Raw genomic sequence first — 144,179 nt, 5'->3', positions numbered from 1 at the left:
TCCCGGTCAGGGCACATACGTGGGTTGTAGGTTCAATCCCCGGTTGGGCCAACAGAATAGAGGTACAAGAATATTCTTGGCAGTGTTGTTTGTAATAGCAAAAAAAAAGGGGGGTTGGCTATCAACAGAAGAATGAATAAATACATGTCGGTGTATTCATCTAATGACATGCAATACAACACTGAAAATAAATACATTAAGGCAACACACAAAATTTTTAACAAACAAAATGTTGAGTAAAAAAAGGAAGTTATAGGAACATACAGTATTTATGTTTATGCCAATTATAAGAAGTGTGAAAGCATGCACAAACTAAACAATGTATTGATTAGGGGTACACTCGCATGTAGTAAAATTATAAAGAAATGATAGAAAAGAAAAAAATGACAGGGGAGTGGTTAGTTACCTCTGAGCACGGGAGAGAAGATACAGTCGAGGAGGGATAGACAGGGGTGGCATATGGATAGTATGTTTGGTTTCCTACAATGGGTGGTGGGTACACCCAGGAATGTGTGTGTGTGTGTGTGTGTGTGTGTGTGTGTGTGTGTGTGTGTGTGTGTGTGTGTGTGTGACACATACTGTTTATGTATGAAATAGTAAAATCAAATCTCAGAGGAGTTTTCGTGAAGAAGGGTGGTGGGGTGAGGAATGCATTCATTGGGAACCTAGGTTTGCACAGGAATATAAAATGGGGAAGGGGTGGTTGAAGAAAGACTGGACTTCATGTTTTGCCCAAGGTTGACCTTTTCCAAGGTAGAGGTTCTATTTCTTTCCACCTGAACTTCACAAAAAGAAAACGGGAAAAAGGCACCAAATTTTCTTTTATTATTTTGCATAATGGATTATTACACCTCAGGGTATAGGAACCAAAAACATTACTTACACTAACAATATGAGAAATATAGTAAGTGAGTCTCCCTCCCCTCTTTAAATGGTTTGCTAAATTTGGAAGAGGACTGGATTAAAAGTCAGAGACCCAAGTTTCTAGTCTTGCTCTGTCCTTAATTGATTGTGTGACCTTGGGTAACTAGTTTAGTCTCACTGAATCTCAGTTTCCTTAACAAGATGATTTCTAAGGCTCAGATTTAGGTTCAGTTACTGTATGAGTTAGAGTCTCTCAACCAAAAAGAAAGTAGGAATGTACATTCATCATTTTAATAAAGACATATTCTATTAATTTGAAAAAGCTGAAGAGAGTATTAATTTTCCTCCCACAGTCTTAATGAAGAAATAAAGAAACTAATTTTCCATTACCATTCAAGGGGGCAATCCACTCCTTCACAGATTGTGAAATTAATGTAACAAATCCAACAACTGAACAGTCTATGTGTCTTTTTACCCCTCTCTAATTCCAAGCCCTGGGAATGTATTTTATATGAAAAAAGTTTAAAAAATTAACTAAAATTAATGCAGTTTTAAGAATTAAGTTTATGTATAGTACTGTTATTAGAGCAAAATAGCTAAAGACAGTTTCTAGTATCTTTGACTTAGTGACATTTATTGTTATCTATGTCTGAAGCACAGCAGATATTATGATCTTTACTAATTATAGTTTCCTTGATTAAAATAACTTGTATCTATAATGCATTTTTTCCCTAAGGTGTTCAGTGTCAGGAGGTACTAAGTCATTTATCTTTACAACATATCAGTGAAGCTAGTAGGAGCAAGTATTGTTCTCATAATTTAGAGGAGAATGTTAAAAGTCAAGGACTAGGTCATGATCATATAGTAATATTTTGTCATTAATATTAAGACTGGGTCTCTCTATTAGTGTGTGTACACACACACACATGATATGTGTGTGTGTATGTATTCCTCCCCCTATCTACTTTCTGTTTAGGGGTAATTTTCTATTGTGTGCAACCCTAGTGGGATGCAGGGGCCTGCCTTCTACTACTGAAACCAAAGAGGAGTGATCTTACCTTTCCCAGGCTTGGGACAGCCAGGGTAAGGGCACCTTCTCCAGGCTCTAGGATTTGGACACTGCAGCTCAGGGCCTTGAATCTTGAGGGAGTAACACAACACGTGCAGAAGCAGTTTAGGAGTTACTTGTAATAGCAAAGGTAGCAAGAATTTACAATGGTGTTGTGTCTCCTGTCGGTCATGTCTTGTAGTGTGACCTCTCCCAGGGTGCAAACTAGACTGTTTCTTTGGTGCTGTCCAGGTTGTGGCTCCTGCTGCTAGGCTTCCTTGGCTTCTGCCCACTTTCTGCATCTCCTTCTGCAGGCTTCTCATCGGTTTTGTGAGCTGCCCAATACTCTTCCAATAAATTCATCTCAGCTTATGTTATCCAAGGTTGATTTCAATCGCTTGCATACAAGCACACAGATTACCTTAATCTTACCTCTGTTGAGGGCACCGTATTTTAATTACTGAATTGTCCTTGTATACTTATAATGTTTAAGTTTTACATTACAGTATTTTTAAAATTTTCCTACCATATTAATTAAAGTCTAGCTGTAAAATCATACGAAGCCTGTGTATAAGGCCTTTAGGATAATGCCAACACTTTTTTTTTTTACTGGACTTAATCAAGATAAAATGAAATTAGAAAGCAAAAATATTTCCATTATATCAAGCAAGGAAAAGCAAGATACAAAGCAGTATGTGTAAAATGACCTCAATTTTATAAATGCATATGTGATTAGAGAAAAAGTACAAGAAGGATAGATAATGAAAATACATGGTGCCTCCCAAAAATGTATACACACTTTGATAAAGTCAGTGTTTGTTAAACTGAAAAGGAGTGAAAATCAAGTCAGTTATAAGCTGTTAAAGTGTGTAAATCAAGTCAGTTATAAGCTGTTAAAGTGTGTATACATATTTTTGGGACACCCTATATTGACAGGGCCAATATCTGGGTTGTGGGATTACAGGTGAGTCTATTTTGTATTTGGTGTAAGTAAGTGGTCTAGTTTCATTTGTTTGCATTTATCTGTCCAATTTCCCCATCACCATTTATTGCATAGACTGTCTTTATCCTATTTTATGTTCTTGTGTCCTTTGTTAGATATTAATTGGCCATATAGGCATGGGTTTATTTCTGGGCTCTCTATTCTGTTCCATTGATCTATATGTCTGTTTTTACACCAGTACTGTGCTGTTTTGATTACTATAGCCTTGTGGTATAGTTCGATACCAGGTAGCATGATACCTCCAACTTTGTTCTTCTTTCTCAAGATTGCTGAGGCTATTTGACGTCTTTTGTGGTTCCATATACATTTTTGAATTATTTGCTCTAGTTCTGTGAAAAACCCCATTGCTATTTTGATAGGAATTGCATCAAATCTATAGATTGCTTTGAATATTTTAATGACGTTGATTGTTCCTATCCATGAGCATGGTACATGCTTCCATTTATTTGTATCTTCTTCAATTTCTTTCTTCAGTGTCTTATAATTTTTTGAGTATGAGTCTTTTACCTCCTTGGTTAAATTTATTCCTAATTTTTTTTTTTTATGCAGTTGTAAATGGGACTGTTTTCTTAGTTTCCTTTTCTGATAGTTCACTATTGGTGTATAAAAATGCAACCAATTTCTGCATATTTATTTTGTATCCTATTACTTTACTGAATTCATTTTCCAGTTCTAGTTTTATTGGTGGGAGCTTTGGGTTCTCTATATACAGTATCATGTCATCTGCAAATAATGACAGTTTTACTTCCTCCTTTCCAATTTGGATGCCTTTTGTGTCTTCTTCTTGTCTAATTGCTATGGCTAGACTTCCAGTATTATGTTGAATAAGAGAGGTGAAAGCAGCCCTGGCCAGTTTGGCTCAGTGGTTAGAGCGTTGGCCCGTGGACTGAAGGGTTCCAGGTGCAATTCTGGCCAAAGGCATGTACCTTGGTTGCAGGCTTGATCCCCTGCCCTGGTCAGGGTGTGTGTGAGAGGCAACCAATCAATGTGTCTCTCTCACATCAATCTCTCTCTCTCCCTTCCACTCTCTCTGAAAAGCAATGGAAAAAATATCCTCAGGTGAAAAAAAAAGAGTGGTGAAAGCAGACATCCCTTGTCTTGTTCCTAATCTTAAGGAAAACGCTTTTATTTTTCCTATTGAGTATGATGTTAGCTGTAGGTTTGTCATATATGGCTTTTATTATGTTGAGGCATGTTCCCTCTATTCCCATTTTGCTGAGTTTTTATCATAAATGGGTGCTGGATTTTGTTAAATGCTTTTTCTGCATCTACTGGTATGATCATGTGGTGGTTTTCCCCCCTTCATTTTGTTTATGTTATTTGATTTGCAGTTATTGTATCAACCCTGCATCCCAGGAATAAATGCTACTTGATCACTTGATCGTGGTGTATGATCTTTTTAATGTATTGCTGAATTTGGTTTGCTAATATTTTGTTGAGAATTTTTGGGTCTATGGTCATCAGGGATATTGGACTATAATTTGTTTTCTTTGTAGTATGGAAGGCTAGTTGTTTTTTTCCTACCACACTTTTTCCTGTTTCTCCTCTATGTTAACAGAAACTGATAGGAGTCGAAATGTTATTTTAAGTTGTTTTGACTTGACATAAATAGCTACAATCAGCAACTGAAATAAACTTGCATTTTTAACCTCCTTTAACTGGTTTCTTGCTCCTAGCATGGATTACACACACACTAGGAATTTCACCTAGGGCAATATGAGTTAAACACCATTATTACCTTGGGTCAAATTAGTTTGCTGCTTCATAACAAAAAAAGAAGACTTGCCAAAAATGAGTCCTAGACCCTGAGTAGGCCACAAAATGAACCACAGATTTGGAACTAGTATTAGCTTATTTCACTTTGGGAAAAGTATTTGAATTTTCTGGCCTTCTAATTCTTCAACCTTCAGAATCACAGTTGGAGCTGAGAATTTTATTTCCTTCCAGCTCTAAAATTCTTTAATGTTATGTCAGAGCACAATTCTAGAGCCTGTAATAGTGGTCGGCTCCAGTGAGTCTCCACAGAATAGCTCTTGATGATTCAGAGGGCTGGTTAGGAGCAGTGGAGGGGGAAAGGCATAAAGATGTAGAAATTAACTTAAGAATAATACCATAGTTTTCCCCAAGACTGTCCAGGTCTTAATAGGTCTTGTGAAACAGTGGTTTTTTTTTCTTTTCGGTTTGTTTGTTTTTCCCATTGTCTGCCAGGTTTTATTTGTAGAGTCTAGTGAACTTGAACCAGAGAAAGCTGCAAAAAGTGGTTTGGTGAGTCACAGGGAAGGGACGCTAGAAGCAGGTCCCTTTATCAGAGGCTGAGGGACTCCGTCAGGTGGAGGACAGAGGACACCAGAGGCGGGAGGTGGCTGGGGGCAAGTCCAGGCAGGCAGCAGGAGGTCTGCAACTGGGTTAGCTGAGGCTTGAAGGGTAGGGCTTGCCCTAGCCTGCCTGCCTCCTGCAGGTCTCAGGCCCTGGGTCATGCTCACCCACCCCGTGAATATAGGGAACCTATGCTGCTGGCCTCTGAGCAGCAAGAGGAAGGGCTGCTGCATTTCAAGGATCAGCAAAGTGTGGGCCATAGAGATAGCTGAGGCCACAGCCAGCTCTATCAGGGTCTCCGTCAGTTACAGTATCGTTTGATGCTACATCACAAAAATCTGAAGATCCTGGTCCTCTGTCAGCCTGCACGGTTAGGGTTGTAAGAAAAGTAAAAAAATTCTAGTTTCTCCATGACTGCCAGCATGTCCTGGTTGCTCTTGACTTTGATGTCAGGAGAGCATCATCAGGAGAGTGGGCTGGATCTTGGCCATCTCCGTCTTCCTCATGATGACCTTGAAGATAGAGAGACTGAGAGCCTCCTCCATGTCTTTGAGACTGTGTTTTGTGTTTGGCGGTACGAGGATCACCATGCTCAGGTGGTGGAGAGTTGCTACTGCTCTACCTTGACCTTCAATGTCAGGTCAGTGAAATGGGCCACCGGATACTTCTTGCTAATCATCATGGAAACTTTTTTTTTTTTTTTGAGAGAGAGAGGAAGGGGGAGAGATAGAAACATCAATTAGAGAGAAACATCATCGATCGGCTGCCTCCTGCATGCCCCCTACTGGGGACTGAGCAGGCAACCTGGGCATGTGCCCTGACTGGGAATCAAACTGGTGACCTCTTGGTTCATAGGTCCACACTCAACCACTGAGCAACACTGGCTGGGCATCATGGACACTTTCATCATAGAGGATTTGAAGTGAAAGGGTTTCCTCTTAGTTTTTGTGTGATCAAATGTTGTTTTCCACTTGTCACTTAGGTATATCACATTGATGAGGGCAAGTTGGGTGTCGGAGGGTAGGCTGTCTAGCAGGTGGCTCATCTTGTGGTTGGTCTTCTTCACCACCCAGGTGTTTATGAGCTCCACCTTGACATTACTGTCGTTTCCCAGGACCCTGGGACTGCCATACAGGTTCTGAGAGCCATTCACAAAGGCATCCCATATGGCAAGGCCTGGGCTGTGGAATATCTGAGATGCTGAGGTGAAGCCTTAGGACATGAAGGCATTTGCAGCCTGGTGGACATAGGCAGAGTTCTTGGGGGTTGGAGAAGACGAACTCCAGGTTCTTGTTGCTGTCCCTGCCCCATGCAGGACCTGAATAAGCAGGCTGGGGACACTGAAAGGAGATAAGGCCATGTTGGTCTTGGCCTTCTTCACTGCAGAGAAGGCACTGTAGGGCTTCATGGAGAAATCTATCAAAGCCTCCCCAACATGATCTTGCTGAAGGACTCTCCAAGTCAGGGCAGTCAATGACAGGCCCTGAGCAGAGGGGCCCAGTAGTGGGATGGGTAGTTGGTTGGGTGAGTTGAGTTGTTGACTGGATGCAGGGCTGGGAGGTGGTTTGCAAAGTGGTATTGGCTCTTAGGATGGTTGACTTGGTTGTTGGCATGGGGGAAGAGCCCACTGTGTGTTGAATGGATTGATTCTTGGGGATCTCTTTCTCTGAGATGCTTCCTTTGCTTTCTGCTGGCAGGTTCTCTGGATCCATTGGACTGTAGCTGGTACCATTCAGATTTGAGGAGGCTCTATCCCCAGCCAGCAGCAGCAGCAGCAGGAGGAGGGTCAGCCGAATCAGCCTGGAGGCCATCTGGGCGGTGACGCCAGCCAGGACCTGGACCTGCTTCAGAGCCAGCTTTGAGGTCATCCCCTTACCCCATGAGGAGGGGTCCACCCCCATTCCATTGTGAAATATTTTAAAACTCACTTAATAAAAATGTTCTAAGCCACATTTGGCCAGAATATGAATTTGTTAGATAAATCTGATCTGAAGAATTTTCTTCAGGAAAATTGCCTGAAGTTGGCCCTGTGTTTTATATTTTTATTTAACTTAGATCCACATTTTGGATACAGTTTCTTACACTTGATTTGACTTACTGAACTCTGTGAATAAAGACGCCCAACAAGCTTTCGAGGATACCTTACAGCAAGCAGTATAAGCTTTAAGAGCTCTTTCACCCTTTTCCTATTTATGTGGAATTCCTATTAATGTCAGAGGGATTTACTGTGATTGAAATGAAGGGAGTCTGTGCCCTTGAAAAGTCTGTAAGCAGACTTTAGGCATATCAATGGTATTACATATTTATGAACATCATATAAAAGCTTAAATAGCACTAACATGAACAGAATAAAATAAGATGTTGAAGATAAGTCTATGTTAGCAAGTGAAGAGTATCGGAGGGGAAACTGAATCAATTTCCTGAATAATTGTCTTGTTTTCTAACTTTAAAGTTGGGATGGAGTATTGGGAGGAGGTCTGGTTGGATAACGGAAGTACCTTCTCTCAGGTATAAGGCTCTGTATGTTTGAGTTAGTAGATCAAGGATCGCAAGGATAGACTATATTTTTCTTCCTGACGAATCTTTTTTTCTGTTCTCTTAAGATGGTTTGTCTCTGCATCTTCTCATTTATCGGTTAGAGTCAGGGGAAGATGGGTAGGTATTTTATCTATATCCTACAACTAATTAAAAAATGTTAAAAATTAAAGTATAGTTAGCATATAATATTGTATTAGTTTCAGGTCACAGCAAGTCTATTGACTATCACCATGCAAAGTTATCACAATATAATGGACTATATTCCCTGTGTTGTACACTACATCCTTGTGGCTTATTTATTTTAAAACTAGAAGTTTGTATCCAATGCTTTGTACTCATCTCAATTGACTCTCATAATAATCCACAAAGGTAGGTAATGTTATTATCTCTGTCTTAAAGACAATCAATTTAAGGCCCTCTTCCAAGGTGATCTAATCTATCCCCAAGGATTAAACACTTTCTTATGCTGTCGATTCCCAAACCTATATCTCCAGCTAAGAGTCTTCTCTGAAATTCTGACTCATTATTTTCAGTCACCTCTTGACCTTTACATATGAATGTATCACAAATATATAAATATATATATAATTTTTAAATATATCTTTATTGATTTCAGAGAGAGGAAAGGAGAGGGAGGGAGAGAGATAGAAACATCAATGATGAGAGTCATTGATCGAGCCTGCAACCCGGGCATGTGCCCTGACCAGGAATCGATACCCCGATCGCCTGGATCCTAGGTCGACACTCAACTGCTAAGCCACGCCCGGCTGGGCACAAATATCTTTAATTTGCAAAAACAGAACCATGGATTTTTGTAGCAGATGCTGGTGGTTGCCTATTCAACTCCATTTTCTCCTTCTTTCTTATGTGCAGAGTCTTGATGTGTTAGGTCTTCCACCTCCCTCACCATATGGCTCAGAGGAAGATGACCCTGCCCCCAGCACTAGGGGTAGATCTTGACTGATCTAAGCTAATGATGATGATCCTATCTCTCATCAGTGATTGGTTAAAGATATACATATGAAAAAATTTCAGCCAAATGGGAGCTGTTTGCTGGGAGGCTTCTGGAAAAAATTTTTCTCCCTTCTAAGTAGTTGCTAGACAATATGGCCCATTTCTTCCTCTTTATGTTGTCCCTGGATATGATGCTCCGAACTGAAAGCAACCTTGCTATCAATGTGAGTATGGAGCCAACACCAGAGGAGGCCAAGACAAGGAGAATCACTGAAAACTAGAGTAGGAGACTCAGTAAACCATACCTCGGGTCTTCCATATCTTGACTTTCTGTTATCTGAGGTAACATATTTCCTTATTAGCTCAATTTGAGATAAAGTTTTCTGTTATTTGCAGCCAAAGTGATCCTGTTAACCATTTTTACCCCTAAAGTATTGGCCCTCCTTTCTTCTCTATTTCATTAAATGACTACACCATCTAGAGAGTTGTTCAGGTAGGAACCCCAGGATTTATTATTTCACTTTCCTTTGCCTACTTCATATGAAACCCATCAGTAAGTCCTGCAACTTGGAGGAGAGGAGTAACAGAGTAGGAAAGAGAAGAATGCTGTTACCTTGAAGTTTCTATCTTGAAAATGAGAGAATAATGTTCTCTATAACAATAGTATAACATAAGTAAAGGGGTCAGGAACAGGATCTGACTAGGAGGCAAAGAAGATAAACGTTATAAACTTGCTGAGTTTGTCTTCTTGCTTTTCATTAAGATTTGAACTGAAAGTTAAAAGAGCCTGTTCTGCGTGGCTCAGCAGCTGAGCGTCGACCTATGAACCAAGGAGGTCATGGTTTGATTCCCGGTCAGGGCACACGTACCGGTTGCGCGGCTCAATCTCCAGTAGGAGGAATTCAGGAGGCAGCCAATCAATGACTCTCTCTCGGCTGACGTTTCTCCCTCTCTCCCTTTCCCTTCTTCTCTCTGAAATCAATTTTAAAAAAAAGAAAAATACAATATATTAGGAAAAATTTAGTCTTAGGAAGAATATGTTTACTGTAAATTTTAGAGACTACTGTAATTTGGGCACTATGAACTATTACACGAAACTCTTTGGGCTATATGCAACTTTGACTTAAATTTAAGTATATATTTATAAATATTTAGTAAACATATATCACGTGCCAAGCACTGTGCTGAGGTTGCAGATACAAAAATGAATAAGGTATGATCCCTCCTCAAAGGCATGGAAACAAATAACTGTAATGAAAGGTGGTAAGTGCTGTGACTGTAACAAGTCATAAGCACTTGTTTTCACTGTAGCATTTGTGTAGGCTGTGGAAACCTGTTCATTTACTTTATGCATATAACATTACTCTTCAATGTAGATATTATCTCCTGTTATTTGCCTAGGGAGTCATTGTGCTTATTCATGACAAATTCTAAGTAGCTCTAGGCCTATTACTATAGGATGTGAAACTGTGATTACAGAGAACCTAGTTTGGGAGACATGTAAATATACTCACTCCCTTAACCACATCAAGTGAAAATGACATATTTCCACTCTCTGACAATTATGGCTACAGTTGCATTAAGACATTCTGAGGACTTAACCTACACCAAATGTAAAAATGATTCCACATTATAATAAAGATTCACAATCTATTCATAAAAAAGAACATACCCGTTGTAGTGAGGAAAGCTTTTACTTTGCATATATGTAAATTTACATCAGACTAACTGAGAAGAGGCAATGAGGACAGAGCTAAAGGAGAAAAAGAGGGAGTGCAAAGAAGAAAAACTTCCCATCAACTGGGCTTGGATTTAGATGCCTGATGGCCACCTAACATATAGCTCACTCATTCATCAATTCATTCAATTAATTAATACTTGAGTTCTTAAAAATAACAGTCACAACAATAGTAACAATTAACAATAATAAGTCATCATACGCTATACTTACTGCCTGTCAAGCACAGTACTATGCACTTCAAGCACCTCATCTATCATATTTATATCATAGAGGTATGTATATCATGCTCCCCATCTTTCTGATGTGGATTTTGAGGCACAGAGAAATCAAACGCGTTGCCCCAAATCATCAGCTAGTGAATGGCAGAGTCAAAGTTTGTATCAAGCCATTTGCTTTTAACCACTGTGTGTGTGTACCATCCACTGTGCTAACCTTTGGGGATTTAAAAGTCAATATGACCAGAGTCCTTGTCCTGAAGTTCACAATTTGTTAGGAGAAAGAAAGTGCAAATGATTGCAGAGGCCTGTGATAAATACTTCAACAAATACTTCTGCGAATACAGTGATTGTACCAAGGAGGAATGATTAACTCTGCATAGAAGGGAGTGGAGGGTTGATGACATTTCAAAGAGAAGATGTGGAATTTAAAGGAGAGCTGGAGTCTAAAGAAGGAGAAGGCGTTTTGGGGCAGGGAGAGTGACAGTAAAGGTAGAAGAAGCATCCTGTGCCAAAGCTAAGGGAACGTCTGGTTGGAGTGAGTTACCAGGGAGGAAAAGCCAGGAAAGGACTACAAGGATGTATCAGGCAAATGGGAGAGGTATATGAAATTCTAAACAGTTTTAATATATTTATTAATTTTTAGATAGGACATGTCTCTATTAGCAATCTATTAAAAGATAAAACAGCCCAACCATTCAATTAGCATTCACTATAAAATGTAACAACTTTTGATAAAAATTTTAAAAATTCAAGGACTTACCCAACCATTGTTTTCACTTTGGGAATATCACTTTTAGGCCACTGTACATATGGACATTAAAAAAAACACCCATAATTTCCATCTTATTATGCTGCATTAAAATATCTTTTAGGTATTTTGACATAGATATCTGGACCAGGTAGTTTCTATCTAGTTACTGGAATCAAAATTATGATGTTCAGAGAAGAAAAACAAGGTAGGCAACATACAGAATGCAGTCTTAAGGCTTCTACCTGTGAGGTATTTGAGAGAAAAATCTCTACTTGGGGGAAGGTGTCTAGCTAAAAATGAATTCTCATGTAGGTCCCTAAGTTTTCTATAAAAAAACTTACCCATCTGACCCCAGCCCTTCAATAAAAAACCCTGGGCTGGGGTCAGATGGCTAGAATAAAGCCCTCCTTTTAGGCTTTAGGCTTTCTTTCACTTCTTCCCCAGCAATAGACTAAATACCATGAATTATATCAGTGTCAGATAGAGTAGCAGGCAGCATTGTTTCTAGTATGAGTCCGTTAAGTAATCATATGATAACTGGTAATTATGGTAATCATATGATAAATATAAATTATATACAATAACAATGTTATGCTTACAATAAAAAGAGGTCTGTTCCCTCAGGATAATTTTTCTATTATTTTTTGTGTAATCTTCAAAATGCCATTTTAGCGTACTCTAACTTACTCTATCCTTTTTTATTTTGATATTTAGGTTATTTCCAATTTTATTCTATTATAGATAGTGCTGTGATAAATATCTTCGCATACGTAATTTTTTCTTCATGTTATTTCCTTTATACAAATTCCCTGGAGTTAGGGGGCGAAAAAGGACATTTTCATACTTCTTCTTGTGTGTTATCATATTGTTTTGCGATATCATATTGTTTTGATCATCAGTATGATTATAGCTACAGTTTTTCCTTTATTATTTCACTTAAAAATCAACATTTAGTTTTTTCATGGCTAACACCTTTACACGATTCAAACGTAAGAAAGTATAAAGAGGTAGACAAGCCTCTCTGTCCTATTCTCATCTATAGTTTGCACCGCTCACAACAAATAGGTAACATTAGATTTTTTTATCTTTCCAAATATTTTTAAAATTTTATTATTTTAAAAATGGATTGATTTTGGAGGGGAGAAAGAAACATTGATTTGCTGTTCCACTTATTTATGCATTCGTCGGTCGATTCTCACCTGTGCATTGACTCGGATGGAACCTGCAACCTCGGCATATAGGACTGCGCTCTAACCGACTGAGAGGCCGGACCAGGACTCCATAGAATTTTTTAAAAACATGACTATGTAAATCAGTAAATGTTTTATTTATACAAAGAAAACCACCAAACATCCAGAGACAGCTTTTAAGAAGTCAATTACCTTTTGCCTCAGCTGTCCAGGATTTCCCACGCATGCTCAGCTAGGCATCTTAAGGCCTGGAAACCGGAAACGCTCTTGGGTGGGCAAAGGTGAACCGGAAGTGCTTGGGGCAGGAGCAGAGAGGAGAGGCACTTAGCGGAGGTCGGTGAACCGTCTGTACCTTGAGGGTGGGCTGTTTAGAAGCAGCTCTGATCTTTTCCTCCAGGGTTCGTTTAAGGGTTTAACCTGCGTCGTCGGTGGTTGCCGGACCTTCCCCTTCCTCGCTCGGGCTGCTGAGCGGTTTCCTTGCCCAGAAGTCTCCTGACTGATGCGTTGGCGGCGGTGTCTAGAATCTTCCACCCGCCTGACGAGGGAGCAGCCATCACCCTCAGGCCTCAGCCTCTGCTGGGGCTTCTCGGGGCTTTTCCTGAAACGCTGTCGAGGCTGCGGGTTACTAAGGTGGGTCTTGTCTGTTCATTATAGAGAAGCGCAGTTACAGGAAAGCGCAGAGGCCGTCTGTCCTTTTTTTTAAAAGGTTTTGTTTGTTTTATTTTGAAACTTCACGTTTTCGTTACGCATACGAGGCAATTATGTTGGTCATTCCTGTGAAAAATTTCAAACAAGTTTGGAGCTCCAGGTTTGCGACATTTTGAATCTGCACCACCTTTGGTGGATGTTACTTGGCAGAACGTTTCAAGTATAATGCAGAGATTTTTTTTGCAGTGAGCAGTTGCGGAAGTGTGTAAATCCCCAAGGAAAATGCCTGCAGTTTTCTTTATTCTTACGGTAGTTATATTCCTTTAGAAGCGCCTTGCACAAGCAACTGGAATGGAATTTCCCGCTAATTCTGATAATGCTGAATTGTAGGTTTAAATTATTCCTGTGATTGTTTTAATCTTCCACTTAGCTTTTGGAAACAACCAGAGAAAACTCTCAAGGCATTTGTGGGAGCCTTTATGAGGACATTCCTTGGAGATATTGTGGGTTTGGTTCCAGAACTCTGCAATAAAGCGAGAGGGGTAATCTTTCTGCTGGTGGAGGGTGTTGCCTTCAATTTGTAAAAAACTGCAACATCTGTGAAGTGCAATAAAGAAAAAGTCCATAAAACGAGGTATGCCTGTAATAGGTATACTCCATTTAAAAAGAAAAGATTCCACTAAGAATCTTCCACTTAGATTAATGAAATCCTTTGGTTGTGATAAATGCCTATGGTTGTGTTTGTTTTGCACCTTTAAAGAAAAACCCTCACTGAACCAGTACAACCTATGTGGGTGGAGTTTTTTCTGCAGTGCTTCACAGTTTTCTCTACCCATTTCATTTTCATCAACACAGGTACTTAGTTTGAGTGTTTATGACAGCCCTTCCTGGCTTCAGGGTTGGATTAAAGTATTGTTGAATTTTTAAACATTATATTTCTCGCTTTGATGATTTATAAATTGTGCTAAAGTAACTTGAGAGAACATTTTTCCATACTCGTTCATGCTATAATATCAGGAAGGAACCTATCAATTTTTATATCATAGTGCCCACTGGGTGGCAGCATAGTGTTTTGAGTTTCTTTGGCTTTCACTGGATTTCATGACTACTGATGCCACAATAGTGTTATTCTGATAGTAGTAGAAATCTGTCATATGTTGAATGCTTATTACATGCCAGGTGCTGGCTTACTCCTTTATGTGTATTTTCTCATTTAATCCTAAATAACAAATCTCAAAATGTGTGACTTAAGAATTCCTATTATTTTTATACCATATGAGGAAGCTGTGGGAAAGAATAAATAATAATGCAAGGTTGATAACTGTAAGCCAGTAAGTGATAGAACCAGAATTGAAGCCCAGGTGCTTACTGCTTTGTGCTAATCAAATTAAAGCTATTGTAAATTTGACCAAGTAGTGAAGAACCAGCAGTTAATATGAGAAATCTGTGGATATTCTGAAAGAGGTGAAAAATTGAATATTGGTTTTATGTAATGTGCCTCAAAACAGTTGGGGGTGCATAGTTTCCAAAAGGCAGTATTTCCTAAATTGTGTTCCAAGAAACACTAGCCCTGTGAGATGATTCAGTAAAAAAAGGTCCCTGTTCACCAGTGCTTTTGATTCATTAAAGGCTCTAAAAAGTCCTACAGTAAAGGAACCTGTTTAACCCAACTTTTTTTGAACTCATACATAGCATTCATAAGTGTTTTTTTAATCCTCACCTGAGGATATGCTTATTGAATTTAGAAAGAGAATGAGAGAGAGGGAGGGAGGGAGGGAAAAAGAGCTGTAGACATCCATGTAAGAGAGAGACATTGATTGGTTGCCTCCCATGCACACCCCAACTGGGGATCCAACCAGTAACCTAGGTATGTGCCCTGACTGGGAATTGAACGTACAGCTTTTTGATGTATGGGATGAGGCTCCAGCCAACTGAGCCATCCAGCCAGGGTGCATTCTTAAGTTTTTATGATTACACCCAAGTTAAGAAATGCATTTTACATGCAGGCCAGTATAAATATATGTATATACAACTTAAATAAAATATACATGAGGCAGTACTTACCTTTATACTACTCTGTTTTCTATTTTATGTTTTTCTTAGCTTAGCCTTTCATTTAATTTTTTTAAAATTGATTTTAGAGAGCGAGAAAGAAACATCGATTTGTTGTTCCGCTTATTTATGCATTCATTGGTTGCTTCTTGTATGTGCCCTGACCAGAGATCGGAACTGCAACCTTGGCATGTCAGGACAATGCTCCAACCAACTGAGCTATCCAGCCAGGGCTAGCTTAGCCTTTCATTTAAAAAAAAAAAAAAATCTTAAAAAAAAAGACCTTTTACATTGATTTCTTGACCTACAGATGGATCACAGTGTACAGTTTTACTGCACTAGACCTTGGGTCCTATTTTTTTATTTGAAGCACATATATGTATTTTTTAATTTCAGAGAGAGAAAGGGAGAGGGAGAGAGAGAGAGAAACATCAATGATGGGATAGAATTATGGATTGGCTGCCTCCTGCCACCCCCTACTGTTAGAATCAGCCTTTATTAAGACATTTTGGCAATTTATTCTTATTTCTTATTTCGAGCCCAAAACCCGAGGCCCATGCCCTGAGTGGGAACAGAACTGTGACCACTGAACCATACCAGCCGGGCTGAAGCACATGTTAATGGAACACACTGAGGGAAATGTCAGGGTGTGGTTGAAGGAAGGGATTGATGCAATGGTAAATATCTTTGATGAAGTTAATATTCTTCTATCAGTCCTGGTAATAGTTGAAAGGACAGTGTTTCTTACTGGGAAATTATTTTTTATAAATCAGGCCACTAGCAAAGTGAGAACATAGAACAGTTTTATAGATTAGAATTTCCAGATTACATTATTTGGAACACATGTACCCAAGAATATTAGTTTGCATTATGAATTATAAAAAAAAAAGTGATCCATAAAAGTTTGGGTTAAAGTTAAACAGCTTCTGACTATGCTGATGGTACTGTTAATTTCTAAAATGAGGAGTTAGTATGCAGCATTTTCCAGATTTATTTGACAAGGGAACCTATTTTTAGAGATGTACCTTGTAGACCTTGTGCCCTATAGAATACACTTTGGGAAATGATTATGTAGATAATTAAGGCAAAAATGTTTTTGTTGTAATATGAATATTTTAGGTGAAAATTTTTTATTGTAAATTATTCATGTAATTTTCATAATTTATTCATTCTGTTTGCTAATATCCACATAATAGAGAATGTTAGGAAGCAATTCAGCATTCTTAGTTTTCTTATGACCCATGGAAACTTTCTGTTAATAAGCCTTTATGAAATTCTCTGGCACTGATTAATTTCATATAAAACTAAAGCTCTTAGTTTTAAGTTCAATGAGCAATAAATTTCCAGCTGTGTTAGAATCAGCCTTTATTAAAACATTTTGGCAATTTTTTCTTATTTCGTAGTTTGGAAAACTTGGAGTTTAGCTTAAAGGTTATTAGTGCTTTAAGAAATGTTTAAAGGATTTTCCTACATTTTATTTATAAGGTGGCCAAAATGAGTGTTTGTGTACTTGATCCAAAGATCTCTGTTGTGTTTCTCTAGATTAGTTAAATTTAGAATACCATTAATAGTTTATTTCATGTTCCATAGTGATCCTTATGAAGAGAATTTGCAATTCTTGCATTTCCTTCACACATCTCAGACCATTCATTTTTATTCTATTTTATTTTATTTTTTAAAATATATTTTTATTGATTTCAGAGAGAGGAAAGGAGAGGGAGAGAGAGAGATAGAAACATCAATGATGAGAGAGTCGTTGATTGAGCCCACAATCCAGGCATGTGCCCTGACCGGGAATCGAACCCCGATCGCCTGGATCCTAGGTCGACGCTCAACTGCTGAGCCACGCCCCGCCAGGCTCAGACCATTCATTTTTAGAATTAAATATTTCTAAATTTAAAAATTTGCCTATACAATCCCTGCTCCTTTTCTTAAAACAAGGAGAAATTTGGCAAAGATTTTACTGTGAATAGAGAATATTTTACTCATAATAGTATAAAATATTTTCTTTCAAGAAACTCAGTGTTTTAATAATTTTGCATAATTTAAAATAATTTAAGAAAATATTTACCAGGTGTTTTCAAAGCATATTCCCCACTGCAGCTTAATAAACCTTCTACAAACATGAAACAGTTAATAAAAAAAATAACATTATTAATGGTAGCATTATAAATTGATGTAAAAAGTGCAGAATTATGTGTAATAAAGAATGGGACAAGATAAGCATTAAAGTGCTGATCATGTGGTACAGGCAACAAGTACAGTCCATAAAAGGAGAAATTAGTGTGAGCTGGATTCATAAGAAAAACTTCACGGAGGCAATGGAATTTCATCAGATTTTAAAATATGTTTAAACAGAGCAGGTAGAGGAAGGCATTCAATATGAGAGAGCAGAATGTATAGGTATTTATTAGTTCAAGCTCCTTAATGTGGCATTAAAGACACCCAAGACCTGCCTGCTTCTCCAGCCTCATCTCATCTCCCAGCCTTTTATGTTAGGCTTTAATCTTAAACTGTTTTTAGTTTCTCATTTAAAATAATGTTTCTTCCACCTGTGCCTTTGCTTATGCTATTTTTCTCCTCTAAAATATCCTTACCTAATTTTTCAGTTTGCTAACTTCTTAACTTTTAAGATTTTTAGCCCAGAAGTCCCTTTCTCCAGGTAGTTGCTGACCTTGCTGGATTACAAGCCCCTTCTTTTTCCTACCATAATACTCCAGGGATCTTTACCATTGCACATTGTATTATAATGATCTTTATATATTTTATCTCTCTCTACCAGAGTTCCTTGAGGACAAGGTCTCTGTATATTTTAAATCGTCACATTTCGAATATAGAAGGGCTCAACAAATGTTTGTTTCTTTTGTTTATTTACATTAATATTTCAGACTTTAGGATTCTCCTTCTGTTATTTTGAAATTGATTTAACAAGATCAGGTTTATACTTGATTTTATAATATTCTATTCTTTTCTGGATCCTCAACAATCTTTGTAACTCAGCCCTATCACCTTATCCGTCACACTACTTTCTAAGAAAAGAGTGTTCTCTCCCTTTTTTCCTAAGGTTAATCATTCAACAATATATTTCTCCTCTACCCAACCCCCAGATCTCACTTTTTCAGTTATCCCCTCTTTTTATAGTTAATCACTTGATCTTTACTGGCTTTTTTCTGTAAGATGTAAGATGTTTCAGTTTCTCTCCCATTCCCTACCTTTCCTTGATTATTTATAACCTTAAAGTACTACGTATACCTCATTTTATATCTCACTTGGTGAGAACTGCTCATCAGTGATTGCCTACTTTCCAGACTAAATTGTGTCAGTAAGAACTACCATGTTATTCTTCTGCCAAATTCAATTTCCCCTTCAGCTATTTCTTGAATTCCTCAATAGTCTAAGAGTTATTCTTTATAGGTTAATTAAATCAGAATTATACTGCTACAAGTAGCACTGATACCATTTACTCCAATTGCTATTGTATTTATAACTATTTTAGTTAATGAGGTTATTTACAAATTGACAAATAAAAATTTAGACTTAGTTTAGCATTCTTATTTTATAGGTAACGCAAATGAGGCTTCTGCGCTGTGTGCTTTGAACTCTTTGAATGCTTAGAGCACCATTTTTTATCTGTGGTGTTTTTTATATTATGCTTAGTGTTATCATGCCTGGGGTTACACTTATTTGAATACAGTGGTACCTCAGTTTTCAAATATACTCCGTTCCGGAAGACTGAGATCTGAAATGTTCAGAAACCGAGGGATCAGCAACCCACAGCTAGGCCCCAGGTTCTTGCCCTCAGCGGAAGCTGTGTGGCATGTTCAACTTCCAAGGCATGTTCGAAAACCGAAGCATTTCCTTCTGGGTTTCCGGCGTTTGCAAACCGAAATGTTCATCAACAGAGACGTTAGAAAACTGAGGTACCACTGTAGATGCTTTATTTACCTTTCTAGACCTTGAAGGTAAAGACCATTAATTCAAATTTGTATCACCTGCAGTTTCTTGAACAAAGAGATTTATTGAATTATGTCACTCTGTTCTTTGTCTCTATATAAGAAGTCTAATTTTAAAAATTCATGTGTGAATGTTTTTCCATTTTTCTTCATTACATAATTGCTCTTCTCTAGGTCTTTTCTAGCAGTGTGGTATCTATCAAAGTCTATACCAGTTACAGGAAACACTCTGATTGCACCCACTACTTTATTTGACTTGGTTATGCAGTATTCTACTCCCCACTTTTCCAAAGGACATGAGTGATCTGTTAAATTCAGTGCAACATGCAGTGCAGCAAATATTGAGTGCCTGACTTTTGTAAATTATTGTATTTAGGCAGTGTGAGGATGTAAAAGTGAGTGAGATTTGGCCACTAGTTAAGGAACTTACACTATAATGGTTAACACAAACATTGCTAATACAAGATAGAATATGAGTCATGTTTTGGTAATTTTTTCCTCAATCTTTAAAAATATGTATACACTAGCTTATATATATGTAATACTTTTAAAATAAATATACACTGTCTTTTAAAATATATTTACACATACAGTAGCTTGTATATATAAATACAGTATTCACACAAGGGTTCACTTTTTGTTACAACTGTTACCTAATTTTACATCTAAAATTTATAATTACTTATGAAGGAGATATTCTTATAAGACTGATTTAGTGTTCAAGTCTTGAGAGTATTCCTAAGACTAAAGGCAATATGATGATATCAACTTATGGGCTAGTAAAACAAAAAGGGAAACTTGAAAGTTAGAGCTCTTTAACAAAGAATTTTTGGGGAAAAACATTCTAGTCACTGAAAAATCAAATTTTTTTTTTGTATTTGTAAAGCTATTTTTGATGCTTTTGTTTATACTTTTTGAATGTTTTAGCTAATGTCAAAGCCCACCAATCGTTATTATGTGAAATGATAGTGTGAAATTGATGCTGTTATAGTATAACAATAAGGACGTGACTCATGTATTTTATGTACACATGCATTCAACTGTAGTGACAAATGGCTTCATGCTGTGTGATTAAATGCATATTAGCGTTTGCCCTAGGCATTTGATTATTACCATCTTTACTTCATTACATTACCACACTGTATGGCCATATAATTTATAAGATAATACACACATCACTTTGTTGCTGATAGGAATTATTCTGTTTTATGGATGGTGTCCTTTAATTTTGCCTTTCATGGATTATAAAATTGGTTAATATCTGCTGAAGTGAATCACTGGAGAAGCAAATAAAGATGCTGGCCTCAGGTCACAGTGTCATTTGTGATACTGGCAAAATCTTACAGGCTCATTTATCCCTGTACATGATTGATAACAGCATGGGTTAAATGGAGAAAGCTTTGCTTCTATTAAAGGATCATCATGAATGAAGACCTCCCACTTAATAGTCAGGCATGATGAGAAGACAAGAGACTATCTACAGGTCAAATTAAATAACTTAAATAATTTAAGTAGAATGACAGTGTAATTTGTCCATTTTGTGTTATTACTCTGACCCCTATCAGGATTATGGACTAACTTACTTTCCACTGTAGAGTATTTAAGATGTAATTTTTAATAAATACTTTGAAAGATTTAAAAGCCTTTATAGCTTTTAATTGTGGTAAAATATAGATTTTTATTGTGTGCTTAAAATAAAGCTATTTGAAAGAAAAACAGCAATACTGTATAGAGTCAGTAATATGGTGAATGCTGAGGTAATGCTTTAAGCATTTTATAATAAATATATTTTTCAAATATATATTTTATAATGAAATATAAACAATATAAATAATTATAAATGTAATATAACTAATATTTGTTAAAATCTTTGTATTATAAACAATAAATTTACTATTATAAATTACTATAAATGAACTATTTACAAGAGTTTTTTCTTAAGTAACACTTTGAAACCAAGTGATAAAAATAAAGATAGTCAGGATTTTTTTTTTAATGATTGACTTTTTTTAGTGTGAGAGAAACAAACATCAATTTGTTCCACTTATTGATGCATTCATTGGTTGCTTCTTGTATGTACCCTGACCAGGGATTGAACCCACAAGCTTGGTATAGGGACGATGCTTTAACCAACTGAGCTACCCGGCCAGGCTAGTCAGTATTTTTTAATGACTACTTTCCAATATGGAATCAGTGTTTGAGCTTAACTATTCAAGTTGTGATTCAAAATATGAGAAGGCATATTTGTTTTTGGAGATACCTATAATAATTGCATTGAAATGTGAGAGTATTTTGACTTGTTAAGAGTAAAATAAGGGTGAAGCTTCAAATTAAATATGACATGTCTATTTTAAATGACCAAAAAGGCACTTTTTGTACATATAATCATCCTCATTTCTTGTTCACTGGCTATTCAACCCCTCTGATAATCCAGGAATTTAATATATTCCCTCATTTAATCCTCACACCCTGTGAAATAAGTGTCATCGTCCCTGTTATACAGATGAGGAAACTGAAACCCCCAGAGAAGTCACACAGCTAGTAAGAGAAGACCAATTCAAATCCACATCTGTTTTGGATTCTGTTCTAGGAATCTGCAAATAGGCATATGTCTTTTTCAGAATCACGTAACAAAAATATGTATTTACCACAAAACTTCAAAACGGACTCATTTCGCACTTTATCAAGCTGTTTTATAGTAGCATTGTGAAACCTTTTTTTGCGCTGTGATCCACAGTAAGAAGTTCATTTCATATCGTGATTTGGTATACATACATGTGTTTATATTTACATATAACGAAAACGGGAGTTTTATGAAGCTTAACTACCTGTGAAGATTATTGATATAGTCTAATCTGTTCTAGTCTCTTTCATAAGAAATGCTTGCAACTAAACTGATTTCATATTTCTCCAAGGGTTCTCAACTGAAATAATTCTGTCCCAACTTAAAATATATGCAGCAAAGTGTTTTTCTTCATTATAGAACTTGTATATATCCTATAGAAAAGGAGAGTGAAGGGAAAACATCACTCATACTTTTGATCACTGAAAGACAACTATAGTTAACAATTTGATGTATTTCCTTTCAGTATTTTTTTTCCTGATGGTATTTATATTGGTATAGTTTTAACCATGATGCTTATATAAATTTGAATCCTAATTTTTTGAGTCTAGTATTTTTTATCGAAGTTATGTTTGCATATAATATAAATAATTAAACATTGTTAGCAGAGTTAGTTCAGAAAAACAGAAATATCCCTGCAATTTACTCTTCTCCGGAGCTGCTGCTTTAAACTATTTTAGCTGATTCTTTTATCTTTCACCCTAACTCCTCCCCCTTCACATACGCTCCATCCTCACTCCTCTGTAGGTAGACTTACCCTGACAGCGTAAGTGCTGCGCGCAGCTGAGCCATTGGAGTATGCTGTGATTATTTTTCCTTGCCTGTACAATAGGTAACAATCCATAACTCAACCCCATACTTTTCTCACATATGTGGCACTCGTATTACTGATTTAAAAACAATTGGCAGTCTGTTAATCTCATCCGATCGAGGCACTTTTTACCAGAGTTTACTAAACTGCTTCCATTTGGACTGGTTGCTCTCCTAGGTTCTATATTGATGTGATTGAAGTCCCCCTGTAAGGTGTCTCTAGAGCCCTTCACAATAACTATGTCTCTTCAGAGCGATGTAAACATTTTCTGGACCGTTGACAGCCTGATTGCTGAGAATGGTCTTCATTTTCACAGTAGATGTGGCAAAGAGAACCTTGGTCCTTGACATCATTGTTCAGGTACCAGTTGTATCTAGGAGTCTACCCTGCCTCTATACTTCCATAATGTAAAATAACAAATGCCCTTCTCGTTTAAGCTAGTTTCAGTCAAACTTTATATTATCTGCCAAAAGAATTCTAATTCAACGTACTCCTATACATTTGTGTATCTATTTTACCTATATATATCTCTATATATTTACCAGTTGTTATTAGGTGTACAAGACAACTCTTACATTAGATAGCCCTAAGGGCAGGGTAATGTCTTATTTAATTTTCTTTCTTTGTTTTGCTAATTTTTAATTTTTATTTATTTTATTATTTTTTTAGAAAACATATCTTTATTGATTTCAGAGAGAGGAAAGGAAGGGGAGAGAGAGATATAGAAACAGCAATGATGAGAGTCATTGATTGGCTGCCTAGCCTGCAACTCGGGCATGTGCTCTGACCGGGAATCGAACCCTGATCTCCTGGATCCTAGGTTGATGCTCAACTGCTGAGCCACGCCCGGCCGGGCGCTAATTTTTTATTTTAACCAAAGTAATATTTGCATTTGATTACACACAAAAAATAGGACTGATAAGCACACATTGAAAAACAGCAATCACCTGGCCTGCATTTCTCCATCCCCATGTTCCAGAGTCAGCTATATTACATTGCTTTGGCTATTTCTTTCAGTATTTATCTTTATATATCTAAATACAGTTAACCCTTGAGCAGCGTAAGGATTAGAGGTGCTGACCCCCATGCAGTTAAAAATCTACATATAGCCCTGGCCGGTGTAGTTCAGTGGTTAGAGCATCCACCCATACATGGAGGTGTCATGGGTTGGAGTTCTGGTCAAGAGCAAGTACCTGAGTTGCAGGTTTGATCCCCTCCCCAGTAGGGCCAAGTGTGGAAGGCAGCCAATCAGTGTCTCTCTCTCTCTCTCTCTCTGTTTCTTCCCCTCCCTCCTTCTCCATCTCTCCCTCCCACTCTCTCTAAAAGTCAATGGAAAAAATATCCTCAGGTGAGGATTAACAAATAAGTAAATAAATAGTCTACATATAACTTTTTTTTAATCCTCACCTAAGAATATGTTTTTTAAATTGAATTTTAGAGAGAGGAAGGGAGAGAGAGAAACATTGATGTGATGTTGCCTCCTGTATGCATAGGACTGGGGATCAAACTCACAAACTAGGTATGTGCCCTGACCGGAATGGAACCCGCAACCTTTTGTTATGCAACCTTTGGTGTACACGAGGATGCTCCAACCAACTGAGCCATCCGGCCAGAGTGAAATCTTCATATAACTTTTGCCTTCCCCAAAACTAAACTATAGGCAGTTGTCCCTTAGCATCTGCTGGGGACTGGTTTCAGGACCCCATGACACCAAAATCTGCTTGTCTACTGAAATCCTCTGCATAAAATATTATAGGTCAATGCATACAATTGGCCCTCCACTTCCACAGACTCCTAACTGTGGGTTGAAAACAGTACAGGTACTGAAAACTAAATCTGAGTGTAAGTGGGCCTGTGCAGTTCAAACCTATGCTGTTCAAGGGTCAACTGTAATGTAACTCTGTTTCTTGATGTATACATTTTTACTCTATTTTTTACATCCTGTTATGGTAATTAGTTCACTTACATTATCCACAATCACAACTACTTTCCTTCCTTCCATTTCCCCGATAACCTTATAGCACAACTTTTGTTTGACTCAGTGGTAAGTTTACACCAGTGGTTCTCAAAGTGTGAGAAGATCCTTTCAGGGTGTCTGCAAGGTTAAAAATATTTCATAATAACATGACAGTGTTATTCGCATTCTTCATTTTCTCATTAGAGCACAGTGTGAAGTTTTCCATAACCAAAGATAAGATATTACAACATATTGAATCCAGTTGTCTCCATTTAAGCCAGATATGAAGGAATTTTGCAAATAGAAAACGATGCCATTTTTATTGCTAATTTTTTTGTTAGGAAAATGTTATTTTTTAAAATAAAAAATCATTTAATGTTAGGATTTCATGGACTTATTTTTATTTGAATTAACAAGTATTTTAACATTTTCTCAGTTTTCATTTTATAAGCTCTGTGGATTGTACCAATGTCAGGTACACAGATTTTATATTGTGTTATTTTTATACAAGATGTTAAGGTTGGGAGAGGCTAAGTGAATGATGTATAGAACTCCTTGTACATTTCTTTGCAAATACCTGTGAATTGATAACTATTAAAGTCTTTTGCAGCCTAACTCATGCATTTTCTGGGTTGAGATATTTAAGTGTCTTGGTTTTTAATAAAAGGCAGCTTCTCCAGTTCTCCTCTACCAACTTTGTTGATTTAAAGATTGCATTGCTGTTAATTGGTATTCACACCATCCTTACAGAGTGCTTTATATCAAGGCAAAGTTTAGGAGGCACACTAGTTATCTCAGCCTTGGTGTAAAACAATTAGTGAAGGGAACCCAGCCTTTAGGAGGTAGGTGTTAAGGGCAGAAAATTTAGTCCTCGAGGGTACTAGGGTAACAGAAAAGACCTAGCCACAGAGAAACAAAATTCAGTTATTATTATTTTTTGCTAAGTGCTTTGTGTATCAAGGTCAAAATAGGAGTAATGACAAAACTTATTCATGTTAAGCCTAGAGGATTATGGGATACAGGTTATATTTTTATGGTAACTGCGCTTTTACTTGGAAAACCTAGATAAACTTTTTTTTTTTTACAGTTAAAACCTTTTTATCTTACAGGAAATAAATGTTAACATGGAGAAAGATTTTAAGACTGACTCATCGTCATCTACCTATGCTCTTCAAAGTTCTTCAGAGACATTGTTTTCTATTCAGCTATTAGATTTCAGAACAAGTTTACTGGAAGCATTAGAAGAATTACGTATGAGAAGGGTAAGTACCTTTTTAAAATGCTATTTTAATCAGAAAACTTGATTTGCCCAGTCTTCTGTTTTGTGTTTTTGTTTAAAAATAAAAAAAGACCTAACAAAATAACCTCTTATTTAGAAAGAAGAAATATAGTCCAAATAATGAAGCAAAAGAGAAAAGGATAGGTTTAGTTGACATCAGGGAATGGGAAAGAAGAATTTATAAGCCAAAGCAAAAAATAGAACAGATTTTGAGATTGTTAAATGCTTGATAAATCAGCTAATATTTCTTGATTGCCTTGGAATACATAGGTGGCACTATAGTTAGATACTATGGATGATTAAAAAAACTATTCTTTAGGAGATTACATTTTTGTTAAGGTTATGAGTTAGGTACCTATGAAATGATTAAATGGAAACAAGGCAATACATGATTGACAAAATAAATGTATATAATAAGTGTTCTGAGTTCAAAGAATAAAATATTCTTAGTTTTAAAGTGATAACCCTGAGATGTTTAGGAAGGAGATATCTAGTACAGTATAAAATTGTAAAAGATGTTTTGTTTCAGCTGGAGATCTGTATTGTTTAAAACTGCTTAAAAGTATTTCATTTCTGAGACTCTTTGTGTATAAATTTAAAGAGTATGTTGTCAACTCTCTAAGACAGTTTGGAGTTGGTAAGATTTTAAAGAGAAGAAAAAAACTCAAACTATTTTAATGATTTAAGGATGAGGTCACCGTGAGGTTACTAGGATTTCTATATAACTGTGAAGGCAGAACAGAAGAGACAGAAAGAAGAATCAGTAGAATGTGGTGACATCTTGAAAATGAGCTATAAGTGAAGGAAAAAAAGAGATTGGAAACAACATTTTCATTATATGAACCTTGTTCTAGGATTCAGAAATACTGAAATTTGTTGTTGTAATAAGAAAACTTAATTACCACAATGTTCTTCCTATTAAAGCTTATCAAAATAACAAAAGTCTGCTTAACAAAGAAGAAATCTTGATAAAAAAGGATATCTGGATAAGCATTAAAAAGAACTAATTTTTATAAAATTAGCTTAAAATGGTATCTTTTCTAAGTAAAACAACTTTAGATAACTATTTAAAACTTTATATTCTGTTTTTTTATGTTTAAAACATTATATTTTGCTCTGTTTATGTTTCCAACTTGAAAAATAAGCTTCTTTTAAAAATCTTCTGAAAAATTTCAGGGTAGCAACAAGAACAGTGTTTTTAATAACCAAATGCAGGTGCATATACTATTTTTAATAACATTCCTCATTGAAAGGAGAACTTTATTCTTAAAAAGGGGGGATTTTCCCATTTTAATGGAAAAATATAGTCATTGATTTTTACATTTACCATAATGACAACGCTTTAGCCATATTGTTGGATTTTAATCCCCTCCCCATATTTTATTAGGAAAATTGTAAAAATACATAATAGTTAAAAGAATTTCACAGTGAATATCCATATACCAACTGTGGTAGGCAGAGTAATGGTACCCCAATGATGTCTACATTATAATCCTCAGAACCTCTGAATGTGTTACCTTACATGGCAAAAGGGACTTTGCAGATGTGTAAAGTTATGAATTTTGAGATGGAGGAATTATGCTGAATTATTCAGGTGGATCTAGTGCATTTATTCACAAGCGTTTTTATAAGAGGAAGGAAGGGTTATCAGAATCAGAGAAAAAGATGTGATGATAGAGCCAGGCAGCTGCGGCTCAGCGGTTGAGCGTTGACCTAGGATCCAGGAAAGCACAATTTGATTCCTGGTCAAGGCACATGCCCGGGTTTCAGGCTCAATCTCCAGTGGGGTGTGTGCAGGAGGAACTGATCAATGATTCTTTCTCATCATTGATGTTTCTATCTCTCTCTCTCCCTTTCCCTTGCTGTCTCCGAAATCAATAAAGACATATTTAAAAACAAAACAATGTGATGATAGAAGTAGGGGGCTAAGGAAAGTGTGAGAGAAAACTAGGCAATTAGTGGTATAGTATGTGGTGAAGCAGCATTTCAGTGCCCCATTAAATTAGTTATACTATGATTAGAATCATACCTCTTTATAATTATAATGATTTGTAGAATGTATGTATGTATACTGCATGGAAATCTGATAAAATAGATGTTATTCACATTGCTGAAAGGTAACATTATGACACGTTTCTACTACATTAGGAGTTTAATTTAACTTCATGCTTTCTATTAAAAATTATTTACTTTTTTCGGAACTTTTTATCTTCTATGCATTCTTCAAGCAGCTTTCAAAAATTATTAATAAAAATTCTTATCAAATTGTCAATGAGAAAAGATATATTAAATTTGGTAAGAAAATCCCATCTGTAACTTCAATAAAGTATCCAAGAATATAGAACCTTAAAAGTGTTTTTTTTATTAGCTGCCTTAGGACTACAAGGATTAAAGTGTTTTACAAAAACAATAAAAGAGGAGTAATTTGATGGTTTATTTACTCTTTATAACCTTTAGAAAGTGTCATGCTTTTTTTAAAGTGCTTGCTTCAGGCTGTAGTTTTACAAGATGGGCTGTGTATTGGTCAGGCCTCTTCAGTTCTTGACCCAGAACAGATTTAGGGACATAGCATGTGCAGCAGGCACATGTCCAAGCAGCCAAAACTGTAACTGGTACTTTTATTCTCTTTTTCAAACTCATAATCCACCTCCTACGAAATTGCCCAATTCAGTTTCTCATGTTGCCTAATAAAATACTTACTAATCACTCTTTCAGATAGTTTCTTGGTTTGATTAGCTACAAAGTATTCTAAGTAAACATTTCTAATATGCAGGGGTTAGCCTAAAAGTTCATACTTAAAAAAATCTCTTTCCTCCCCCTCACCACTGTTTTCATATTAGTCAACTTAATCTGTTACAATGATTTCTGAAATAGAAAAATATTAATATTAGAACATTCATAGCGATTCTTAAATTCTATTTTTTCATTCAGTAAATATTTCTAGGGTTTTTTTGAAATGTTCTACCAAATAATCAGAATATACTTGTATGTTTAAAATATGTAATATGATTTTGGGTGGTTTTCTAACTTCTGTGGGATACGAAAATTAAATTCTGAAGTTATTGAAGGAAAGGAATATGTATATCATAACAATCCATACTGTCATATAGAACCCACAGTCTTTTAAAGGCAATATAATGTGTGTTAAAGAGACTCAAGACAGATCACCTCGGCTTACCTAGTATGTGACTTTAGGCAAGTTACTTATCCTCTTGCTAACCCATTTTCTTCATCTCTAAAATGACAATGAAAAGAGTACCTACCTCATAAAATTATACCTAAGATTAAATCAATCAATGCACAGAAAGTGCTTAGAACAATATTTAAATCATTGTGAGGTTTCAGAACCCACTCTAGACGTTAAAAGAGAAGTATATAACCAGGCCTACATGAAGAGAGCAGTGTCTTGCACATTTTCAGTTCATCTGCACTTGCTCAGGGACAGTTCCTATTTTTCCCCCTGTGTATTGATCACATTTTCCTGTGGTTTCCTTTTTTTTTTTTTTTTTGCATGCTTTGTAATATTTTGTTTAAAACTAGATATGGCCATTTTGAATATGTGGCAACCCTGGAAATCAGGTTCCTCCCCCTCACCACGGTTGCTGCTTGTTATTGCTTGTTTCTGACATTTCTGAAATAATTTGGTAAAGTCTGAAGTTTTTGTCACGTGTGGCCACTGAAGTCATTGTGCTTTTTAGCTTATTTATCAGCTAGTGCTTTGTTTGACAGAGATTTCCTTAAATATATGGAACCAAAAGAAAAAGCAAAACACCTCCCAGTCTTTGCAGAAGGACTCTCTGTATGTGTGTTCAGACACACCTTCAACACTCAACCCAGCAGTTTCCAGGTTTGCCTCTTGAAGTTTTCAACTGAAGCTTTAGATTTCTTTAGTCATACATTGTGCTATGGCCTGGGCTAATTCTGGAGTATTACATTTTTTTAAATAAAATCATTTTCTACATAACTGCTCCTGCCTGGCTTTGGACCTTTCCCCTTTTTTTGTGCTGCTTCCTAGAGAGAGAGTCTGTCTTTGCAGCTCTATCTGCATGCAGATCCAGCTGTATCTCCCTCTTCTTGTTAGTGGGGTGGTTGCAGCAGGTGGGAGAGCAGGGGCATTCTCTACTGCTCTTATTAAGCCTGATTCTCAGGGTGGGGTCTTCACAAGAGTTTTGATCCCTCCGTCATATTTAATGCTGGACCTAGCATGTATTCCTGCCCCTCCTAGAGCTGTTTTATTTTCCTAGTCTTCTAGCTGCAGTGGGTTTCCACAGGCGCTCTCATGCCGTAGATTTTACCGCCCTTCCCCCTGTAGATTAGGCTTTTGTTCCTTAGGGGATAAGAAGACAGGTCTATCTAGGTAGGGTTTTCAGTGGTGGCTGTTGATTCCCTTTCCTTGTGTCATAGGGTTTTCACTAGTGTCCTTAGCTATAGTTTTTTGTTGTCCTTTCCCCTGCAGATTAAGGTTTTTGGTCTGGAGGGGAAATAGGAAAGATGGCTTATAGTTGTTGTTCTCCCCAGCCAGTGCCACCAGAGAAAGCTTCCTCAGGATTTCTCCCATCCTTCCCTATATGTACCTGGTGCATTTCCTGGGAAAAAAAGCCTGGTAGAAGGTATAAACTTCCTTATTTTGGGGGCCCTCAGGGGATTCACAGTCTTACACTAGCCCACATTCTACCTTTAGCAATTTATTAAGTTCTTTTAGCTGAGGTTTGTTGTCAGTACTCAGTGGCTTATATCCCAGGTAAGCAAATGCTGTGGTTCTGTTCTCCCTGCATCTGTCCAGATTTTGGATGACTTGGTTGACCTGAGACTTCTTTTCTCTGATGGATTTGTCTATTTAATTTGCAATTTGTCTAACGTTTTTCTTGTAAGGGTGGGAACATGCTCTTTTTATCTCTATAGAAAGAGCTAAAACTGGAAGATTTAAAGTCCTAATTTTCCTAGTATCTTTCTTCTTTTTGACTTAGGAAGCAGAAATTCAATATGAAGAGCAGATTGGTAAAATTATTGTGGAGACACAGGAACTTAAATGGCAAAATGTGAGTATGTTTTTTCTCAGATTAGCATTCTTAGCATCTATTTAAAAATGTATTCTAATCTTTAATTGCAAAGTTAATTTTTAAATTTCCTAAACATATTCTGAGTATTGAGCATCATTTTAAAAAAAGTCTCAAGAAAATTCACACTAAAGCTGTTAACATTTGGGTTTCTAGAAAATTGAGAATAATTTTTATTCAGGCTTTCTGATAAGAAAATAACTAAGAATAATACTGAGTATAATGCTGAAAACTGTAAATTCACATCTGAGAAATATATTGTGTGTTTTAGAGGAGCCAAAATATTTTTTAAGAAGTAAAACCTCAGGACTCTACATGGGTTCCTAGGTTGTTGTTACATACTGTAACCAAATATAAAGAAAGAGTATCAGATCTGATTTCCTCTCTAGCCTTATCTCTACAAAAGCATTTTTATAGTGCTTCTCGTGCCTTTCTACCAAAGTAATCTTAACAGCTAAATATTGAAAGATTAATTATGATGTTCCTTCCTCTCACTATTTGGCAATATTGAAACAAGAACAGGAGATAACATGTAAGAATCAGAATTCAAGTGACAGAGGGTAATTATTAAAAATTAGCTATAAAAATTAAAGTATTTAAAAGTAATTGCTAACTTCTGGAGAAATAAAAGTTGTATGAGAATAGTAATGTAATTGTGGTACACTATAACTCTGCATTGAATAAAATTGCATAGTCATACTAGTAAAGATACTATTGCTTTAAGCCACAATTTTTATATAACTCTGTTGGAAGAAGGAGGGAGGAGATGTAGGTTAATGGCTGTACAAGAAAGCTAAACTCCCAACTATCATAATAGGAGATCAGTAGATAAATTTTTAAATTGTTAAATTAACATATATTTAGAAACATGGAGTCAAATAACAAATATTTGAAAGTGGTTGCTACTTTTATGCCTAATTTTTTTAAATTATGAGAATTAATAGAAGAAAAAATTTAAAGTTATCTTGAATCTGAAGGACAGAACACAACTTCTACCAAAAAAGGTGGGAGAGGGAAGGAAAAAAAAGAAATGGAATCATGTATGCAGATTTAAAAAAAAAAAAAAAGTCCTGTGGCAGAGTAAAATCTCTCACATTTCTCTTAGCAATATTTTTTCTGATGTATCTCCTTGGGTAAGGGAAACAAAAGAAAAAATAAACAAATGGGACTGCATTAAACAAGAAGTTTTTGCATAGCAAAGGAAACCATCAACAATGAAAAGACAACCTATTGGATGGGAGAAGATATTTGCCAGTGATACATTAGATAAGGGGTTACTATCCAAAATTTATAAAGAACTTATATAACTCAACACCATAAAAACAATCCATTTAAAAAAAATGGGTAAAGGACCTGAACAGACACTTCTCCAAAGAGGACAGGCAGATGGCCAAGAGACATATGAAAAGATGCTTAATGTCACTAATCATCAAAGAAATGAAAACTAAAACCATAATGAGTTATCATTGGCTGTCAGAATGGCTATTATCAGTAAATCAACAAACAACAAGTGTTGGTGTGGATGTGGAGAAAAGGGAGCCCTCATGCACTGCTGTTGGGAATGCAGACTGGTGCAGCCACTGTGGTAAACAGTATGGAGGATCCTCAAGAAATTAAAAATGGAATTGCCTTATGATCCAGTGATTCCTCTTCTGAGTATGTATCCAAAGAAACTGAAAACACTAAGTCAAAAGAATATGTGCACCCTTATGTTTGTTGCAGCAGCATTTACAATTGCCAGGCTGTGGAAGCAGCCCAAGTACCCATCAGTAGACGAGTGGATAAAAAGTGGGGGTACATTTACACAATGGAATACTACTCAGCTATAATAAAGAATGAAATGTTAATATTTGTGACAGCATGGGTAGATTTATGCTAAGTGAAATCAGTCAGACTGAGAAATACCAGATGATTTCACTTATATGTGGCATCTAAAGAACAGAATAAACGAACAAACAAAATTGAAACAGGCTGATAGATACAGAGAACAGACTAATGGTAGCCAGACGGGAGGGGAGTTGGGGGCCTGGGGGGAAAAGGCAAAAGGACTAAAAAATACAAAATGGTAGTTACAAAATAGTCACGGGGATGTAAAGTACAGCATAGAGAATATTGTCAATAATATTGTGATAACTATGTACAGTGCCAAGTGGGTACATGAACTATCGGGGAACACTTTGTAAAATATATGATTGTCTAACCACTATGCTGTGCACCTGAAAGTAATACAAAGTAATAGTGGATGTAAACTGTAATTGAAAAATAAAATTTTAAAAATGCCCTGTGATAGTTTTGGTTTTGTGAAAACTTATTTCAGTGCACTTAAAGAATCATATGTTGCTGTTTGAACATTTGTGCTTAGATAATAAAATTGGTTTCTTTGAAAACGTTAAGACTGTAGTGTGCTTGTTATAAGGAATGTTAATTTTAATAACTTTCGATGAAAGATATTTTCTTGAAGAAAGCTTTGGAGCAAGCAACTGGAAGCAAAATAATTGTATGCTGATTCCGTGACAGTTAAAAAATCATAAAATTGGTTTAAAGTTACATTTCAAGAACACGAAATTATATATGCAAAAAATGTTTAACTTTCATTTATGTAGTGAAGCCAATTAAAGTTTAAACGGAAAGAGTTGCTAGAATTTGTCTTAACTTTTCATCATTTTTTAAAATAGGAAACTCTTCAGAATCAAAAGGAAACATTAGCAAAACAACACAAAGAAGCAATGGCAGTTTTTAAAAAGCAGGTAATTTCATAAGGATACACAAACACTGTGATTTTAAATACAGCATTCTCCCCACCCCCTTCATGAATGTTGTAAATTGTTCTCCATATACACTGAAGACACACACGAAAAGGTATTATTGAAAGCAGGAAATGAATAAGGTTATTTTGAATCATAACTGATAATAAAGAATATAGTAGAATGAGTTATGGAGAGAAATTGGGAAAATTTTCTTGGAGATGCATTTTTATCTCTCCTGAATAAATTAGGTTAGTGATGTGTGTGTTCTTTTTCTTTCTCTTCCTTTTCCCCTTCCTCTGTTTAATTAGGGTATCCTAGGACCTTACCTTTTCAGCACTACTCCTTTACCTAAGCTAGAATTATAACACTGATGAAAAGCAGAGATGCAAGGAGGGAGATGTAAAAGATGAGGGATGTGATTATTATGCACTGAAGCCTCCGTAAATATTAACCATCAGCAACTAAGAAAGACTAGTAGAAAAATAGAAAAAAGGAAAAGATTTAAAAGAATTGAATAGCTACTCTTTTGTTATTTTCAATTTTAAAGCTCTTCTTTACAAGCTCAAATTTCTCTTTCAGTCCCTAGTTAGAAAATGTAAGTGTAAGTAATGTGTTCATGGAAAATATCCTCTGGAAGTGTTTTTTCTTGTAGCCTTTCCAACATTACTGCTTTTTTAATTCCTTTTTTTCTTTCCTTTCTTTTTGTCTTCATCTCCATGTAGGTGTGTTTGTTTTGAAAAATGAATGTATAAAAAGAAATAAACCTATACAATATAATTACTAGTGGGTTAATGTCATTGGCAATTCACGCTGTAGCATAGATTTATTTAAACAGATGATAAACTTTTTTTCTTTTAGTCTGAGATTGACCTCACCAAAGTTATGGGAGTTTTTGTATGTTTGTTTGTTTTTAATCCTCATCAGAGGATTTTTTCCCATTTTTTTCAGAGAGAATGGAAGGTGAGGAGAGAGAGAGAAACATCCATTGGTTGCCTTCCAACATACCCCAGCCGGGGATTGAGCCAGCAACCAAGGTATGTGCCCTTGGTCAGAAACGAACCCCAGGACCCTTCAGTCCTCAGGCGGATGCTCTAACCACTGAGCAGAAACGGCTAGGTCAGTTATGGGAGTTTTAATTGAAGGGCAAGGAAGCAGAAACCAAATGGATAGCATAGCCTTCTAGCAGAGAGCAAGTCTTTGCCTCTGTTTTTCACAAGGGATTTTGAGCAAGATAAGAATATCCAGATAATTGGAAGAATAGAAGAGAGAGTGCTCTTGGGTTCTTTTTATTTTGTTTTCTTTCTTCTTTTTTTTTAAAGAAAGGATTCTCTAATATAATGAGAAATATGGAAAATGAGATGGAGAAGTTCCACAGAAAAATTTTATTAACAACTTTGCCTAGTATCCTTGCAGTGCTTGAAATATTTAATTAGTTTTCTTTGGTATGCTCACTTTAGTTTTCCTGTTTTAAAATGTCATTATTTATTAGACTGCCATATGCATTTTAAAAATTTTCAGAAAATACTGTCAATGCAAATACAAATGGTATTTATATCATAAAAGTATGCCCTTAGAAAATGTTATGCTATTATTTATGAGTAGGTGGCAAATTACTGAAATATTTAAGAAACAAACTTCTGGAGGTCAAAACTAAACTTTCATGGATGATTGTTGTCTCTAATCAGTGTGATTAAATTGTTCATTTCCTTTGGTGACTGGCTTTTTCCTCCCTTTCATATCTTTTAGTATTTTATTTTCTCATTGTAAAAGTAGCATATATACATTATATTAAGTTCAAACAATAATCATGTAAAATATATAATCTTACTGATCAGTGTAAATCACTGTTAACAGTTTACTTACCTGTCTTTTAATTTTTATAATTGTTTGTAGTTGCAAATGAAGATGTGTGCCTTGGAAGAAGAAAAGGTATTAATTAACTTTTTAATAATTTAAAGCATAGTTAAATGTATTTAAGTATCAGTTGTTCCCCATAGTGAAAGGAGCATTAGTAATAAACTAATGGAGACTGTTAATTACTTAATATTAGAAAGGACCCAAGGGAATCATGTTGCTCGGATACTGTTATTTTACAAATGAGAATATTGAGACCTAGCAAGATTAAATGACTTGCTGAAGTTCAGGCTCCCATTGTGAAGTGGCGAAGTTGGGGCTAAACCCAGATCTCTGCAGCCCCCAAATTAGTGCTCTTTCTACTCTACTGCAATTAAATAATACATTTTTTAGTGCTCTTTTCAATGTAATTACCTTCTTTAAAAAACATTAAAATGATTGGCACCTGGGTGCCAACCAACTGGAAAAGAAGACACAACTCCAAACAATCCTAGAAATTCATCTGGCATTAACTATTTTCTCTAGCTATCTAATAGTTAATACATGTTTTGAGTATATCAGTGAACATGTCATTTATAACATCAGCAATTTATAGTTCGTTATTTTTAGCAAAAGACCTTCTTTTAAAAATTCTCCCATATCCTTAAATTTATAAGACAGATGTACCTGTATCTTATTAATTAGAATATATTTGTTCTAGCTATATGAATTCAGGAATGCTCTACTGATAAAATTTGTTGTTACAAGATTTTTCATTTCATGATATTTATAATCTTATAAAGGACTTACTATAATTTTAGTCTTTTGAATCATTAGAAATTTAAGTTGTGCAGATACAAGTGTAAAGCCTGTGAACTATTATGTTTAAAGTAGAGATTTTGGTTCTTGAGCTCTTATATTTCCCCATTAATAATATCATTTACATTGGAGAGTACTGAAATACAGTTTTTTACTTAAAGGGAAAATATCAACTTGCTACAGAAATAAAAGAAAAAGAAATAGAAGGATTGAAGGAAACATTAAAAGCATTACAGGTAAAATAACAAGTATTGCTTAAAAAGTAATTTGGCATTTTAGCATTGTATCAGTAAAACATCATTAAACATGTAAGCTAGCAAAGCAAAGCTAATATATCACCTATGATATATAATTCAGTACTTTTCCCCTGAGAGTCTTGAATTTCAAATTGAAGGATTTTTACTTCATTTTTTATTTTAAAAAGAAATATTAGAATAACTTTCATTATTTTTATAGTAATATAATTAGATATATATTATTTTTAATACTTTATAGATGAGGAAAACAAGTCAGGCCTGTATATTATGACAGATTCACACATGGTTCTGAAAATTTAAAATATCATTAATTGAGTCATTATTATTTGCTAAATAATGTGCTTATTTTCTGTAAATACAAAGATGGAGAAAACAGCACATTGCCCTTAAGTTGTTCATGGTCTCATAGAGAATACAGAGGCGTATAGCTAATGACGATTCTATATGTATATATATTGGAGGTCTATGTGCCTAGCACTGCTCTAAGACTCGGGGTACAGCAATGAATACAAAGGACAAAAATCTCTGCCCTGTGGGCTTACATTCGAATAAGGAAGACAAACATTCAAATGAGATTAAAAGATAAAATAAAGATTGTTGGGAGGGAAGATAGATGATTTCAAAGTATCATCCTAAAGATAACAGTAACTAGAGAGAGAAAATATATTTTTACAGTGGAAGGATCCTGATGGTCACTACCTTGTTCAGGTAATTCACACCATAGTGTGGACTTGTTTAAGGAGATGATAAACTTTCTTCCTTTAGTCTGATTAAGGCAGTACAAGGGTTCCCTTTTCTCACCTTATCTTTTTTTGTCACAGCCATTCTAATAGGTGTGAGGTGATACCTCATTGTGGGTTTGATTTACGTTTCCCTGATGATGAGTGATGTCGAGCACATTTTCATATACCTGTTGGCTGTTTATGTCTTCTTTTGAGAAGTGTGTATTCAGGTCCTCAGCCCATTTGTTTTGTGTGTGTGTGGGGGGGGGGGGGGGTGGTGTTTTTGCTATTGAGTATATGAATTCCTAATATATTTTGTATATTAACTCCAAATACATTTATAGTTTTGTAGATAGTTCTCTCATTCTATAAGTTGCCTTTTCACTCTGTGGATTATTTCCTTTGCCGTGCAGAAGCTTTTTAGTTTTAAACAATCCCAGTCCCACTTGCCTGTTTTTGCTTTTGTTGCCTGTGCTTTGGGTGTTATATACAAAAAAAAATAATTGCCTAGACTGATGTCAGGAAGCTCTTTTAATTCATTTTGAGTTGATTTTTATAATGATGTAAGATTTTGTATATGGTGGCCCAATTTCGGTCTTCTGAATGTGGCTATCCAACACCATGCATTGCAGACTGCCTTTTCCTCATTATGTATTCTTGGCATTCGTGTTGCAGATCAGTTGGCTGTAGGTGCATGGATTTATTTCTGGGCTCTGTTCTGTTCCATTGGTCAAGATGTCTGTTTTTATGCCATTATCATACTGTTTCGATTACTGTAGTTTTGAAATTTATTTTGAAATCAGCAATTATGATGCTGGCAGTTTTGTCTTGTTCAGGATTGCTTTGTCTACTCAGGGTCTTTTGTGGTACAATATGAATTTTAGGATTGTTTTTTCTATTTCTGTAGAGATTGGCACTGTGATTTTGATAGGGACTGCATTGAATCTGTAGATCACTTTGGGTAATATGGACATCTTAACAATATTAATTCTTGCATCCATGAACACACGATGTCTTTCCATTTATCTGTGTCTTCAAATTTCCTTCATCAGTAATTCATAATACTCAGTGTACAAGTCTTTTTCCACTTTGATTAAATTTATTCCTAAATATGTTATTCTTTTTATTGCTATTGTGAATTTGCTTTTTTTTTTTAAAATTTCCTTTTTGGTTATCTTGTGTGTTTTTTTGTATATAGAAATGTGGCTCATTTTTGTATGTTGATGCTGTGTCCTGCAATTTTAATGAATTTATTTATTGATTCTAACAGTATTTTTTTGTTGTCCTTAGAGTTTTCTACATATATGAATATGTCATCTTCAAACAGATAATTTTACTTCTTCCTGCCTGATTTGGTGCCTTTTTTCCCTTATGCAGTTGCTCTGCCAAGGACTTCTAGTACTGTGCTGAATAGAAGTGATGAGAGTAGGTGCCCTTGTCGTATACTGGATTGATTATGATTTCTACTGTGGGCTTTTTATTTATGACCTTAATTGTATTTGGGTAACTTCCTTGTATAGCTGTTTTGATGAGAGGTTTAATTATGAATGGATAATGAATTTTGTCAAAGGCTTTTTCTGCATCTTTTGAGATGAAAATTGTTATTTTTCATCTGTTAATGTGGTAAATACCACATTAATTGATTTGCTGTTGAACCATCCTTGCAGCACAGGGATAAATCCTACTTGGTCATGGTGTATGATCCTTTTAATGTGCTATTGAATTCAGTTTGCTAGAATTTTACTGAAAATTTTTGCATCCATGTTTATCATGGATATTGTTCAACATTTTTTTTTTTGGTCTTGTGATATCTTTATATGTCTTTGGTATCAGAGTTTCTAAGTATTTCTTCTTTCATATTTTGGAAGAATTTAAGAAGGATTGGTATTAATTTTTACTTGAATATTTGGTAGCATTCACCCATGAAGCCATCTGGTCCTGGCCTTTTCTTTCTTTTTTTAAATCCTCACCTGAGGATATGTTTTTATTGATTTTTAGAGGGAGAAGAAGGGAGAGAGAAACATCGATGGGAGAAACTCTGAGCAGTTGCCTTTTGCATGTACCTGGACTAGGAATTGAACCCTCCACCTTTTGATGTACAGGACGACATTCTAACTGAGCCACCTGGCCAGGGCCTGGGCTTTTCATTGTTGGGAGATTTTAAATTACTGATTCAATTTCCTCATTTATTATTGGTATGTTCAGGTTATTTCATATTTCTTTAGTTTCTAGAAATTTATCACTTTCTTCTAGGTTGTCCAGTTTGTTCACATTGTAATTGTTCATAATAGTCTCCTGTGGTCTGTTTTATTTCTGAGGCATCCATTGTAATGTTTCCCATTCATTTATGATTTTACTTATTTCAGTCTTTTTTTATATATTTTTATTTTAATTTTTATTATTATTTTTTAATCCTCACCTGAGGATATTTTTTCCATTGCTTTTCAGAGGGGGAGGGAGGGAAGTGGGGGGGAGAGAGAGGCGGGGGAGGAACATCTATGTGAGAGAGACACATCGATTGGTTGCCTCCCACACATACCCCAACTGGGGCCACGTATCGAGCCTGCAACTGAGGTATGTGCTCTTGGCCAGAATCAAATCCAGGACCCTTCAGTCCGCAGGCTGATGCTCTAACCACTGAGAAAACCAGCTAAGGGTTTATATATTTTTATTGATTTTTTTTTTAGAGAGAGAGGAAGGGAGAGGGAGAGAGAGATACATTGATGTGAGAGTGAAACATTGATTGGCTGTCTCCTGCATGCCCTCTACTGCTGATGGAGCCCTCACCCCGGGCATATGCCCTGACTGGAATCGAACTGGCAACCTTTTGGTGCATGGGACAATGCCCAACCAACTGAGCCATACCAACCAGGGCTACACCTTCTTAATTGTATCCAGAGCTTTTCCAGAGCTATATTTTCATTCGTAGGTAGTTGTTAGTGTGTGTGTGTGTGTGTGTGTGTGTGTGTGTGTGTGTGTGTGTGTGTAAGTGCGTAAGTGTAAGGGCTGGGACCTCCTAGTCTTCTATCATGCTATCACTCCCATGAATTCTTTATATGTCTCACAAATAAGCCCTTGCTGTCTGTATTCTGAACTTCAAATAGTTTCTTCAGTTTGTCATTTGTGCTTGATTTTGTTTTGGATTTTTGTTTAGTTTTTGCTATGAATTATTTTTTTAATGGCATTTAGAGTTTGTAATGGTTAGAAAGGCTTTTACCAGTCTAAAGTTATAAAGGGATTTGCCCATGTTTTCTTTTATTGTTTCCTGTGTACTAAAATTTTACATTACATCTCTGATGACTTGATGTTTATTTTTGTAACAGAGTATGAGATATGGATCTAAGTCTGTATTTTTCTAGATTGTTATCCAGTTGTCTTAACATTGTTTAGATTCTCTTCATTTGAGTTGTTAGGCAGTTTTTATTTTGGATTTCTTTGTTACTTTGATGTAACAAAGTGAATAAAAATTAAGTACAAGAAAATGTCAATGAGTTCCAAGAAGAATGTTTTCAGTAAAAATAAGGAAAATGGATTTCATGTCTCAGATTGGATGAACAAGAGGCAGGAAAATATTAGTGATATAGTAAAGAATCTTTGTATCTTGTTTCAACAACAACAAACAAAGTAGAAAGTGATTAAAAACTGTAGGAAAATAGATGACTGTATAATTAAGGCATAAAGCATATTAAAATTTGGGATGGTTTTGAGCAGTTGATGGAGTATAAGAAGAGAGAAGATAGTTAGGTCCTGACCCTAGTAAAATCATCCTTCATGTAGCATGTTGGATCTGTAGAGAAGGAAATGTAGTATTAGTACCCTGTTGGGTTCTTCATAAACAATATTTACATTGATTGTAATAATGTAAACACTGTTGGCTTACATTTTTTATAATTAACTTATAAATAAAGCATGGAAGACTTAATTATGGCTACAGAACAAAACTTAAATGTTACTAACCTTGCTGATGAAAAAGTCAAGGTGTGGTAAAATGAAGTTGAATCCTTTAAAGTTGATGGAACAAGAAATAGAGGTTTAAGTCTCCTAAAGTTTATATATTTTAGTGATTCTTATCATGCCTCAGATATCCAGTTTAAAGTAATCCTGCTAGGTGAACTTTTTTCCTTATGATTTATAGAAATTAAAAAATTGTTCTTATAATAAACAGAAATTACCATTGTAGCTGTTGTAAAAGACTTTCTAATTGTCTTCTTACAGTGTCTTGAACCAGGCATAAATAATCCCTTGTTTTGTCTAATTTCTTATTTCTTGGTAAATCTTGAAAAAGTATTACATTTTTTTCTACTAAAATTTTGGCCCTACAATGATGGTTAATTTTGACACATAAAATAGTAGTAGATAATAAATTCAGGATTAGAGTGAAAGTCTTCTGAATTTTCTTTTTCTAGGTTACCTTTGCCCTTTTACTTTTCTTTTGCCTGTATGTCTTAAAAAATACTCCGATCTCATCCAGTCTCATGTCTTTAAAATGGGATCTACATGCAGAGGACTTCCAAAGCTAGTTCCAAAGCCAGCCTGGATTGACTAGATGTCTAAAAGACATCTCAAACTTGACATGCTCAAGACCAAGTTCCTAAAATCTCCCTCTCCTAAAAACTCACTTCTTTGCCTTTTCTTTCCTCATTAATTACAACTCCCTTTTCTCTGTTGCAGATTTTTCCAGCTTTCCTCTCAGAGGGCATCCAGAGTCTGACCACTGTCGCTGTGTCCATTACTCACACCCTAGTTCTCTTTCACCATCCTTTGCGTCAGGATTATTTCAGTAGTTTATGGTGGTTCCCCTGCTTCCACCGCCGTTCTCCTTTAGCATTAACATAACAGTGATCCTTTAAGAGTTAAGTCAGGCTTGGAACTCTTCAGTGGCTTCCTGCCTCACTCAGCACAAACGACTAAATCTCATCATGCATTACAAGACCTACAATGGTTTTGGCCATCCCACTTCCCCTCCTACTCTTCTCCGAACTCCTTTTTTTTACTCTTCCTCCCCTTGCTTACTCCCTTACAGCCACATTGGCTTTCTTGCTGTTCTTTGAACACACCAGACATTTTCCCACCTTAGTGTCTTTGTACTTCCTGGAATACTCAAAACTTCTCTTAAGTCTTTACTCAAAAGTTGCCCTCTCAAGACTTTTGCGGCCATCCTATGTAATTGCTTTTCCTGATTTTTTATTTTTTAGCACTTATCAATATCTAATAGGCAATATATCTTATTTATATTGCTTATTATCTACCTTCCCCAGAATTTAAGCTCGACAGATTTTTTTGGCCCAATATTGTACCCTCAGTGTCTACATCAATGCTTTCCTTATAGTAAGCATTCAATAGTGTTAAAGAAATCACACATAATCCATTCCACCAAAATGAAATAAAATTATCAGCTTGTTCAAGGCAGTGTGCTAAAAAATTTATTTCATAGGAATGTGAAGTCATTATTTTTGCTTAGAATTTAACAAATATAAGCAGGATTTAAGAAAATGAGCACTCATGCATAGCTGATTGGGTTTAACTTGGTCAGCTACTCTGGAGGCCTGTGTAAAATTGTTAAAAGTCTGTACACATGAACAAAACTTAGGAATTCAGCTCCTTGGAATTTATCTGCTAAAATGAATAACTATATAGAGTTCTTGGTTCAAGCATGTTTATTTTAGAATAGTTTCATAAAGATGAAAACGGTAAACTTACAAAAATGAGAGTGATGTGGTAAACTAGGGTATAGACAGTGGAACACTATGTAGCCATTAAAAAGTTATGTCGTAGGCTAATTTGACATAGAAATGTGTTTGTTATATATTAGGTAAAAATAGGGTACCAAATAGTACATATTATTATTCCTCTCCCACTGTTTCTCTTTTAAAGTATAAATGCATAGAAATATTTGTTAGAACCAAAATATTAATGATTGCAATTTCTGAGTTGTGAGATGATTTGTTTAAAACAACTTTATCCTTTATGCTTTATTCCTATCCCTAATCTATTTTTATCAAATTTTTCTTCAATGAAGAGCTAATAATAAGTAACAAACTTTCTTAGATCGCTCTTGCTATCCCTCTTTCTTTCTTTTTCTTCATAGTAGTTGTCACTCTCTAACTTCTATACTTCTGATGTTTTTTTATTGTCTGTCTACCACTACCCCCCCACTGGATATAAAGCTTTTTGAGGAAAGGAATTTTGTTTGTTCACTGCTGTGTCCAAGGATCCTAGGAAAGTGCCTGGCATATAGTAGGTGCTCCATAAATATGTGCTGAATACATAAATGAATGTATTGTTTTTAGTTATAAGGGAGAAAGTTATGGTAAATAACATTAAAAAAAAAGTCACTAGAAATAAATAGTGCATGAAAAGTAAATGCCACATTTTATAGATACAATTTTATTTTCAGGAGGAATTTGTAACTGGATAATTTTAATGAGATTTTCTACTTGTTTTTTTCAAGGTTTCTAAATATTCTTTACAGAAGAAAGTGAGTGAAATGGTAAGGAAATTAAAAAATATACACCCTCCTGCAGATTAATACATAATGTGCATGGTATTTTTTGTTAATATAAATGTGACATTTATAGTAAAAAAATGAGTTGAAATTGGATATTAATATATTCTTTAAAGGACTAAATTACAATTTCAAATATAGCTTAATCTATTTCACAAGTTTATTTCCTGATTACATAGTGTCTACATATTATAAAATAAATTTAACACAGTTTCTGTGTTATTGGTAGAGGTTTTATATTAAACTAAAACAACAAAGAAATAAGAACAACATACTCTTAGACATATCCTTTTCTAGGTGTTTATGCAAACATAGAGTTATTAATTATAGCCTGAAAAATTAAAATAGTATGAAGTAGGCCCAGCCGATGTCACTCAGTGGTTGAGTGTCAACCCAGGAACAGAGAGGTCACAGTTCAATTCCTGGTCAGGACACATGCCTGGGTTGTGGGTTAGATCCCCAGTAGGGGATGTGCAGGAGGCATCTAATCAGTGATGTTTCTCTCTCACCGATGTTGCTCCCTCTCCCTCTAAAAATCAGTAAAAACATATATAAAAAATAATAACATGAAGTAGCATTTGAGTACAGCACGTGGGGTGTTGTACCCATCATCCTTTATCATTCAGCACGTGTTTATTTGTGTGTTCCTCTTCTATAGTATATTAAAGTTAATATTTGCATTTTTATAGCATAACATTTTATGCGATATTTACTGCGATATTCTCTTTTTATCCCTACTTGATTCAGAAGGATTTATCTGAGTAAGCAAAATTCTCCCATATCCACTTAAATCTTCAGAGGGCTTCTTAGTTGAGTTTACCCTATTTCAGTCTTCCTTCTTTGGAGCAGACTGTAAGGCAAGTAAAATTAATTTTTGAGTAAGGTTTATATATTATATATATGAGAAGTAAGAAATGAGAGATTATCCTTTGGACATTAAATACAAAAACATAAAGTATTTTCTTCTTGAAATTGTTTTGGTGTGTTATAAAATAAAAGAGCCATAGAGAGATTGCTAAGCTTGGTTGAATAAAAGATGTGAAAATTGTGTCACTGTTCAACTGGAAAGAATAAAGATAATATTGTCAGACTATTTTAAACTATGATTTTAATTAAAAAGCTGAAAAACTAGATTCCAGTTTAGCTTTAAGTACCATGACATTTGTACTGAAAGTCATCTTCAACGCTACAGTGGTTTTACACAAAATATAGTGAAATTGAATAATGTGCCCTCTGACCTGGGAGATAAGGCTACAAGTTAAAGATCAAAAGCAACATAAAATGTGTTTTATTTATTCCACTTTAAAATTTCATCAAACAGATATTTATAATCTTTAAAAAAGCATGGAAACATGCAGTATACTTAACAGTAGTTTTTGGTCACTTCTGAGCATTTAATTAATGTGAATTACAACCTCTTAAGGACCTACTAAAATGATATTTGAATTATAGTTATAATATTTTTTTCTGACAGTTTGAAGCCTTAAATCACTTTGCATTAAAATAATATTATATAGAGAGATGTACAATTAATATTTTATGCCCATTCTAGCAGAATATTGTATGTTTTTAGGTAATTGATCTTAAAGTTAAAAATAATCTTTTTTCTGAAGATTCTTACACTCTTCTTTTTACATTATTTTTATATAATTCAGATGATTTTTTTTTTAACAAGGATATTTGCTTTTGACGTTTAAAAAATTTTTTTTGTTGATTTTATTGAAAGAGGAAGGGAGAGAAACATCAGTATGAGAGAGAAACATCAATTGCTTCCCTCCTATGCATACACCCTTCCTGACTGGGGATCAAACCCACAACCTGGGCTTGTGCCCAGATGGGGAATTGAACTGGTGACCTTTCGGTGCATGGGATGACGCTCAACCAACTGAACCACACTGGCCAGGTCCAGGTGATCTTTCCTTTATTTAAAGTGCTATATTGTATTCAGTAATTCAGTTAATCTTATTTTATTTAAATTAGTACATTTATATTATTTGACTCTATGGGCAAGACAGGAAGCAAGATGATCACTATGTCAATGCAGGACTTTGTGGAACAATTGATAAAGTTAAATGTGCTGAAAGAAATAATTTAAAAAATAGTATTAAGAAACTTTTAAAAAAGTTTATGATCTTCTGTTGGTGAGCCCTTAACTACTACTAATAAGTTTCTGTCTTTTGCAAATTTAATAAGCTTATTTTGTGTAGAGGCGGTGATATGTTTCTAAATTAACGCAGTTATGAATTGAGAGATTCATCTATCTCTAAAAGTACTCAAACTTTCTCTTGAACAAAGGATCACATTGATTATTATCACTAAAAAAAAAAATGGAACAAAACATAATAAAAAACCAGAGAACATCCAAGTAACTGTCATTGTGATTTGCTCTTTGATGAAAATCTTTTTGGTGTGTTCCCATGATTACTGTATTAGGTGACTATGCTGTGTAACTGAGTAGCTAATAGAGCTAATGGAGCCAAAAGAGTTTAAAATGAGGTACACATGTATTTGGAAAGCAATGAATCAATGAATCCTAGCATTATTTTCTTGTGGACAGATTCTTTGCATTTAGTAGTAAAATCATGTAAAAGAATAAATAATTTGAACAAATTCAAACAGGTAAAAAGAACAAAAACCATATGTACTTAGCTATTTCTTAACCATCTCAATAAAATCTTTATTTATTGTGGTATAGTATGTGGTATTAAAGTTTTAATAACACCAATTTATTTGTATTTTTAAAAATGTCCTTAGGTTTTTCAGGCAGGTGTCACCAATCTGCTTTTTGTTGTTGTTTCCCAAAGAATTTAAACTATTTGCTGACAGTCATTCAGTTAGTGGCAAACTTGACAACTGGCCTCTTTATCTTGTTATCCAGGCAGCCAACGAAATTCATGTGTGAACAGTTCCATATAGGCTTGTATGGGCTAATAAGCCATAGGTGCTCATGTGATTTGAAAGTCTTTATAATATTTACCATGGCTATTGAATAGACTAATGCATTTGAAAATCAGCATTATGTTCTGTAAACAAATGAAACTGCGTTTTAATTGACTTCAACTTTGGCCTCAAGCAAATTAATGTGTATAAGAGCTCTATGTATGTAGAGCATATCTATGAAGTCACTTGATCTTTGCTGCATTTTTAGTTGTCAGGATCATTACTGTTTACAGGCATTGACAGCCTATTTTATTCATCCTTTTTTCACTGAAAGTTAAGGCAGCCTGTACTAATATGTAGGGGACAGTATTCTCACAAAGGCTTTATAAAAATGATTTTAATTGAAAATTTGAAAAATTCCTTGCATTGGAAAAATGCCTTTAGACTGGTTTTAATGAAATCATATGAGATTTCTATGCATCTGCTGAAAGCAAATGTAGCTGTGGTTAATTTATGCAAATGGAGATTTAGTGGAGGCCCTAACTGTAAATCAGAGATAAGAATGGGGTTGAGAATGAACAGGGAGCAGGGTAATCCCAGAGTGTGTGAAGCAGGATGTAGGAACCCAGGACAGAGGTCTCACATCAGCTGGATGGTATAGATCATCACGGAACTTCTTTAGTGTTATACTTTTTTTGCTCAAGATTTAGATTCTCAGAAGGTAGAAATCAATTGATTTATTTTGGGTAGTATGCCCTTCACTTGATTAGGGAAGGATAGGAGTGTATCTTAGTCCTACTAGATTGTAATGGGGAAAAAACATTTCAAGTAAATACTTGAAGTTGTACTGTTGGATAAGGGGGAGAGATGGCCAGACAAATCTAACAAATTTCCACTGTTGGGACTCTGTGGGACAGCACAGTTCATTCATAAAACAATACTGAATGCCAGCCAATGGGCCTGCGTTGTTCTCCATCACTGCTCATTGGAGAAGCTGAAGCATATGGCAAAATGAATGAAAGTTGTGAAACCAGTCAGTGAGTCTGCTAATGCCCAGTCAAGATTAAGACCTTTAAAAAGTTACTGATTCTAGTAAAAAAAATACTTCTCTTTAAAATTTAAAATCATATTTCTAAGTATGATAAAAACAAGCTCCTTTAGCTGAAAGTGTGAAGGCCCATATTATATGTAGAGTCCATTTTTTACCAATTATATCTCTCAGCTTAAGTGGACTTTTTACTGTACTACATTCCCTCCTGGTCCCTGATGGATATTGTTCTCATCATTTCATTTTTTAATGCAGTGAGAAGGAGATATATTCATTAAGATTAATTTCAGAAAAATTACCTGAATTTTGATAATGCACGTCATAATTATGCCAGCAAATTTAGAGAAAAAAATTTCTTTCCTAAATTATCAAAATATTGCTTTAATATTTCTCCCACATTGCTTAGTGTTAGACTGGACTAATTAACTTTTCAATAAATAAAACAACTGGTTGATTTTTGAAAATGAAACTGTAAACAAGGGAAATATAAGTGACTATTTTGTTACGGGGAGGAAATGTGCTTTAATTTTACGTAGATTTAGAAATATCTGCTAACATTTCCTCCCTATAGTGTACTCAGTACTTTTTCATGACATATTTATGTTAATAACAGTTATTAAAAACAATAGCTTTTTATATGTTTAATATATATGTGTACATATTATGTGTGTTATGTATGTATAACATTTAAAACAACTCTTTAAAATAGGAACAAAAAGTCCAGTTACAGCTTCTGGCTAAAGAAGATCATCAGAAGCAACTGAATGAAATTGAGAAATACTATGCCACAATAACAGGGCAATTTGGATTGGTAAAAGAGAATCATGAAAAGTTAGAACAAAATGGTAGGTGCTGTCTTATTTAAACATATATTTAATAGGAAATGTTTAAATGGACTTATTAATAATGAATAAGTTGAAGTAAACTGAGACTAGTAATAGTAAATGTCAGTTTAGTGAATTTTATTTAAATTCAGTAATTATATACATTTCATTGAGGGCTTTTTTCCTTGTCCATGTTAGTGATATTTTCCTTAAAATGTAATTTGAATATAACATTTTCCTAAATGTCTTTCATGTTACAGTACAGGAAGCAATACAGTTAAACAAAAGACTTTCAACTTTAAATAAAAAGCAAGAATCTGAAATATGCAGTTTAAAAAAGGTATGATTGATACAGTGTTATAGTATTAAATAAAATTATAGTCTAAAATAATTTTATGAAATATAACTAGAGAAAGTTGGGTAAACTTTTTTGTTATAAATATGTTTTAAATACAGATTCATAAACTTCTAGTTACAATTCCAGTAAATGTAATGAATGAATTTGTTCTAACCTATTTGAAATATTTTTTGACTTGTCACCAGTGGCATGCATTTTTCTGGTGCATGAATAGCTATAAGCATTCACTATATGTCAATATTATTAGATTCATTTGTTCATTCATTCAATCAATCAGTATTTGAGTGACTCTATGTGCCAGATATTATGTAGCACTGAGGATATAGGTATGAAGAAAATAAAACATGTCCCTGTTTTTTTGAAGTTTATAGTCCAGTGGAGGAGCTGGACATAAAACAATCACATAGATTAAATAATTTAAAACTGTTATAAGTGATGTGAATAAAAAGTAAAGGATGTAATGACATAACAGGTAACATTATTACAGTGGAGGTAAAGAGGTGCAGAAGGGAAGAGAATAATGTTTCAGGCATGGGAAACAGCATATGCAAAAGCCTTCAGGCAGGAAAGAGTTTAGTTTATTTGAGGAACTAGAAAAGTATGGTGTGGCTGTAGCATCACAAGTGAAGGAATGCGTTAGACATTTATTGGTTGCTTACTGAGCATCAATATCCCCTTTCTCCTTCCTAAACTTACTCAAATTTTTGTTTTGATGCCTTCTTTAGAGATGAGCGCTAAATTGGCAGAAGGCCATAAACATATTCCTCTTTCCACTATCATTGGTTCAGGAGTGGACAAATGACCTTAGGTAGTGGTTATAAACCAGGAAGAATGTAACTCCACTGTGCCACTCAGTCATCCTACAACCATAAGAAGCCAAAAGGAGAAACCTGACAATGTGGATGCCAGATTGGTGTGATATAAAGAACCCTGTACTTTAAAAAAAAATTTTTTTTTCTTATCCTCATTTGAGGATATTTTCTTTTTCTTTTTTAATATGTCTTTATTGATTTCAGAGAGAAGAAGGGAGAGGGAGAGAGAGAGAGAAACATCAATGACAAGAGTCATTGATCAGCTGCCTCCGGCAGGCCCCCCCCCCCCCGGGGATCAAGCCAGCAACCTGGGCATGTGCCCTGACTAGGAATCGAACCTTGAGCTCCTGGATCATAGGTCGATGCTCAACCACTGAGCTATGCTGGCTGGGCTAAGAATATTTTTTCCATTGCTTTTCAGAGAGAGTGGAAGGAAGGGAGGGAGGGGAGAAGAGAGAGAGGAGAAACATTGATGTGAGAGAGACACATCAGTTGGTTCCATCCATTGCCTCCTGCAGTCACCATGACCAGGACTGGGGATTGAACCCGACCCTTTGGTGCCTGGGCCACTACTCTAACCACTGAACACACCAGCCAAGGCAAGAACCCTGTACTTTGATGACATTTTTATGTCCCTGTATCAACCAACCTTACCCTTTTCCTACCTCTAGACTTTTCAGTTATGTTTGCCAATAAATCCTCTTTGTTATTTAAGCCAGTTTGGATAGGCCAGTGTAATTTCCAATATTTACAACTAAAAATATCCCCACTGATGCAAGAGAAGAGTGATAAGAGGGAAAGGAGAAAGGTAGGCAAGGCCTTGTTCTTCCTACAGAGAATGACCTCTTGTTTCCTTTCCTTACTCCCTTCACAGCCCCATCTGAAATAATATCACGTTGAACCACTTTTCTATCCCTAAAAGAATTAAGTGCCTATTCTTACTGATACTCAATAAATGCTTTTTACTGAGTAGTACCATTTAAATATTTACTAAAAAAATTACTGTTACTTTGTAGTTATTTAGTTTATTAGTGTGTAAAATATCTTCCATTTTTCCCTCCAGATCCATACTTATTCATTCTTTTCTCCTTGTAAGGCTTACCTGTGGGGATCACATCAGTGCCTTCACCTCTTTGGTTTCCTGTTGAGTCGGGCCAGGCCACGAGACTGGAGGAAGGAAGGAGAGTGAATAAATACAGGGTGTGGCAAAATTGGTTTACAGTTCCTATGGAAAATTATACAATAATGATAATGCAACCATAACCTCTGTGTTTTGCCTACTTTTGCCCCACCCTGTATATTTATTCTCCCTGTTCTTCCCTGTGACATGACTTCAGGGTGGCCTTGCCCCATCACTGCTTCTCTCAAGTTGGCCTGCTCTACGTGATGCTCTCTTCTCTTGTCCTTTTGGGTCCAGGGGTGGTCACAGCTCCATTGCTGTTAGCCCCTAGAACCTGCACTTTTTTTTTTTTTTTTAAATATGTCTTCATTGATTTCAGAGAGAGGAAAGGAGAGGGAGAGACAGAGATAGAAACATCAGTGATGAGGGAGTCATTGAGCAGCTGCCTCCTGCATGCGCCCAACTGGGGATCGAGCCCACAACCCGGGCATGTACCCTGACTGGGAATCGAAACCCAATCGCTCAACCGCTGAGCCACGCCTGGCCGGGCCCTACACCATTTCTTATGGTTCCTTTATAGTGTATCCACACCTTTGCAAATCAACCGTCTTCAGATTACCCTAATTTATGTCTACCATCTATACCCTGTTGGGATTCTGAGTATACACTTGGTTAGAGCATAACATTAGGCCAAAGCTTTGGGTTCAGTTTACTTACAGGCTAGTTGATTCAGTACAGAGAAATTTCTTTTTCACAAAGATTATGTCCCAAACCTCAACTAGCTATTTTTAAAATACATATTGTGGACTCAAATGGATATGAATGATGCTCAGATGCATCATTAACTTGAGGAAAATTTAACTTTTGGGTCAATGTTTTCATCTTGATTCTAAAGGACTCTGTTTTTAAGAGGGAAAAAAACCCCACCTCAAGCATTTATAGTTTATGTATATATTAGATTTCACTATTTTTCTTATTTATTTAAATCAACGCTACTTTTTAGAGCACATGTACATTCTCTGCCATTATGGACATCCCCCACCAGAGTGGTGCCTTGGTTACAGCCAGTGAACCTACATTGACACATCATTACCGCCCACATTCTATAGTTTACATTCTGGTTCACTGTTGGTGGTGTACATTCTCTGGGTTTGGACAAATGTTTAGTGACCTGTGTCCATCATTATAGTATCACCAGCATTTGGCGTTGTCAGTATTTTGAATTTTGCCCATTCTAATAGGTATACAGTGGCATCTCTTTGTTTTGACTGATTTGTAATTCCCTGACGACATATGACATTGTCTTGACACCTGTATGTTTACTTGACACCTATATATTTTCTTTAGTGAGGTGTCTATTCAGATCTTTTCTCTATTTTTTGATTGGGTGGTTCATTTTCTTATTGTTGAGTTTTAGAGTTCTATTTATAATTTGAGTAACAGTCCTTTATCAGATGTCTTTTATAAACATTTTATCCCACTCTGTGGCTTGTTTTCTCCTTCTCCTGACATTGTCTTTTGCAGAGCAGAAGTTTTTAATTTTAATAGTCTGTCATATCAATTATTTCTTTTGTGGATTGTGCCTTTGGCATTGTACCTAAAAAGTCATTGTCATATACAAATTCCTCTAGATTTTATTCTATGTTATATTCTAGGAATTTCATAGTTTTGTGTTTTACATGTAGGTCTAGTTAGTTTTTGTGAAGGGTATAAGATAGTCTAGGTTCTTTTTCTCTCCCCCTTCCCTCCCCTCCCTCCTTTCCTTTCCCCTTCCCTTCCCCCTTCCCCCTCCTCCTTCCTTTTTCCTCCTTCCTTCCTCCTCCTTCCTTCCTCCTCCTTCCTCCTCCTCCCCTCCCCTTCCCGCATGTAAATGTTCAGTTGTTTCATCACCATTTGTTGAGAAGATTATCTTTGCTCCTTTGTTGAACTATCAATTGACTATATTTAGGTAGATCTATTTCTGGGCTCTCATTACTGTTCCATTGATTTAATTGTCTTTTCTTTCACCAATACCACACTGGCTTTATTACTGTAGCTTTATAGTAAGTCTTGAAGTTGGGTAGTGTCGGTCCTCCTACACAGTTGAATTAGCTATTCTGGGTTTGCCTCTCCATATAAACTTTAGAATCAGTTTGCTGATATCCACAAAATAACTTGCTGGGGTTTTGGTTGCAGTTGTAGTGAATTGATAGATCAAATTGGGAAGAACTGACACCTTGAAAATACTGGGTCTTCCTACCCATAGATATTGGGTATTCCTATCCATAGATACTGGTCTTCCTACCCATAGGTATTGGGTCTTCCTACCCATAGGTATTGGATCTTTCTATCCATAGATATTCGGTCTTCCTACCCATAAATATTGCGTCTTCCTATCCATAGATATTGGTTTTCCTACCCATAGATATTGGGTCTTCCTGTCCATAGATATTGGTCTTCCTATCCGTAGATATTGAGTCTTTCTATCCATAGATACTGGTCTTTCTACCCATAGGTATTTAGTTCTTCTTTGATATCTGTCATCAGTGTTTTGTAGTTTTTCTCACACATGTATTTTGTTCTATTGATACCTAAGGATTTCATTTTGTAGGGTGCTAATGTAAATGGCAATGTGTTTTTATTTTCAGATTTGACTTGTTCATTGTTGGTATATAGAAAAGTATGAGGTAACAGAAAATATAAATATATATATTGTTCTCTGCCCCCAGTTCCTGACACAGAGCTCTTAAAACCCTTGTAATTTTCTAAGTGCTAAGAGCACTAGGAACACCTTTTGTTCTAATGAGGTGACTCTGGGTGGGATCCTGGATGGGGACTGATCACTAGAAAGACCAAACCATGATTAGAAACTTGAAAATTTCAGCCCTGTTCCTCCATACCACCCACTTCTCCAGAGAGGGGAGAGGAGCTAGAAATGGGGTTAATAGTTGATCATGCCTATGTAAGAGAGCCTTCATAAAATCCCAATAGGATGGGTTTTGGAGAGCATCCAGGTTGGCAAACACATCCAGGTACTGGGAGGGCAACACACCCAAACTCCATGGAGACAGAAGCTCCTCTGCTTGGGGCCCTCCCAAATCTTGCCCTGTGTATGTCTTCATCTGACTGTTTATCTGTATTCTTAACATATCCTTTAGTAAACTGGTAAATCTAAGGGTTTTTCTGAGTTCTGTGAGCCACTCTAACCAATTAATCGAACCCAAGGAGTGGGTCCTGGAAATCTGTAGCTGATCAGTCAGAAGTGCTTGAACTTGTGATTGGCATCTAAATGTGTCTTTTTGGTCACATCCTAGAATATTTAAAGATGGCTCTTTTAAATAGTAATTTGAAAAATTTGTCTGTAGTTTCAAATCAGAACAGTTAGGACCACTAATTTTTACCAATATAAACTTCAGATGCTAAATACTCACTGAGTAGTTGTGAATAAGCATGTTTTCAGTGATATCTCTTTGGTTCATTTATTTTGTATTTAGTATTTTTTATCAATAACTTAAGTGATTAATTCATTAATTTTGGTGACTATATTAAAATATTTTAGTTTTTGCATTATGAAAAGATTATACCTCATAAATTTCTATACTAAATATGTATTTCTTACTAAATAAAGACAAGTGTTTTATTGTAACATAATAGACTGTTGTATTTCAAATGTATAGTTTAAGACTGACCTGTAGATGGAGACGAGGCTCATGTAAATCCATGGAGAGACACCCTTAGTTGATTTATGTAAAAGGATGAAGAATGTCTCTTTCTATGCACAAGAGTAATTGTGTTTCATGAACACACTTGCCATTTTCCCCTAGGTCTTGCAGCCTGGGCCAGGGCTACAGGATTGTACTGATGTGTCATGCCCTGGTGGCTCTGTCACTCTAGAAAGCATTACAGTCAGTGACCATGCTGCCAAGTAGGGTACAGTGAGAGAATTTTATTAACTTTGAGAGTTCTAAATCTAAGTAGCTGAAAGGGTGAGAATTTAAAAATATATATATTTAACACACAATTTTAAATATTTCAGATATTCTAGGTACAAAAATGTATTTTGTATTTTTTAATGTAATCTTGATTTTTAACTTTAAGAAACATTCCTTTTTTCATTTTCTTTTTCATTTTCTCTTTCATAAGCTAATTAAGTTTAGTAAATTGGTTATATCACTCTTTTAAAAGTTTAAATCATTAATTGCCCCAGAGATAATTTTTAATTTTATGCTATTTTATGATTTTGTCCAGAGCATTTAAGTTACTGGTTTGTGATAAGATGGAATTCTATTTTTTGTGGAACAAAGTTAAACAGACCGAACTTAGTTGTTAGATTAAACTAGGTATTCCAGTTCTGAATGCTGGGTTCACTATTAAGGCAATCGTGAAGAATTCCCGATACTATCTGTGAGCAGAATTCATAACCTCTGCTGTTTGTCTGAGTGAACGTCAGAGCACTCAAGGAGATGGTGATACTTAACAGACTACCTCGTACCAGAAAAGGAGGGGTAAGGGAGAAAAGGGCATAATATTTATGACTCTAGGAACTATAAGTTGTAATTTAATGAGATCAAAGCATGTGCTGTTTATTTGCTGCACTAACAGCTTTAAATAAAATGGTTAGAAAACAGACAATACTAAAAGTTCAGGATATTTAAAAGCTATAAGGGCTGTAAACTCACAGGCATATTTTCAGTGGAAAATAATTTTGTAGAGGTCTCTGCTTTTAATTTATTATGCTCTTAAGAATAAGTAATTAATATATAAGAGAAAAAAGACATAAGAAGCTGTTAGTTTTTACTTTTGTCAATCATATACTGGGTTTTCACCCCTTCCCACTTCCTTGTTTCATAACAATTATTGTAATAGGAATTGATGCATTTTAGAGAATCTCCTATAAAACTTAGCCGATTACAACAGCTCCATATTTTTAGTTGTTGAAAAATGTAGTAAGACGTAGAAGTTTGTTGTACTTTGTGACCTTGACAGAAGGAAAAGAACTTTGAGACAATTGGTCCTCCTTTATTAATTTGGAGAATTGTAAGCCCCTTGGTGTGAACATGAGTTTTAGTCATATACCTCAGCTTAGTTATATTTTATCAATAGGGCATTGTGTCTTAGGTGTGGACCTAGAACAGATCACTAGTATAAAACAAGCCATGTAATAATTTACTTCCCAAGTTGTTTGTTTACTTCACACAGATGTATCTTTAGAAAAACCCAATATAAAAATATAAAAACATAAAATTGGTGCAGGTTTTCTTTTAAAAGTTATTTTAGTGCACAAAGAACAGCTTGAAAGCCAGTGTTTAGAAACACCATTGTGTGAGGAAAGATATACATTATTTTAAACCAAATACTGGTGTCTTATTTAAAAAATAGAATCAACTGAGCATAAAAGAATTCTTTTTATCATTCAGATGTTTCACTAAATAATGAGTAACAATATAAATATTAGTCAAACATCCTCTAAATCTGAGTTGAGATTAAAACGTTCATATCTTCTGACAGGTATTTTTCCCTTGAATTAAATTAAAATTTTTAAGAAGTTAAACTAATTCCTGAAATTACTGGATTTATTTTTATATCCTTTCATATCCATAGTCAAATTAACTATCATCCTATGTTTTGGAATATTTATTCAGGGTAGAAATAATAAAATCATAAATTCTTTTGTTCATTGTGTTTATTAAGTCAAAGACCATCTGGTTTATGAACTAGAGTAATGTTTTATTATACTGTTTTATTTCTGTAATTGTTTTCTAGCATATTCTTGGATCTGTACTTATAATGCAGAATTAACTTATTTTAAGCTCACAAGGTAGGGCTGTTAATTACAACAGTGGTTACAACAAAAAGTATGCTGTTCTTTTTAAGTTAACGTAATGCTAGTGACTCACTGTCTCTTTACTAAGCTTTTTCCATTATCAGTAAGAAAATTGCACTGGTCTGTTCACATTTAAACCAGGAGCATCTGTCTGTAACAAGGTGGTCTACAGGGCTGTGATTGTTACCTTGAACAGAGTGAAGCCAGCTGGTTCAGTCAGTGATGAAACCCTCAGCGCTCTACTTACGTAATTCTGCAAACGGACTATGAACAACTGTGTCATTAACAATAGTCTGTTGGCTGTCATTGACTGCTCTCACCACGTATTTTTATTGCCATTTACTTTATGCTGAATAAATGAATCTTTGGTTTCATCAAATCTTATTTTAGGTAAAGATAAGTCCTATTATTTTTTTTTGTACCATGTTCATCATTCTTGTCTTCTTATGTTCATCATAGTTCTTAGTTCCTCTAGATCCCTGAATGTATTTCGGTGCTGTGGTGTAAGTATGAAACCTGGTACCTTTCCTTGAGAAGCTCATAGTCTATAGGAAAACTCTTATTGTTATCAGCTTTGAAAGACTCAGTCTTAATTCTTTAAATAAATAAAAGGTAATTATTTATACCACTATTAAGAATTCAGACTACTGTATTTTAAAAGAAGAGAAAATAATCATAGAATCTCTTGGATTCACCTTAGTAGTAATAATAGGTAACAGTGCCTAGCACATAGATGCTCAACAAATACTCCTGCATGGAGTATTACATGACAGGCATTTTGTTAGTTTAAAAAAAATTATATATCAATTTTATAGATGAGGAACTTGAAGCAAACAAAGGTAAGTAAGTTACCTAAGGTTACACAAAAGGAAAATAGAGCCAGGATTAGAACCCAGACAAATCTGGCTCCAGAACCTATGATCTTAACCATTCTACCAATAATAGTAGCAGCATAAGTAATTTAGTCACATAAGTTTCTTCTCCTTCATTCCCCATTTGAAAGCATATACTTATTAAAAAGGAAAATCATTAACTATTTATATTCCTGAACTAATAGCTCTTTGCCTTGACTCTGCAGATCTATAGATAACATATCCCTACCTTGAAACTCATCACTAAACGCTGCTTCCTTTGGGCTCTGTCATTCAGCCCCCGTCTTTCTCCAACCAGAGAGTCTTTTTTCTGTCATCTGTAATAAATACACGCCCAGGTCTGTTTTCTTTACCTCTTGCACTTCAGTCCCCACTACTTCACCCAATCCATTGGCCTATTCCTGCACGTAATTCCTTGCATGATATTTCTCATTTATTTGGTTTGTCTTAACTCATCCTTTCCCCTTTTGTTTAAAACTAAACCTTTCAACTGTAGTCATCCCAAGGAGGTGCGTGGACCAGACCACACTGGTGGTGCTTTTCTCCCCCTCCCCCCCTGTATTTGATTTTGCAACGTGAGTATAATGATTAAGGCAGTTTTGATGGGTTCAGCTTTTCTGCACTGTAGGGGGTTGTTTATTTGTATAGGCTTTCAGAACAGCTGAAACAGCCTCATTTGCCTCTGAACACCTTACCAGATAGGATCAGTCTGCAGTTCCATCTGGTTCACCCACTGCTCTTTCTCCCTTCAGGCTTGAACTATGTTCTGTTTCTATAGACTGGCTCTCTCTAAACCATTTTTTCTGATCATCTCATTGTAACTCATACTGACACTTTTTGCTTTTCATTACAGAACATTGTGTTTTGTATAAACGATAGATGTTTAAAATATAAAATACTAGTTTTATAACATCTATGATAGTTTGCTTTTTAAGGGTCTTTTGGTGTGAATAAATTCCTCTGGGTCTCTGATTATTTTTTTCCCCTCCCACTCCTCCAAAGCTCTATTCTAAGGTCTCTGTTCTTTTTTCTTTTCTTTTTATTTTTTAAAATATATCTTTATTGGTTTTAGAGAGAGGAAAGGAGAGGGAGAGAGAGAGATAGAAACATCAATGATGAGAGTCATTGATTGGCTGCCTCCTGCACATACCCAACTGGGGATCGAGCCCACAATCTGGGCAAGTGCCCTGACCGAAAATCGAACCCTGATCGCCTGGATCCCAGGCTGATGCTCAACACCCGGCCAGGCTTTTTTCATATATTTTTCTTTCAGTTAGCTCACACTCCTTAATTCAGTCATTTGCTTCATGTTGATGACTTCATATCTGTATTTCCAGTGTCAAGTTTCTCTTAATCTCTAGTTCTATGTTTTCAACTGTCTGTAGGTCACCTCCTTTTAGGACTTACTGTAATTTTAGGGTCAACAGGGCAAATATTGGATTGATTCTTTATCCCCCCACCTCTTCCCTTGCCCACCCCAAATTCATACCACTCTCCTTTCAGAGGAAACCATCCTGCTGCCTGTGAAGGTGAATGGATCATCACTGGTGTATTGAAACTTCATTTGGAGGAATAAATCATGTGTAACCTTTTATAATTTGTAAAAATATGAATGGAGGACCTTCGTTTTGAGAACAGCCAGCCTATGTCTCAAGCTTAATGATTTGTGCTTTTTGGCTTTCTTAAGAGTCATTCTCCGAACATTGTCCATCTCTTGTTTCTTATTGTCTTAAATACATTTTTTTTAAAAAACATATCTTTATTGATTTCAGACAGAGGAAAGGAGAGGGGGAGAGAGAGAGGTAGAAACATCAATGATGAGAGAGTCATTGATCGAGCCCACAACCTGGGTATGTGCCCTTACCGGGAATCGAACCCTGATCGCCTGGATCCTAGGTCAACGCTCAACCGCTGAGCCATGCCCGGCCGGGCAATACATTTTTTATCTGTTTCATTACACACTTTCCATTTCCTTTCCATTTTTATGCTGCTCTCTTTCACATTTTATGATTCCTTTTTCATTTCTTCTAGCTTCACTAGACACTCTGCAATCATCTTTTTTCCTTCATTCCCTTTGCCTACTAGATTACATCTTCTATTAGAATGTCTCATATTTTTCACTTTCCATTTCCCAACATCGTAGTCATTTCATCATCTCATGCCTGGATTAGTAAAATAGCCTCTTAGCCAGTGTTCTTTTCTCTAGTTTTTTTTCACTCTTGTTGCCAGACTAACTTTACTAAGTTACTAGTTTAATGTATTGCTTCTTTGTGCCTGACATATGCTAGATACTTAGTATATGTAGGAGTGATAGATTGAATAGTTCTTCTTTGCTTACCAAATCAAGTCCCAAACTGTTTTTCAGCTTTATTGATATATAATCAACATATAACATTGTGAGGGTTTAAGGTGTGTGATATGTTGATTTAGTCCCAAACTTCTTTAATTGGCTTTCCAGAGCTTTCATGGTCTAGCCCCATTCTACATTTTCAGCGTTGTTTCCTAGTACTTCCTAACAAGCATCTTCGATTCTTTTTAATCCCAGATTTTTGTTGCTGTTATCATAATTCTTAATTTTCCTTGCCTTTTTGCCTTTGCTATCCTCCACATCCCCTATCCCTGCTTGAATTGCCTTTTCTCAATGAGACGCCTTTTCTCAATTCATTTGTATTAAATAGGATTGAGACAGGAAACAGATGGCACACTGCAGTGGGTCATTGAGAAAAGTTTGATGAAGAAGCTATTTATAAAGTTGTGGGCAGAGTTAAGGGAAACCAATAAGGGGGTATGGTAGTGAAGCACCTGGGGTAGCAGCAGTGGGGGAATGATATGCCACCTAGCCCTGGAAGGGCGGGGGAAGGAAGCAGATACTGGAAGCTAGAGAGAGCTGTAGGTCCAGCTGTAGAAGTGCAATTCAGAAGCTGTGACCTTTGATAAAGGTACAGAGCTATTGCTAATTTATGGTCCTGTAGGGAGACAGCTGGGGAAATACCTCAATCTCTCTCTCTTCCCAGCATACTGATTTACGGGTGCCTCCCACAGATTGAACCCATCCAGGAGCCAGGGGGCAAGAGAACCTGTTTGCTGTATGCACAGATGGCCACACGGGGCACAGAGCAGTGTGGAGAAAGGGTGGAGAGAACCAGGGAGGTACAAATGGGACAGATATCCTCCTGATTCTTCAAGGCCTACCTCCCTTCTTCATTCAAACTTCTTTCATTACTCAGTTCATGCTGATTGTTCTCTCCGTCCCACACATTAATTTGCCTGCCTACTTTTCTGAGAATAAAGCCCATCTCCTGACCCACATGGCTACTTTAGCAGCATCTTTTTAATGTAGTGCGTATATCTAAAGGGGATATGTGAACTAAGACGAATGAATTCTTTCTCCTGGATTTTGAACTAGGGGCTAGATAATCAGGTGTTTCTCTTGGGCTGAGACTGTAACAAGTAGAAATCTGGAGATACTGGCACCCCTATTTTCTGCTGCTCCTTTTTCAGCTTTCGTGATACCACTCTCTCTCGGTTTTCCTCCTACCTCAGTTGACTATACTTCTTAGCCTTCTATACTAGCTGTTTTTTGAATATTGGAGTACTTTAGGACTCAGTCATTTGCCATCTCTCTTTCTCCTCTTTTTAAGGGTTTATTTTATTTTTAATTAAGAATTTTATTGAATTTCTTTAGGCACATTGGTTAATAAAATTATATAGGTTTCAAGTGTACAATTCTATAATGCATCACCTGTATATTGTGTTGTCCATTCACCTTCTCTCTTAACAACTCTAAGTGATTGCACCTGTTTCCATAGCTTTTAAGTACCATTTAAAAAAACCCATACATGAAAAATGTTTGTTTTAGAAAAAAATGAGAAGATACTAATTACCACAGTGAAGGTTTTTATTTAAAAATACCCTATAATCTCACCAGCCTAGTGAACCAACTTTTTTCTACAAAAGAGTTATCATTATTTATTCAGTTCTTAAATATAGCCTTTTAAAAATTGAAGTATATTAGTCAAGTTTCTTAATTGTAAGATGATTTTGTCAGAAAAGGAATTTGGATGTTGGTCATCTCAAACTTGGACAATGATCAGAAACAAGGGAAGCTGTGCAGTATTCCAAGACCACAGTGTAAAACCAACTTCCACTCCTGAGTACTGTGCACCACAGCTTGTACATCACTGTTGGCCGTAGTGGGTGCTGCTACTGCTGCAGTGGTATCCCTGTTCCCCATGGAAGCTTGAAGTTCCTAGCACTGCACCCGCTGTCTTTCAACAGGTGGATTTGCAGCATTTCTTGTTCTTTGTGATACTAGTTCCCCATCCAGTATCCAAGACAGGTGTATTTGAATAGCAGAGCCTGGTCTCATGCTTATAAAGCGGGCATTTCCAGCTTCTCTAGTGGACAGTGGGCTCTTACATTGTAGAGCTCCTAAAATTCAGAGGGAGTTCAGGTGCTGTGTAGTCAAGAATGTGAAAATCAGATCCTTGAATATTTAGTATAGTCAGCATACAGAGGACAGCAGTAGGGTAAGTGCACAGGTGAACAGTAGAGTAAGAGAAGTTTTTATTTCAGGATCTTAATATATTTGGATGGTATCTGTTAAACTCAGTGGACATGTAACTTCACAAAGACTTTTGTATCCCCTTCAATTCTATCCTCTACTATGATGCCAGAGTTATTTTTCTAAAATGCAAATGTTTTATGTTGTTCTACTCAAAATCCTTCAGTGGTTAATTCCTAATTGCCTGTAGGATAAAATTAAAACTCTGGTTTGGCCTACAAATCCCTTTCAGTATTTGGATCCTGCCAAATTTCTAGCCACTATTACCAATATTCTACTCCTCTCTCTTTCTCATAACATAAATTAGTTCTAGCCATATCGTATTAATTGTGTGTCCCTGTAAAATACCATACTTTTTCATGTTTCTGTACCTTTGTGCATGTAGAATCTTTTTTGCTTGGAATGTTTACTCTTTTTTTGTCTTTGCAAATTTATCTTTCAAAGACTCAAATACCATTTTTGCATATAATGCCTTCTTGATGCCTTCAGCCAACTGTGTTCTTCTTCATGCTTTATGCATTCCCATAATAGAGCACTCATCATATTATATTGTAATTATTGCTTACACAAATTTTTTCTTATTAGATGCTAATGAACTTGGGAATTTAATCATCTCTTTATAACAGAAGATTTTTGTTGGATAAATAATGAAGGAAAATACCCTACTTCTGGTTGGTTAGTACATTTAGTTAGCTTGCTCTTTTTAAGAGCAAAGATCATGCCTTCTATCCCTGTGTCATTGTGTATGCCTATTCCATAGTCACAAATAACTCTCTCATCATGGCTAATTATCTTGCAGTAGAACCAGAGGAAATACATTTTGATGGATCAGTGGTATTACCTTGCTGTATGAAATATAGTAAATTATACTAATGTGTTTAACAGTGGACTTTAAAACTGTCAGAAAAGTACCTTGCTTTGATGAAATATGTGTACTGAATTTTCTGTTTCATGTTTCTTTTGTTAAGGAACTAAAAAAAGTAACCTCAGACTTGATAAAGTCCAAAGTCACATGGCAACACAAGATGGGAGAAGAAAACATCAGTTTAACAGTTAAAGAACAAAAATTTCAGGAACTTCAAGAAAGACTCAACATGGTATTAATATTCATGTTTATAAAATTTATAGTTTTGTAAAATTTATGTATGATTATAATATAAAAGTGTTCCTTTGTAAAGTTAATATACATAGGGAAAAGGAATTATCTTTTTAAAAATTTGATTTTTGCTTCTATCAGCAAGACTTTAAGACAAAATTTGTTTATAATAATTTTATTTGCACTTTAACATGGTGTCATATTATCTTAGGGTACAGTGGGTCTCCATAAAAGTTTTTTGAGATGAGAAATTCTGTTAATCGAACATTAACATGTATAAGTCTGTACCAGCCTGTGTTGGGTGTCTAATACCATCTTTAGTTCGCCAGAGTCACTGCTTCAACAGTAGACAAATGTTGGTACTCATGACAAATGTTGGTACTCATGACAGATTTGTTGAGCATTGAATTGAATGTAGAATTTGCTAAATTTTCTATCATAACCTAAAATTGTTCAATTTTTTAAGGAATTGGAATTAAATAAGAAAATTAAAGAAGAGATTACCCATATTCAAGAAGAAAAACAGGCAAGCCATCATAAGATATTTTGGAAGCCAGTAAATATTTTAAAAACCAGATATAATATGAGAAATAAAGTTAAATGACAGATGGAATCATGCCTACGTCAATTCCTAGCGCATAGTGAGCACTCAGTGTATATTCAATGGATACATGTGTGTACCTTTTGAACCAGGTCTTTCACATAGTCCCGTTAAAAAATAAACCGGGGAAGAAATGGGGAGATGTTCTTCAAAGGGTACAGACTTCTAGTTACAAGATGAGTAACTTCTGGGATTTAATGTACAGCATGACTTTAGTTAACATACTGTATTATATACTTGGAACTTGCTAAGAGAGTAGATCATACATGTTCTCACCACACACACACACAAAATGGTAATTACGTGAGATGATAGAGATGTTAATTAACCTTATTGTGGTAATCATTTCACAGTATATACTTGTATCAGATCATTACCTTGGACACTTTAAGTTATATAATGTTTATGTCAATTATACCTCAGTAAAGCTGGAGAAAATATTACATTAAAATATTTTATAGATAAATAACATAAAGAATAAAAATAAATCAATCAGGGTTTTTTTGATATTTTAGACCAGTGGTACCCTGGCAGATAATTACTGAAATGTACGTGCGCTGCTTTTCGTCCCTGATTATTAGTGCATTCCACAGCATCCTTGGCTGCTGGCACCGTGGCAGTTTAGCAGAGATATGCTTACTGGTTTGGGGGCAAGTCAACAGAAGTGTTAGGTTTGAATTTGTCACATTTGTCTGTAGTGTCTCCAAACCCGGGGTCCATTCCAAAGCACTGTAATTATTTGAGGAACTCTCAGAAATGGTACCTTGTAAGAAATCACGCAATATAAATTCTCCTAGATATTAAATTAATAAAATGTGTCATTAGCTTTTTTCAGTATATTCTTTATTATGGTGCTGAACTTAAACTATGAAGATAAGAAAGTAGAAAATATATTTTAAGAATGAGTTTAGAAACATTCCTACTATCTTAAAGTTTTAAAAATTGATATATTTATACTTTTTTAAAGGACATCATCATTTCTTTTCAACATATGCAGCAGTTACTCCAGCAACAGACTCAAGCTAATACTGAACTGGAAGCAGAATTGAAGGTGCAAAGAGAAAATAATCAGGTTATAGATACATAACTATTTAAGTATATTTCCATCTAATGAGCTTTAGCTGTTTACTTGCACTCATCTGTCTAACTTTATCTGAGATCATTTTGAATTTTAGGGATAAAATATGGCCATCTATTATTTTCATTTTATAAAAGAACATTTTATAAAGCTATATTAAGGATATAATCTCAGGGAAAAGGACAGCGTTATAAGAAAAGAGACTTGATGCCCTTATACTGACATTTTTTGCCATGGACTAGTGAAATTTTGTCATGGATCAGTGCTTGTTTGCAGACTGGTGTTGGAACCATTGATATATAGTATAACAAAATATTAATGTAGAACTGTTGCTGAGGATTATGCTGCATAGATAGCTCAAGAGTTTTCTCGAGCATTCTAATTCCACCTGTACTAAAAGGGATCATTACTCTCCCTAATGGCCTACTGTTTTTCAGTGCTCTGCAGTCATGCTGTCATCTGTCTTATACTTTTATTGTACAGTTTGGAGCATAGTGAATTAAATTCTCATGATGGACAATATTTTCTGCCATAATTTATAGTTTAGTCCAGATGTAAGTATAGTTACGCTGTTACAGTGTTAACAAGAATAATTTACTTAGTTTGCTCCTATAGTCATAGTATTAACCAGGATAATTTACTCAGTTTTTGTTATATTAAAATATCAGCAGATGTTTTTATTTTTACCTTCCACAATACTCATTTTTTCAGCTAGGGTTTTTCGATTGTTAATCCAGATGCAAATAATACCAAATCCTGATAGAGTATAAATTCCATGAGAACAGTAAATTTTAAATAAATTTAGACTCTTTGCAAGTTCAGATTTTGCCAGGTTAGGGCTTCTAGTTAAACATACTGAGTTGAACCCACACATTCACTTCTATTTCCTTCTGGAGCTGCAATAAAATGACAATACTAAATTCACAAAGACAAGAAAATAGGGAGAGGAAACGATAAAAATAAAGTTTTAAAAGTGAAAACCAGATGGAAAATTAGTAATTTACTTAGTAAATGAGAGAAAGTAGAAAACCCAAGTCAAAGATGCAGAAATGGTCAGGAATTGCATGTGCCTCTGGAAGTAGGGCGCACAGCTGAAGCCAAAAACTAGATCTTTTTAAGAAGCTGTTGCACCTCCAGTTTCTCTTCCCTGCCCTGCACAAACAAGCACTGTCTGTCACCTACTTGGAAGAAGATTGGAGGTTTACATTAGAAGTTGGAGAGACAGCTGAGATGGGGAGATCCAGTGGTGTGCTGGAGACGGCTTTACCAGGGAGAGCAGGTTGTTAGAGTTGTTGTCATTTTGTGAGCTTGTTATTACACCAGAGGTAGCTTCAAATTGACCATGGTGGGAGTATTTAACACTAATGAAATTGGCAAATGCTGCAAATCAGTGTTTTGTTTTGTTTTTGATTTTTAGTTTCAATTTATTAGCTTACTACTGATAGTATTATATTGAAAACTGGGTGGAAAGACTAAATACCGAATTCTCAGACCTCCCAATCCACTTTCCCCATTTAGAGGGCAGCTAGCCTTATAACTTCAGACAGGAGAATGGAAGATTCCTTCTGGTGGGACTAACCTGCTCACAAGAAAAGACCATTGCTGCCATAGTTAAGCTTTCCCAGTGAAATAGCTCAGCCAGATCAACCTGCAGGAGCCCACCATTTGACAAAAGTTTTAACCAGCTTTTTAATATTTTATTCTTAAATATGAATAGGCAGTTAAGGATCTTTGGACATTTGAAGAAAGTCTCCAATGTGAAAAACAGACAAACAGGGTAATGAAAAACACTTGGAGAAACTAAGAGAATATATTCATGTAAGAGAAATATATTTATTAATCCACAAAACAAGAATTAGGAATCCATGAAAAAAACATTCATACAATAAAAGAGAACCCTTAAATATATTAGCAGACATAAAACGTACAATGGAAACGTTGGAAGATAATATTGAGATAGCCTTTTAGAAAGTAGAACCAAAAGACAAAAAGATGAAGATAGGAGAGAAAGAAACTTAGGAGCTCAGTCTAAGAGATCTGGTAAGTTTTAGAGAGGACAGAGAAAGTGGAAGGAGGGGAAATGACCAAAGAAATAATACAAGAAAGTAACCCAGAATTGAAGAATTTGAGTTTGTTTTGCCCAACACCAATGCATATCATTATGAAATTTCATACTACACATAAAGAGAAAATTCTGAAACTGTAGGGGGAAAAAGTGGGTCACATACTAAGGATTCAGAATGAGAGTGGCAACATAATGGCTTCAGACTTCTCACTGGCAACACTGAAGGTAGAAGGTAATAGAACCAGGCCTATTAATAGAAAGTTTGCTTTACCAAGACAAGAGAATCAGCCAGAAAGAGGAAACCATGGGATCTAGGAAACAGGAGAGTCACCATAGAGAATAGAAGGAAATCCTCAGAAATAACCTGATCGTTGTAGCTGACTAAAAGAGCAGTGGGTCCAAATTGTAGTGGAAGATTAGAATGTCTCCAAAAAATGGAAACTGAGAGAATACCTGATATATGCAGGTTTGTTTTTTTTTTTCAGATGAGGATATAGGTAGGAACAGGAAATGATTGACATATCTAATACAGTTTTAAGAACATAATGCCTTTGATCATTTATTATTACTAAGATAGAGACTGTGGCTGAAAATGTTTACCCTGAATGTACATAGCTTTAATAATGATGAACAAATGAACTTAAAAATTCCAGATATAGTAGACATGTAGTAGAGTTCTTACTATTTGTCTTTTATGGAGGTTCACTTGGGTTATCAGCAGACATTAGAGAAACCTAGTAATATTGGTGACACTGATGTTAACAGCTTTAAAACCCATGCCTTAGAAAATACTTAGTAGTGGTTTTACTCTTTAAAGGGTTTTTTGAGGGGCAGAGAGGGTAGTGCCATGGTGTTTACATTATGTTAATTTATGAAGTAATAAGTTAAGATAGTAAATATTGAAGCTCTACTTAAAATATGTTAATTTGAAATAAAAAATTAAAATTGTATTTAAGGATTTTCTAGCCAATTAATTTCTAAAACAAACAAATGCTGAAAAATGTTCTGTGGTAGTTAAAATTTTTTAGTAGGGTTATGCTGGATTATGCTACATTTCAAATTCTTCAATGCTTTACTTTATATTACTTTTTCAGTACATTAAAACTTATGCAGTGAAACTGAATAATGGCAATGTTTTTATACCCTTTTATAGCCATTTCTTTTTCATAACCTCCCCCTATTTCCTGTTAACTAAACTATAAGCACCTTTCTGTTAATTTATGAAAATTATTGTTGAGATAGCACATTATCACTGATCTGTATGGCACTTGCAGCATGTTAGAAGCAAAGGTCCAAGCAACATAAAACACATCAAAATTCATTAATGTGGTATTGATTATTTTTTGGATAATTAATTTTATTGCAGACCCTTGAAAGAGATAATGAGCTGCAAAGGGAGAAGATAAAAGAAAATGAAGAAAAGTTCCTTAATCTTCAAAATGAGCATGAGAAAGCACTAAGAACTTGGAAAAACCATGTAGGTTTATTAAATATTAAAATGTTTGGAATTGTAGACATTTAAAATAACTATTAAATGTTTAAGGAAATATTGCAAAAATAATATAGGAATAAAGTCAGACACATTTTCTTCTTGCACTTGTATTTCCAAGAAGTGAATGCTTTCTAAAAGTTAAATTTAATAAAATTTCCTGTAATGCTTTTATGCATGAAAAACCACACACGTGTGTGTGTGTGTGTGTGTGTGTGTGTGTGTAATTTGAGTGACTTCCCATATGTGACCAAGAAAAATTAATTTACCTTTTCATAAAACTATTGATAGTATTGTAGTAAATGATTAAAATAAAGAATTATGTAGTCATTATTATTGGCTGATCTATTTAGTTTTCCTCAGCAGTTTTGTTGAGATGTATTAAAGCATGTTCAGAACATGTATACAGTAGTTGAGTTCTGTAGTGTTAACATTTTATCATAAGAACTGATGTTATAAACATGGCTGTTTTCTTAAACTACATCTTTTTGATACTAAATTTTAATTTTAGTGAAGTAGATAATAAAAGTGTGAAATGATGTAAATTACAGTGTAATATGAAGCTTCACTTTATAAATTGGTGAACCCCTGCCCAGCCGGGCGTGGCTCAGCAGTTGAGTGTTGACCTAGGATCCAGAAGATCAGGGTTCGATTCCCGGTTAGGGCACATGCCCGGGTTGCAGGCTGCAGCCGATCAATGACTCTCTCATCATTGATGTTTCTATCCCTCTCTGTGAAATCAATAAAGATATATTTAAAAAAATTGGTGAACCCCAAAATTGATTATTCTATTTTAATATCTATTTTTATTGCCTTACAATTCTTTTACAAAAAAGAACACAATAGAAAGTCACTATTTATAAGTTTATGAAATCTATATTTTGGGAAAGTAAGATTTTATTTTAGACTATTATACCAGGTTATTCTAATACTATACTAATATATTTTATACTAATATATATCTAAATATCAACGTGATAAAATATACTGTAGATGATTTTGCTTAATATAAATTGTTAATAAGTAACTTGATTTTTCAGTTTCTTGCAGCTAACAGGTTCTCTCAATTTGTATTTGAGAGATCAGGTCTTCATTAATTAATTTGATTAGCTTGCCCTAAATCTCAAAAAATAATTTGTAATTAATTGTATCAGAATACTAAGAAATCCTTAATAACCTCTATCCTAGTAAAGTTTATCATTAGGCACCAGAAATAGTAATATTCATTTTAGCTCCTGCTAATGCACATTGTGTCCTGATGCTTCACATTCCTCATGTTAAAAGGCCATGGAAATGGTACTGTCAGGGTAAGGAAAAACTGTAAAGTGAAAAGAGAATATAAACTTAAACATGCCAGCCATGCATGCCAAAGAAATTAGTGGAGCCAAGAAAATATGTTTCCTGATGAGACCACAACCATGCCCCTCTCTCAAGAAAAAGTCAACTGAACTAAGAAAAATAAACATTCAGATTCACTGGTGAAGCCTCAGTCTATAAAATTGGTTTTATCTTAGGAGTTTTAGCTTTTACAATCATTTTACTTCCATATGTTTTAGTACTAAACAGCAAATGGATAAATTTGTAAAAGCTGCTTTGCTTCTATGAGTTTTCTTGAATGGAAGTTCAGCTCTACTCTTTAATGGTATTTCTATGTAAGTTTTTTCACTATTCTTGAGTGTACTGCTACTGGCATTAGATTAAGATGGGTTAAAAAAAGCCCAAAAAGATACAAAATAAGATGGAATCATAATAACTTTTTTAAAAAAATGGTGAAAATACAAGTAAAACTTAGAGAATATTGTTAGATATAATTTAAAATTCATGGAAATATAAAGAACAGTGTTACTTACTTGTACCTGTTTCCATTTGACTAGTTTTATAGCCAGTGGGTATGTAAAAAGACTGTAAATAAGGATGTTCAGAAATTATTAAAGGAAGGGGGGTAGGTCACAAAAGGAATGAAATTCACAGCATTTGTTGAGCATCGATTATGTTTTAGGCACTATACTAACTAGGTACTGGATTTTCAAAGATGCCTAAAATACAAAGACTACTAGAGAGCTCACTCTCAAAGGGACTGATAACTATGAAATTAATAACAATAGTGTAGAGTGTTTTAGTTGGATTTAAAAATTGCTATGAAAGCACAAAATCATGTCATTCAGGTAGGCTGGAGAAAGTTTTAAAGAAAAGATGACAACAGAGTTGGCCTTGCAAGATGAATAGGGTTTCATGGGGCCGTAGTTGCCCATTTCCTACACTTCCTGTTCCATCCTGTTGGCATTCCATTTAAGATGGGAAAAATCATGGAGGCATGAAACTATATTTTCAAGGGTGATAGTCTGATCTGGAATGTGACCTTGGAATATAGCTCAAGATCACCTTCCAAAGGGTTCCTTACTAAGGAAGTTGAATTTTATTTTATAATTAATGGAAAACCACTGAGAATTTTAAAGCAGAGAAGTGCCATAGATCTGCATTGTAGAAAAATAACTCCTGCAACAGTAGGGAGGATGGCTTTATGGAAAGAGAGCAGTAAGAAAGATATTGCAAATGACCTAACCATGAGCCTATGAGAGTGCGCTTAGGGCAACAGTGAGAACAGAAAAGGAGGGCGCGCTTTGGAGGTAGAATTGGTAGGGTTAATGAGATTTTATATGTAATGAGTTTTAGAAGGGGAAAGGAGTCAAGTATGTCTCAGGTTAGTGTAACTAGTAGGATGATGTCACTAACTGACAGGGAATGTGACAGAAGCAAATTCGGTGGATGAAAATAATGAATTGAATTTGGGAACTGTTGAATTTATGGTGCCTGCAGGATGCCTAGCTTGAAATGCATACCATGGATTTGAAAATGTGAACTTAATCTTAGGAGAGAGGTTGGCAGATATGAGTTATTAGTATAAAGATGAAATGTGAAGGTATAGGTATTGTAAGATTATCTGAAAAAGGAGTAAACGAGCGAGCCTTGGGGAATGCCAGCATTTTTGGGGGGGTGCACACGTGTGTGCAGGAAGGGAGGAGGTCCTGACCAGAACAGTGAGAAAGGTGGGAGGAGGAGAGAGTAGTGCCATGAAAGTGAAGAAGCCATTTCAGGAACAAGTAGTTACATGTCATGGTACAGAGCTGTTAAATGATACGAAACTTGGGGAAAAAATCTTTTTTGCTAATTTGCAGGTGATAGCTGACGAAAACAAAAACCAATGAGGGTAGAAGTCAGGTTGCTAAGGAGCAATGGGAGGTTAGGATTTGAAAGTAGCAGGTGTGGACTTAAAGAATTGAGACAGAGAATTGGGTCAAGAAAAAAAAAAAAAAGGATTGTGAAAAGAGTATTTTGGGCACAGGAAAGATTGAGACTTGGCAGGAGAGAGTGTTGCTAGAGCTGGGCACTAAGGGAGCTAGAAGAGGGTGGGATAAAGGGCATGTGGGAAGTTGAGCCTATCACCTTGCAGAGGTAGATTGAATGATTAAAAATAAAATGAAGGGAAAGTAATAGGTGAGCTCATGTCTGTCTTTTAGGCTCTATAACAAATACATGCATTTGTGGAATTCTGGGTAATTTAAAATTGCTCAAGAGAAACTCGTATAATCTTTCATGACAAAAGGGTATTTATCTCCTCAGTGAAACTCTGTCTCACATTTGAGGTCCCCATGAAAGAATACTCCCTGCAAGAAAAAGGTGAAATTTTATAGCCAATGAAAGCTCATTTATAAATGTAACGTTAGGACGAAGAGTCAGTTTGTGCTGTACCACTTAGTGCTTAGTACTCTTCATCGAGTTGAACTAAAAACTGCATATCTAATATACAACAAGAAAATAGAACTTTAAAAATCAGTGAAGGTATAACATGTATAGAATTTTTATGAGTAAAAGTAAATAAATTTTCATTTGTAGCAAGAGGTGGCTTAATGTAGTAAAGAACACAACCCCTAGATTAGCTTTGGATTTGAATCCTGGTCAATTTATAGCCACCTGATATTGGGCAAGTTAATGTCTGCGAGCCTCACATTCCTCACCTGTAAATTGGTGGTTGAAAATACCTCATAGGATTTTTTATGAGTATGAAATTGATACTAAGTGCTCAGCACAGTTCAATAAATGGTCGTTCTTAATAATTAGTAAATACTTTGGGGATTTACCTTTTTTACTGTTTCCCAAAACTTGTGTTAGTATTTTTATACAAAACCCAATTTATATATGTGCTCGTTTTGATTACATTTTATATTAGGTTGAAGAACTTAATGGAGAAATTAATGAGATTAAAAATGAGTTAGCACTTAAAGACACTCATATTAAGTTACAAGGACATTACAAGGAATTATGTGATCAGAAGTTTGAGGAAGACAAGTTTCAGGTAAAATTCAAGTCTGTTGGGGGTACAAACTGTTAAAGATATTAGGACAAGGGTCCCCTTTTCTCCACACCCTCACCAACATGTTATTTGTTGACTTTTTGATAATAGCCATCCTGACTGGTGCAAGGTGGTATCTCACTGCTGTTTAGATTTGCATTTGCCTGATCATTGATGTTGAGCATCTTTTCATGTCTGATGGCTACCTGTCTTCCCTAAAGAAATGTCTCTTCATTTTCTTTGCCCATTTTTTGATCCAATTGTTTATTTTTTTATTATTGAGTTGCATGAATTTCTTATGTATTTTTAATATCAATCCCTTATTGCATGTCATTCGTGAATATATTCTCTGAGTTCGTAGGTTTATTGTTTTTGTTGATGTTTTCCTTTGCTGTATAGCTTTTTAGTTTGATGAAGTCCCATTTGTTTATTTGTGCTTTTGCTTCCCTTGTTCCAGGGGGTTACTAAGATGGATATCAGATAGTTCGCTACCTTTTTTCTAGTTTTATGGTCTCAGGCCTTACATTTAGGTTTTTAATCAATCTGCTCATGTCGATCACCTTGTCTGAAACCCTTCAGTGGCTTCTCATTGTCTTCCTCGCTGCTGGAACTCCTTAGTGAGCTATGTGAGGCCCTTACTGACCTAGGCCTAGCTTACTTCAAGCCTCCTTTCTCTCTGTTCTTCTAGCACCTAGTTCTGGCTGCAGCTACAAGTAGTTCTATGAAGACTATGGTCTTGCTTGCTTTTAATAACTGCCTGTATATGCCATTTGCTCTCCCTGGGGTGCCTTCTTATCCCTGTTTGTATTGAAGTTGACTGTTATTTATTACCTTGTCTTTCCCTCTGGACTGACCAGTTTTTGAGGATAGGGCCTATATATTTTTGGTCATCATTGTATCCCAAAGCCTTTTGCAGTGCTTCCATGTATTATGTGCTCACTATACAGGAGGAATAGAAGGATGTTGAAGTGATTCACTCTTTTAAAGATACATGAAAATACAACACGCAAAACAATATGCCGGCCGTGGCTACGTTGCTTTTAATAAGGAGTGGTTCTGTTATTACAGATAATGTGTGGTATTTATTGTATAAAAATGTGGAGTACATGTTTGAAATATCTAAAGGTCTCTATTTTGTTTAAATATGATAGATTATATATACACAGAATGAACTTAAAGTGATCTCATTATAAATAGTATATTAGTTAAAAAGTCATTTGGCTTTCAAATAGAAATTGCTGAATGGTTTGATTGAAACACTGATTCCACTTTTATCAGCACAATTTGTTTAAATGTTTTATACTTTTTAATAATGTTTTTACATTAAAGGAATCCTTTCCATTTTACACTAGAATCTTCCAGGAGTAAATACTGAAAACAATGAAATGTCAATGGAAAAATCACAAAACATCATACAGAAATATAATTCTGGGCAAGAAATAAGGGAAGAAAATATTGCGAGTTTTTGTTTAGATACTGAATGTAGAGAAGAAGATGAAAAGAAAGAAGGCCCACTTACAGAAGAAGTCATTATAGAAGGTAACCTAAGATTATATTGGCATTTTCTGATTTGTATATTGAGCTTTGTAAGGGAGTGTCAGTTACAGCCTTTGCTCAGAGGACGGTGTAGAGTAGTTGGATAAGTACTTTATTTGTATGTGCCTTAACAAAACAGGCTTCCTTTGAGGTATTCTTTACAGTGACTGTGTTTGAGGAAAAAATACATTTCTGCCTTCCCTTCTCATCACTTCTTTGCTTTCTGCATTCTGGTTTCTGCTTTCACTGCTTTCCTGAGAATGTCCTATGGGCTACCAATAACCTTCTGATGACTAGACCTAGAGCACATTTCTTCATTCAAATGACCTTTCTGTAACCATTAAAATAATTTATTAATTCGTCCAGTTTGAAAAAGTTGTTTATAAACAGTACTGATTGTTTGAAGGTGTTCAAAACTAGGCTGAACAGCCACTTGGTGGAGATGTTGTAGAGAGAATGAGTGGACTTTAAAAAAGCCCTACAAGCCCTGAACTTTATATTCCAGATTATTGTGACTGTAATGAAATTTTGAAATCTATTGTTGGAACCCAAATTAATAAAATGAATGTCTTAAGTAGATATTCTATACACCTGGCCAAAAAATTCCAAAATTTAAAAATATTTACAAGGTAGTGAATAAAAAAAGTGATGATAATGCTGAAGAAACCAATTAGCAATTTCTGGATCCTAAGTAATAATAGAAATTAGAGTATAACTTGTTAGGATAAATTGATTTTTATCTATCAGCTATGTGTTTATATGGACTTGTACCATATGCCCAAAGGGAAATAGCAGACTAGAGAAAGAAAAACCATTTTGTAATCCCCCAACATTTCCTGTTTTAAACCAAAAATACTTTTGATTTTTCAGTGTATCATAAATTTACTGTGTTCTCATCATGACAGAATTACAGCATATTGAAAATATCTCCAAGAATGAAATTGATACTACTATACCTCAAGATGAAAATCAAAGTGAAATCTCCCTAAGCAAAGCCCTCTGCATAGAAAAAGAATTAATTAGTCAAGGGCAAACCTTGAATGTTACTAACTTTAGAAAAGCAGTTACTACAGAAATAAAAGACAACGTGGGCTTTGAAAAGGACAATGGCTGTACAGAATTTAAATCGCCAAATAATTCTTTTTTAGTGGCAGATATATCAATAGGAACAGAGAGCACACACGTAGAAAGAACTGGATTCGATGTTCACCGAGCAGACTTACATCTGGAGGTTGAAAGTATCAGAACATCATTTAACAGTCTCTTAAATGAGATGGCTCACAGTACAAATCATAAAAAAGATGTTTCTGAACAACAGTTTAGATTGCTTCCAGGGACCCAAGAAAATGCCAGAGAGAAGGAAATTATAAATAGTGACCAAACCAAAACAGATTTGGATTCATCTCTGGATATAAAAAAAAATCCTGTTCAGTGTCAGAAATACAGTTTACATGATTCCAGTAATGTTATCTTAGATGATAAACAGTGTAAAAAAGAACAAATACAATTGTTCAATAAAAAAAGTGAGTGCAGCACATTGCCATTTAAACAAACTTCAGATGTTCAGGAAGTCTGTAACGATACGTCAGAGAAACCTGAACTAACTACTCCCTGTGACATTACAACCAACCACCCCACTTCATCTGCTGTTTTCAGTGATAATTTGAAAGTATTTCTTAAGGATTCAGATAAAAATGCTAATATTATGTCTATGTTGGGAAAACCCAACTCAAGCCCTGGGAAAAGAGCTGTATGTAAAAGTCTGAATGATACACAAAACAGTCCAGTTAAGAACTGTTTGGGATATTTAGAAAACAGTGCGCACATTTCCCATCTTCAAGTTAACAATGAGAATATACATGCTTCACAAGCCAAAGATATGAAGACTGCTGTTCACACGAAAGCTTCCACAGAAATACAGTTTTCCAATAGAGAGAGTCATGTTGATAAGAATCAGTTAACTGAAGCCACAAAAAATGACCTTTTCCTCTTTGTGGATGTTAATGAAAGACAGCATACATTGTTAAATAATACTGAGAAAACAGAGTCATTAAATGACATCGTTTCTGGAAAAATTTACAGTGAAGGACAGCTTGAAGAATCATGTTCACTTCGCATAAAGCCATCTGGAGATTTAGTAAACAGAAGTGGAAAGTCAGCCTTTGATCTTTCAACTTCAGATAAAAAAACTGAGAAAACGCCAGTATATGTGAATGTTTTAGACCCCAGTCCTTGGTCAAAAGTAAATCAAACTGAAAGTCAAACAGCGAGCACTTCTACTTCTGGCATTCCCTTGTTGCTGAACGAGAGACCAATAGGTCCATCAGAAAACAAACAGATTGTTTCAATGACACTTTGTAAAAATGTGGGTGCAGATGATGTCGGGAAGGATACTGGGCCAGGTAAGAAAACAAGGTTTATGTTATCTTTTAAAATTTGTTATTTCTACTTAGTATTCTTGGTAAAAATTCTCCAGGTTATGTTAAAATGAAAACATATATTTATTTTTTGCCTAAACCTAAAACACTCCCTATATAGTAAAAGTAGTAAAGGTCACCTAAATCTGAACCAGTATTACCAACATGTACTGAGGTAAAATTGCATTTTGGAAATTAAAAAAATTTTCATCAAGGAACAGAAAATAACAAAAACCACCACAGGTCCAGGTGCATAATTTGAAATTAGGAACAGCTTCCTATTCTGAGGTCTTTACTTTCTAGAGCAAATGCAGTGAAGTTGATAAGGCTTATTCCAGCGCACATGTTTATTCCTTAAAGAAAACACCAAAAAAATCACAACTTCCTTCCCTCAGAACCACATTTTGTCATTTTCTTTCCTAGTTTTCTCCCTCTTCATTTTTTTGTTTTATCTGTCCCTAACCAGCACCACAAATCCAGCTTTTGTTTTCCAATATTGAGGGATAGCACGAATACATTTCATAGCATTGCTGTTTGTCACTGAAACACTTTAAACCGAACCTCTTAATAATTATGTACTTATATTATTAATACACTAAAATGCCGAATATTTCAGACTGTTCTAGTTTTTAACACTACCACGTGAAATAACATAATGTCCAAGTTTTGCTTTAAAAATACTCCAGAATAAAAAAAAAAGGGGGAAAGGTAAATGGATGAAAGACATGACTTAATATTGTTGGATACTAAAGCTGGGTAATGGGTCTATTGAGATCCATACTCCGTACTTTGGTATATTTGAAATTTTTCATAATAAAAATATATTACAGCCCAGCCAGCATGGCTCAGTGGTTGACAACTGACCTATGATCCAGGAGATCCCATTTCTATTCCCTGTCAGGGCACGTGCACCAGTTGCTGGCTCGATCCCCAGCAGGGGCCGTGCAGGAGGCAGCCAATCAATGACTGTCTCTCATCATTGATGTTTCTCTCTCTCCTTTCCTCTCGCTGAAATAAAAAATATATTAAAAAAATATATATATATTACATATCAAGTATAGGTCTGTATAAATGTAACTTAGCGATAACAATGAGCAATAATTTAAGAAGTATGATCATGAGGAAAATACTTTGCCAATAGCAGTCTCATAATCAAAATTGTTTAGGTTATTAAAGACAGTTTTAGATTTTAATGGACTTTGCCTGTTTAACAGTATGCATTTAGACCCATTTAATAGAAATGCAGATTACAAGGAAAGCTTTGCTTGGCCCTCAGACTTAACAGGCTTCTTTTAAAAGGAAAGAGAAAACTTTAAAGAGAAAAACTGGGAACTAAAAGCAAAATAAGTATACTTCTTGCTTACTAGCATGAATGGAGAATGTAGGAAAAAACAGAGAAAACACCAAAACACTGTAGAACCTCATCTCACAAACTCCAGTTTTCCTAATAAAGTGTATTAATTTCAGATTCCATTAATTTTGTCTGCCAAATGCTGTGGTTAGTCAAGTGCTATTAGTCAAGGGTCTGGTCTAATGTTTATCATTTTCTCACAGGTCCTTCTAAATTAAATCTCAATGATATAAATAGAATGGGAGGGGAGATGTCTAAAATTCTATAAAAATTCAACTTGTAAAGTACTCAAACTCATAAAAGATTCTTATAAATATTTTTTAACCTTCAAAGCAGAGATGTTTCTCTACATTACTTTTATCTGTTTATTAAATACTAGACAGCCCTTTGTTGGGCCATCTTACTATGGCCAATTTCTTTTAATTTGAATTGGTAAGATGTTCTCTATATAAATGTTTACATGTACAGGCAATGTAGTAACTGGGGAATAAGGAAAACATTTTGTTTTATAAGATATTTATACCATTTCACTCATTTTAATGCGAAATAAGGTTTTAGAAAGTAGTAATAAAACTTTGTTTTCTGAAATGAAATGCCTAATGTAAGAGCAAAGTCTATAAGAAGTTCCAGGTGAAAATAAAATAGAAATTTTTACTTTTTAAATACAAAAGCATAAAATCAGAGAAAAAAAAGTTCAGCCACTAAAATGAGTGCCTGGAGAATAAAATTCAGTTGTTGCCATTTCCTCTTTGTCAAGCAGACACTACCAGCATTAACAGAGTTGCTGACACTTTGAATAACTCCACTGTCCATCCAGATCCCAGGGGAGAGCCCAGCAAAGAGAGGAATGCAACTGCAAAGACTTTTTATGATTCTTCTTTTCCCACAGAACATGTAAGTCAATTAAAAATATTGCCAAGCAGACCTTAGTGAGCTAATTCTAGAGATATGTGTAGCACTGTATGCATCTGGATGCTTTAAGACCTAACTGATCTCCAAAATAATACCAAGAGGGCAGCACGGCACCATTTTTCACAATTAAGGTTGATGGAAAACAGCAGGGAAAAGTCACAGTGTATAAATCAAATAGATAGAATCCAGCCTGTTTTAGGAAGGAGAGTGTGAGGTGGTGTATTATGTATCTCTATATTTTAGTCACCTAAATCTAGGAATAGTGACGTTTGCGCATTTATTTAAACTTGGGGTGTGTGTGTGTGTGTTCATGTTTGAGCATTTAAAATTATTCTAATTAAAGATGCCTTAAATAATCTAATCAGTTAATAAATTCAGCTGTATTTAGTAGTGTTTAATGTAATTACATTTTGGGAAACTGTTGCAAAGAAATTTATTCACATAAGAAAATTTTATTTAATGAGAACACAGAATGTGAAAGGATCAAATATCCATAAATATATCAAGTATGAATGTAAATATTAAGCAAAGTATTTATAGAGAATATATTGCTCCAGGAGTCTGTCTGGCATATGCAAAGCAACTAACTATAGCTGACAGGTTTCTTGGTAAAATTGATAAGTTTTTTATCTTAGTGTGCAAAACTTCAGTGCAAAAAAGGCTATGTTGTTCAAAGTCTAAAAGATAACCTAAAAATGTGACTTTTTAAAAAAATTGCATAGTGAGATTTTAAAGTTACTATGTTTTAAATTTTAGAGATGCACATTAAGTAACTTTCTCTTTAGCACATATACAATGAAAATTATAGTACTAACAGAGCCTTAACATATAACAGCTTTTCACAATAAATTTCATTTTCCTTTTTAAATATGAGACACCCCCTCTGAGATAGTGTAACTTTCCTTCTGGGAGGGTTGAAACTAAAATCAAGATCCAGCTTTTTTCTTCATTGCATCAGCAGGAAGTTTCAGCTTGATGTGTACACAAGTGTGTATCTTTAAAATATACCAACTAAAGCCCAGTAAATCTGGCAGTGGGAAATCCCTGGCCAACTAGATAAGTCACTGAATCAAAGCAAAAAGGAAAAGCTAGATACCAATTTCTAACTAGGTTGAATACTTAATACTTATGATTGTCCTATTTTCAAGGGTATGATGGAATTTCATGTCTCCCTTTCAAGCCCATTTTTATATAATTAACCCAGTAGTGAAGTTCTTTGTGTCTAATTCCGAATGCTTTTCTTGCAATTAATATTTTTAAGAATTTACATTTATAGAATTAAAACTTTTTCAAAGAAATATTCCCACAAGTCCTGTAAGGTACGTGGACTGTTGAGGAAGCAGTGACACAAATGTGAGATACCTTTCCAAAGCATTGAGACCCTATCTGTGATGAACTTAGACTAGGTCTCTTAGTCTGGGGATCGAACCTGCAAACTGGGTATGTACCCTGACTGGGGATCAAACCTGAGACCTTTTGGCCTAGTCTAAGTCTAGGCCCTTAGTCAGGTGCTATCTACTTTCTCAACTTTCATAATAGAAAAAAAGGTTTCTTCTCAAAATACTAGTGCATGTAAAACAAACTTGGCTCACTGGCTCAACAGACGTTTTCTAGATGTTTTACTATGTGGCAAGCACTGTGCCAAGTACCTTCATCCCCTCTGAAGCTTGACTACAATCATCATCTAATGTGGGACACATTTAAAAGCAGATTTTTTTTGCCTACACTACTAAAAATGCTATTTATCCCTGCATTAAACCAGACACATCTAGTTTCTTTGTGAAGCCTGTTTACATGCTCCTTACTATTTTACACTTTTCTTAATCAGGCTGTCAAGTGACAGCTGATGGGCCAAATGCAGCCCCCCCTCCCCCGCCTGATTTTATTAAGTACAATTTTATTAGAGCACAGCCACACCCATTCCTTTACCTATTGTCTGTGGCTACTTTTGTGTTGCAATGACAGTTAAGCAGTTGTGAGGGAGGCCATTTGACCCACAAAACCAAAAATATTTACTTCTGGCTAGTTACAGAAAAAGCTTGCCAACCCTTGTTCTAAATGAAAACATATGAATTTTATAAAGACTTATAGCTAGACATATTTTTATGCACTTGTCACACCAATCCTGTAAAATTTTATGTAGATGTTATGAGCTAATCCACCTTTTTTTGTTCTTGGAGGGAGTTAGGTTGGTAGCTGCTGCAATCTTGATCATACCTAGGAATGAGGATGGGAAAGAGGGGCCACAGTAAACAAAGCCACTTATTTTACACATCCAGTGAATTACGTTCATTTAAGTTAAATTTTAAAATGTAACCTAAGGTCTAGTACCAGATCTTTTGAGTCAGACAGAAAGAGGTTAGGAGGTAAGTGATTTTTAAAAGGAGACAGGAAAGGAGCAACGATATGTGGCAACATATTTAGAACTAGAATTACAGCTGTAGGCTACACAACCCCAGTTAAGCTAACTAGGACAAGTTTTGTTAAAATCTTGTTTCTCTCTACAAGCAGCCCCTGTTCCTCACCCTCCCACCAAACAGGTAGTTCAGGGTAAGAAACTAAAAATTCAAAGAATCAGGATTTTGGAAAAGGGGTGATTTGTACTTGTCAAATACACCAAAATGCATCAAGCGTTTTGATCGCAAAACAGGACCATTAAAGGTCATCAATCATTTAACTTCAAAATCAGTAACAACCTAGATTTGAATTTGATATATTTCTATATATCAGTATTGCATGGGTGACTCATACATTCATTTTGGCCCTGTAAGCTAAATGTGTGAACACTTATATGCTAGACATTATCAGAAATACACATTTAGGCACATTTTCGTCCATTACCAGTTATTTTAAAAAATCCTCACCCAAGGACATACTTTTGATTTGAGAGGGAGAGGGGGAGAGTGAAACTTTGAGAGAGTGCAAGTGAACTTCATTCAGTCAGTTGCCTCCAGCATGAGCCATGACTGGGGATCGAACCTGCAAACTGGGTATGTACCCTGACTGGGGATCAAACCTGAGACCTTTTGGTGTACAGGACAACGCTCCAAACAACTGAGCCACACCGGCCATGGCCTAATAGACTTTTTTTTTAGACTTTTAATACAGGGAAATGCTAAAAATGTTTTTAACACAGCATAGAAAATGTTTTTTCTCAGATTTCTAAAAAATGTGTATATATAGAAGAGATCGGAATATTTACATCAAATTGTTTAATGGTGGTTGGAATCCTGGGTAATTTTAATGTAATTCTTACCCTGTTCCCTATTTTTAAGATTCCCCTTTAAGAAATTTTATCTGGTAATCTGAAAAGACGAAAGATTTTTTTTTCCAAGAAGTTAACTCAAATTTATTTGATAGGGATAAATTGAAACAATTATTCAATTAGGAGATAAATTACCACACATCCATAAAAGGGAGTATTTTGCAGCCTCTGACAATAGTTTATGAGAAATTTTAATGACCTAGGAAACAGCTTAGAGGGAAAAACAAAGATATAAAATTTTAGAAAATGATCAATTATACTATAAATAGAAAAAATACTAGCAGCAGACAGTACCAAATGTTGACAGGTCTTTCTGGGTAGTGTATTACTACTGATTTTTAGTTACTTTATACTTTTCTCTATTTTCCAATTTCCAATATTTCATTATCAGAAAAAAGCATAAAATGAACAACATTTTTAGCACAGTATTATAATTATGACCCACTCTGGTGCTTTGGAAACATGCCAACTTTGAAATACGGCATTGTCCTTTCCTGTTTCTCCAAAAATGGTGCTCTGAAGCATGAGAGGAAACATTAAGTAAAAGGCAGCTTTTATATGGTAGTTTTTCTGTTAGCATTGAAAATTTTCCCCTTGTTTTGATAGAAGACACAAAACATAGACATGTTTGGGAAGGGAGTAGAAGACAAAACAGATTTTTATCTGCCCATGTTAAGTATCTTTTCTTTCAATGTAAGCTCAAGACCTTTTAGAACATGTTTGTTGTGTTCCTGGAATATATACTAAGAGATCTTGAAAAGCTACTACATAAGCCTACAAATTCATTTTATAGTTTTTTGGTGCCAAAATTACTAAGGTAGTAGTTGGAAATATGCCAAGAAAATGGTGGCTCTATCACATGCTCATAATTGCAAAAGCTTATAGTCTTTAAACTCTTTTGTTGAATGTTTAGAAAATGAGTAATAATTTCAGTGGTAAAACAAGTTTGGTCTTTCCTAGGCGAAAACAAAGCCTCTGAAATCAAATCGACAAAGCCATTTTCCGGCTTTCAAGATTAAAAATACTACTGATTTAACTGTGTCTTCTATTGGTGAAGGTGACTGGCAGAGCCTGATAACAAATCAAATACAAGAAATTGAAAAGTTCCTGAGCTTAGAAAATGACAACCAATCTAAAAAAAGAAAAGCAGAAGAGATGTTGGAAAAAACAGATTAAAATAATGCTTTCAGTGGTGAATGAGAGTATTGATGTGGTTTTGACTAGAGCAGAATGTTACTTAGGTGGCTTTACAGATGTACTCACTTTTCCAACTTTTTCTGACGTGATGAAGTTGTATTAACTGTTATGTTTTTGCCCAGCAAATGTTTCACTTAAGATAGCCAAGACTGCAAGCTTTGCTGTTAGCATCTAACTCCCCTTAAATTTGTCTTTCCTCCATATATCCCTTTTTGTTAATCCTCATCTGATATTTTTCCCATTGCTTTTCAGAGAGTGGAAGGGAGGGAGGGGAAGAGAGAGAGAGACATATAAGTGAGAGAGACACATCAACTGGTTGCCTCCTGGACATGCATGCCCCGACCGGGAATGGGAAGCAAACCCCAAAACCAGGCATGTGTCCTTGCCCCGGGAATCAAACCCACAACCCTTTGGTGTGCAGTCTGATGCTGTAACCACTGAGCCACACCAGCCAGAGCCCATGTAACCTTTCATCAATGCTCTTGTTGTACCTTCAAAACCTTTCCTTACAGAACACAACTTATATATTATACAAGATAGACACAGTGACCCTTTGTAATTTATTACATTGTATCCTCTGAAGGTTGTTATTTTTTAAAATTTCTTTTGAATTTGAGACAATAAATGTTCAGACTGTAGTCAAGTTTCAGCTTATAATGTTTTACTGTCATTTAGGTATTTTTCTCCCAAAAGAAAAAAATTTATAGCATAAAAATTCAGGTATCAGAAAGACTCAAAAGGCTGTTTTTCACTTTGTTCAAGTTTTGTTTCCAGGCATTAAGTGTGTCATACAGTTGTTGCCATTGCTGTTTTCCAAATGTCCGATGTGTGCTATGACTAAAAATTGAAAAATTAAAAGCCATTAGTAAACCTTTTATCCTCTAGTGTTCTTTTATAATACTATATACTTGTATCTAGTCAAAAGCATATATAAATAATTTAGAATTAAAAGAGAAAAATTAGAAACTTACTTAAAAAAAAAAACTTTACCACATTGATCCTAAACCTTCTATTTTCCTGAACTACATAAACCAGACACAAAAGTCATTAGTATTCTAGCCATTGCTGAGCTATTAAATGAAATGTGCTGGAAAATAGGACTTTCATTAAATAAGCTAATCACATTCAGTCTGAACTTTAATAAAATTATGATAAATAGCAACTATTGAACTACAGTCAACTGGTAAGAACACCACCTTGGTTCTCTAAACATTTAAGTGAAATAATCAGAACAAACTAAATTGTTCTACAAAATGCTGTAAAGTATTGTCTTACCTGACAACTACTTTTCTCTGGGTCTGATCAATTTTGCAGTAGACCATTTTTGTTTTCACTGCTGAAAAAAGATGTTTTACATGATATATTATATGGAAACTTCCCAAGGAAAACAGCCTAAGGTATGAAACTGTGGCCAAGTAAGCCATAATAAAACTTTACAGTTTTCAAACATTTTACAAACTGGTTCTTTGAATCTAATAAGCACAGTAATATGATGCAACCAAAAGGAAGGTCATGCATTTACCCTATGGTTGCTGGGCCAATCTATATCAAATATCACAGTTATATATATCTATTATATACAATTTTTAGAGAGAAACATCGATCGGCTGCCTCCAGCATGCCCCCCAGCCAATAGTTTTCATTAAGAATCCTAGATGTTCTCCTTTACAGAGTCACACATTAGGGGGCTGGGAGGGTGGGACTAATTTCCTAATAAGATATTTCTTTATAGGTATGAAAAGGATTAGAAACCGTGTCAACAGTTCTGTTCATTTTATTAATCTTAATTGTACAATCCCCCAAACTTTCAAACCTATAAGCTCAGGGAAAAAAAAAAAGTCCTGATTAACAGTTAAGTTACTTTATAATACAACTGCTGGGGAAGAAGGTACTGTTTCTAGGCCAATTATAAAAAACTGATAACATTTGCAGAACATTTACTATGTGCCAGGCACTAGGCTAAGTGCTTACCTGCATTAATTCATTTAATCCTCACAACTACAAATTACTCCTATATTCCTGTTTCATAAAGGAAGACCTGGTCTCAAACCCAGGTCTGAAAGAAAAATCTAGGCTCTTAACCACACTATGGTTTACCGCCTAAAGGCATTTATTCTATGACACCAAAAACCACATAGCAATTTATATTTTCATTGCATTTTCACTCTACTACAATTATAATCTGATAATCTAAATATACACATTTGCCACAAAAGAATCTAGCTTTTTTAGCATATGGCTCAGTTTCAAGATTAAAAATCTTACATACCATGGGGTAAAAAATAGAAAAAAAATGAAAATGTTCTAATCGCCTTACCATCAATAACAAATGCTTCAACATCATCAGCCCCAATCTGAAGTTCCTGTTGCATTGTATCAAAAGAAATTTCCTTATTTTCCACTGCCATTCCCATAAAAGTAAGTAGTCTCATTTTTGCCATATTCTGTTCATGCAACAGTCCTGAATAAAAACATAGTAGGAAGTCTAGTAAGTATCAGTGCTATTAAGAGCTACACAATTACAACTCCTGTTCAATTGTGGAAGTCATTGTGCTTGAGCACTTTAATTTTGACAGAGCTTCTTATATGTTCAAACTATAAAACTGACCCCATAATTAAATTATGGAGTATTTAAAATTATTTTTCTAGAACTACATTTATTTATTACTATAATGCCATAGGTAATAGATCCAAAGTTAAGAATGGGCTATAGCCCATCCGGCGTGGCTCAGTGGTTGAGCACTCACCTATGAACCAGGGATCAATCCCCAGAGGGGTCTTGCAGGAGGCAGCCCATCAATGACTCTCTCTCATCAGTGTTGTTTCTCTCTCTCTCCCTCATCCCCCTCCTGAAATCAATAAAAACATATTTAAAAAGAATGGGCTATAAAATGATATTTTTAGGCCCTTAAGGGTTTTTTACATCTTCACTTTTTATATTTATACACTTTAGGAGATAAAATGTACAAAATACATTTTGTAAGAAAAATTTTTATTTAGTTGAATTACTTAAGCTTATTTTTACTAACAGCTCTCTCTCTTTTTTAATTTTTTAAATCCTCACCCAAGGATATTTTTTCCATTGCTTTTCCGAGAGAGTGGACTGGAGGGAGAGACAGACACACCCATCAATTGGTTGTCTCCTGCTTATGCCCTGACCAGGGTGGAGTCTGCAATGGAGATACGTGCCCTCGGCCGAATCGAACCCAGGACCCTTCAGTCCTCGGGCTGACACCTAACCACTGAGCAAAACCAGTCAGGGCACTAGGGCACTAATAGCTCTCTTGTGTAAACAGAGGATTCCTTATCTACTTGTAATTTGTTCTGTGTTTTACTGGTAAACACGGAGTTTTAAAACATTTTCATCCACATTCAGTCATGAAAACATTCCATTTTCCTTCTGGTCACTTTGGATATAATATTTAAAAGTCAAAACTGTAAAAGTGTGTTTATCACTTCACATTTACAGGCTAGGATGATCAGTACTAGAAAAAATTAAAGAGTACCATTAACATACTTGTTCTTTACAAGGAGTAAGTAGAAAACTATATAGATAATTCTAATTTTTGCCTTATAATTTCTAAGGCAACATGCTGTTACAATTATTCACATCAAAAACAATTGTAGACCTAAAAGGAAACTTAATTACCTGGTCCTGATCCTTTCACTTTAAAAAACAATAAAATTGAGGAGTAAAGAAATGAAATGTCTTATAGTCACAAAGTGGCCTCAAAAACAGATTCATTTATGACTAGAAATACAAATGTTTATAAATCCTGAATATCCAAGCATTTACCTGTTCCTAAGTAGAAGCTGAATTATAACATCATATACACTTGATCTGATGCTAACTTATTAATTATAAAAACAAGTTTCTAAAATTAATCTAGAATTACATACATTTCCCTTTTCTCTGAACTTTCAAATTATGTAAACTCATCAAATGATCGACCACTACCCTCTAGCAATTAAGAGCCTCAAGTTTGTATTGTTAAAAAGTTCTCTCTAAGCACTCCATAAATAAATTTGAAATGTTTAACATTCATATGAGCAGATGACGAGGGAAGCCCATTAATAGAGCACATGTCTGTTAATTAGCTGTAATTATGATGCAGGCTTTCTATTTGGCACAGATTCAACAAAAACATGATCATCATAACTCAACTGAATGAGGTACCCAAGTAAGTATTGCTAACCAGGTTTAATGGAAATCTACAAGCATCAAAAAACCAATTAGTGCACATTAACCCTAATTAACAAATAAAAATTAGAGGCTGATTAACTTTCTGAAGCAAAAAGGTAGCAACTGGATAACACCAGATTACATGTGAACATGTTAGGGCAATTTAGATGACACAAGTTAATGCTACTGTTGGGCCAAATTTTCAGTGTTAATAAAACAGTGTTTTGGTAAAATGTTGCCACCTGTGGAATGTAGACATCTGTAACTAGACTTTCAGCTGAAATATATCTCTAATAATATATCTAAAACTAAAAATACAGTTTTCGTCAAAGCATCTTTTACAAATTTCTAATAAAAGATTGCTAATTTGCATAGACGTTCAAGAAACAAAAGGCAAAACAGCAAGTACTAAAGATTTTTCTCAAAAAAATTTCTTAACATTCCCAGTTCTGTGGGCATATATAGTTTCCTTTTAATATGTTAAAATGATAAACTCAAATCTCTTAAGATATAATTAAAAACTCTTGAAATCAAATTTTACTGCTACAGTTTCAAGTCGACCACAAATCAAAAAACTTATCAAAGGAATGAAAATTATTTCTAGAATAAGTTATGTAAAACCCTTATATATCGCACATGGGAAAACCTGGGTTTAAAAACATTTCAAAAAACTGATGTTTAAAGTCACTACTTCAAAAGAAATCACCAAACTTAAAGCCTTTAGGACTCTTGCTTCTCAAAATCAAGCTATTAAGCCAGTGAAGTATGAGTTAAAGACTTGCAAGAAGCTGTGCTTTACTTCATGAAAGTAGAACATTACCTGCAAAGAGGCAGTCGCACTGTTCTGTGTCATATTTCAATTTTAAAGTTATAAAAAAATTTAATTTTATGGAAACATTTATTCATTACTAATATGTCAAAACCTTAATGCACTAATAAAAAAATGTGCATCATTGAGCAATTTCTGCATTGTCACTGACCCCTGGCTTAAAATGCTGCAATATAGAAAACGTAATTTTAATGCATGCAATAGCTTATGAACCAGTGCTCCTTTGAAACAGTCAATTACACATCAATGGGGGAGTGTCAAAGTGTTAATTACTACTCCTTTTTCCTTGGTGAGTAAATAAAGAGGTTGCTGACATTAACATTCCATCACATTGCTTCATGCCACAAAACAAATTAACTGGGACAGAATGTGGTTTTCTGGGTCTAGTGCACCTGGCAAAGCAGTCTACACAAACACACTTGCATCTACTTTATCTTGGTGTATTTCAAATGCCTTATTATGTTCAGAATAATTCAATTTTGCCCAATGCCAAAAGTTTACAGGTGACAGGAATTAATGATTACTACACTGAGGACCAATAGTATAATCAAAGTAGATTATAAATGTATTCTTTACCTATGTCTCAACCAACCAGGAAGACTAACAATTTAATTTTAATATGAAAAATATATAATGTATTTTGATTATTACCTAGTAGAAAAACAAAGCATTTTAGTTTCATAGTTGACTTCACTCTCAAAAACTGGTAGTTTTAGAACAATTTAAATCTGTTTAACTACAGATTTTCTAAGTTTTCTCTCTGTAATTTCAGTATGTTAAAAATGTGCTCTAGAAGGAAAATACTGAATATATAAGGAGTTTGCTCACTGAGGACGAGTAAAATTCAATTCAATTTGGCAAACATTTATTGAGCTCTGATGCCCTAGAAAGACAAAGGCAAAATCATAAAGCTAAGACTTACTTTGCTGTCTTCAACACACTGTAGTTAGGAAAGTTTCTCCTATTACATAAAATCACAACTCCATTTCTAATCTCATCTACAACACAACTTCATTTACATCTGCTTAGCAAAACCATATACTTCTATAATTTGTTAATCTGGGATTAGAGGTATACACCATACATAAAATCCTATATTGGGAGGGGGACTATTTATTACAATTATGTGAATATGGAATTTTTTAAAAAAGCACTAAAAATGCAAATCACCATGCATGTGAATAAGGAATAAGGTCTTTTCCAAAGAAACTTTTATTTTAATCGGTAATAAAGTGCCTTTAATCATATTTTGTCAGCTCTTAAAATGGGTACTTCTTAAATTATGACCATAGTAATAGTGATCCTTTAAGTTGCTTTTCTGCTCCATCCCCCATTCCAAAATTTTAAAAACACATCAATTGGAACTATTAATTCTTAATCTTCTCTAAATGCCTGCTTCTTAACTAGAACTTGACCTCAGAGAATCATGTAGTAGAGTTGGAAGGGCCTAAAATCCAACAAGCTCTTATGGAGAGGAAAATGTGCCCAGGCTTTCTGACTTGTAGTTTCATGCTCTTTCCATCAGAAATGCTTTTGGTTTCTGATTCCCAGTTCATTCTGAGTAATCTTTTAAACTACCTTCCTATGTTTGCTGCTATCAGTCATACACCACTGGTTAGGGTAATCTATACATTAGGCCACGATCATATTTGCTGGATCTCATAGTACAAAACAGTTCTAGAACAGCACATTCCCATCTCTCTCTACCCCTCCAAAGAATAAACCCCAAAACTTACCAAGTGAATCTATGAAGTCTTTATTATTCTGATAAAACTTGACATATGATGCCAGTTTAGCACTCACAAAAATGGTTAAAAGCTATACAGATAGAGACAAAAAATAAAGATACGATATTCAACATAGAATATTTAAATCTCAAGATCTTTTTAAGACACTGACTCCCAGCAATATATTTCTCTCAGTGCAGAAATTTCAATGTTTGATCAAATTACCATCTAAAACATCTGTTTAATAAGAGACTCACTTAGATGAAAGAATCAGTAAATACACTGAGCTCTAAAGATGGTAGTAATGACATAGTACAAATGGAAAATGACCCAAAATATATTTATACTTTCACCTGAAAAGGGTGTTGTGAATGTTTTTAAATATCAGATTTATCTTAACTGGGGCTAGCTGACACTATATCATAAAAAGAAATTTGTATTATCCAAGTTCATAATGGCCAGGCAAGTGAGGAGTTGAAAGTAAAAGAACAGAACTGTGTTCAGTGGTTAGAGAAAAGCTAACACTAAATTTCAGTCGTTCCTGATATAAAAAGAATAAATAGTACTCTTTCCAGATCTAAGTCATGTTCACGAATACAAAGTAAAAAGAGTTCATTCATACAAAGAAAAAAAGTTCTGCTTTAGTATGTTAAATTTAGGAAAAGAAAACATATTTCACATTAAGGATAAACTACTTACATCATGAATAAGCTCGCCTTCCAAAAACTTGACTGGTTTTAAAGTAAGAAGATGGTCAAAAAGAAATGCATTTGGATCTTTCAATGCTCGTACAATACACCTTAATTAGAAAACAAAAATCCAATCTCAGAGTCTTGAAATGTGGATATGTTTCACTGAGTCTGCAGGATGCACTACATTTATTTCAGTAAAATATCTAGAGTTCAATATACACAGCATAAGAAAATGCTGTAAGATTGGGGTTAAAACAGGCCAATAAATCTATATATCAAGTATATTTGTTTAACAATATAGTTGTAGACAAAAATAGCTGGAAAGAAAGCATCACAAAGTAGTCAAAGAACAAATTAAAAACAGCCAGTGCTTCTTACCATATGCCAGACACTAAGGTAAGTGCTTTACATGCATTAATTCATTTAATCCTCACAATACCCTGAAAGACATGTAGTCTTATCATGCCCATTTTATGAATGACAAAAAAAGCTCAGAAAGAACTCATCCAGTAAGGGCTAATTAAGTGTTAAGTATTTGAATGCAGGCAGTGTGACCTCAAAGATCTTTTTCACTAACTACCCTTTCAACCAACATCTATCATGTATATAGGTCCTTATGTGAAACAATAACCCTGTAAGTTATCATAACTTGTTTCACAAATTTAAAAAGCTGATTCTGTGCTTATTGCTACTAAGACAACTTAGGACTGTTTGAAGCCATTATTTTGATTAGGAATGGGCTAATTTTTAGTAAGCTACCAACTTTTCCTCATCACACACATTAATAAATTAAAACTGACCTAAGATTAGATTCTATTTTTCAGGTTGGGATTTTCACTCCCATACCAGCAATACCCCAAACAGAAAACACCATGTGGCTAGTGCACATACAATCTATGGTTCTTCCAGTATTAAATCTTGAATTTCAGTATCTCCATTAGAATCACCACAGAACACACAGTATCAGATGGCTTTGGATCATTGGTGGAAGCAAACATGATTTCAGTTATATGACTGAATACTGTATCTCACCTTTCTAAGCTGCTGACAGCCATCATTAGAACAATATGTTTAACATTACCTGTGGGCATCAACTCGAGCCTGGGAAGCATTGTCCTCTGTGTAACTTCCTAGTAATTCAACCATGACTTTTGAAGCGGCATCACTAAAAAGAGATACTGCTTTAAGAATTTCTTAATTGCCATTTATTCATTCAAAAACATTTGCTATGCCAAGTACTGTGCTGATCATGCATACAGTGGTGAGAGAGAGAGATATGGTCCCTCTCTATGGGAAAAGTCATGGAACTTCTCTTCTAGTAACACAGACAGACAAAGGAAACATAACAGTAAGTGTGTGCCATGAAGAAAATAAGTGGTGATGTAATAGAGTCAGCATCATGGCAGTTAGATGACCCCTTTATTTCTCCCCTTAAATTTATAAGCCAGGCAACCATAATTCAACAAAGGATCCCCTGTTCAACACACAAATGTGTCTGAGAAATCCACGCATCGAGACATCTGAAGGTAGGCATATCAGAAGCAGCAGGGGTGGTGGGACAGGGAGGACAGACATGGGCTGTGGACACAGTCTGGCACCTGCCTAGCCCCCGCTGATGTGGTAGTGGTGAAGAAGTTGGGCGGCAGCCCCCATAGGGCACCTAGGAGGGTAGGAGGGACAAAAAGCAACATTCTGGTCTGAGTAGCCAGTGCCTGTGGCAGCGAAACCGGATGATGGGGGCAGAGGTGGGGCACAGCTGTGTGGCAGCTGGAGAGGGGCAGCCACCATAATTAGCAAGAAGGCCAAACCAAGAAGGCCAGCAAGAATCACACCACCACCCCGCCACCTCCATCACCCACCCCTCACCAGTGGAACCCAATAGAAGCAGCAGAGATACCACTGATCGCACAACGTGGCCGGTAGCTTCTGGTTACAAGGAAGCAGCTCTGGAAACTCGCAGGCCTGAAGCCCCATTGCCAGCCACCCCACCCCCCACAAGGGTGGTGCCCTGAGACTGAGGTGACCTGGACATTAAGGGGCACTTTCCAAGATCCCGGGGGGGGGGGGGGGGGGAGCAGTGTAGGTAAGAGAAAACAAGAACTGGTGCTATAGCACCATCTACTGGAAAACAAATGAAAGTTCACTACTTATCAATCTGCTGAATTGTTAAGAACAAAACAATACTTAAAAAAAAAAGAGTTCTCTACTTCAAATGCCCAGGCAAAGAAACAATCCATGAAGTACTATGAATAACCAAGGTAACGAGATAGCTAAGAAAGAAAATGAAGTCTCCGGAAACCAAACTCAAAGACATGGAAGACTGTGATTTAAATGACAGTGAAGTCAGGATTGTAGTTATGAGGAAAAAAAGCCTCAACAAGATGGAAGAAAACTCAGAAAGGTAGTTTAATGGAATCAGGAATAAAATCAACAAGAAAAAGGAGTGCTTTGCCAAAAATACTGAAACCATAAAAAAATTCTGGAACTAAAAAACTCAATGAGATATAGAATGTATTAGAGAACACTGGAAACAGAGCAGACCAGATGGAAGAGAGAATCAGTGAGCTTGAAGACAGAAATCTAGAAATGACTCAGGTGGAAGAAGAGCGAGAGCTGAGAGTAACTATCTGACTCCACTAGAAAGAGTAACATAAGAATAATGGGTATACCAGGAGAAGAGAGGGAGAAGGGAACAGTGAGACTATGCAAATAATCGATGAGAACTTCCCAAACCTAGGAAAGAGTTGGACCCTCAAATTAAAAAAACCTATCAAAACACCTAATACCTTAATTCAAAAAGACCTTTTTAAAGACATATTATCTTAAAACTGTCAAAAGTTAACAACAAAAAGTTTTCAAGGCAGCTGGGGGGAAAAGACTGTAACCTACAAAAAACCCCATTAGATTATGATTAGATTTTTCAGTAGAAACCTTACAAGCTGGGAGAGACTGGAATGAAATATTCAAAATACTGAAAGAGAAAAGATACCAGCCAAGAATAATATACCCAGCAAAGTTATCTTTTAGATATAAAGGAAAGCAAGACTTTCTCAAACAGACAAAAACTAACGGAATTTTCCAGAAGACCTGCATTAGAAGAATGTTGAAAGGAGTACTTCTACCTGAAACAAAATGACAAAAGTATACAAAACTTTGAGTAAGATGATAGAAGCAGGAGACTGCAACCCTATTTCAGAATAGGGGATCAACACGTAATTATAACATTAAGGCTGGGGGGGGGGGCATTTTAAAAAAAAGATATAACTGCTGCAATTTGGAAATGAACACACAGCATAAAAAGGGATAATTTCTGACAACAAAACAAAAGGGTAGGAAAAAAGGGACTAAACTTACACAGGTGAATGAAGATAAAATGCAATCAATCAGAAGAAAGAGGACTATTGTCTGCATAAAACATTTTATTACACAAACCTAATGATAAAAAAAACAAAACAAATCTAGTGCTGAGACTGGTAACATTAAAAAAAAGAATAAGAGGAAAATGAGAAAAAAATCACAGAAAGCCACCAAACTAAAATACCAGACAGAAACACAAGGGAAAAGAAACAATGAAGACATGGAGCTACCAGAAAACATAAAATGGCTGTAGTAAGTCCTCATATATCAATAATCACCCTAAATGTAAATGGACTGAAATCGATGTTCAAAAGGCTGAGAGTAGCAGGATGGATTGAAAAAACAAGACCCAACTGTATGTTGCCTTTGGGAGACCCATCTCAGCTACAAAGACAAAACAGGCTCAAAGTGACGGGGTGGAAGAGGGTGCTCCAAGCAAATGTCAACCAGAGCAGCAGGTGTAGCCATACTTGTATCAGACAAAATAGGTTTCAAGATAAAAAAGGTAACGAGAGACAAAGATGGGCATTTTGATAAAGGGGATAATTTATCAAAAAGACACAACATTTATTAATATGTATGCACCCAACCTGGGAACACCAAAATATATAAAGCACTTACTAACAAATCTAAAGGGGAAACTGACAAAAATATAATTATTGTAGAGGACCTGAACACCCCACTGACAGCAAGCATCCAAACAGAAAAGTCAATAAGGAAATATAGGCCTTAAATCATACGATTCACCAAATGGACACGACTGATCTTCATAGAACTTTCCATCCCAAAATGAGTGAATATACATTCTTCTCAAGTACACACAAAACATTCTCAAGGATAGGTGATATGATGGAGCACAAAACTAGTCTCAATAAACTTAAACTGAAATTAAACCATGTACGTTTTTAAACCAAGTTATGAAACTGGAAATTAGCTACAAGAAAGCTGGAAAAAACACCAATATGTGAAGATTAAACAACGTGCTACTGAACAACTACTGGGTCAAAGAACAAGCAAAAGAAAACATCAAGAGATACACAGACAAATGAAAATACGACATCAAAATTTTGGGGTGCAGCAAAAGCAATACTCAGAGGGAAGTTTATAGCATTAAAGGCCTACTTTAAGAAACAAGAAAAATCCCAAATAAAGAGTCTAACATTACATAACATTACACCTTAAAGAACTAGAAAATAAGAACAAATGAAGTCCAAAGTCAGCAGAAAGAAGTAAATAGAAATCAGAGTGGAAATGAAATAGAGAACAAAAACACAACAGAAGAAAAAACCTCTAGTAAAATAAAGAGCTAGTTCTTTGAAAAGACAAAGAAAACTGACAAACCTCTGGCCAGACTCACCAAGGAAAAGAGAAAAACTCAAAATCAGAAATGAAAGAGACATTACAATGGACACCACAGATATACAAAAGACTACACAACAATACATTTTATGAAGGGCTATAAGCCACTAAATTAGATAACCTAGAAGAAATGGACAAAATCTTAGAAATATATAACCTTCAAAACAACCATGAGGAATTGGAAAACCTAAATAGACCAATCACTAGTAAGGAAATTGAAACAGTAATCAAAAACCTCCCAAAAATCAAAAGTCCAGGTCCAAATGGCTTCACTGGTGAATTCTACCCAACACTTTTTTTTTTTTTTTTTAAATATATCTTTACTGATTTCAGAGGGGGAGAGGGAGAGTTCAAACATCAATAGTGAGAGTCGTCATTGATTGGCTGCATCCTGCACGCCCCCAACTGGGGGTTGAGTCCACAACCCGGGCATGTGCACTGACCAGGAATCGAACCTTGATCTGGATCCTTAGGCCGATGCTCAACAGCTGAGCCAAGCCCGGCCAAGCTCTACCCGAAATTCTTAAGATTTAATATCTACCCTTCTCAAATGTTTCCAAAAAATTGAACAGGAGGAAATACTCCCTAACTCATTTTATGAGGCAAACATTGCCCTGGTACCAAAACCAGACAAGGACAACACAACAGCAACAACAATAAATTATAGGCCAGTATCTCTGATGGACATAGATGCACAAATCCTGAACAAAATACTAGCAAATTGAATTCAATGAAAGAATCATACATTATGATCAAATGGGGTTCATTCCAGGGATGCAAGGACGGTTCCACATAGGAATAACATCCAACATTTATTAACTGCTTTCTCAATAATTAACCCACTGTTTTAAAAACTTTGTTTAATCTTTTTTGATGATGCTTTGAGATAAGTACTATTATTTGCACTTTCAAGGTACAAAGATGGTAAGTAATTTATGCAAGGTCATACAACAAGTAGGAAAGCCAAGATTTGAATCCCAGTAGCCTGACTCCACAGCCTGCATATTTCAAGTGTGGATCTGAAATAGTCTCTGTTATAAACTAAGTCTTACCACTTTATTGATAACTGACTAGAATGCTGCCACAGTGTACCAACATACAATAGAGAGTAACTACTGATTCAGAAAGAAAGAGGCACCCGGCCAGGCGTGGCTCAGCGGTTGAGCATCAGCCTAGGTAGGATCCAGGTGATCGGGGTTCGATTCCTGGTCAGGGCACTTGCTCGGGTTGCGGGCTCGATCCCCCCAGTCGGGCGTGCAGGAGGCAGCCGATCGATGACTCTCATCATTGATGTTTCTATCTCTCTCTCTCCCTCTCCTTTCCTCTCTCTGAAATCAATAAAGATGTATTTAAAAATAAAAAAATGATATGGTTAAAAAAAAAAAAGAGGCTATTAATGCAAGATCCCTTGCTTATCTTTTTATAATAAAATGTTCCAACTCTCAAAACAAAATTATAATTTCCTCTTGTATTGCTAAGTTTAAATAATCTGCCAAAAATTTTACATTATTTAACATAATAGAAACATTAATCTTATCAATCCTCTCTAATATATTAAACACTCTAGCACTGCAAGCCAGTATAAAAATTGTGCAATAAAACTAAACTGAATACTGATTACTTACTGGGTATAAAGAATAAATATTTTGGAAATGAAGTTTGCTAGGCTGGATACAAGGCTTAGAAATCCAAGATCTTACAGAAACACAACAGGTACTCATTTTGTATAGTCTATTGCAAAGTTTCAACTAGGGGGCACTGTTTATATAAGATACTTTTTTTTTTTTCAATCTTTGCCTGAGAATATTTTTTCCATTGCTTTTCAGAGACAGTGGAAGGGATAGAGAGAGAAACATCGATGTGAGAAAGACACATCTACTGGTTGCCTCCTGCATGCACCCTGACTGGTACAGGGATCGGATCAAGCCTGCAACGGAGGTATGTGCCCCTGGCCAGAATCTAACCCAAGACCCTTCAGTCGCAGGCCGATGCTCTAACCACTGAGCCAAATCAGCTAGGGCTATACAGTATATAGACTTTGACAATGGAAACCGATAGACCCTTTACCGTTATTAAACAAAAGCAACAGCACTACTCTGTACTAAGACATTAAAGCACCATTAAATAACTTAGTGTCTAGTCTTACAGACAGCTTTGGGATTAACAGATGTACCATTTTTAGAACAAAAGCAAGTTTTGCTTTTTAAGGAGTTTAAAGATGGTGAAAAACTTTTAAAATTTGCTGTTATCTTTAACTTGACAGGTGAAATTTACCGAAAGATTTATAGCAACTCCACGAAGAACAAAGTAGAGCAAAATCACTTGTCTTTAAAACTCAGCCTTTAACTACTCACTTTGCCTGTTAAGTTTTAAGTTAAGACATTAATTCTGAATACCTTTTCTTACAATCCACAAGTGCCTCATAAAGTAGCCTTAAAAGGGTGTGTTTTTTTTCAGTGGTGAGGTTCCAGTCAGAAATCCATTTTCTAACCTATGATGAAATTGATAAAAGAAGAAAATTTAGTGATACAGCTGAATACATTTTCACAATTTAAAATATAACATTTAGAACACACATATTTGCTACTTTAGTTATAATATAAAACTACACTTCTTATAAGCAGAACAAGTACTCTACATAGTAACTCACCTGATCTAGCTCAGTTGGAATATATTGGATAGCCCCACAAGATGCTGCCACTTTAATGAGGCTGCAATATACTGTATATCTTACAGGAGTACTCTTATCCATTCCATGGAAAAGGTTGCTTAGCCTGGTTAACAAACAAATAAAAAAAACTATAATGATTAAGCTGAGAGTATCTACTCTCACAACAAACCCGAGACAAATACTATTAATAACTTCACACTACAAGGAGGGAATTGAGGCACAGAAAGGTTAAGTGACTTGTCCAAGGTCATGCAGCTAATAAAAGCCACAGCTGACAGTCAAGTTCCAGAATTCTTGCTTTTATCAAATGAAAGTGACATGAAAAAAGCCCCTGAAAAAAACAGCCTCTTTCAGTTAACTTACAACTGCAGTCTCAGAGATGGGCGTTCACCTTCCCGAAATTTGACCAGTTTTTCACAGAGGTTTTCAATCAGAGCTTCTTGCTTTTCTGGTTCCAAGATCAACAGGAGGGATACCACGCTGTTCATCACACTTTCAACATCTACACATGCATTGATAACACAACAGTGATACTATAATACTTAATGTATCTATATGTATTTCCAGTATTCAAAGACCATTAAACATAAGCTACTTAAAAAGATGTACTCTATCTACTGTAAAAACAGTTCTACAGGCCATTTTTCCTTCAATGGTGTGCATTATACTAAAAATATATGTGAATTCAAACTAAACCAGCTCTGTTGAGCAGCTAACATACAGAAAACAACTTGTACATTTTATTAAAGAAATACCAATTTACATGTCTATATATACGGTTTCAATTTTCACTGGCAAAATATTCAATCGTATGGAAGTTACTGGTTAGGTCTTAGGCTAAGATGCTTTCCCAATTGAAGAAAACATACAAATAGGAACATTTAGAAATGAAAGCTACTTTCTGTAGGGTCACTAATTTTCAAGTGTAAGGTACTAGTCATATACCAAGTTTAATCTCAAATATTTAGAGATTTTAGGACTCCCCAATTTTCAAAATTTCCCATTTCATTTCAATAAACAGAGCATCAGCCAAATAATTAAATAGCTTTTAGATTACTTGTTATTGGATAGCATTTGATATTAATCTAAGCCTTATGGAAAAGAAGTGCTTCATTTTTTTTCTTCAGTTTATTCTGAAATGATCAGAATTCAGTGTGTGTGGTAACACTCAAAAACATTCCTGATGTAAAAAAGATGTTTTCTGAAAATGGTCTTCATAAGTATAACAGATTAGAATAAACTGAAAGTATGTGCAAAGATAAGATTAGAAACAACAGTGCTTAAAAGTTCTAAGGCGTTAAACAAAAATATAATTCACAAGAAAATTTTAGAAGTAGGTTATTATTAGATTTTTCAAAAAATTAAAAAACAAACCTTTATCATCTTCCTTCAGACATACATCACAGGCTTCAATAATTTGAGCTAAATCTACATGAAGTCCACCTTCTGAGTTCTCTTCTGAAATTTCAGCTCCTTTAGATTTCAGATAAGCTCGAAGCTCAGCAGCCTGTTAAATCAAACAAGGTTGCTATATATCTATAAAACTGGCTAAAGTGACAAAACACAAGATCTCAAACCATTCTGTCCTATTTCTGAAAAAAATTAAATATAAATGCTGTATTTAACAATGACTTTACCTCATCCATCATCACAGCCCCCCACAGGTTTTCCTCTACAACACCCAGTGGGTACATATACCCATTATGGCCCACATGAATCACCTTCAGATTTTCTCTCATATCACCTATATCCTGCTGGAATTCCAGTATATAGCAAAAATCTTTCTAATATAACCCAAAAGCCTTTTGGGGGGGTGGGATGTGACTTGGTAAATTCAATTTGTTTTAAAGAAATGAAATTTTATTGCTCTCAGGTGTACAAGACACAGCTACTTTAAAAAATTAGACATTACCTTGGCAAGAGGATAATCACGTGTTAATTAAATGTTTGAGAATCTATCTGAGATGAGCATTTTGGAAACCAAACATAAAAAGATGCCGCCTTTGGCCCTGGCTGGCGTGGCTCGGTTGGAGTGTCTTCCATACATTGAAAAGTTGTGGGTTTGATCCCCAGTCATGGCACATATCTGGGTTGCAGGTTTGATCCCAGGTCGGGGCCTTACAGGAGGGCAACCTGTCGTCTGTCTCTTTGCCTTCCTCTTTAAAATCAGCAAGTACATCCTCAAGTGAGGATTTAAAAATAAGATAGTGCCTTTGAATGTTTCCTTGAATAAAATATTGTATCAATTGGATCTACTATGTAATTAATCTTTTAAAATGCAAAATGCCTATCTGGATCAGAAAGCACCTTTGTATCTATAAAAGTATAACTTTAGAACTGCATCTGATATTTAGACACTTTCTAGTCTGTGTATATATTATTTAATAACTAGTTCTTTTCAGAACTTAGTATGTATGGCAGCCAAACATAAATACAGATGGTATTTAAGACAATAAAATGAGGAACTGAAACAGGGAGAGGTAAGGATACCATTAGTAAATGCCTAGGTATCTCACTTTCTAAACCCACAATATGTTTTGGCTACCTAAGGAAAGTATATCAAATCTGTAGATCAGATGGTACTATCCTTTCAGATAAGAACACAGTAACTTCACATGAGTTGATAGTAAAACAAGACTTCATAAAACAACTGTCACCCTGTCAGAGCACACAAAAATACCACTGGAAATTATACTTCTGTATGAAGAAAACATAACCTTGTCAAAAAAAGGCCCTTGTTCAGTTTCTGCTTTGTAGACACAAAGTGAACTTTTTCTAATAACTATTCAACCAATAGTTTATTGCTCTTAAACTGTCATCCTCACTGGTCACAGGTAGTGGTTGTGGAGTGGTCCAAACAAAAGAAGAGAAACAAGGATTCCAAACTCCATTTCTCAACTTTAATTAAACAGAGAATTTGATCAAAGTTAAATTCCTGAAAGCCATCACCTACTTACCTGAAAGGATAATGAAACTGGCTAGAATGAAACTGATATATTACAAAAATAGTAGCATAACCTAACTAGAAATGATGCTTTATAACTAAAATATGGTCAATAACAAGAACATCCTGCATTTACAAATCCTTTTCTGATAAAAAAAAAATACTATTTTCATTAAACTAATAGTCAACTGTTGATAACATGATTCCATTACCAATAAGATAAACTTTTTTCCCCTTGTCATTCACATCTTTCTAACTGTACTCAACTCTTTCCCTAGACTTATTAAAAAATTTTTTTCCATTTTCATTTCCGCTTCTTACTTTGTTCTTCAGGGCTGAGGGTCTGCATTTCTACTGCGTGTGTGTGTGTGTATGTGTGTGTGTGTACACCACATCTGCAATTCTAACAGTATGTTAGAATAGTAACGATGTCTTCTTCTATGGAAACAAAAATTTCCATGTTAGTGGAATAACAGAAAAGTACAAAATGACACCATGAATTCACAAAATAGATTTCAGTTCTGCAAATTAACTTAGAGATCATTTCATGTTTAGTTTAACTCCCACCAACTACAGTTTAACTTTTGTTATTGGTTAAAGTGCAAACTCCAAACGGAGCACTTAAAAATGTTAGGACTGCTCACCAGATGTATGCCTGAAACTGTGAAGGTGGAAATGTTTTATTTTCAGGTTACAGCCCTCTCACCCTTGCATAGCAAGAATATAAAATATGGTCTATGTACAAACTAGGTCACCTATGCCTCTGTGATCCCATAACACAATTTTGATCTTCAAAATTATTCTTCCTTAGATGGCTTATACCGTCTAAATATAGGGTGTCCCCCAAAAATGTATAGCACACTTTGAATTATTATAAAGGCAGTGTTTATTAAAACACATTTCATTTTCAAAATATAATAGAATCAGCTGTTCACGTGTGTATACATTTTTGGGGGACACCCTGTATTTGCCACCTCCCACTCCGGATGTGGCTGCATTCGGGGGACCGAAGCAGATACCATTCCCAATGAGTCAAAAAGTGCTGTGACGTCAGAAGTGACTCAGGGATGAAAAAGTACTGACGCCGACCAGGAAGTTGGTGTGGAGCCTCGCGCCCAGCGCCGGGGCCTCGGGCGGCGGGCTGGTGCAGCTCCCGGCCACGGACGCGCGCCCCTACCTCGCGGCCTCTCCACGCTCACGTGCGGAGGAGCGCGCTGCAGCTCTCAGCCCTGGAGCCGGCTCCCCTGGGCGGCGTCCCCCTCGCCCGGCCCGGCCCCGACTCGGCCCTTCTCACCCGACGGCTCCCCCAATCCCGCCCTGGCGGCCCCGGGGCCCGGGAGCACACCTGGTCTTCCTCACTGATGTCGATGAAGGCCGGGACGCTCATGGTGAAGGCCGGGGCGCGGCGGACGCTCCGCTCGCCAACCACGCCAGCCGGAAAAGGGAGCTGACACGCTCTGTGGCGCCTCACAACCGCTTCCGGGTCACCTCGCGCGGGCCTTGAGGGGCGGAGTCCCTGGGATGGGCGGGGCCAAGGGGCCTCTCCTACCAGGCGCCGAGGCCGCGGCTGGGGGCGGGGCGGGCTTGCTCCCCCGGGTTTGCCACCCGGGCCACCTCCCTTCGTGGCCTCTCTCGGCTTCTAACTTCCACGACAGTATCGCGGACAGCCCGCTCTGTGACAGCCACGCCGGCTCCTCGCTTAGCCCACTTCCCCCTTGAAGTCTTAGGACTGTTGGGTGAAGGAAAATTACTTGTGCTCGGAAGAGTTGCTCGGTTCTAGGCCCTCTGCCAGCCGCTCGGGCGCACCCCGGGGCGCCTCTCGCGTGGCTCCCCCAGCCGCTGGGCCCTGCCTCCCCTCCACGCCGCCGAGTGGAACCCCCGTTGGCTGTCCCGACAGCGCCTTCGGGGTATGCATCTGTTGCTGAGCCCGGTCATTTTTTCTTTCGAATTACAATTTAACCCATTTTTCAGCCTTTACATTCCAGTGGAGACACACAGACCAGAAACATTACAAAGTGACTAAAACGCGCTCTTGGACAGCACCGTGTTTTACAGCGTGGGCTCCGAAGTCGAATTCCTTGGGATGGAATCCCTGCTGCACCATTTGATGGATGTGAGATTTGGGGCAACTGCTTAACCTGTGTTTCAGCTTCCTCCTGGGAAAAGGGATTAAGAACCTTAAGTGTTGTTGTGAGGATTAAGTAAATGAATACATAAAACACAGGGTGAGCCCTCACTGCGTTAGCGATTATTAAATAATTACCGTATGTAACATGTTAACTAGCACTAAGAAGACAAAAGCTGAGAAAGGGTGGTGTTATGAGTGTGTACGTGCCTTTTTAGATGCAGTGATCAGAGAAAATGGCCCAAATGATCTTGAGATGGGAAGGAAAGGAGGAAAGTACCAATGAAGAAAACAGCAAGCTTTTCATGCAGAATGGCAATAAAAGGAGGCGAGGAAGGTGCAAGGAGGCCTGAGGGCTAGATTTCAATGAGGGGAGGAGAGTAATAGGAGATGACTAGCCATGGCCAGATATGGCCTCCTGGCCGTAAAAAGAATTTTGGGTTTGACTCTTAAGGAACTGGCAAGCCTCCGACAGATCCTGAGCAGAGGAGGGAGGAGTTCAAACTCCCGATGGGGAGGCGAGGCCGAGAGGATCACTCTGATAGGTGTGTTGAAAACGGATCACTTCTGTGTGTGGCTTTTTTCATCTAGCATAGTGTTTGCAAGGTTGTATCATGGATCAGTTCTTCGTTCCTTTTTATTGCTTAATAATATTCCATTAATATACTACATTTTATTTATCCATTCATCAGTGGATGCATATGTGGGTCGTTTCCATTTTCTGCCCATTATGAACATCTATGCACAAGATTTTGTGTGGATATATGTTAATATTTCTCCTGGGTCTATACCTAAGAGTGAAATTACTGGGCTATATGGTAACTTTGTGATTAGCTTTTTGAGGAGCTATTTTCCAAAAAGGCAGCAGCTTTATTTTTATTGGCCCCACAACAGACAACAATCCAAATGTTCATCAGCATGGGAAATGGACAAATTGTTATATTCCTATGTAATGTAATAAAAAAGAGATGAACTGTTGATACATGCAGCAATATGGATGAATCTCAAAAGAACTGGTCTGCATGAAAGAAACCAGACATATTGTATGGTTCCATTTATATAAAACTCTAGAATATACAAACGAATCTAAAGTGGCAGCACTGTGGATTGTTGCTGCCTGGGTGACGGGGAGTAGGCAAGGAGTAGGGAGAGAAGGATTACAAAGGGGCAGGAGGAAGTTACAGATATGTGGATATGTTCATTATCGTGATTGTGATTGTGTCATGGTTGTGTACATATATAAGATTTACCGAGTTGTATACTTAAAAATGTGCAGTTTATTGATATCATGATTATACCTCAATATATACAAATGGCAGGCAAAACAACAACAACAAAAGAGGGGTGGGTAGGACAGAAAAAATCTGGATAGACTAAACTTAAAAGGATTCATTATTGCATGGAATACCCTTGACAGTGGAAAAACACCTGAACCCAAAGGCAGGGAACTTATATGCATTTTTACATAGTATTCCTTGCACCTACCTCAGTGCCCAGTATCCAGCAAGCAGTCACATAGATAACTGTTGGTTCTAAAGGAATAATCCCTGAGCTCCTCCCCCAAGACATTTTATTATTGCAAACTTCGAGGGATACAAATTAAAAGATACATGTATGGTTTCATCAAATATTTCAAAGTCTTAATGCTTTAGCTATTTTTCTTTTCTATGGCCTTTGTGAAGTAAAATAACATCTTTTCAAGGAAATTTTTTTTTTTAATATATCTTTATTGATTTCAGAGAGAGGAAAGGAGAGGGAGAGAGAGAGATAGAAACATCAATGATGAGAGAGTCATTGATCGAGCCCGCAACCCGGGCATGTGCCTTGACCAGGAATTGAACCCTGATCGCCTGGATCCTAGGTTGACGCTCAACCACTGAGCGACGCCCGGCCTGGCTCAAGGAAATTCTTGAGAGGGAGATGGTGGAAGGATATGGGCCAAATTATTTGAAACTTTAAACTTTCATTCATTTATTCATACTTCATTCATTCATTGATTCATATATAGTTATCTCTATTATGTGCCAGATACTGTTTAGGCACTTGGGATACGTGAGTGAACAAAATTAAGGAATACATCTTGAATGGGGATAGGAATGCTTATGTGCCCCAGCTTGAAATCCAGTTTTCTAAACTTATCTCCTACTTTTCAAAACACAGGAAATTGGGTTCCATTCCAAATAGCTACTAGGTAGGAGAACTCCCAAGTGGGCTATGGAGACCAACCTCATGGGAAAATGTGTATGTTCTATATTCCTATGTTTTATAGTCATTTTAAAATTATGCCTAAGGTCAAATTGATTTTTAAATGAATTTTTAAAAGTTTTAGTTTCACTTTTGTTAAAATAAGTGTTCTGTGGGCTTTTTTCCCTTTTTCAATTAAGTCTTAACTCAGACAAATGGTACAAGAAACATTGTCTATCATTCTATAAATGGCATGTTCCATTTGTTCCAAATGTTTCAGATAAAGAAATTTGGAGCCAGTTGAAACTGGAGCTGGCCAATTTCAACTTGATCCTTATACTCAAAACAAAATACAGGTCACTGGTGCGTTAAAGGCAATAAAATAAGAATTGTCATTTATACTGCCACAATAGCAACCTGTTGTTATTGTACTGTATGCTGTAGAGTTTCTTATAAACATACCTAGGGACTTTCAAAAATGAATTACCACGAAGTTGAACAAGGCCTCAATCTTCTGCAAGACAATATTTCTTAGTTTATATTTTACCTGAAAAATATAACCAAATATTTATACTTCTTTATTGTTTAATTTGTCTGCTTTCCCTCTAGTGCTATCTTTTTGTTCTTTCTGATTAAGAATTCTGGAAAACCTGGATTTAGCTATATTTTTAATTATTCTATTTGCCATGGCCATATTAATATTCCCTTGAAATTTTATTATTGGACCAAAACTACAACTTTTTTTGCAAGGAGAATGCTTTTCATGATGTAAATGTTTAAAATTTGTCTTCATGTCTATATCAGGTATCTTAAAACAATGGAACTATTTTCTGATAAAGGAAAGTATATTTTTATGTTAAAATAGCACATATAGTCAATTACCTAAATAGTAATGCTATTTTGTACCCCTTCAAAATGGACCTCCTTGCCCGGCCAGGCGTGGCTCAGCGGTTGAGCATCGACCTGGGATCCAGGCGATCGGGGTTCGATTCCCGGTCAGGGCACATGCCCAGGTTGTGGGCTTGATCAATGACTCTCTCATCATTGATGTTTCTGTCTCTCTCTCCCCCTCCTTTCCTCTCTCTGAAATCAATAAAGATATATTAAAAAAAACAAAATGGGCCTCCTTTATAATAATTAGTCATCATGCTTTACTGAATCGATGTCCTGTGAACTCTGAGAAGGTGGCAATGTGTTCTATATGACATCCCTTCATTTATCAAGGACTGATACAAAGAAGGCACAATAATTATTTTTATATTAGTGAATGATACCATAAAATTTAACTAACAAAATTGATTTTTAATAAATCTCTGATAATTGCTTTACATTTAAATTTTGAATGAAAACTAGATGAATGATTACAACATTCTAGAAAGATATGGGAAGGAGTTGTTTTTTTCAAGTGTGGCAGAACCTGCTACTTAACCTGTTATCCATCCTCTTCTTTCTTTTTTTTTTTAAAAATATATGTCTTTATTGATTTCAGAGAGAGGAAGGGAGAAGGATAGGAACATCAATGATGAGAGAGTTATTGATCGGCTGCCTCCTGCACGCCCCCTGCTGGGGATCGAGCCCAGAACCCGGGCACGTGCCCTGACTGGGAACCGAACCGCGATCTCCTGGATCCTAGGTTGATGCTCAATCACTGAGCCACGCCAGCTGGGCCATCCTCTTATTTCTTAGTAACAAAACCCACCCTATAATGTGGGTGTGGCAATGTACCCATCTATGCAACTAAATGTATCGGCCTTATTATGGCTAGGGATAACCAATGACATATAAATGGCAGTTTGGGGAGTGGCTTCTGAGAAAATTCTATAAAAGTAACCAACTCAGCCTGGGAGCTGACTCTTTTGCCCTTGGCCCGTTTCTCCTTGCTGCTTAAAGCATGAACTTGATAGTGGGAGTTCCAGCAACCAGTCTTAACCAAGATGTGGCCTTAAAGGTGGAAGCCATGATAATGGAGAGGAGAGATGGAAGGAGCCCTTATCCCTAATGACATCAGGAAGATGTGGGCTTGTTTTACATACGAGAAAAACAAACTTCTATCTGGTTTAATCCACCATTATAGTGAATTATTCTTATCTACAGCTGGACCTAATCCTGATTGACACAGAGAGAAAACTTTGAAATCTAAAGTTGTGTAAATAAAAGGTTTATTAAGTGCAAGTTAACAAATTTTTGTAATGTGTATTTAAAATGGTGGGAATCTTGGATTCTCAGTGTTGTTATGGAATAACACTAAAGTAACTATCATCTTAGGATCTCAGAGATTTACAGCTAATAATTAAATTTTATACTAGTGATGCAACATATGATTATAGGGACTTTATAGGTGAAACATCTAATGTTTCAAACACTTGATTGGTGGCTTACTGAAATATATTGCACCTGAGCTGTAGATTTAGTGGTAGACCTAATACAATGCCTTAAATCTCAAACACTTTGACCATGAGAAAACATCAATCTTCCCTTTAGTCTTTGTAGTAAGAGAAAATTCATAAGGTTAACTTCTTCATGTGATATAGCTGTTTATTGAAACATTCATAAATCTGTGGAATCCAAAGAAGACACATTCATCATTTATGTTTTTAAAATAACTTCAGAAAAGCTTGTCTATCCCAGAGGAGAAAAACTTAATGCATAAGTTGAGAGGCTTATCAGCTGCAAACAATACAAATGTAAGCATAGTGTATGAGCTAGTAATTTTTATACTTTGGAGGGAAAAAATTATTTTGAGCTTGTATATGAACCACATTAACCAAAACATTATTATTTTTATTATTAAAGATGAAGCAAGAGAGGTGCAAAGGAGTTAGGCAGCTTTGCCTCCAGGGGACAAAGGTGGGCCTGAAATGAGCAGAGCGATTCCTCCCACACATATTGATCAGAGGAATCATTCACCTTCCCATTGGGCAGCGGAGGTGAAGGTATGGAGTGTCAAAGTGGACAGAAGTGTCAAAGCGGACACTTGATAGAGATTTCTTCACTTGGAAGGACCCATGAGGAACAGGGTAATCATTTAAAAGCAATAATAAAGCTGATTTCCCTCAACTCCAAACAGTTCTTCTATCCTTTGGATTTACATTGTTTCTCAGGACCTTCATCATTTCCTGTCTGGACTACTGAAGTCCTCTCCTCTCTGCTCTCCTTACTTCCACGTTCACTGTCTCGCCACTCATCCTCTGAGATTGTATTCAGGGAACCTGCAGAACAGATGTAGCTCAAAAGTATAGTTTATTTGTCCTATATAGTATTTAAATTTTTAAAAAATTGCTGGGGCAGACTCTGCTGGTAATGTATCCAATACATGTTTTTCTCTTTTTACTTTACCAACAGAATCCTGCTTTTGTTCAGGGTGGCATCACGCCCACCTGTAGAATGGCTTCCAAGACTCTTGCAGTTGGGCTGGGGATGTGACATCTTTTGGCTAAGATGAAAGGAAAGTAGCTGTGGGGGCTTTCTCAAAAGTTCTTTGAATGGACTCATACTTCACTGGCAGGAGCCTTTCTTTACCATTTCCCCTTTCTTCGTCCTGGCTCATTATGGAACCACCTTTTCAGCCCCAGGGAACTTACCTGTGGATTTCTAGTTTTGTAAGGAGTATTTGCCCCTTATTTGTCTAAGCCACTATACATCAGTTTTTGTTTTGTTACCTGGAGCCAATTTAACTGAACAGATTTGGCATCTGAAATGGAGAGCTTCAAGTAATAGAACCTAAAATATAGTACTGGCTTACTCAAAGGAGTAAGGCTTTGACGGTGAGGACACAGAGTCTGCCGGCTAAAAAGAGCATGAATGCTGCTGTGTGACATCAAAACATCCTCCACGGAAAAGTCTCCTTTTTTTTCTTGAGACATAAACTGTGGTGTCTTATGTTATTGTCATTAAGGGAAAGAGTAGACATAATTCATGTTAACTTGTCCTGGTTACTTTTTGCCACTTTCAGCAAAGATCCAAAGGATGGGGTGAATTCAGACGATGTGGATGGGTCCAGCTGTGCAGTTGTGTGCATTACAGGAAAGGAACCCTGAGCTTAGCGAACCCAAATAGTTTACAATGCACTGTAGCATGTCTGCCCTTTGTTCTGGAGGGAAACACTCTCTCTCTGTCTTCCAAGGCTGCTTGCTACACTAACATCCCTGAAAACATAGTCTGAAGCATCAGTGCTTCTGCATACAAGGTACATAGAGATACAAGAAACGCAAGGAAAATTGTCTCACAACAGTATATTGCCAAAGAAACTCCAGAATCATCTGATAATAGCCTGTAATTGTTCAACCCCTAAGGCCATCCCAAGTCCCTAAACTCATACCTACTAGAAGTGGACTAGGAGGCCCCCGAGAAATACATCCTTCCAAAAGCCCTTCTCATATGAGGCCATGGCTAACAATGGATTAGGAGGATTCCTCTAGAAGGCAGAGTCAGAGGCTATCGGATTTGCTAACCAAAGTCTTATATCACCAGCAAAGAGTCTTCAATCCAGATGCCAGAACAAAGTGTTTGCTATTTGCTGTGACTACCCGGTGTTTCCCATGCTCCTCTTTCCTGAACTGGAGTCGTTACTGCGTTCCTGCCTCTCGTCTATTGTATATTCAGTGTATTGGAGGCAGTAACCATTATCTTTTAGTATTAAGGTCACTGGGCCCTGAGGAGACACATCTGGACCTGCATGTCCCAGAGAGCTAGGATTCTGAGCTGGATGCAGTACTTGGAGGAGGGTTTTGTTTTGTTTTTAGATTGTCTCCCTTTTGGCCAGAGAGTGCTTTCATTTGCAGGAGGAATATTTGTATTATATTCCATAGGAGAATTTTATTGTGATTGCCCATGTGCTTTGAGTTTAAGTATTGAATACGGACATATTGACATGAAGAACTAAGAAGTATGTCGCAGTGGGCTTTGTCATATCTTTTTGGCTGCCTATCACTTTTTGGACATCCTTGTGATTTCCAGCCTTCTGATCCCTGTCTCCCCGGAGGAGCAATCCAGAAGGCAAATTGCCCAAAATTTGACCTAGGCTCTATCAATTAGATAGACCCGCTTGAAAGAATATTTGGAAATGGGCTACCTGAAGAAGAAAGCTCTGTGCATAGTCTGTGTGCTTGAGAAAGGCGGTGGTAGAGGTCTCTGGCTTCCAGCAACAACAATGCCAGCAGCAGTAATGGTTTTATTAGGCCACGTGGACCATGTGGCTGGGGTGTTGTTTCAAGAGCAGCCTCAAGCCTGTTTGTCCAGCTCTCCTAACAGTTCTGTGAGCTGCCCCAGATAGTCTTCCTTCTTTTTACCTGGATATTGAAACAATGTGCATCTGGGAAAGCACGTGTATCTGATGGCACACCAATGGCAGGATAGTTTGTACCACCCCAGGGTACAAACAATAGGAGATGCCCTGTCTGTAGATCATTTAAAAACAATAATAAAACTGATTAATCTTTATTATTATCACCACAGTCAATTCTAAATAATGTCAGTGATAAAAATAGTCCTCCCTGAAAAGTTCTTTAGTGCAATTGCTATTGAATTAAATATTTATATGTCACAATTTGAGAAACATATCAGATGTCTGCTGACCCAGGAGCTCCATGAATAAGCAGGATTGATATTTCAAGATATGCACTCTAGGATTTTCTCCTAAATTCTCAGGAGATCAAGGTGAAATGTTCCGACTCCAGACTGCTTTCCTCTCTAAACTGTTAACATCAGAATTAATCATTCCCAGCAGTTTTTCACTGCAGAGAAAGGATGCTCTGAAGCATACCTGTTTTGGAGGTAGAAACTACCTAATTACATTTTAATCTGAGGCCAAAACCTAGCTCTTCATGCTTAGGAGCTCTGTCTCCCTCTTCTGTACAGATGTTACTTCTTTGGACTTATATCCTACCCACATATGCACCCTAAGATCAAGCTAGAAAAAAATTACTTGTAATTTCTCAAATGCAAAGAGTCTCCTCACCTCCTCTGAACTCGGTGAACTTGTGTATGACTGTCAAGTTTAGCTTTATGTGTCGCCTTCTGGATGAAGCCTAAGCCTCTCCTGTCTGCTGCTCTCGCCTACACCCTGTCTGGCCCTGGCCTCCCTCCTGCTCCTTCCCTGTTTCTCATCTCAGCCGGCGCACAGGACCATCACTGCGTCACCACGCTGTCTCCTAGGCCAGGACTTAATCAGAACAGCAGGTGCTTAATCAGTGCTTTCTGAATTTCCTGTGCACTTACTGTGTGTCAGACACTGTTCTGGGCACTTGGGATACACCGGTGAACAAAACCAGCCAAGGCCCCTGCCCTTGGGGGGCTTACATTCTAGCAGAGGGAGACAGACAAGAGGACTTAATAAGTAAGCAAATCATGCAGTATGTGAAAAGTTAATAAATTCTACAGAGAATAAATAAATAATAGAGCGGGGTAAGGGAGGACAACAAAGGAGGCGCTGGTGGTTTTCAGATGGGTGCCCAACTTACCCAGAAGAGGGGGAGCCAGAATCAAGACTAAAGGAGGTTTCGCTTGCCTCACACGTAGAGGACCGAGTAGTAATTTCTCAGGGTGGAAGGTGGTAGTGAAAGGTCTAAGCCCCAAAGGACATTCCAGGCACTGGCAGCCACATTTCCAAAGGCAGGCAGTCTTCTTTTTTTTTAATTTATTTTTTTAAGTAGTGTCTACTTCCAATATCATTTTGTTTCAGGTGCACAGAAGAGTGGTTAGACAATCGTGTACTCCACAGAGTGGCCCCCCCACAATTCCAGCACCCAGCTGGCCCGTGCCCAAGGCTGCAGTCCTGAGAGCCGATGAGGCGGGGGCGCTGTGGGCTGGGGGTGGGGAAGCCCAAGGCGAAGCTGGTGAGCAGCAGGGGCCGGGACGTGGAGGGACTTGCATGCCCTGCTAAGGAGTCTGCACTTTACCCTGCAGACAGCCGGAGTCCTGTTGATGATTTTATGCAGGGGAATGTCATGTTTATATTTATTTTTAGGAAGATAATTCTGGCAGATGTACTGGAGTGGTGAGAGACTGGGCAAGTCACTTAACCCCTCTCTTCCTCTGCTTTGCCATCTATCAAACGAGACGAGCCATATCTGCTCTACTTACCTCCTAGGATTTTGGTGAGAAATAAATGAGATAAGAGATGTGAAAACACTTTGAAAAGTATATGGTTCTGTAAAAACGTGAGCTGGTGCCGTTGTTATTTCAGCTGTGCCGTGTTTGAGGATGTGGTTTTAGCTGGAGTCCAAAGAATCGAGGAGGAAGGCAGAGGGGCGACCCCATTGCTGTCTCCCTGAAATAATAAAACCCAATAATACTTTAATTTATTGAATGCTTATTTCAGCACTCCACTGGAGAAAGAGCCAGAGGGGCTTATGGAAAACAGAGAAAACCAGCCCTGGAAAGCTTCGAGCCTGCCTGGGGAGATATGATTCCTCGGCGAAAGGAAAACAAACACGTGAAAATAGGATCCAATCCAGCAGGGAGATGCTGGAGGGGGAGGTGGGAGGAGGTGAGAAACTCCCCGGGAGAAGCCACATAATTTGCTAATGAAGACGATGGGTTGCTAATTAACATCACTCCTCCATCATTCCTCTCCTCTGAGGAGGCAGAAGGGCAGAGGAAACAGGAGGACGTTTCCCCAGGTAGAAAATTTTATTTCCTATTTGGTCGCATCCTACAATCCATGCTTCCGAAAGCAATGCTCATAAACACATGATGGCATTTTGTCATTTTCAGAATCAGGAGTTGCTTGGTAACGCTAGTAAACTTGATAGAAACACCTTGGGTCTGTCTATCAAGTGCTTTTCTCGTCTCAGGCATTTGTTGGGTAAAAACAGGTCCTAGGCCTATTCCGTGGTTTCTTTCGGCCCGTTGACTGAAGGTCTGAGTTGGCTTCACCTCCTTTGTGTTATATCTTTCTATCTCCTTTAGCCCATGGAGTTCTATAAATATATTACATTTTAATTTTATGTTTGTTTGTGTTTTCTTTTGCAGATTATGATGATAAGGTGTTTTTCCTTGTGAGGGTGGTAGGCAGAACCCTTAGTATTTGAGAAATATTAATAGGGGGTGATGTAATAAAAAGTTTAATAAAGGATATATTAGCTTTTTTCCTGGCCTTTGTAAAAACATTATCTCATTTCTTAAACATTCTCTGAGTTGGTAAATTATTCTTTTATTCAAAGATTTTGGTTAAGAATTAAATAACCTTTAAGATGCTATTTTGATAAAACAAGCATTCAACTGAATTGAAGTTCTTAGTCTGTGCTTAGTTTGTGCTACAGTGAGTCCTTAGTAAGTGCTTGACTCGAGTTGGGGGCTGAGGACACGCTGTAGGGGACTCCTGTCTTGCTTGAGGTTTAAGAGCTGATTTGTGCAACCCAACAGCAGGCTGAGGGCTGAGCAGAGGAATGTCCTATAAGTGACTTTCTGGAAAGAGGAGTCATCAATGGACTCTAGGTTCCAGCAATGTCTACATAAACACAATGTATTAGGAGTGCTTTGTGGAATTAAAGGAAGCAATTACAACTGCTAGAAGTGCTGTGGACTGATGGGAAGACAGCAGCCTGGAGAAGCGGGTAAGACACTCAGGCAAATAAGGTCCTTATCACATCAGGTACTATTCTGAGGTCTGTACAGATGTTAACTCCTTTAATTCTGGCACTAACGTCATTATTCTCCGTTAGATAAGGAAACAGGGCACAGAGAGGTGAAATACTTCCATGATATTTAGGAAGCAGGGAGCCAGCAGTCAAGTTCATGCAGCCTGGCAGCCAACCCTATGCTCCTAACCTCTGAACTCTAATGTCTCTTGAAAAGGGACTATGCCATCTGCAGTCACACAGGAAGGTTGTCCACGCAATGTCCATTGAGAATCTAAGGGAAAGACAATATATAAAACCTAGAGAACTTGGAGACTTCGCATCAGATCATTTGCCAGATATTTTCATTCGTTCATCTCTCCCACCCACCAGGCTGCTTTCTTCATGGACAGGAAGGAACGTGTTGTATTTCCTCTGTATCCTCAGTGCCAAGCACAGTGCTTAGCAGAAAGCAACCACTCACAAATATTTACCCAAAAGAGCACACAGGACACATCAATGATGACTCTAAGGTGTGGAGTCTGGCTTACTGAGAGAATGATGTAGTTATTTAGAGACAGCGAACTCTTTAGTGGAAAGATCCTCACAGCCTAATAAGCATGCTATTATTTTGAATACTTTTTTATATTTTTCAGCCTTGCTTTCTAAAACAATCTGCATTAGAAGATGGGCTGATTTTTTCTTGTATTTTCTCTCCAATGGCAAGGTATATAGGGCAGGAACCAATCTCAGATTTATAGCCTTGAATATTATCAAGATATTTGAGAACAGGTAATAAAAGCAATCTATAAACTTGGTAGGATTTATAGCATGTTTAAATGTGCGTCTAGCCCTAATATATAACAAAACATAGTGGGACATTCAAGTAAGATTCACGTATAATGCAAGGTGCATGGAATAGCTGGCTAGTGCCCCGGTGCCTGAACTGGGAACTTATGTTCCCTACTAACAAGTCCATGAGAAATTCTGGACAATTAATGCTCTGCAGCTAACGACATTGACTATGTATAAGTTAAAACAAAATGCCCTGAATAAGCTATGTTTAGTATTATTACTCTTATTGTTGTTAGGTTTAAGCCAAGAGCAAAAGCAAGATTTAACCTGAAAACCAAAGACAAGTATGAAAAAACAAACAAACATATACAAAAGTGGAGATATAATGAATTCTTATGTACCTACCATCCACTTCCAACTGTTATTAATTTGTGGCCAATTTTGTTTTATCCATCAGTTCTCACTCAGCCCCAGATTATTTTGAAGCAAATGCCAAACGTCGTATCACTTGTCTGTAAATGTTTCTGTATGTAGCTCTAAATGGTAAGAACTTAAAAAAAAAACTTACTATGCCTAAAAAAGTAATCATAATTCCTTAATACCATCAAATATCTAGTCAGAGTTCACATTTCCCTGATTGCCTTATTGTTTGCTTGGATAAGGCTGCAACTAGATTCTATACCTTTTGATTGACTGATATGAGCACTGAGTCTCTTCTAATTTATAGGTTCCCTCTCCATCTCTTTTTAATTCTGATTTTGGTTCCGTAGAGTAACTCACATGAGGATTTTACAAATTACATCTACCCTAGTGTTAATTGTATTTCCTGTGAATTATATTTCCTGTGAATTGGTTATTAGATCTAGAGTTTTGATTAGATTCATTTCGGCAGGCTGTCTTATAAGTAATGGTTTATAGATGTGTACTTCTATCAGCAGGCACATATGCCTGATTATTTTGGTTTTTGTGATATTTGCAGTCATGGATCAATATTACCTGGATCCATTAATTCATTAGGGATTGTATAATTCACTAGGAGTTACCTTTATTTTTCTAATTCTATAACTCCTTCATTATTTACCAGCTTAAAGAATTCTATAAAGAGAAATTTCCTCTCATTAGCTATTTGATTACTCTAAGGTATAGTTCATATAAGAAAAACAGATGAATGCTTGATTCTTTCCATTTACTTACTAGATTTTAAAATAATAAACTGATTTCTTAGCATCCTTCAAAGATGATGAGGAATATACTCTTAATAGCAGTCTAAACTCATGGATTTATATATATTTTATGTATTTCAATCCATTGTGACTATTGGCCAGCGAGAGCTTTTGCAAGTTGTCTCTTGACTCCTTTTAAGAGACCCCAGGAGTCTTTGAAGGCATTCTAACTTTCACAGAGACATATTTCAGACTCATTTCGTTCATTTCCAACCCTACACCTGTAATCAGCTATTTATCCAAGAAGCTCTGGGTCATTTTAGAGGGAAAAGGTATGTAGAAACCACAATCTGAGAACTAGGGGAAAAAGGACTTCTTTGAATTCAAAATGTTTTTTCTAGATCGAAATATCAAAATCTTTGAATATTTAGAGCACCACCCATTTAGAGCAGCTCACAAGATTCCTGAAGATTTTTCCCTCAGAGAATGACTACTTTGATAAAGCACTGTGTTCTTTTAACATCCAAGTTTAAAAAGAAAACATACTGCCTAGAAGGAAATATTAACAATGTCATTAATTCACATGTGGTAGGCTGAATGTGCATGCCCCTGCTCCAAAGATGTCCATGTTCTAATCCCTGGAACCTGTGCATATTACTTTATATGACAGAAGAAACTTAGTAGATGTGATTATGTTAAAGATTTAATTTAAGAGGAGATGGGGAGATTATCCTGGATTATCCAGGTAAACCCTAAATGTAATCCCTAGTATGTTTATAAGAGGGAGATAGAGAAATTTGACTACAGAAGAGGTGATAAGACAACAGAAGCAAAGATGGAAGTGATGTGGCCACAATCCAAAGAATGCCAGCAGCCACCACAAGCTGGGAGAGGCAAGTAATAGAGTTTCCTCTGAAGCCTCCAGAAAGAATTATGAGAGAACAGATTTTTGTATTTTAAGCCATTAAATTTGTGGTAACTTGCTACAGCTACAATAGGAAACAAAGACACATAGAGAAGGGAGCAGGGCAATATATTTCGGAGTGTAACACAAAATCAGAGACGTTTTGAGCCTTAGAAGGCCTCTGGGATAGGGTGAAGGGCTTGTGTTTAGATGAAAGAAAGTAAAAAAACGACTAGTTCACAAGGCTGTTGTTAAACTTCACCTTCCACATCTGTTTTAGCAACTTGAACTTATGCTCAAGCAGCTCCGGAGAGAACTTGTTTGGAGGCTCCTGTGCAGGAGGCCTGACTGCAGGTAGCCACACCAGGCTTCAAAGAATGTGTGGAAGTCACAAGAGCAATTAGGTGCTGATGTGATGGGATTTGGAAAACCCAGGGTGTTACGTGGGGCTGTCAGTAAGATTAGAGTGGGGATAGCAAAGGCTTCCAGCCCCACTGCTCTTGGTACTAACAATGACTGTTAGTAAGTAATAAAAGAGCTTTTCGTCAAACATCGGCAATGGAATAACCTAAAACATTTTTGTGAGAGAGAAGAGGTAATAGGATTGGGCAGTAATAGGAAGTAAGGAGCAGAAAATATTGCTTTTTGAATGGGGTGGGGGGGTGTTCAGAGGCTGGTGCTCCAACCTCATGCTCTGTGTAGTTTACACGAGAAAATGGGAATCAGCCTGCTGACCGAACGCTTCGTAAACTCTTCCCCTGACTTATGGTTTCTAAGACAGACACAGCACACACTCGCTGCATTTGCTTCATGCTTCAGAAGTTTAAATAAATAATCCTTCACTTCAATTCTCCAGCTATCAGGGAAAATGATATTGTTTTTACTCATCCCAGTGAGGGGAGGCACTTCTCAAGTGCCCACGCTTTCAAGCAGAAAGAGAGCATTTCTGCCAATGAAGCGTGTAGTGAGTTTCCAAGTCACCAACTTAACTTTTTTTTTGTCATAAAGGGAAGATAAATGCCCCAATCTAAACTTTGGCTGCCTGCTATTTTCCTGCATGTGGTCAGTGGTTTCCATAGAAGCAAGTACGAGAAAGACTTGGGATAATGATGTTTTCTTCTCTTGCCTAACTGAAAGTCTTTGATATTTAGGTGAAAAAGTCAGAATACTTTGTTGGATGGGTTGTGCAATTCAGAAAAGAGCAGCAAATTCACACTAGTGTTGAGTAGGCTCACGGGGTCACGGTAATGTCACCGTACTTAGGAAGAAGGGAAATGGATGTCCTTTTAAAATTCCTCAAAGTCCCTTTCATAAAAGTTTATCAATCCCCATTAAAAAACACAGCTTGATGACTTTGACTTCCTTTGGCAAAATAACCATGAGAGTTTGCCCATGAATTGAACATCAAAGAACTAATAACTTTAATGAGTAGTTGTCAACACTAAAGGCTTCCTAGCCAGTTTGTTTCACTATTACTATGTCCATGTTGAGAAAAAAGAGTCTCAATTCCAATTAAGGGCGCGTCTCTCAATCTTTGATACAGAAAATGTGCCCAAGGCCAGTCTTAGGAATGGGTAGACTAGTGGTGGTCAAGAATATGCCTCATGGAGCCTGGAATGTTGTCATTAAAGATCCACTGCTTTCAGTCAAAAACAGTGTTTTCTAGACTCTTCTCTGAGAATGCAAAGGACACCATGTTAAGTCACACATTATCAGATTACTTTTCTCTGGGAAAACAAGAAGCAAGTTAAGAAGCCTTGGGAAATATGGGTTAAGTGGGGCTGGAAGATGGGGAAAGGGTGCTGAAAGGGGAGATGATGTAGGTTGGAAGAACAAGCTTTATCTGCTTCATAGTCTTTCATAAGGTTGCCCCGAATCTTCCCGTTATCTCAGGAGTTGCAAACTCAGACATCGATGGGGCATCTTAGGTTACAAGATAACTTAAGTGAGTGGTCAAGACCATGGCAACCTGGATAGCAGGTCTTGTGTAAAGAGCCAACATCTTCTTAGCTCGCACCTTATTGTTACCATTCTTCTGACTTCTCAAAAAAAGCTGGAAATCCAAGTAATCTATATATAATCTTCTGATTTTGGCATATAAACAACTAATTTCAGTATTCTTAAAGCATGGTGCAGACTAAGCAAAGTGTCTGAGGCCGAACCAGCGCCTCGAACCACTATTTTACAGTCTTTGCATTAGCTTAGGAGCAAACCCTTTTAAGAATATGTAAGTTATTTATGAAAAAAGGTCAGGATTCTCTTCTAGCTTCCTTATTGAATGTCCCAGGTAAGAGTAAAGATGGGAAAAATCACTTGAATCGATTTAAAATGATAGTTTTTAAAAAAAAGTTTTGGCTTTTAATCTTACAGAACATCCATTTCCAAAGTCACTTAGGCTGACATCTTTTCCCTTCGCCCCTTCAAGTGAGGTTGTTCCATATAATTATGGAAGAGTGATTATTTTATCACATTCTTCAGGAGGACTCCACCACCACCACCACTAGCATCTCCAGCCTCCTAAATGAGTTTTTGAAAATTTGTGTTTATTTGGGTTCACTCTTTGTGCTGTGAAGTTCTATGGGTTTTGGCAAATGTATAGTGTCATTTATCCACCATCACTAGGTAACAGAATAGTTTGTTTCACTGCCCTAAAAAAAAAAGCCCTGTGCTCCATCTTTCAATTGACTTCTTGGTCTAGTCTCCATGAGCCAGACATCAGAGACAGGATGGAGCTCAATCTAAAATGATAATATTTTAAATATTAAAAACGTATTTTCAGCTGCAAATGTACTGACAGGGCTGGATTGCAAGAAACAGAACTTTTTATTTCAAGTAGAAAGTGATTTAATATGGGGTTCTAGGTTGAGCCTCCAGAATAACCCTCAGAGCAATACCAAAGAACTAACCCCCCGAGGAGCAGCTAGCTCTGCCCCAGTTGAGAAAGGGGGAGGCTGGAGGCCTCTGTTGATCCAGGGCTGGAGCTGCCCTTTAGAGATCAGGAAGCTACTGCACAGCCCTGTAACTGCCCTTGACCCTCACAAAGTTAAAGGCTCCCCGCCTGCTGACTTGCTGCAGGAAATCCCAAGATCTTCATAACTGATTGCTAACAACTTCAGCCAAAGTAGTGGAAAGACAGCCCCCTCCTCACTTCTGCCTTCCAACTCCCACACACTGCATCTAACGGACAGCCTCTAATTCACATCCAGAAACCCTGACATAGGGGGTTGAATGGTGGCTCCCCAAAGATACGAGAATGTAACATTATTTGGAAAAAGGATCTTTGCAGAAGTAATTATGTTAAGAATCTTGCGATGAGAAAATCCTGGATTATCTGGTCAGGCCACTAAATCCAAATACAAGTGTCTTTGTAAGAGACTAAGAGGACATAACACAGAGAGCAGAGAAGGCCGCCTGAAGACGGAGGCAGAAATGAGAGGGAGGCAGCCACCAACATGACGCCTGGAGCCATCGCAAGCTGGAGGGAAGATTCTCCCCGAGAGCCTGCAGAGAGGCCATGGCCCTGCCAATGCCTTGATTTTGGATTTCTGGCTTCTAGAACTGTGAGAGAATACATTTCTGTTGTTTTGAGATGCCTAATGTGTGGTAATTTGTTATAGCAAGCCTAGGAAATAATACACCCAGCTGTAGGAAGTACCCTTACTTTCCAGACTCTGTCAGATGAAACACTACAAGGAGGAAGGATGCTGAGTGTTAATCCACCACATGGACCACTTGGAAATAGCAGTTCGTGATAGAACCAAGATTTCTTATGAGCATGTCGGTTTGGTGATAGCTAAATTCAGACGAATTAGTTTACATTTATAAATCTACAGATCTAGCCTTCATGTTATGCTCTCAAATGAATTTACACCAACCAAGTACATAGAAGGTACTGTACCAATAACAGTGTCCTTCATCTCCCTTTAAAAAGTTGCCTGTGTAAAGATGCTTGGGCCAAATCTAAATTGGCTAAGTTTATCTAGATTTAGGAAGAAACATTAGAAGAAGGTGTCTTACTTTTGTGGGGGAAAAAAACAAACAAAAAACCCCCGAAAGACAGCCTTGGATATTCTTTATTTCCACTGCTATGTGCTCAGCTCCCTTCAGTAGCACATGACAGACGATATGCCTCCTGAAGTTAAATGTGAGGCATTGAACACCATACCATGACATTCACATTTTGTTTTAGACGTGCAAGAAAATATCATGTGTCTGATGTCCTCTAAGGTTGCTTAAATGGGGTTTATAATCTCACAAAGAAAAGAATCATTTTCTCAGGTTGTCCCAGCTAATTTGAGTCTAAGGGAACCTCTGTATAACAAATCATTACCTTATATAACAATTACTGGTGTTGAAGGTCAGATCCTTCCTGTGTGAACCGACACCTCTTTGCTGGGACATGAGGCTGGTCCGCTTAGGACTCTACGCGGGAAGAGCTTCTCATCTGAAATTAAGTGGCATGCGTGCCAAAACTGGGAGGGGGAGCAGAGTTTAGAATTTTTGTGAAAATACTAAGTTCTAAAAGCCAGAAGAGGGCACGGTGGGCCTTCAAACAGAAGGGAGCAGCACATACTGAAGTAAGGGTGTGGAGCCAAGTATCTGAGACCTTCAAGCAACAGCACAGCGCTGGAGAACCTGGGAGAAGGTCCCCCACGGGGTCAAGGACGCTTCTGCTGCTTGTGCCTCCGCTTCACGAAGAGCCAGGGTGTGGTGCCTGGCGAGTTAGACAGTTTAAAGGGCCAGAGTAGGAGGGACCCCCTGAGGCAATGAACAACCCCAATGTAGCAATAAGCTTTTGATAAACGTAGTCAGAAACTCACTGAAGTGAAGTAATTCACATTTTCTTAGCCATATGGGTAGTATGCATACGATAATAAACAATTTAGCATTAGAGATGCCAAAGTTCAACCTCTAAGTACAAACCAGTGAAATTCAGAAGCCTTACGTGTTTGACAGTAAACCAGAGTAGCCAGCAGGCACACGATGGCGTGGATGGATAAATGGATGGTTGGAGGGGAAACCTCTGTCTCCCAAAACACACCTCCCATTTATCATTCTACCGTGACAGATTCATTCCTCTGGCCAAAGTATCACCACAAGCAGCTTCTTTTTAAATATGCAAACAAACCACACTGAGTATTAACATATTAGTTATAATAGCAAAGGCCATTTGCATAGAACTGTGTGGGTTTTCCAAGATCATCTAGTAAATATTCCATATCACTTTTCTAACATTTATGGGGCGAGGTCAGTGAGGAAATAGAAGCCTTGCTGAGCGCTCTGGAAGGCCTATTTGGGAGCGAAGGGCATGGTCAGAGGCGACAGCTGGAGTAGAGGGACACATGAGAGGACTCCAGGCATCACAGGGGCAGTGTGGGGGGAGAGGGGCACCAGGGGCCTGAGGATGCCAGGGAGGGAGAGATGCGGACAAGCCCCCCAACTCAGGCTGAGGTGCCTGCTGGCGTTCTTGGCTGCTCAGCCGCATGGCTTTAATCTAGGCTCTTAGCAGCACCATGGCCCCTGCTATTTTCAGAGGCAAATCCATCATATATTGCTCTCCAGTGGAAAAACTTCTGGGTCAATGGTTTTGTGCATATGGGGGGGGGGGGAGATGATAGTTGCAACCCTAGCATTTGGTGACTTAATTCAAGAAACTTTTTTTTTTTTTCCAATTTAGGCCTGGAATTTAGAAGATATTTTTGTGTGTATCATCTCAGCACTTTAGTGTCAGTGCCATACTCCCCAAGTATTAGTGACCAGCAGACATTTTTGTTGCCTTCTTTGCAGTAAAGGGTCTAATAAAAACTTTATTTTTAACATAATGGGAGCCTTAATAATGGATAAATGATTTAGATGGAGAAAAGACCAAAAAAAAAAAAGCAGCTATCCATATTAATAAACAAACCCTAATAACCTCCAGCAGCAATTTTCAGTGCAGTGGGTTTTGGTGCTGTGGCTTTGGGTGAGTTTTAAAGTAAACATTCGTTCAAACAGCTGATCAACTGACGCGTGCGGGTTTACATATTGATTTGGTAGCGCTGATAGTCTTGTTAGACCCCAGCTGAAGAGGGTGGGCCACGTTCCTTCTGTGACATTTTAATGAGCAGATTAGGGAGTGTGGCCGGCGTGGTGATAGTAAGTGGGGACAAGTGGCAAAGATTAACTCACTGTTCATTTTGCCTGACTGCAGAATTTAATACCTCACTGTGGCTGGTACTGTCAACACAGTGGTGGGAAATATAAATTAGATTGTGCTCTGCAGTAACTGCACTTGCTAAGATATTTTTAAAGGTTTTTGCTTGTTCATAAGATCCCTTTCCCTACTTTTTCTGTAAGGGTCATGTATTATTGCTAGCATATTTATATTTTTGTTGAGATATAATTCACATATCATAAAATTCACCCTTTAAAAATGTGCAATTCAGTGGGATTTGTTTTCCCAGAAAGTTGTACAACCATCACCACTATTTAATTTTAGAATACTTTCATTACCCCAGAAAGAACCACCCTGTCCATTAGCGGTCACTCCCCAAGTGTATTTATGTTTAATTGACCTACAGTTAACAAGGTAGAAGAGGCTGTCCAGGAAAACATCATCCATGAGGATAGGTGCTTAAGGGTGTGAGGATGCCACTTTCTCTGATGAGCCAGCTTGTGCCAGGCCCTCAATTTTTCAGATTCTTGCCAGTTTTTTTTAACTGCATGCAAACCTCATCTGCTGCCAGGGCAGAGAAGAGCAATCTGCACAGTGCGCAATTCAAAGTGCGAGGTAATGAGCGGTTTACATACCATTTTATGCCATTCATTTTCCAAAGATAAATCCTCCCTGGATTTTTATTTGTTTTTACCAGTTTAAAATGATAAAAGTTCAATAACCTACTTGCAAGCAGTGGGCAGAAGTTTGGAAACTGTAAGTAAGGGATTAAAAACATCAGGCACAAAGCCACTATACACGCTTTGACTACAGTTGCTAACAATAATAATTTTTTGCCCCCATGTAATATTTAATTCATAGATATCAAACACTTTGTAAACAAATCAATATCTAGTTTTCAGGGTTGTTGAGTGAAATCCTAACAGGAAAAATGCCTTACAATAAGCTAACAGAATACTGTTATTAGCAAGAGCTTTAATTTATTGTCTTGTAGTTGACAGTGGGCACCATTATTTGCGTGCTTTACAAAGCAAGTGGCAATAATACTTACCTGCAGGGGAAATGCCATGATCATAAAGCAGGTGGCTATAGAATATCATCACCAGCAGTGAGTAATCCTTAAAAAGTAACTGAATTTGCCAAATTGAGTAATAAAGTTTTAGAGGATTAATTTCTACATCTGAATATAATGTATTTAAGGAGGTGCGTTTATTTTAAATATACCCTTTTATCCGCACATTGAGAATAAAAGGTACATTCGTTTGTTCGCTGCCACTGTGCTAGCCAGGAGTTGAACGATGGCCACTGTTTCCAACATTATTGCACGGATTTCAGGGTGTGGCAGTTTTTAAAGACGGCCACGAATTCTTGGATACTTCTCCCTTCGAGAGATGGGGTCTGTGTTCTCTCCCTTCGAATACGGGCAGGTGTGTGGCTGCTTTGACTGAAAGAGCACAGGGAGGTGAGATGTGTGACTTCCAAAGCTGGGTCACAGAAGGCCGTGCAGAGACCCTGGCTGGCCCCTCGAGCTGCCCGCTGGAGGAGCCTCCTGATGGCATTCCTGCTGACAGTCCCAGCTGAGCCCAGCTGCACAGCCATCCTCTCAAGTCCCCAGACATGTGGGCTAAGGGGCCTTGGATCCTACAGATGAGCCCATCTACCAGCTGAATGCCCCCAGCTGACCTCTGCTGATACCACATGGAACAGCCAAACCCTTCTCAAAATCCTGATGCATGAAATTACAGGCTATAATAAGAAGAGCTATTGTTTTAAGCCCTAAGTCTTGGGATAGCTTGTTACGCAGCAATAAGTAACTGTAACTGAGGGTCATGGGCCTGCACCATCAGCGACACGGTTGAGCCCTTGGATGGATTTCACTGGCTAACCTGAGAGTCCCTTCCTCCCTCACAGCTTGAAATGCTCTCTGGAGGAAACCTTTCCAGAAAGCGACAGCTATTTCAGTCCTAGCCGCTCCTCCCTTCCTGGCCCCTCTCCATTCTCTATCTTTTGTTTCCTTGCTTTGTTGTTGCTGAAGGTCTTTGAATTTATGTCAGACCTAAGTTGTTTTGGTCTCTGAACAGGTCAAATGATCTGACCTAAGGCTTATGGGATGCAAATGCACTTGAAAATTTTACAAAAAGTTCTTGAAAGATTTTAAAATTCTTTCTACTTACATTTTCCCAGTGTAACCTGAATATTCTTGAAATCTTTTCCTTAATTAAACTGAGATTTCTTGTATAAAGTGAAGTGCAAAACTGAGGTCATCACCCTTGATCGATACTCTTTAAAAGGACAGAAAATAGAAACAAAGAAATATCAGAAAACAGATATCAGTTTTCCACCTTTCTAAATTAGTGTATCTCTTGCTCCAAAAAGAAAAGAAGAAAAATCCATGAAACCCAGGCCCCAACAATAGAATCTAAGCTAGTCGATTATTTTTTTAAACTTGGGGAAATTTATGTTTGTATTTTGGCTAAAGGTTTAAGAGTCACCCATCTCTATCTACCTATACAATGTGGATGATATAGGGATGAGCTGGTACCGGGGAAGAAGTCTCCTGGATTAGTGGCTAAAGCCCCAGGATATCTTGGGAACATTTATGATGGTTTTTCATTTTCTGCCATTCTTCCTTGAGGATACAACCATGTTTTGAGTAAATTTGTGGACATCTTACCAGAGGCATAGCTTCATATAATTTTTTTTTTTCAACAGTACAGCTGTGAGTTTCTGGATGATGGTTGGTGAATGAAAGCAAAAGCTATGTGAGTACAGGAGCTACCCAACCGAATGTGTGTGTGTGGGAGAGGGGTCAAGGTTATGAGAACAAAAGAGAGAAAGAGCATGAAAATGAATGAAATAATTTTCTCTTGACCCAAGATAAAGATTTTTTCGGCATCATCCTTGCTGCTAATCAGCTCACATGAGGTTTATTTTAATTCCCCTCGTTGCATTTGTTGAAGAGGGGCAATATGTGTGGCTGCCAAATTTTCTGAAATTTTCTGATCAGAGTTTTGGGTCATTTTATACACTGTCCAGTGACTCCACAGGGACCCCACTAGAACACCCAGGATATGGTGTTTAAAGTTGGCAGAGACCATTGATAGCATCTAGTCCTGGCTGCTCAAAGTGTGCTCCAAGGGCCAGCAGCACTGGCACCACCCAGGGGCTTGTTAGAGATGCAGAATCCCTGGCACCACATCAGACTTACCAGGTCAGAACTACCTTTTTAACAGGACGCCCCAGTGATTTGTGTGCACGTTAAAGGATGGGAGCACAGATGTAGTCCATCCCCTACCTCACATAGGAACCAAACGGAATGAATGCTGGTGTACCCTAAAGTGGTAAAATTCCTGCCATCATGATGGGAATGAAGAGTTGAAAGTTCCATTTTTAAGTAAGAAAACAACAATATTATAAACCAAATCCAAACAAACAAACAAAATCCACCACAAAATGGTGGTAAATCAAGAAGAGGAATGTGGAAAGTTTAACGGAATTAAAGATAACATCAAGATAACATTTTTTTAAAAGTCAGAAGGTGGGCGTCATGATATAGAAGAGATTGGGAACCACTAGTGCAAGGGAGCAGGGTGACCTGGGATTATTCTACGCATTAGGACATGGAGGACAGTTATCTGATGATTTTCAAATAGCCATGGCCTAGTGGATTGTTGTGCGAATTCCTAACCTGTCACAGGTCAGGAAGTCTACTGGAGGAGTCCTCCACAGGACTGAAGTGTTTGTTTGTTTTAGCACAATTTTGTTTGAGACAAGAAAGCCATGTTTTGGGACTGTTGTAGCAGGTGTTTTTCTTAAATTTCTTTTTTAAGGAGAACTGCTGAATTCAGAGGAAATGAGCACTCTTTTATTTAAATTTCCTGAGATTAGAGGAAGAACATATTGCCAAACAATGCCTCTTCACTTCAAAACCTCTCCCCATAAATTATGTGAGGATATCTTATTAAAAGTCTGTAAAATTTCCTATTAAGAACAGTTGATTGCAGTCCAGAGCATCAGAGCTTTGGTGCTTTCCCTGAAATACCACAGCTGTCGGGAAGAAATATATTTTGAGACAAAAGGTTTTGTTTCTCCAGCAATAAATTATTTTAGTGATATCTCAAGATAGATAAAACTTTCACTTATGTTTGAGTGAAGGAAGATTCTACTGATAACTTGTTAAAAAATCTATAAAAAGAATATGAGAATGTAGATGTAGATAGCAAATTAAAATCAGACTTCCTTTAAGTTTAGCAAAGCAATTATTTGTAAAGCCAGTGTAGATTATTGTTATGGATAATGAATGATTTACTGGGGAATGTGGAAATGACATTCAATATGGCCACATCTCTGCACAACCTCAAGTTGGTATTTTCAACTTTAACCTTGGAGCCATTAAAAAAAAAACTTACCTCTAGTAATATTTTATGTAAATTGCTAAACAAAAAGCCTACATATAGTGAGGTGGACCCTGGATGAGGTAGGAAATGCCTCGTTGGTAGTGCTGATGTAATAATCCATCGATTTCATGGCCGATGAGCTCTTTAAAACAAAGTTGCTTCCCCCAACCCTAATAGGGTAACTCCCTGGCTTCCCCTTATCCTTAAACAAGAAAGATATTTTTACTGTAGTCATAAGAAAATGTATTTTATCAAACGCATTCACTTTAAGAGTTGCAAATATCCTCTACCCGCTGGAAGTAATGATGTATACCAAGCAAGTTGCTGATGACTTCTAATTTTATTTATTTCCTACGAAAGTTTTCAGGGAACATCGGGCTCACAAAACATTTTGTAGACCAGTAGAACTTTTTTTTTTTTTTTTTTTTTGCTTTCGTTTTCCAACCTGGTATAAAGCCAGTGAGAAAAATGTGTTATGTCTACCCCATTTTCAGAGTGATGTTAATTAAAGAAGACCCAGTTCATTTTTCATTTCATCCTGAAAGTAATTCTATTGACTTCTGCTAAATGCAGATCTTTGATATTTAAGTAGATATTGATATATTATTTGATATATTAAGATGGATATTAACAGAGGATAGAATTAAAGGGGTTAAGACTTCACATAGCTCAATATGATACAACTTTGATGATAATAGCGAAGTGGTACAAAATGCTGCTAAACCTTGATAAAACATTAGTAATTTAAAATGTGTGATAAAATAATCCTAATTGTCCATTCATTTTTAGTTTGGAGATAATGAATGAATGGTATCAACATAGTGTGAGTTTTGTTTGTAAAAATTAAAAAGCAGAGGGGTTCTTTGCAACTTTTTAAAATAAAAAAATACATATCTCAAAAATACATACTGCCCTTTAGTAAGGTAACTGAAACTAAAAACGATACAACTCTGTGGGTACTAGAATGAATATTATTAGCAGTTTCATGTTGGAACAACTTTCTTTTTGCCTCAAATAAAGGATCTGGACACAGTAAGTTCATGCTGCCTCCTGGAGCCTGCAGTTGTTAAAAGAACATTAATCATTTGAACAAGGTCACGAGCAACAAAGGCCAATGAGGGTTCAAAGTTTACAGGTCCAGGCATTTATCAGGTAGAAATAGGCTACATTTCAATATTTTGTAAAATATCCTTTTATGAAAAAGCTATCAGTCATTGTATAGCCTGGCAAGACTCTGGTGATTCCAGGGAACAAAATGAATGATGACAATGCATCGAGAACCCTTTTATGAGCTTATGTTTTCACAGGACCACCATGGCTTGAACATACGTTTTCAATTTCTATGAGGATGTGATTATTATGTGGGAATGTCTTCCTCCCTCTGGCTCAAGCAAAAGATATATCAAAATTGCCTCCACTTCTGATAGGCAGATTGGGATCAATTGGTTAAGGAAATCACAGAGCTGGTATCACCAAATGCCACGCGAATTACGGTTTTCCACTGACTTTTGTGATAGTTGAAATTATTTTGATGGGAGAGGTACGAAACAGAATGCTTTGGTTTCTATTTAGCTTGTTGAATTGCATCAACTTTGTCATCCACCATTTGATGGTGTCTTAAAAACTAGTCTATTGTACTTCTGACCTAAATTTTAGATCATTATTTTCCTCATTTGTTGGTGGCTTCAGGCATGTCTTTTTCCCATTCATTTCAAACCTTAGCTTACAGGTGCCTCAAACCTTTCAGGTTCAGAGAAGAAACAAACACTCCACTTTCCAATGTGTGTGGCCTTGCATTTATTTGGAGAAGAGCTCTTTAGTATCTGAGGTTATATTTAACAGCTTTATTGAGATAGAATTCATATACCATACAATTCGCCCAGGTAAGGTGTACAATTAAATGGTTTTTAGTATATTCACAGAGTTGTGTAACCATCACCACAATCAATTTTAGGACATTCACCACTTGAAAATGAAACTGTCCCCACTAGCAGTCAATCTGTATTTTTCCTCAAACACCTCACTCACCCCAGGCTTTTGGCAACCACTACTCTGTTTTCTGTCTTTATAAATTTGCCTACTCTGGACTTTTCATATAAATGGAATCATATAATACATGGTCTTTTGGACTAACTTGTTTCAATTAGCATCATGTTTTCAAGGTTCATCCATGTCGTAGCATGTATTGGTATTTCACTCCTTTTTGTGGGCGAATAGTATTTCATTGTCTGACTGTGCTACCTTTTGTCTATCCACTCATCAGTTGGGATAAATTTGGGTTCCACTTTTTGGCTGTGTTGAATAATCCCACTATTAACATTTGTGCACAAGTTTTTGTGTGGACATATGTTTTAATTTCTCTTAAGTCTATACCGAGGAGTGGAATTTCTGGGTCATATGGTGGCAACTCCATGTTTAACATTTTGAAGAACTGCAAAACTGTTTTCCAGAATGGCTGTGCCAGTTCACATGCCCATAGACAAGGTATAAGGGTTTCAATTTCTCCACGTACTTCGGCTATAACCTGTTAGAGTTTATTTGTACCACCGTTAGGACGCCAGATTTAGACACTGAAAAATGATTAGACTAGAAAAAGTATTCACTTAGTAGAAAAAGTATTTTGTTATTTAGACTAGAAAAGGTACTTAACAGAGATATAGCACTTACATTTATATAGTACTTTTAACTCTTTAGGAATTTTCACATCTTTCAATGTAAAAGATTAAACCCCACTTCTAGAGTTATTTAGTTGCACCCCATTGTAATGATTCCCCCTGGAGCCCAGAAGTGCTCTGTGGGGGTCATACTGAAGAGCCAGAGGATGGGCCAGATGATATGGTGATTAGCAAATGGAAACATTATAAAGGAGCTCATACAAGATCTCACCCAGGCTGAGTGAATATGGTGCTGACATTTGTCAAAAATATAGAAATTTAAAATTAGCTCTAGAAGATGCTTCGATTGTAAGAAAACATGATTTTCACTCGCTGCACAATATTCCTTCAGACACATGGATCATCATTCATTTAAGCATTTTCTAATTTTTTTTGCATATGTAGGCAGTTTCCAAACTTTACTATGATAAATAATGTTGCAATAGACAACATAGCAATTTCTCCCATGCCAAATAAAGAGCTGATAGACTGAACTTCCTATTGCTGGCTTCGGCTTCTTGGAGATCCAGTCTGAGATTATCTTGAGGTTGTGTAAAGTTGATGCAAAGCAGACGGAGCTTCACTTAGCAAGGGGCTCCTCCGAAAGACCCCTACGAGCCCACTAAATAGGGGCATTCCAAGAACTCAATTTATCTGTCTTAAAAGGTTAAGCTCTCATGTTGACCCTGCCAAGATTCAGACCTGTGCTCGGAAGAAGGCTACATATTTCGAGGCTGCTGTTGGCTCTGAATGGCCCTTCCCTTAAGCTATCTGAGTGTGATTTTCTTGTCCCCACAACTGGAAGGCAAGGACTCGATGATCTAACAGGAATTTCTCTTCCCATTTGACACTATGCAGTACAGATCTCTCTCTTACTAAATCTAAAGAAGTAGATTTCACTACAATGGAAACACTTTGGGGGAAAAATCATAGGTGATATAGAAGAAATACCATGTTACACTTCAACATATCAGTCAAATTCAAGAAGTAGATCCTAAAGTGGAATGCATACAGGATCCGGAGTCAGGAAAGCTTGAGTCAAGTTCTCATCTTGTCTCTTACTAGCTGTGTGACCTTGGATGAGTCACTGAACTTCTCTGAACCCCAGCTTCTTTTTGACACAGAGAGTTTGATTAGATGACCGCTATTGACCTTTTCATCTCCAAAGAACTATGCTCTCCAAAACAAAATGTGAGACTAACAAGTATGCGGAATTTTCCAAAGAGTGTGAATGCTGCTGTTGGTGTATGTGAGCCAATTCTAGTTAGTTTGTTTGTTACAGATGTTACACAGTACTGTTTGTTTGACTTTTTAAAGTGTATAAAATAGTTACATATATTTTATGACTTGACCATTCCACGTTCCTTGTTATCCCCATTTTACATGTTAGAAATGAGGCTGGGGAACTAAACCACTTGCTCCGTCAAACATCTGTTCAGAGGCAGAGCCCAGGGCTCAAGCTCGGGTCTCCTGTATCTAAAGTCTGTGTTCTTCCCCCACATCACTACTTTTCGCTACATCCCTATTTCTCCTTACATCAACTATATTTTATAGTTCAGGTACACTGAGAAACTATTACAGATGAATTTTAAAACCAGGGGAGGGAGGAAACACTAGATGTATATAAACTGTTCCATTGGATTAAGGTGTCCCCTCTTAATCCTATCACTCTCTCTGGCCACCACCTTCTCTCTCTCTGTCCCCTCATGGACAAGTTCTTAAAAGCCCACTTTCTCTCCTCCCATGCACCCCTTGAGCACTGCAGTCTGACTTCTGCTCCCACCACTCCTCTTGCTGAGGCAAGCTGTGCTGGGCCCCACAGATCGGGGGTGGCTCCCTGCCCACAGCAGCACCCCTTCTCTAATTCAGCCCCAGTGCACGGGAACAGGCCCACACGGGCCATTTCCGCACCACACTGTGGTACCCCACAGCCACTGCCGAATATTTAAGAGCAGATGACTGACTCACCGAGCCGGGCCAGGCTCCGGGAAGTTTGAAACTTGCATAGAAAAGCAGAGAGTGGGAGGGACCGACGCCAGCAGGCGGATGGCACGCGGGCGCCAAAGCCAGGGCCCCCCAGCGCCCCGCCGAGGCCCGCCGCCTTCGGTCCTGCTCGAGGGTCAGCTCGGCCTCTCGCTTTGCACACTATCGCTTGTCTTGCTTAAACTACCCTCTGAGGCTTGCTAGTTAGACTGTTAACTAACATATTCATTAGCAATCCCTTTTCCCCTTCATTTTTATTTATTTATTTATTTATTTATTTATTAATTATTTATTTAATTTTTAAAGTTTATTTTTGTTTAAAATATTACAGATGTCCCTTCTTCTCCACAATGACCCGTTCCATCCCGTTCCTTCCCCCTCCCCAGTCCCTCTCCCCACCATTGTCCATGTCCTTGGGTTGTGCATATGTGCATATAAATTCTTTGGTTACTCTCTCCCCCTCCACCCACCCGCCCTCCTCCATCCCTCTGACCTTCGTCAGTCTCATCTATGCTTCCGTGTCACTGAATCTATTCTGTTCATCAGTTTATTAAGTTCTTTAGATTCCACGTATAAGTGAGATCACGTGATGTTTGTCTTTCTCTGCCTGGCTTATTTCACTCAGCATAATACTCTCCAGGTCCCTCCATCCTGTCCCAAAGGGTACAAGATCCTTCTTCTTTACAGCTGCGTAGTATTCCATGGTGTGAATGTCCCACAGCTTTTTATCCACTCAGCTACTTATGGGCACTTGGGCTGTTTCCAGATCTTAGCTATTGTAAACTGTGCTGCTGTGAACATTGGGGTGCATATATTCTTTCTGATTAGTGTTTAAATCCAATGGACACTGTTGTCAGTTCCCTTTCTTGAACCCCCCCTTTCCCCCTTGGCTTATCTGATACCTCCCCATTCTATTCCCACTGCTAAAAAATTAAAATAAAATTGATTTTATATTATCACATACTTTAAATATATTTTAAAATCAAATCCTTGGAGTTTCTGATTATATTCATTCATTTATGGAAAATATCTAATATACAACTTAATTGGCATAAGCAGTCCTCAGGCTTAAGGTAATGCATTTGATCTTTCTATGTGAAAAGAAATCAATTGTTTTATGGTCTACTTGGCTTCTGGTTATGTGAGTGTGTGTTTTATTTAATGACATCATAACTGACCTGGCTGTTCTGTTAATGTTCACATTTCTCTGACTTTACAGCATCTTGTATCCTGCTGGCATTTCTGAGGGGCAATTATGGTCTGGAAATTGAACATCAGAATGAGTTCATTTAATCTACAAACTATTTTTAAAGCTATTTTCTTCATAAATTTTTACTATATGGTTTATTTGATTCAGTTAACACTGGTTAAAGAATTTGATGCAACAATAGAATTATATTGATCATGTTGACATGATTAAATTATATTGATTACATGACAACCGGCCTCAAATAATCAGAAGAGTTACAATGATTAGGTGCTCAACCAATGCTTTGCTGAGTGAATGAATACTAATGAAAGGAAAATCCCAAACAGATGTTGAAATTTTTCCAGTAAACTCTATTTCTGAAATTTCTCCTGTTTCTAATTCTTCTCAAAAGAAAATTAATATTATTAAGTGTTCATCGAGTGTCAGGCACTGTTCTAAGTGTTTTGTATGTATTAATTATTTTAATTATCTCAATGCTGTGGCATTGCTCTAAAGATGAAAAGTGTATAAAGTTCTTACACAAACAGAAATCTGTATCTAATATTAAGGTGCCAAAGTAGTCCAACAGAGAAAGAAAGACAGAAAAAGAGGGAGGGAGGGGAGAGAGAAGGGAAGAAAAAGAGAGAGAGGGAGGGAGGGAAGAAAAGAAGGAAGGAAGGTTAGTTTTAGAAATAAGAACTGAGTTATTGTTCAGGAAAGTTGATGAAATTATGACTTGCACATAATATTTGTGTACATTTACCATCTATTTTGGGTCTATAGCGATATCACTGGCTAATGAAAACCAGAAGACACAAACATTCTGAAGAAGTATTCAGTTAGTAGTTATTTTGAGAAGACCACACAAGCAGCTTCAGAAGTTGTATTTACGTGTCATCCTTTAAGGCATGACTTTCCACTTTTATGAATTAATTTTGCTCATTTTGACTTGAGGAATATTAGCCTGGGTTCCCCAGAAAGTAGCGCCCAGGATAAATGTTGGTACTCAAACATTTTATTTGTGAATGCAGTTGGGTAGCAGGAATGAGACAGGAAAAGCAAAGCAGGGGGGAAGGAGGGTCAGCATAAGGCGTTAGCAGAGGTGGCCACTGCTACATGCCACTTTTTTCAACCCAGGGGACTACCTGAAGAGCCTCATTAAACATATCTCACGACAGTCCTGCAGATGAAGAAAGGGGTTAACATTTAACAAGTCGCCTCATTGGTAAAAGGTTCCTTCCAGGGGCCGTTACCTTACTTCCAAGTTGTGTATCCATGCCGAATATCTTGCCCACGTGTCTGCAAAGACACCCGGGCGCAGAAGGTAAAAAATCCAAACTGAGCGCAAAGCTGAGATGAAAAACTGTTGGGCCCTGGCCAGTGTGCTTGGTGGTTAGAGTGTCAGCTGGCGCACTGAAGGATCTCCGGTTCAGGTCCCACTCAAGGGCACGTACCTGGGGTGCAGGTTCGATCCCACCCTTTTTGGGGCTCGTGTAGGAGGCAACCAGTCGATGTGTCTCTCTCACATCCATCTTTCTCTCTCTCTCTCTCTCTCTCTCTTGCTCTCTTTCTTTCCCCTTTGCCCCCTCCCTCCTTCACTTCCACTCTCTCTAAAAAAAAAAAATCAATGGAAAAAATATCATCTGGTGAGGATTAACAAATAAATGAATAAGTAAATGAATAAATAAATTAATTAAATAATACCTTCTTTACAAAAATACTTGTGCCAAAGCATTAAAGACAGATCCACCCAAGAAACTGACTCGAGTATGTGAATATACACCAAGGATGATTGTTCTATTCGTTATTTGTAAAAGTTCCATCAACATAAAGATTTACAAATTTTGTTTGAATGTCCCCAGATTATCTATTCATCGAGATATAAACAGATAATTTTTAGTATTTATAAAAATTTCATTTTTGAAAATAGATTTTGAATAAAACTATTTTGAAGATTTACCAATATAGTAAATGTCTAGGTTAATAAGTAAATATTTCAAATATATATAATTTTAATTGTTTTTATACCCCTTTCACTCTCAAATGTGTCCTGGCCTGGATGATAAATGATATGGTCACCTCACCTATGAATGTCTCAAATTCTCTAGGTGGGTATTCATGAGTTTCTGTTCCTTCCTTCTTCTTTTTTTTTTTTAAGAAATCTTTATTGATTTCAGAGAGAGGAAGGAGAGAGAGAGAGAGAGACAGAAACATCAATGATGAGAGAGTCATTGATCAGTTGCCTCCTGCAGGCCCCGACTGGGGATCGAGCCCGCAACCCAGGCCTGTGCCCTGACGGGAATGGGACAGCGATCTCCTGGATCCTAGGTCGATGCTCAACCACTGAGCCACGCCCGGCCGGGCTCCTCCTTCCTTCTTGATACACATTTTGCTCCCATCAAATGGAACTATTCACTTTTCCACACCCAGATCTTGCACTTTTCTGCCTTGAGTCCTGTTAATTTTTAATCTTCAGCCCCATTCCCATTTCCGCATTCCTGTTTCTTACCGTTTTCTCCTAGGCCTCTGCTACCTCTCCTATGAAGCCCGTTTCTAAGCCAGATCCCTGTCCTACTAACACTTTAGTTCTCTTGGATGCTTTATCACGTTTAATCTATAGGGTTTTTTAAATTGAATTTTTTGGAGTTACATTGGTTAATAAAATTATACAGCTTCCAAGGGTGTACTACATCATCTGTATGTTGTACTGTGTGTTCACCGTCCAAAGTCAAGTCTCCCTCATCACCATCTATCCCCCCTTTACCCGCTTCCACCTGCCCCCCTTTCCCTCTGCCAATCACCAGACTGCCGTCTGTGTCTATGAGGTCTGTTTTCCTTAATCCCTTCACCTTTTCTCCCAGCCCCTCTGCCTGCCTCTCCCCTGACAGCTGCCAGCCTGTTCTGTGTATCTATGAGTCCGTTTCTATTGTATTTGTCTATTTTGTTCATTAGATTCCACATATAAGTGAAACCAGTATCGTTTTTTAAGTGCACCTTTTGTTTCCTCTTCTTTCGCCAGGTGCCTTAAGACCAGAGGCAGCATCTTACTCATCTCTTTATCACCCGTAGTTCCTAGCACAGTGCCTGGCACAGAGTGTGAACTCAGCAAAGGAATGAACATGTGAAAGAAAGAATAAATCCAACAGTGAGTGAGTGAATGAAACCTCTCTTCGGCACGGAGGTGGTGGTGTAGTGAAACAGATGCTTAAGTCCTTGTTTTCATTGCTTTTGTGATCACTGGTAAAATTTACAGGTCCATATTTGGATAAGGCCTGTGCACGTGCAGTAGTTAAAAATCTCCCTCGGCCTCCCTTCTGATTTCTTGGAATGCTTTTGACATCCTGCTACTAATAGAAGAGGGAAGTTCTAAAGGAGAAGAAAAGGGAAATCCTGATTCAAAAGGCACAATCCGCGGCTTGGCTTACACCAGGAGTCCTGCCGGCAGCCCAGATACGGACTTGTGATACCCACTGTTTGCGGGTTCCGCCCCCAAGGTTCCTCCTCGCCAATTCTATCTGATCATAACTCAGGCTGAGCTGGGCTATCATGGCTCAGAATTTGCTTGTGTGCCCTCCGTAATGCTGAGCACATTGTCTCACACATAGCACATGCTCATGACTCAAAAAACAATAATAATATTAACTGAATATTAACAAATGAGTGAACAATCTAATCATCGCAGAAAACAGGAAGGGCTGCCCTTTTGTCCAGAATTGTGAAACCTCGGCCTTCCAGGGCCGTGGGAGGGCTGTAAGGCTCAGCCTCCAGCTTTCTAACTTTAGCCACCACTTTAGAGGTAGCATTTAGCTCCAGTGACATGGAGCTACTCAGAAGGACTCTACTCTCCCTAACCTCTGCTCTAGTGCCAAACGCTCATAGCTGAGTTAAAACAACTATCAACCAGCCGTATTTATTAGGCACTACATGTATGTATTTGGAACACTCTTTTAAGACTTAAAATTTACAAATAAAATACAGGACATGGTTTTTGCTTTTCAAAAACTTTACATTTCATTGATGCAATATTAAAATAGTCACAAAACCAAAACAAACAAACAAAAAACAATGCAAAACTACGCATAACATAGTATCAAATTGCAAGGTTCAGGAAATAAGGAGGTGCTGAGTTCAGAGAAGAAATTGATGGAGCTAAAGAAACCTTTGCCCAATACAGGTGATTAGTATTTGTCAGTAAGTACCGTGCAGGTTATTTCTGAGAACACGTTCAGATGTTGCAGCCCCCATTCCTTGTCCTGATTGCAGCCGTGCTTACACGCCAGCATTGGTTCTTTAAGTGTCTCGGTGTAGAGGACCTAGAAGCGGGCCGGCCAAGGCTGAGTATTTTTGTTGGGCCATCAGAGGCATGCAGCTAGAGAGAGAGAATGCCGAAGTAAAGGCGGGACAAAGGATGGAAACTAGCAGTTGTCAGGGATAAGGAAAGGCAATGGGGAAGCTGACTTGGGAGGTCATAAATCAAGAAGCTCTGACAGGCCAGGAAGAGAGGTTTAAACTGACCCAAGTGGCCTTGGACGTGAACATGAAGCGGTGCTGGAAGACCAAGGTGGTCAAGGGTAGAAAAGGGAAGGCAGGGGTTAGAGTGCAAAGAAACTGCAGGGAGGTTAGATCAAAGGTAGAGAAACTTTATTTAAACAACCACCAGTTAAAGATTAGACAGTCCAAGAAACCCAGAAATAGGATTTTGACCCAATCTGTTTTGGGAAACCTCAACCTGAGTGCAAAATTTTCAATTCTATCACTGCCAGTGCCGTCAAACCTCTAGGAGAGACTTGGGAGGAGAGACTTGGGTATTAAGAATAAAACTTATTTACACTGGTTTGTCCTGTGGGACTGTTAACTTCCCATACACCAGTCTCACTGGTATTTTGGTATTTTTTGTACATGGAAAGCATATTTGCTCCTCAGGACCTATTGCATGCCATTCCCTCTCCAGAGAATGCCTTTTCCTCAAGTCTACAAATGTCAGCTCCTCAACCACCCCATCTAATATTGGTTCCGCTCAGGCCTCAGCTTGGCTGAGGCCCTATTAAAGGCCTTACTGGAATGGATTCAACCTGTGACAGGCCACTCTGTTTGAAGAGACTTGTCCACATCCCAAGGAAGCTTCTCATGGTGGTTGGCGACATAGTATGGGCCAGGTTGATGGTTTGGAAGAGGCAGGGAAGACAGGTTGCTATCAAGCAAGGACTATTCAAACGTAGCTTTTTCAGTTCCTGATTTCAAGCAGTATTGGTTGATCACATGGACATCCAACACCAGAAACCAAGAAATGGATCTAGAACTTGGAACAAAAGGATAGCCCTTGAAAAAGCTCTGAATAAATGAGCAGAGACAGCTCTGTCGATCTCACCAACTCCAACTCTGTGAGACATACAACTCTAATGTTTATCACTTCTGTGGATCTTACGGTCTTCTGAAGTACCATGTCTAAGATTCCTGAAAATCAAACTAGGACAAAATGATTTAACAGTGAGATGGACTATTCTAAATGGGGCTTAAAAAAAATCTTATGATTTCCTTAACTGACATCAACTTATGCATCCTGAGAAAGACAGACTTTGGGCAATGGCATAAGTATCAAAGGATGAGCCAGTCTTCCATCTCATTTGCATGTTGTCTCAAAGCCCTGGTGCTGCCTAAAGTGTCTACTGGGAACCCCAACTATCACAGCGATGTCCAAAAGCATGCATCTTACAAACCACACTTGATCTGGACCTTTTGAAACGGATAAGAAGAGAGGAAGACAGAAAGCATAGGTCCATGGAATGCAGAGTTTGCACAGGACTTTCTTGTGGCTCTGGCCCAACCCCATCATTGTTTACATGAAAAGCTGAGTCCACTAAGGTCAAGGGATATTCCCAAAGTTCCTTAGACTCTGAGGTTCCTTATTCCCCTCCCGGTATTCTCAGGAGGACAGTTAAGATGGCTTAATTCTTTTACTCAGTAAGTGGTTGTAGAAGGCCTGTTCGTGTGTCTGGCATTAAGGCAAGAGCTGGGAGTATTTACTGGGTGAAATGGACACCATCCCTGCTTGCATGGAGCTTAGAATCCATTAAGGAAAACAGAATTAAGTAGACAATTGCGATGAAAGCGAGCAGTGTCTTCATAAGGCAAGTGCAGGATAATTCATTCACTTGTTCATCCAAAAATTTCTAAGCGCCTCCTGTGCCCCAGGCACTGTTCCTATGTCAGTAACATCACAGTGAAAACAGACAAAAGCCTGTCCTCGTGGAGTTCATGCTGCAGCAGGAGAGTTACGCAATAAACAGCATAGACGAGTGCATTGTACACCATGTGAGCAGGTGTTAACTGTGGGAAAAAGAAAAAGCAGTGGAGCTGGGAAGGGGGCGGGGCCCGGCGGGAAGGCCTCGCTGGGAAGGAGAGGACTTGAGAGGGAGGAAGCCCCACAGGCGGCCGGGGAAACGCTGTTCCCAAGGCTGGGGTGCCCGGGAGGTCATGGACCCCCGAGGCCGGCGTGTCCGAGGGCGTGTGAACCAGGGAAGCGGAGGCCTCCTGGGGCCCCACCGCGGGCCGAGCCAGGGCGCAGCGCGTGCGGCTGCGCGGCCCCGGGTTCAAGGCCAGGCCCCGGGTTCATGGCCAGGCCCCGGGTTCATGGCCAGGCCCCGAGTTCGAGGCCAGGCCCCGGGTTCGAGACCAAGCCCCGGGTTCGAGGCCAGGCCCGGCTGCGGCCCCCGAGCGCCTCGGGTCTGCAGCCCGCGCCCTGCCCGGCGGGGAACCGGTTACGGGGGCGGCCCGGGGCCCCGCGCTGGGCTCCCCGAGAGAGGCGGCGGCCCGGGCGCGCCCATGGGGCAGGAGGGGGGACGGTGCCCCCGCCCCTCCAGCGGCCCCCATGTTCACACGGCGCGGGGGGGGGCTTCTCCCTCCCTCCCACTCGGCGCTGCTCCCCGAGAAAAGAGGGTTCACAGCGTCTCCCTGACTTGACCTTCACTAATCTTACCAGGTTTCGGCGAAGCTTGTTTCCCGAGCGCCCAGCGGGGGTGGTTTTATTTCTGGTTTTTTTGTTACTCGTCACGCGAGGACTTTTTCCCTGGTTTTTCCAGAGTGGAAGGAGGAAGGGGGACGGACAGACGCCCTGCGGGGGCCGGTCCGCGGGCTGCTCTCCGGCCGCGCTCAGCGCCCCCCCCCCCCCCTCCGGGCGTGTGCAGCGCGCCTCGGTCCTCTCGGACCGGGTCGGAGCAATGGGTCGGAGCCGCGGGGTCTGCGCGTTACGTCACCGCAGGGACGGCGCGGGGCCTGCGGGGGGCTGGGCGGCGCCGGGGCCTCCTGAGAGCCGGGGGTGTCCCCTGCGGAGTATTGGGAGCAGATCAGCGGTCCGGGGGTCGTCGTGTTTTCTAGGGGTGCAGGCTCTACCAGGAACAACACTGCCAACACCACTTGGCACGCACATCCCCAAAGAATCCCGTCAAGGGACTGGCAGGTTTTTAATGAATTATTTGAGCGTCAACAGCCCCGAAGAGTCATCCAAGTAAAACAAGGTGACGTGGCACAGAGGTCATGGCCCTCGCGCCTTCTCGTCACTTTTCGTGTTTTGAGAAAACAAACACAGAGCGCTGGCTGAGAGGGCGGACTCGGGGGGCGCTGAGAGGGCGGACTCGGGGGGCGGCCGGGAGGGCGGACTCGGGGGGCGCTGAGAGGGCGGACTCGGGGGGCGGCCGGGAGGGCGGACTCGGGGGGCGCTGAGAGGGCGGACTCGGGGGGGGCGGACTCGGGGGGCGGCCGGGAGGGCGGACTCGGGGGGCGCTGAGAGGGCGGACTCGGGGGGGGCGGACTCGGGGGGCGGCCCCCCGCGGCGGGAAGCAGCGCGCCGCCCAGCCCGCGCCCCTGGTCCCCCCGAAAGGCCGCGGGCGGGGCCTGGGACCCGCTCCCCTTAGAGCAGAGGGTGCTTTAAAGACTTTCCTAGGCTTCTCCGAGTGTGACTTATACATAAGTAAGTGTCTGTTTTAAGCGTGTAGTTGAACGAGTTTTGGCAAAAGCGTCCCGCGGGGTAACCGCCGGCGATCAGCGCGCGGCTCGTTTCCGTCACCCCCAGCCTGTTTCCGTCACCCCCAGCCTGTTTCCGTCACCCCCAGCCTGTTTCCGTCACCCCCAGCCCGTTTCCGTCACCCCCAGCCCGTTTCCGTCACCCCCAGCCCGTTTCCGTCACCCCCAGCCCGTTTCCGTCACCCCCAGCCTGTTTCCGTCACCCCCCGCCTGTTTCCGTCACCCCCAGCCTGTTTCCGTCACCCCCAGCCTGTTTCCGTCACCCCCAGCCTGTTTCCGTCACCCCCAGCCCGTTTCCGTCACCCCCAGCCTGTTTCCGTCACCCCCCGCCTCCCGGGGTCAGCCCGCCGCCGCCTCCGCGCAGCCGCAGCCACGGTCTGCGCCGCGGCCCTGCAGGGAGGCTCCGGTCGGCGGAGCCCCGCAGCGCCCTCCGGTGTGTCCGTCCGGCCTCCTTCCCTCAGCAAAACATTTAGAAAGTCATCCATGCTGCTATCTGTATCCCGCGTTTGCTGTGGGTTTTTTTGTTTGTTTGTTTGTTTGTTTTTTATCCCTGAGCAGAATTCCATTGTATGGATGCTCCAGAATTTGTTGATCCATTCAGCTGTTGATGGACATTTGCATTGAATCCAGGTTTTTTTATTTATGATTTTATTTATTTTTATTTATTTTTTTATCTTCACCCAAGGATATATTTTTTTCCCATTACTTTTCAGAAAGAGTGGAAGGGAGAGAGAGAGAAACATCAGTTTCTGCCTGCACCCCAACTGAGGCCAGGGATCAAGAGGTACGAAGGTGCCCTTGGCCAGAATCGAACCCGGGACCCTTCAGTCTGCGGGCCAACACTTAGCTACTGAGCCAAACCAGCTAGAGCTATTTCTGATCTTTAAAAAGCTGCCCTGAACATTCGTGTATAAGTCTGTATGTGGACACACAAAGTCTTTTTTGGAAGAATAAATATAAGAAGCCTGGCCGGGTGTGGCTCAGTGGTTGAGCATCGACCTAGGATCCAGGCGATTGGGGTTTGATTCCCGGTCAGGGCACATGCCTGGGTGGCGGGCTCGATCCCCAGTGGTGGGCGTGCAGGAGGCAGCCGATCAATGACTCTCTCATCATGGATGTTTCCATCTCTCTCTCTCTCTCTCTCTCTCTCCCTTTCCTTTCCTTTCTCTGAGATCAATAAAGATATATTTTTTTAAAAAAGAATAAATATAAGAAGCAGAAAAGGTTTATGCAAAGGCCATCAGTTCAGCTGTCAAAGGGGAGAGGCGGGTAAGATAAATGAGGGAAGGAGGCTCGGTGTAAGAAAGGAGTGGTGGGTACTGTTACAGTTTGCCACAGGAATAGTTTGCAACTCCTGATTGATAGAAACAATATTAAGAAATGTGAAATGGTCATGGAGCAAAACTATCAAAAGAAAAAGCTTTTAGGTCAACTCATTCTTTTGGGTCAGGGAACCAAGAACCTTGCTCAGTCTCTCCCCTTCCCACAGGCATCATGGCATAAACATCAAGAACACAAAATTTGGGCTTAGGCAGTCTTGTTATTGAACTCTTGATCCATACCTGCTACCCGGCTGTGTGACCCTAGACAAGCTTGCCAACTTTCTGAATCTTAGTGTCCTTATTTGTAAAATGGAGATACTATTAATGACAGCTGTCTCATAGGGTGGTGGTAAAGGGTAAATGAAATAAAGGCATAGTTGGAATTAGCCTAAACATTTTCAGAAATAAATGCCGATTCTCTCCCTCACTAGCATAAGCTGCATGCTAGGCCTAGTGCCAGGCACTTTACTTTCACTATCTTGTTATATTAAATCCTCACTTCATTTTGCAAAACAGAAAACCAAGTCTCAGAGAGGTGGCGAGCCAAAGGATGTACACAGAGAGTGAGCACCACCAGCTCTAGCCGGACTTTGCAACGCTTCCCCAACACCCAAGCCCACAGCAGGACTGTCTGTGAGACCCTAGATGTATCTCCTCACACATCTGCGGTGCAGCCCACCTTTCCCACCATGTGGCCTCTGCCACTGGTCCACGGCCTATGTGTCTGACATCCTCAGGAGCAGCTGGAGGCAGAGCTTTGCCAGGAGCACATCTTTGACTAATTCTAACCATGCTTTTTACCAAAGTGTCTCCCCCAGGACACCACCTAGTGCTGTTGTACACTGTTTCCCCATGACCTGGTACGGTGCCTGACATGTAGTAGGACTTTGATTAATATGAATCAGATGAAGGAAGGAAGGAATGAGCATACTGAGAACAATATGCACACACACACAAAACCCATGAATTATTATGATAAAATGTAATTACAATCCAAATAAAAAGAGAGTTAATTAGGTAATTTCTATAGATGTGATGTTGCTTTGGGGCTTAGACAGTCTCTACTGAAAATTTTAAATAAAAGTCTATAACCATTTGCTTTAAATTTTATATACCTATATGTATGTATATGTATATATAGGCACACACATATGTGTGTATGTGTGTGAGCTGATAAGGTGACTTACCACAGAATTACTTAAAAATTCAACTAATAGAAAAGGTTATATTTAATTAAAATATTAGGGAATATCTGTGTACCGAACATTTTCATTCTAATGAGGTAACATTTAAGTCGTTGATACTGGTTTGCTGTTTTTCACTTGCTTATGAGAATTTGGGAGCAACTTCTACTAAGAATTCCTTTCTGGAGTTATTCTTCCTGGATTAATTGTGGGGATAAAACAATGCCAAAAATTTTCAGCTCCTGGCAGCATTTGGCAGAA

At 37.5% G+C, this 144,179-nt stretch overlaps 2 protein-coding genes and 1 pseudogene across 2 annotated transcripts; 1 reads left to right on the top strand and 2 right to left on the bottom strand.

The window, feature by feature from the left end:
- Window positions 1–5,185: 5,185 nt before the first annotated feature.
- Window positions 5,186–7,042, bottom strand: LOC148092038 (plasma protease C1 inhibitor pseudogene; annotated as a pseudogene).
- Window positions 7,043–25,788: 18,746 nt separating this feature from the next.
- On the top strand, window positions 25,789–83,504 carry CCDC73 (coiled-coil domain containing 73). Its single transcript, XM_016206189.2, has 17 exons — window positions 25,789–25,929; window positions 30,914–30,985; window positions 33,679–33,750; window positions 35,644–35,679; window positions 36,564–36,638; window positions 43,833–43,871; window positions 48,524–48,659; window positions 48,899–48,978; window positions 63,136–63,264; window positions 63,730–63,789; window positions 64,832–64,936; window positions 68,374–68,484; window positions 72,725–72,850; window positions 74,200–74,386; window positions 75,289–76,785; window positions 78,912–79,045; window positions 83,289–83,504. Exons 1-17 carry the CDS (start codon window positions 25,792–25,794, stop codon window positions 83,502–83,504), a joined length of 3,213 nt encoding a protein of 1,070 aa, XP_016061675.2. The 5' UTR covers window positions 25,789–25,791.
- Window positions 83,505–84,164: 660 nt separating this feature from the next.
- EIF3M (eukaryotic translation initiation factor 3 subunit M) lies at window positions 84,165–102,740 on the bottom strand. Its single transcript, XM_016206181.2, has 11 exons — window positions 102,633–102,740; window positions 99,718–99,850; window positions 98,707–98,845; window positions 98,323–98,446; window positions 98,069–98,163; window positions 92,038–92,121; window positions 90,964–91,063; window positions 90,274–90,355; window positions 85,843–85,986; window positions 84,801–84,861; window positions 84,165–84,362 (listed from the first exon to the last, which is right to left on the bottom strand). Exons 1-11 carry the CDS (start codon window positions 102,672–102,674, stop codon window positions 84,242–84,244), a joined length of 1,125 nt encoding a protein of 374 aa, XP_016061667.1. The 5' UTR covers window positions 102,675–102,740; the 3' UTR covers window positions 84,165–84,241.
- Between the last annotated feature and the right edge of the window lie 41,439 nt (window positions 102,741–144,179).

The sequence above is a fragment of the Miniopterus natalensis genome, chromosome 11 (assembly GCF_054644295.1).
Source record: "Miniopterus natalensis isolate mMinNat1 chromosome 11, mMinNat1.hap1, whole genome shotgun sequence".
Lineage (NCBI taxonomy): Eukaryota > Metazoa > Chordata > Mammalia > Chiroptera > Miniopteridae > Miniopterus > Miniopterus natalensis.
Note: the sequence above shows the minus strand (reverse complement) of the source record. Positions and strands in the feature narration are given on the sequence as shown.

Bases quoted from the DNA above. Each gene is read 5' to 3' on its own strand.
- EIF3M (XM_016206181.2), bottom strand. From the start codon at position 102,674: ATGAGCGTCCCGGCCTTCATCGACATCAGTGAGGAAGACCAG. The intron at 85,987-90,273 runs GTAAGTTTTGGG...GTTTTTATTCAG, and splicing joins AGACTTCATAGATTCACTTG to GACTGTTGCATGAACAGAAT. The intron at 84,363-84,800 runs GTAAGACAATAC...TTCAATTTTTAG, and splicing joins CAGAGAAAAGTAGTTGTCAG to TCATAGCACACATCGGACAT.
- CCDC73 (XM_016206189.2), top strand. From the start codon at position 25,792: ATGGAGAAAGATTTTAAGACTGACTCATCGTCATCTACCTATGCTCTT. The intron at 35,680-36,563 runs GTATTAATTAAC...TTTTACTTAAAG, and splicing joins GTGCCTTGGAAGAAGAAAAG to GGAAAATATCAACTTGCTAC. The intron at 79,046-83,288 runs GTAAGTCAATTA...GGTCTTTCCTAG, and splicing joins CTTCTTTTCCCACAGAACAT to GCGAAAACAAAGCCTCTGAA.